Source organism: Hippocampus comes, unplaced genomic scaffold (assembly GCF_001891065.2).
Source record: "Hippocampus comes isolate QL1 unplaced genomic scaffold, H_comes_QL1_v1.1 scaffold339, whole genome shotgun sequence".
NCBI classification, from domain to species: Eukaryota; Metazoa; Chordata; class Actinopteri; order Syngnathiformes; family Syngnathidae; genus Hippocampus; species Hippocampus comes.
This window is the reverse complement of record NW_017806854.1, coordinates 282015-423212: the sequence shown is the minus strand read 5'-3', so window position 1 is coordinate 423212 and position 141198 is coordinate 282015. Positions and strand designations below refer to the sequence as shown.

At 44.7% G+C, this 141198-nt stretch overlaps 10 protein-coding genes across 24 annotated transcripts in view; 5 read left to right on the top strand and 5 right to left on the bottom strand.

Moving 5' to 3' along the window:
• Positions 1–49896: 49896 nt before the first annotated feature.
• On the bottom strand, positions 49897–52101 carry LOC109508153 (alpha-1-antitrypsin homolog). Of its 3 annotated transcripts, none has more exons than XM_019858024.1 (5): positions 51977–52101; positions 51181–51799; positions 50847–51117; positions 50568–50715; positions 50179–50370 (listed from the first exon to the last, which is right to left on the bottom strand). In XM_019858024.1, the coding sequence occupies exons 2-5, from the start codon at positions 51788–51790 to the stop codon at positions 50179–50181; spliced, it is 1221 nt and encodes a 406-aa protein (XP_019713583.1). In that variant the 5' UTR covers positions 51791–51799; positions 51977–52101. The 3 variants fall into 3 exon arrangements, with proteins under 3 accessions (XP_019713585.1, XP_019713583.1, XP_019713584.1); XM_019858025.1 differs by having other exon boundaries at positions 51967–52079; XM_019858026.1 differs by lacking the exon at positions 51977–52101 and having other exon boundaries at positions 49897–50370; positions 51181–51790.
• Positions 52102–56479: 4378 nt separating this feature from the next.
• prkrip1 (PRKR interacting protein 1) lies at positions 56480–57403 on the bottom strand. The gene has a single exon (XM_019858027.1). The coding sequence runs from the start codon at positions 57355–57357 to the stop codon at positions 56776–56778; it is 582 nt and encodes a 193-aa protein (XP_019713586.1). The 5' UTR covers positions 57358–57403; the 3' UTR covers positions 56480–56775.
• A 558-nt stretch (positions 57404–57961) lies between these two features.
• On the top strand, positions 57962–59895 carry glrx5 (glutaredoxin 5 homolog (S. cerevisiae)). The gene is made up of 2 exons (XM_019858029.1): positions 57962–58376; positions 58919–59895. The coding sequence occupies exons 1-2, from the start codon at positions 58079–58081 to the stop codon at positions 59089–59091; spliced, it is 471 nt and encodes a 156-aa protein (XP_019713588.1). The 5' UTR covers positions 57962–58078; the 3' UTR covers positions 59092–59895.
• A 1052-nt stretch (positions 59896–60947) lies between these two features.
• ints9 (integrator complex subunit 9) lies at positions 60948–66765 on the bottom strand. 2 transcript variants are annotated; one of them, XM_019858037.1, is made up of 17 exons: positions 66642–66765; positions 66258–66385; positions 66078–66138; positions 65902–65964; positions 65587–65726; positions 65178–65264; positions 64646–64766; positions 64295–64429; positions 64116–64227; positions 63846–64026; positions 63653–63713; positions 63051–63222; positions 62801–62925; positions 62405–62572; positions 62113–62211; positions 61579–61716; positions 60948–61189 (listed from the first exon to the last, which is right to left on the bottom strand). In XM_019858037.1, the coding sequence occupies exons 1-17, from the start codon at positions 66648–66650 to the stop codon at positions 61013–61015; spliced, it is 1977 nt and encodes a 658-aa protein (XP_019713596.1). In that variant the 5' UTR covers positions 66651–66765; the 3' UTR covers positions 60948–61012. The 2 variants fall into 2 exon arrangements, with proteins under 2 accessions (XP_019713596.1, XP_019713595.1); XM_019858036.1 differs by lacking the exon at positions 66642–66765 and having other exon boundaries at positions 66258–66630.
• A 100-nt stretch (positions 66766–66865) lies between these two features.
• pla2g7 (phospholipase A2, group VII (platelet-activating factor acetylhydrolase, plasma)) lies at positions 66866–71207 on the top strand. Of its 2 annotated transcripts, XM_019858039.1 has the most exons (12): positions 66867–67161; positions 67499–67575; positions 67726–67854; positions 67923–68073; positions 68273–68366; positions 68514–68582; positions 68863–69028; positions 69244–69357; positions 69636–69727; positions 70096–70266; positions 70368–70516; positions 70594–71207. In XM_019858039.1, the coding sequence occupies exons 3-12, from the start codon at positions 67759–67761 to the stop codon at positions 70692–70694; spliced, it is 1203 nt and encodes a 400-aa protein (XP_019713598.1). In that variant the 5' UTR covers positions 66867–67161; positions 67499–67575; positions 67726–67758; the 3' UTR covers positions 70695–71207. The 2 variants fall into 2 exon arrangements, with proteins under 2 accessions (XP_019713597.1, XP_019713598.1); XM_019858038.1 differs by lacking the exon at positions 67499–67575 and having other exon boundaries at positions 66866–67161.
• An 8486-nt stretch (positions 71208–79693) lies between these two features.
• Positions 79694–81354, top strand: sf3b6 (splicing factor 3b, subunit 6). Its single transcript, XM_019858013.1, has 4 exons — positions 79694–79837; positions 80337–80455; positions 80625–80763; positions 80873–81354. Exons 1-4 carry the CDS (start codon positions 79808–79810, stop codon positions 80960–80962), a joined length of 378 nt encoding a protein of 125 aa, XP_019713572.1. The 5' UTR covers positions 79694–79807; the 3' UTR covers positions 80963–81354.
• Positions 81355–81751: 397 nt separating this feature from the next.
• On the bottom strand, positions 81752–94933 carry vsnl1a (visinin-like 1a). The gene is made up of 4 exons (XM_019858012.1): positions 94439–94933; positions 91594–91760; positions 85133–85348; positions 81752–83746 (listed from the first exon to the last, which is right to left on the bottom strand). The coding sequence occupies exons 2-4, from the start codon at positions 91753–91755 to the stop codon at positions 83549–83551; spliced, it is 576 nt and encodes a 191-aa protein (XP_019713571.1). The 5' UTR covers positions 91756–91760; positions 94439–94933; the 3' UTR covers positions 81752–83548.
• An 805-nt stretch (positions 94934–95738) lies between these two features.
• On the top strand, positions 95739–132226 carry fam49a (family with sequence similarity 49 member A). Of its 8 annotated transcripts, none has more exons than XM_019858002.1 (12): positions 117233–117355; positions 124129–124182; positions 126426–126505; positions 128068–128189; positions 128344–128449; positions 128523–128659; positions 128726–128803; positions 129098–129214; positions 129389–129468; positions 129758–129884; positions 129965–130035; positions 130268–132226. In XM_019858002.1, exons 3-12 carry the CDS (start codon positions 126433–126435, stop codon positions 130329–130331), a joined length of 975 nt encoding a protein of 324 aa, XP_019713561.1. In that variant the 5' UTR covers positions 117233–117355; positions 124129–124182; positions 126426–126432; the 3' UTR covers positions 130332–132226. The 8 variants fall into 8 exon arrangements, 7 of the variants coding, with proteins under 7 accessions (XP_019713561.1, XP_019713564.1, XP_019713567.1 ...); XM_019858005.1 differs by lacking the exon at positions 126426–126505 and adding an exon at positions 126059–126138; XM_019858003.1 differs by lacking the exon at positions 117233–117355 and adding an exon at positions 120138–120237.
• On the bottom strand, positions 132121–135737 carry fbxo16 (F-box protein 16). Of its 3 annotated transcripts, none has more exons than XM_019858010.1 (8): positions 135226–135737; positions 134784–134891; positions 134074–134406; positions 133808–133978; positions 133349–133620; positions 133172–133283; positions 132797–133046; positions 132121–132605 (listed from the first exon to the last, which is right to left on the bottom strand). In XM_019858010.1, exons 1-8 carry the CDS (start codon positions 135229–135231, stop codon positions 132541–132543), a joined length of 1317 nt encoding a protein of 438 aa, XP_019713569.1. In that variant the 5' UTR covers positions 135232–135737; the 3' UTR covers positions 132121–132540. The 3 variants fall into 3 exon arrangements, with proteins under 3 accessions (XP_019713569.1, XP_019713570.1, XP_019713568.1); XM_019858011.1 differs by lacking the exon at positions 135226–135737 and having other exon boundaries at positions 134074–134280; positions 134371–134406; positions 134784–134928; XM_019858009.1 differs by lacking the exon at positions 135226–135737 and having other exon boundaries at positions 134784–134928.
• Positions 135738–136279: 542 nt separating this feature from the next.
• hnrnpub (heterogeneous nuclear ribonucleoprotein Ub) overlaps positions 136280–141198 on the top strand; it is a 9588-nt gene continuing 4669 nt past the window's right edge. The window contains exons 1-5 of one of the 2 annotated variants that reach the window (XM_019858019.1): positions 136280–136942; positions 138015–138129; positions 140369–140448; positions 140936–141075; positions 141162–141198. The exon at positions 141162–141198 is cut by the window's right edge and continues 63 nt beyond it. In XM_019858019.1, coding sequence (XP_019713578.1) covers positions 136435–136942; positions 138015–138129; positions 140369–140448; positions 140936–141075; positions 141162–141198 — 880 coding nt within the window. In that variant the 5' untranslated portion in view covers positions 136280–136434. The remainder of the gene's footprint in view (positions 136943–138014; positions 138130–140368; positions 140449–140935; positions 141076–141161) is intronic. The other variant, XM_019858020.1, reaches the window with a different exon arrangement.

Below are 141198 nucleotides of genomic sequence, written 5' to 3'. Positions count from 1 at the left end.
TGTCTTTAGAAAACAAAGTCCGAAATCTTGGGGCGCCGACAGATACGGATCTGACTTTTTAGCAATCATATCAAATCAGGAATCCCCTCGAAATGACAAGGAAACGGAAATCAACACGTCTGCATCAGCCTTCATGAAATAATTGGACCCGTCTTCAATTGATATGCGGTGGGTTTGTTTCCAAACTCGACAGATTGATTACCCAACCAGCGTGATTGACTTGGAGCTTGTGTTTTCCTTTTATTTTGTGAGCGGCGTGGTATGAGTTAGCCAACAAAACACATTCGCCGGGTATAAATACTGCATGCTTAAGATAAATGGATGTTCTGCCGCGCGCTCGCATTTGAGAGTGTGAATGTACCGTATGTGGATTATTTGTCTCGGTCTAGTTGGGTGGCGGGAGCCCTGGGAGTTTTGCACTCATTAGGAGTGCCGAGGGCCAACTCTGCATTATTCAATCCATGACGGAGGCGCCACATAACGAATGGCGTGTGTGTGTGTGTGTGTGTGTGTGTGTGTGTGTGTGTGTGTGTGTGTGTGTGTGTGTGTGTGTGTGTGTGTGTACATGAGCAAGAGCAATTGGGCTGGAAAAGGCACTCTCCCAAGCACAGTGTGGGTTAAAAGGGTATCATGGGAGATTACCGTATAGCCAGCTAATCGGATTCTCAACAACCTTCAATAATCAACCGCGATATATATATATATATATATATATATATTTATTTATTTTTATTTTTTACCCTTGAAGGCCAATTCGTTGCCGGAATAAAGCTGCAAATGAATGGTCATTAACCGTTCCTCTCCTCCTTAGAACTGTCATGTTTGTCACCATTATTCTCCTTTCGAGGTCACAATGACATTTTATGTCCAAAGTGAGAGAGCTTGTGTTTCCCGATGGAGAGAAGCGGCCAATTCTCTGGCACAGTCGACTCTTTGCCAACAACGCTTTGTATGTGTCCCAAATGTACAGCATGTGTAAAAGGATCCCGTGTTGTTTCACGGTTTTGGAATTGTTTCGTTGATTATAATGATTTCAAGGCACGGCGTCACTGTACACAGAGGAGACGGAGGACCATGGAATAGTAACTCGCGGTGATGGAATGCATTAGCTTGACCGTACGACCTGCAAGTTATAACTCGGTAAGATGAGTTGAAAAGAAGTGCCGTGAGCTACCAAGTAAGGAAACGGTGGGGAAATGGATCACGGCGCTGTCTGGAGTTGTTTAACACGACACCCGAATCACGAGCCAATAGAAACAGTTTGGAAAAAGGACAGATTCTTCCAAAAAAAGATTTACAACAAAAACCGAGACGGGATAATGACTGGATCTCTATCACATCACTTACCAGCGAGATCAAAACAAGAAAAACAGGAGACGAGTGAAATCATCCTTTCCGACAATCAAAACACTCGGCGCTCTTTTCCTTTTAATGAAGACGTGCTGTCTTGAATCTAATAAAACGACGTATGTGGTGACATCCCTGATAGTCTTTTCACAGACACAATTATTTCCGAGTTAGCAGCATTTTTTCCCCCTTAAGGAATGCCCATTCGGATAATTTAGTGTCATCATTTACAGTACAAAACACAGCATCCCAATGCTGTTTTCACTTTTCACCTCAGAGGCATTGTTTTCTCTTTTTCTGTTTCCAAAAGTCCTAAATGGTGTCTTCCTATCTTAATTTCGGCAAAAGTTGTGCTTTGATGACAATATTTCCTGATGCATCACGAGTTAACGGCAACGGTATAATCAGAGCACATGTTGTGAATTGCAAAAACTGCTGCATGCTGTAATGGGAAACTTCCAATAAAGTGCATTTTTTTCTGTTACTGTCATATCAGTTCAACCTTGGCAGAGATACGCCCGGAGTGAGCTAAAAAAGTAAATAAATCTGATGGAAGGTTGCTCGTCCCGTTTCTTACGACTGCTGAACAGGCGGTTGAGTGTTGCGAGTCCCCTTGCCTGACTGAATTCTCCGTATGATGGTCCATAAAAATATACAGCAGACTATGTGTGCTTCTCTTGAAGGATTATAAAAAGTATAATACAGATATAAGGTCAGACTTGGGGGAGAAAAAAAAAATCAATATTATTAAAAGTTGCGTTCGTACCGCAAAGAGTCACGAAGCCGCACGGTTTCAGAACTTTCATTTGAAACAAGGTGACGACGTGGCATTGCACACTTGGCCTGCCTTATAATGTTTTTATGATGACCACGACTACTGGATTCTTTTTATTTCTTTGAAATTGTGCAGCCGTAGCCAAAGTCAACTGCCCCGCGCTGTACCACCGGGCTGACATATTTCAGTCGTACAGAGTAGTTCGAGCCGCTCTGGGGATTAGACGGGGCCACGTGCGGCCACGGTCCGCGGTCCCTGGCCGGCCGTCATGAAGTCAAAATGAATCGTAAAAAATAAATGCAATTCATTTCTTTTGAAAGTGAACACAAACCCTCAGCACATCGCTGGCAGGAGAAGTGCAAAGGTTGTTGTCGTCGTGTGGTCGTGGACATGCATGTGTGTGGTACACGGGAGTACACATCCTAAGATGAATTACTGGTTGGTGCTCAAAATATCAACACATTTTTTTTTTTTAAATGGAGAACAATCGATAGAGCCTTTGGGACAATGTGAACTCAATCGTGGTAACATTTTTCTACACATTTTTATTTCCACAATAAACACCCCCACAATGAATTTTTTTAGTCCTCTTCCACTGAAAAAAAAAAAAAAGCACACTTTCATATCACAGCCAAACGACGTTGAAACGCTATCATGTCAAAGCCAAAAGGTAAGCAGAGCTGCTCGTTCTGCCCGCGGATATCAGGTTAATATAAGCCAGAATGGCAAGTGGTTCCACATGTGTAGCGTCTGCTGAAGTTCTTGATTCCCGGCATGCGATCTGAAGACGGGATCATGGGAACTATGGTTGAAATTGTGATCAAATGTTGAGCATGTCTCCTTCAACCATTTCAGTTTCTCAACTGACCCTTGGGGAAAATGGATTGCCCTCCCTTTTACAGTCCTGGAAAACGTGTCATGTCTAAAACAAACGTACCCAAATCGAAAACATGTCAAGGCATGTTTTTTTTTTTCACTATTTGGCACATCGGAACATTTCAGATTTGATTTGTAATTATAGAAATGACCCTTGATCATGTCTCAGCAATTCGACATGCTCTCTGAGAGGTAGTCGACTTTACACTGATGCGGAGACGAAACAAAAATATGCCTTGCCCGCCCGCGCCATCTCCAGTAATAAATGCCAATTTTCAGATCGCATTATCATGTTCCACTCCAACGGCGTGCCGCACAACAACATCCGTCGGTGGACGAGAGCGCGCCGTCGTCCTGCACCCTCCGCTGCAAATTGAATGGCAGAACATCGTGTCCTCCATTTTGTTTCATCAGGTTTTGATACAGAAGAGAAAAGCATATGAAAGGAGTAATTTTCTCTGCCTTGAAAAGGCCGAGTAGAAAGTGCTGCAGAGAGCCACGGCCATTCGAGTGCGGCTCGAAAGCATTTTGTTCCAACTGGACCCACGGAATACGCATGCACTATTTACCGCTGGTTCTTTTAGCATATTTATAATTGGTTCATTTAGCATATTTATAATTGGTTCAAAATGCTCGATCGCAATACCAGAATGTGGCTGCAGGGAGGTAAAAAAGATTAAAAAAAAACATCACTGACAGCTCTCAAAGTATTTGCTTCTCAAAACCAAATGACCTGAACAGAAAAAGGCTTTGCATTTGCTCGGAGAGAATTCTAACAGTGCATCTGCGAAATTATGGAGCGCTTTAGCGGTGCCGCTCACAAATCAGCTTCTTGATTGGGTAGCGAGTGTGTGGTGTCGTGTGGTCGCATGTCACCATGCAAATGTCTGGACCGGAAACGGCAGCACTGGGCAAACACACACACACACACACGCACATGCACGGCGTCTTGAATGCTGCGCGTGCGTGCGCAGCTGCATCGCGTCGTCCCCTTGGCCTGGCCCGTTTGCCGACAGCAGGGAAAACGGAATCGCTGGGCCGCTGATGATGAGGAAAAACACACATCGGTATCCCACACATAGTACAACCAATCAGATTCCGGCGCGCCCGCCCCCGCGGGTGCAGCGGCGGCGCGCATACACACCCCAGCGGCGGAGAACAGAGCTGCCCGGAGCGAATGCATGCCCACGCTTTCTCCATGACTGATTGTGGCGCATGGGCGTCTGGTTGCGTCTGGCCGGTGTATGCGAAGGGCGTGCGTGTGTGCATTTGGAGAAAGAATGCCTCTGTCCTCTGGCTGGACTCTCAGCTTTCACTCGGCTCGGTCCGCTAACTCTCGTCGGTTGATCCGTGCACGTGTGTGTGTCCGGAGGGTTCGGTTCCCTTCTTCCAGATGACAGCGACAAATAAGAATCTGGCTAATTCCTTCCTTCCTCAGTTGCACAAAGCCAATTCCAAATCCCTGCGCCAGTGCAACCTTCGACGGAAAGACAAAGGGACAGGTGAGGACAACCTGCGGAGTGTTTATTTTTGTCAGCGAAGGGACAGGCCCGGTGAGAAAGGGATGGATTGATGGAGAGACTCGGGAGCGGATGGAGGACAAGCAATCAATGAGGTGACGGCGGAGGAGGTGACGGGGGAATGAGGGGGAGGCATAAGTAGAGCGAGGCTGGGAAGAAGGGGGGGTGGGTGGGGGGGTGATGTCGGATTGGGGAAAGATGAAGGTGTCGGAGATGGGACAAAGGGATGGATTGAACACGCGGGAGCTGGGGGTGAAATGGTCTCCCTGCCGTTGACCTGCGCTGAGGCTTCAAGTTGACGGGGAAATGAGATGATTAGTGCCGGCTGTTTGCAAAGGCTAATACTCTTTGTCCAGACATCCTCCGCCGTGTGTGCGTCCGTGCATACGTGTGCGTCCTTCCACGTTTGCGAGGCGGCACATTTCAAACTCGAGAGTGCCTCGCCCGTCTTGAGATTTCAAAAGCTACTCGGGAGGTCATCTCAATCATTTCCAGATGAAGATCCACGATGAAGCATTTTTATTTTAGTGACCGTTGTGGGGTGGGGTTTTTTTCCCCCTCTCTCTTTAACAGAAGGCGAGCAGAAATGTGTCGATGGAGATTAATGATGGTAATGGGCAACTCCGTCCCCATGTAAGTTTCATTTGACCATTGCAGAAGAAACATCCCCAGGTGACGCTCTGCTTCAATGTGTGGTTTGGCAAAAACGTGCGCCCCCCATGGCGCAAGTATGGATTTATGTGCAAAAAAAAAAAATAGGTACGGGCGTTGTCTGCTCGGCAATAGTCATTAGTGGAGGAAATAACTAGTCGCCCCGATGGTTCACAGGACCCTAATGAGGTGAGCGGGCCCTTGGCTGCGCTCAGGGCTCCTTGTTTTCGACGATCTGTGCGGCCGGGTCTCTCCCTCTCATCATGTGTCCTTAGAACACCCAGGGGCCTCATTACCATTTCGCCATTGTTTATTTGGAAGGGAAAAGAAAAAAAAAAAAAGAAAAAGGAGACAGATGAAAGAAACGTCTGTGATCAATTGTTTCCTGTCGTTCGACCTTTCACAAGGCACGGTTTGTTCTTGGGGGTCGACATTCAAAAACACGGCCCGCTTTCTTGAGCTTTTTGAAGGTTGCGTGTCTCACTATTTTGATCCTTTTAATGGAATTCAGGAGATCCGCGCCGGGTTGCCTTTTTTGTGTCATCTAATCTGGTGGGAAGGGTGGGGGGGGGGTTATATCCTATTTAGGGTGAACCAACATTTTTTTTTAGATCGAGAGAAGGAGAGAGTTGGAATGTCTACGAATGTGATTGGTGAATTCTGAACGCAGCCACATCCCCAGTTATTAGAAGGTGTGTACACTTGTGCAACCACCATTTTTTTTAAAAGTATTCTTACTTCTGTGAACAAAAAGTTTACAATAAAAAGATGTATATCTCTTGAGTTGGACAGGTTGTAGGTCACATATAATAGAATAACTATTCATATCTGAAGTGGAATCAAATATGTGCTGGCCTTCTTTAACACAATAGACAGAAGCATATAAAAGCAGGTGCAGCACTTACAATTTTAAAGTATTTCAAGATTTTTTTTTCCATGAAAAATACACATGCATCTCAAGCAGAACTCCATGTACAGCACTTTGTGTGCAGCGATGGCTGAAAGTGCTCGATAAATACATTTGAGTTGAGTTGAGAACATTTGACAATCGACATTCACTTCCAATGATGTCCCCGTCTATTTTTGGACGGTATGGCCCTTATCTATGCTAGTTTTAGCTCCGTTTGATCTCCGCCAGTCCCTGATGGAAACGTCTGGCCCTTCAGCTGCTAAACACTTCACCGTGTTCGCCTGCAAGGTGCTAATTTTCTCTGTCATGCTTGGAAGGCAGCGGAAATTTGCGGGTCACAAAAAAACCCAAAACCGACTCTCTAGAGTTCCCATGTCCGCCAGGCTGTTTTTAATCATTCTGCACCAAGAGTTAAATCTATCCCCCTTGGCCCATGTTACACCTCTTCACCAAGTTTTGTCCAAATGGTCCCCCCTGGTAACTCAGAGAACAAAAGAAACCGCGATCACGCTCGTCATTTGCTTTCACTCGAAAAGTTTTGCAAGCGACGCGATTCTTTCTTCGTTCATGGTTGACCAGACAACTTTTGGCAAAGCTGTGAAACACGTTGTTATTTTAGACACGCTGGGCTGTAAATGAACTGCCGGCCACAATCGCCGTTTGAGGGTCACCTCGGAAAAACAGTGCAACTTATAAGGCTCAGCTTGAGTTGGTGGCTGAAAATTTGCCCATTGAAGAAAGTAAGAATCAAAGCAATTTTTTGACTCTTGTTGGAGGTTATGAACAATATCAAAGTGGAGGGGGGGGGGCATATAAGATACCCACAAAGATGAAAGATAAAAACCAAAAAAAACAACCAAAAAAACATGAATCTTCCGTCTCTTTTTCTCAAAGGTTTCGCGCATCTTTGAGTCAACTGGAATTGAATCAGGTTTTTAGCATTTCAGTCGTTATTCGGCACCCCGCCACTCACACCACGCCGCCTGGGAGTGGCTCAGCGCCCCCGTGAAGCCGCACAGGATGAGTGCTACAGAAATAAAAACGGACGGATGGATGGACGGTCAACACACAATCCCGTATTTGAGAATAAGCCACGGATGAAATCGAAAGGGAAGCCGTTGATGATAACGCAGGGCAAAAGATGCATTTAGAATTTCATCCGTATTGCATAATTAAATTCCATTCATGTTTGAAACGCATAATCCGTTCTTCTTGCTATTATCTTTCAATGTCATTGATTTTATCGGGTGGAAAAAAAAAAATAATGACTTCAACACAAGTGAAGCAAGAAATAAGCAAAGGGGGTCTGAGAGTTCACGATGTGTTGACAGCAAGGCAAACTTCTTGAAGAATTTGTCTCATTAGGCCTTGACGTATCCGACAAGAATGAAAACTTGTTGACTTAGTGGGGGTGGGGGTCGGGGGCGTTGTTTTGAAAATGACAGTGTGTGATCAACAATATTCATTGAAGAAAAGTTTTTCAAACGTCGGCAGTTCAAAATGTCAAACGTCCCAAGAGAGGGTTCGAATAGTTCTGAGTCAGAAAGTGGGCCCCATTTCCCAAATGGCGATTTGACCTTCTTCCTTCTGTACAGCCGCAACCGTAATCCCGAAATTGCATCAAGTTAATTAAAAAAAGGCAAAAGCTACATTTTTGCTGTTATAACACCGTATTTGTAGTTAGTTTTACCAATATAAAATCTAATTTCACTTAGATTTTTTTTTTTAAAGGCACTCATTTTTATTGCGTTCACAAAAATGTTTTTGGTTTTTTTTGGCCTTCAGTTTGTTATTCCATTCATTTTTGTTCACTAGCATAACCTTGACCCAAGATAACAAGCGACTTCTGTCAAATATTCTTCATATTCGTCTTGAATCGACACAGAACCAGGACGCCCAAATCCTCCATGCGCAAAGAGCGGCGTCCAACTCTCACCGCATGCGGTAACAACCTGTGAAGCGAGAAACGAGGCGGCATCGATGTTCACGGCCTCCGCCCTCGGGAGAGAGCTGCACTCAGCCACAATTTCGACGGCGCTTCCGCCGGGCAGAACGGAGCGTGTGCTATTGGTTGTGATATTCTCCTGTTTGGCACAGGACCCGACGGGCTCCCGGTGCACGCTTCTTTTGTGTTTTGGAAGCCTTTGTTTGGATGCGTATGCGAGCGGGCCTGTGAAACAACAAGCACGAGTGATGACAGTCAAGTCCCCCGTCTGTAAATCGAGCTGGGCGCCAGGTGACAGCCCGCCCGGCAATTCAGGGGGACGTGTCGTTTGGAATGCGGCTTTGAAAAAGCCACAGCGCGTTAGAACAAGATAGAATTGTTTTGCATTGCATGAGGCGTTCAAGCTGAAGGGCAGTTTTGAACATTTTAAAGCTTTTAATGTTTACATTGATGGTCAAAGTCCAATTAGGATGCTTTGGTCCACTTCCTGTGTCTTTTGTCCCCAAACCACAACACAAACGCTTCTGTGTTTCATGCCGCACTATAGAACAAAACAAACAAAACAAAAACCATCCTCATCAGTTTCATGCAGCTGTTGTCAAAAAAACGTTGCCGTCGTGCGCAACCAACGCAAAGGCAAAAAGTCCATCCAACTCGACCCTACGAATGCTCCATTCAACCCCCAATTTAATATAAATGACGATGTCCAACGTAACGAGTCAACCTGAATAATAGAAAAATACATCATGGCTGATAATTCTACACAATTATCCAGCTGGTTGTTCTCTGGAAATAATTCATGGTAAATAAAAGCCTTGATTCATTTTTGATGTTGGCAAACATGACAAGAACTGCGGAACCAGCTGGGCGTAAGAGAGTCGAAAGCGGGGAAAACGGCTGAATATCAAACAGATCGTTAAAAAAAAATAACAGTCGATTTTCTGCGGTTCAACCACTGTGCTTTGGACACGGCGCACGGTGGCGTTTCCCCTTGGGCCAGGCATGAAGTTCACTCATAACCAGGTTGGAGTTATGTGGGCGCCGATGGGAGCTGAGCCCCCACCAAGCGCAACTGAGCATCCATCAAAGCAGTCAATTCACCCCATGCGCGGGGTTCTTTTATTCATGGTCGTCTGATTGAACATGACGAGCTCCAGGACTGACGACTGAAGCCTGATGTCACTCGGGTCGATTCGTTATTTTTCACTTACTATTCAGTGATCTCCAGTTTTGTGTTGCGTTTGCCACCATGCCATATTTTTGTCATATTCTAGTGTGCCAAATCACTTTTTAGGCTCGCAGTTCAAACCGGGGCTCCGACTTTCCTGTGTTCTCCCCACGCTTGGCGGGACTCTTCTCCATGCACTTCCTTCCTACCACATTTTTGTCATGTTTGCGTGAATGATCGCGGACTCCAAAAAGCACAGAGGCAACATGAGCAGGCTGGGATGAACAAAATGAAATAACAAAAGACACTTGCAGGGGTACACCGGAAAAACTAAATAAAAAAAGCCACAAGAAGCCAAAGTAACAAAAAAGAAACCTATGACAGGAGCACACAGACACACGCGAATCCGACGGAAGGCAGCAAACTAAAGACAAGCCAAGTGACGAGACAACAAGAAAAACCTGAACAAGACACAAAGCCTTGAGGCGAGCTGACTGAGTGACGCAAGGGACCCGGATGACCACAACAGCGGAAGACAAAAAACAAATGGAATCGAAACAAAAACTGAACCATTAAAAAAAAATGCATCTTCTGATCAGTGAGGAATCGAAATTCAGTCTTTGGATGACTGTGAGTGTGAATGATTGATTGATATAACGCATTTCACGACAGCTGCACCTGTAACATGGATGATTCAAAGAGACAAAATTGAGAGATCCTTAATCAAGACATCCCGTTATTCCTCCCAGTGGCCCCCCTCAAACCTTTTCCACCCAGAAGTCCAGTCCGGCTGACCCACGTGATGTGAAACCCAACTCAAGTGGAACTCACCAGCCTTGAGGGAAGGAAATATTCTCGTGTGAAGCGCTGGAAGGAGTTGAGAAGGGGAACGCGTTCTCCTTCTTTCCTGATGCTACTTTGTGTTGGGAGGAGGATGCTCACAATTGCCAGCTCCAGAAGCTGAGACAGAGCCAAACTCAGGATATCAATCAGTCTTCCACCGGTGCAACTGTGTGGACCGGAGAGATTGTGTGAAAGAGCACCGCCAAGTGGTGGTTTGCTGTATAACACCCAGCCACTTGGAATCAGATGACGTCGACAATTAGCTCAAGTCCTTTTGTCACGTCCAAATTAATGTTCACCGCCTAATTGTTATGTTCATTAGCCAGGGTACAATAATGGGGGGAAAAAAAAGCAAAGGAAAAAAAAAACACCATCCTGATTTAATTTCCATGGGCGATGAGTCAGAAAGAGAGCCAATATGCGTGCCGCGTGTCATTTAGTTCATGTTGGACGGCATAAAAAGCAGAAGCAATTTGGGTTAATGTGGAGTGAGGAGGGGAGACGTCGCAAAATAGCAGGGTTCATTTAGGGTGAAAATTCACCGCTCGTCTTTTTGTTTGGCAAAATGGACGGAAACGTATGATGGCTTCTTTTGTCGGGCTTTTGACTCGCCGGCAACACTTGATCAAACTTGATGTCATTCCTTCTTTTTGAGAAGTTCTCCATCGTTTTGGTCTGATTACTTACTGAACAGTCATGCTAAGCCTCATCAGCTGCGACATTTCCACGGATGGGAATGCGGCCGGCATCTTCGCGGCTCTCTAATGGCTTCCTCGTTCGGGAGCATATACCGTGGGACCTCTTAAACCAACCGTAATCCTTTCTGAAATGCTGGTCAGCCTTCCGTTTGTGATATTTCCAAAACAATTTCACCGCAGGAGTCAAACAGCACGGATTAAAATGTGTGTTTCTCTCCCCCGGAAATTTCCGACTAATCAAACATTTTCGATCAAAAGGTGACATCTTGGGTTGCCTTTCATTCAGTGGACTATCATGATCTGGATGACGGCGAATTGACACAGATTTGGCTTTTGCACCAACAGAATCTGCAAGTGACGCCACGTCGCCGGAATTGTAGAGCCAAAAGGTGAGAGGAAACAATCCTCCATCCCTGATTACTTCTCCCCTCTTAGATTTTGGTTACTCAACCACTCATGCATACTTAAGCGATCAAAAGCATGAAAGCCGACTGTTTATTCTTTGGGTCTCCAAGGTAGAGTCTGAAAATAAAAGCCTGATTGTTTTGCACGTGGAAGCGGGGATGCGTGCGTGCGTGCGTGCGTCATCTGCGGGTCACACCTCAAGGCCAAGTTGGAGGGAGATGAAAGGCAGAGGCATTGCGCTCTGTCCTCTGCCCAATGATTGTTCGATACAACGCAGCACTGGAGGTAAACAAATCGGACTCCATTGGGTGAGAGGATTTTGGGCAATGCGAATGTGTTATCGGCAAAGCTCCATGCTCTCCGAACTGTGTGGAAAACAAGAATCCTCCGCAGTGTCGTGATTCATTCTTACTCTCTCCCGGAAGCTAAAATGATGCTTCGAACGTGTTCCACCTTTCACCTTGGCAACTCCTTGGAATGTACATCCATCTCCTCCAAGCTCAAGCAAGGCTAGACTTGTCATCCATTAAATTACGATCGCCGGCAATAAAGGGGGATGCGCTGCTTTTAAAAGGTAATCGACAAGCCGATTCGGTTGGCTATGACCGGGCACTCCCCGCACTTACTCGTGGCACGTCTTATCTGTGGATCGTGACATGCCTCACATGAATACAAGCAACTCAGTGAAAATTTTACACGGGCCCGCGGCCTGTTACAAATCTGTGATTTGTTTACTATTCATTGCGAGTCGGGCAAGTTTTAAGGACAAATCTACCAAGCCTTTTTCTTGACAAGGATTTGATATTTTTTCTCGACGGTGCGCCGGGCCCGCTTTAGAAATAAAGTCGCCTAGGGATCGGATTGGATGTGAGGCAAGGCGAGCTTGGCAAAATATTTGCGGCTTGAAAGCACATACCTCAGGTCAACAGTCTCAACCATGCCGATAAATTCCAACGTGGAATTGGACATCGTGTCCTTGGCAATGTTTCGTGCGATCAACTGAGCAACGGCCTTCCGCCAACAGCCGTTCTTGTCGCAGAGCACACAATGTGTGAAATGATTCCGCTCATCATTTCTGTCGCTTGGAAAGGTCGGAAACATTACAAAAGATACTGACCAAATCGTTAAGTTGGGAACACTGAGTGTGCTTTTTCCACACGAGCTCAGGCGGCCATGTTTGAGGAAGCAGAGCATGTCGGCTCGCGATTTACTACATCCAAATTCCCTTTTGCTCAGTTAGCTAGTTAGCTAGCGAGATTGATATATTGCCATTGCCCGGAGACCTGCCCAGGGTATATTCTGCTTCCATCTCGCCCATGCCTCTGAGGAGGATATAAGGTGGAGGAAATGCATGGCTGGATGGACGAATGTTTCACTTAGGTTCCAATTAGCTTCAAAAAGTCGAAACAAACGTGGACTGCACTGGGTGATTTCGCTCCACGAAGAAAGTGTTTCAATTTAACAGGAAACGGCCCTTCCCCCACTATTAATTTCCACCGTATTTCGAAAACCTCCGCATGCTCTCCAAACGTAAAACGGATAGTTGACCACCCCTGATGAATTCATTTAAGAGTCTAACATTGAACAGAACGTGATTCTTTCTGACACCGTAATAACTCTGTTCACTGAGAAATCATGTTGCATGAAGGCGCCACCTATTCAGTGAGCGTCAAAGCGGATTTTTTGAACACCGTCTCTTGCGATTCACACCGGTCCGTCATCTGTTTTCCAGGTTCACTTGACATCAGAATGACTTTGCAGGTGAGAAATAATTGTTCGGGTTGGAATTGTAAACCATACACACTTACGACTAAAACTCCTTTTTTTACAACTGAAATTGAAGCGGTTCGTTCGCCTTCATTCTGGATGTAGCGCGGCTCTTTGTTCGGGTTGGAATTGTAAACCATACACACTTACAACTAAAACTCCTTTTGTTACAACTGAAATTGAAGCGGTTCGCCTTCATTCTGGCTGTAGCGAGGCTCTCCATCCTGGTTTATATCAATCCGTTTGTGATAGGCTGGGGTCCAGAAACTTTGATGAGTAGTCTGCATGAATGAGCCTGTTTTTGCTCTGATCCTCCATAAAAATCTCCATTGTTGGACTCACCGGTCACGTGTTACGTTGGAAATATGATTACGACACGTCGCCGTGTTTCACGATGGGATCGTGATACCTGGAGGCGAGATGTCATTGGGTGTCTGTGATCCCATGTGCCCCCCAGATGGGTTACAAGCGCTTTCGAAAGTCCCGTGTAACAGTGAGAATGTGCGAACAGACAGGAACATGCTGCTGACTCACGACCCAACAAGCTGCTTTGAATTAGAAATTGCACATCGGGGATTTTCACAGTCCTCTGGAAAGTGTCTCTGGTCAGTTGCGCTCCCACAGACACCCGAGGGGTCCTTTGAAAGTTGTGTCAGATTGCAAGAGATTATTCCCGTCTGACGGAATACTTGAAAATAGTATCACCACGGGCAGAGGCTGATTTAAGATCCTTTTGAAGAGTAATGAATAGTGAAGTGACAATGTAGACCAAAAGATGACCACGGGGAGAAACGATGCACGCTTTACTCCCGGAGCTTTTTCTAAAAAAAAGGCTTTCCGACTTTTGTTGACAGGTTTGGAACCCCAGAAAATAGAACATGATATATTTTCACATGGAGGTGACCGTCTTATATGTAACCTTGACCAATTCTGAAAGAACAACAAACAAGCTCGGGTTAGTTGAACTTGATTGTTTGGGAATGAAAGGGCAAAACAATGGCCGAACAAGAGTCTGGTTGGTTCGTTAGTGCAGGGCATCCTCCATTTATGGCTAGAGCAATGTAAAAAGTTTTTTTTTTTTTTTTTTTAAATTCTTCAGCAGAGGTGCAAGCAAAATGTCATCCCGAAGGACCTCTACAATGTTCCTTCAAGTGACGGCGTAAGTGCATGGCAGTTGTTGCACGTGCCGTACTCATCGCGTTTGCTAAATCTGTCTCCTTCGGCTACTCATAACAGAAAGATGGCGGCATAAAACGGCAGCCTCCTGTGAGGGAGGCTCAAACTATGCAACCTACAATTCATTATTTTTGTGGTGCTTTCGTGCACCGCGACGGACAACCTGCGTATTCCTCATGGTACTCGTACTACAACTCCAGAACCTCTGCATTCGAGTAAACGACAGGCAGAGAACAAAGAAATAATGAAACCATGAAAAGCACGACAATTCCAACCTTTGTCTTCATTTTTTTGCTTTTATTCCTTGAGACCAGGGGCGTCCAAAGTGGGTCCTCAAAGGCTGCTTGCTGTCCTGCCCGTTTTCCAGCTCTGCCAGGAGCGACACACCTGCTTGAAATCATCAGCAACGTTCTACGGCTGCTTCAGAGCCGGCTGATGAGCCGATCATCTGAATCAGGTGCGTTGCAGCCGGGAGAGATGGAAAACAGGCAGGACGGCGGCCCCTCCGGGCCCGGAGCTGGATGTGCCTGCTCTCGACAGGCATGTCCTCAATCCCTCAGCACTGACACTCAATTAATATTTCATCAAATGACAAAAAAAAAGACCAACTTATTCAAAATGAAGCGGAAATAATTTCAGCCGTTTTTTTATATGGTGGGGGTAGATCCGATGACTCGTGACATCATTGGTTATAGCAGTCTAAAATCTCGGATCAATCTAGCGGTAGATGACATGCCAGCCAGCGGCCATCAATTGCGATTGAGCTGACAGGTTTTGTGGCATCGGCGAGCTCGATCAAGGCCACGCGCTTTGGTATTCCGCGTTGGTGTGAGCTGGATATACCGACAAAGCAGTCTCGAGAGGGAATTCATAATTAAAGGCAACATTTTGGATGATGAGGACCCCTTTTGTGGAGGATTTCCTGTGCAGTGTATGCGGGATTAACCATATACTACACGGTTTTATGAACCGCAAATTAGCATGCCTAATTCGTGTTCGAAGGCAGCTATTAGACAGGGCTAATACTTGAATTTACCCCAAATGGCTTGCAAAGCTTTGACTGCTCCATCCCATCGCATGAACTCTTTCAAAAACATCATTAGAGAGCGTGTGAGATCAGCTGAGTAACTAATGCGACGATGCATTGCGATACACGGAAAGTTTTCTTCGGCTGTAAACTGAATAAATCTTTCAAGCCAATCCCGATCCACTGTGGACTGGTTTTCAGTCAGTTCCCAGTGCACATAACAGACAAAGAATCATTCATACTCACACTTGTGGGCACTGGAGAAATGTCGCTGTATATTTTTGGAATGTGGGATGAAGCCAGTCGATTTGGAGAAAATCTGCACAGGGTGAACCCACAAAATTTCACACAGGAGGGCCTAATATGAGATCCAAACCTGGATCGTCTTCACTTATGAGGCCTTTTTTTTTTTTTAATCAAGCGATAGCCGTTTTGCCGCAATTGCTTCGACAAGACTCTGTTGTTTAAGAATGCATCCCCTGGCCTCCCGTTCCCCGAGCCTCTCCAGGCGGCATCAGTATTCGGGGGACGAAGCTCAACTCTCCTCTCCTCACCGTATGATTGTATTCCTACGCTGGGAATACGATCTGATGCGGTTGTCTTCCGGTACATCGCCGGCGTCCCCCAGAGTGCGGCCGCCCCAGCGAAGCTCAGCCCGCGATTCCTCACAAGAATTGGACAGCAAGAAGGAAGACGATAGAGTGGTGTGGACCCGTGCGTGGGAGCAAAATGTTTTGCCGAAATGACAAACAATTGGATTCCATACGTCGAGCTCAAGACGACTTTGTCGCCGCCATCTTCCACAAAACGTCAGCGGGACTTGTCTTTTGTATTCGAGCAGGGCGAACGCGCTTTTAAAACTCCAGCTGCGGGAAGGAAATGAAGAAGCACCGTGATTTGTCAGGGGGAGCCTCAGAGGAAAGGCCATCGCCTGACATTGGCCCGACAGCTCGCACATATTAAGTCATAAAACTTGAGTGAACCTTGATATGGTCACATCGCAGCGACGGTGGCCCGACGAACAGTTCGAGCAGACTTTGGGCGGCTTAGTTAGGGGCTGGTTTTTGAAACGGTGGACAGCAGCCACTTCAATCAGAACTATCGGTGGTTCATTGCCACTGGCTAAATACTGCTTTTGCAAAAAAATGAGGTCACCGATTTCCATTCCATTCAGAGATAAGTGCATTCAGTTTTGTTGCTCTTCATCAAAATAGAGAGGTCAATATTTCTTTCTCCTCTTCTCTCAGAGTAGATGAATTGATGTGAATCGTGTTTGCTGATTGCAAAACCTCACTTGAGACTTGGCAGGGCAGCTTCAAATATTTTTTTCTTCTTGCTGAATACAAACAGAACGGATTCCTTCCAAGCGCTTCTTTGCCAGGAATTCTTAGTCTATGCAGAATGCAATATTTGCACCTTGATCCACATCACGAAAATGTTATTCGAGCCACAATGGTGATCCAAAAAGCATGAATATCTTCACATTAGTTGCTTCTGGGCGATTGCTTTCATCATCCTGTTTATATTTTACAAGTGTGAGGTCATAACCACTCCGATCAGGTTATTACTCTGAATATTTGAAAAAAAAAAAACATTCAGCAAAGCCCGAACACCAGCACAGTGGCCATTTTGCATTTGACAGGCAACAGAATCATGATAGCAGCTCCAATACAGACACGACGAACTGTACGAAAACCAAACACGGATCTCATCCTCCAAAGCCGGATCCAAACGGCCCTGATGCCGAACGAGCACCAGGTTTTTTGGGGGTGGGCTGGAAAAGGGGTAAGTGTGACCTGAAAGTGGGCTTCTCCTTTTTCCTTTTTGTGCCTACAAGAAAATGAGGGAATGTAAAAATCGACATAAATGCGATTCATCACTCAGGCCTTCCACTTAAATGGAGGTGGTGAAAAACGACTACAGGTGTTTCAAACAACAACTCCAGCTCTTCTCTATAAAAGCTCGAGTGAGCACATACGAGAGGCGGTGGACTAAATGAGGGAAATATTAAGGACATCTGTGTTACAGCACCAACGCTCCCGTCTTCAAAAGATTCAAAATCCTTCGCCTCTTCTATTTCCTTTCTGGCTTCTCCCCCAGTGATTGACACGGATTTAATAAGATCAGCGAGGGATAACGAATTTGACCTGGATTCACCTCATCGGTGTATTTCAAGCATCAAGGAGGTTTCATTTGTTTCAGTGTGCTGTGTGGCGCGTGACGAATGCCACCGCTTTTGTTTCCCAGACATTCCTTTCCTCTCTCAGGCATCGGTCAGGAGCTTTGCTTCTCTGCAGAGGCACCGCAACTGGACAGGCGGGGCAGGCAGCTGCCCACGCCCCGAATTGAAGGGGGGCGCGAGGGACAGCTGACGCCCGATATCAACTTCAACAATGTCATGAAAACGTGCCGCTGTCAACAACTCTCTCATCGGGACACTCGACAGACGGCTAATACGGGTCCACATCACCGACACAACGCTGAACAGACACTGCAATGACACACTGGGGAGTCAAGGGATCTCTCTTGGGGCCCCTGACTTTTTGTTGTACTGCGCACAAACAAAAACTTATCATTCAGGCCCCACTCAAACGGAAAAAAACACACACAAAAAACAGCGCTAAAACGAGATGTTGTGACTATGGCCTTCAATTGCTTGCTTGTGGGTCTTGCTGCTTTCAAGTTTTTCCTCAGTTAGTAAAAACTGTTTAGTTACTGTGTGAAGTGAGTGTGCTACCTTTGGTTCACAAATGTCTGCCTATGTTTGATATGGCCGTGCAGATTGTTCAGCTTTAACACCTCTGAGAGTACCGGAAAAAAAAAAAATCCGTGTGAAATGAAGGATGCGGAAGAAAGGCTGAACAGTCTGAAAATACAGTGGAATGAAAAAGGAATAGATTGGATTGTAGTGGGGTGTAAAAAGGAACAACGAGAGGTCAGCAACTCCGGAAGGAGGGAGAAGGCATTGTCGAGATGTGATCTCATGTGGCAACAGCGGAGCCGGATAGAAAGAGCCGCTAAGGTCAGCCTCGACATCGGTACTGACAGCAGTGGCCGGAGCCCAGCTTTGAAATAGGCAGCATGCATCGAGTATGAAGCGAATTGCCGGGGGCACGGCTTCAACGGCCGCATCTGCGCCAGTGACAACTGTAGATGAGCCAAGAGACGCTGAAGAAATATGTCACGCAATCAAGCGAAGCCGACAAGCGTAGCGCTGGTAGCTAAAAATCTATTGACTCAATTGGAGCCGACTGCTCCGGAGTTTCTCTCCAGGAACGCCCGGTGAGGTAAAACCTGTGCAGCTACTCCACTTAAACTCTGTTTATGTTGGGCTATGAATTTAAATTTAAGCTGTCACCGTGCAAAGTTGCACTGCAGTTATCTCGCAATTTTCCTCCCCATCCCCGCCCCCCCCATTTTTCCACAGCTATGCTTTAACTTGCTCCCCTCGCGCCGATGAATATCTGCACCTGCCAACAAATAGCTGCAAGGGCACACAGATTAACAAAGCCTTTTAAACGATGTCGTTTATTGCATCCAAATGAGTTACATCGTGACGTGGGGGAACATGTATGAGACAAACTGAACCGTGAAGTCATTTCACCACACACGAGCCATGGAACACATTTTGTTGCAGGGCGCTTTTTTGGTTTGGGATTTATTTATATATCTATCCGTCTCTGCATCGTCGTGCACAAGTGGTTAGCGTGACCCTGCCACCAGTTCCTGTTCTTTGGATTGAAGTTAAGGGTGGTCGGGCTTCCTCCTGAATTCCCAAACTATGCATGTTAAACGTCCATTCGACACAAAAGAACAGACAAATAGAAGCATCCATCCATCCATCTATCCTCCCATTCTCTGAGCCGCTCATCCTCACTTGGTTTGCCGGCACGCTGGGGCCGGCTGTCATTGGACGAGATGCAGCCAAGTTATTTATATATATTTATTTTCGTATTCGGTAATGGAGTAAAGTTATTAAAAGTCGCCACGTTACTTTAATAGTATGATACGGATTACATCATTAGTGTCACCAAAAAAAAAAAAAAAAAAAAAAAAAAAAATTAGAAGAAACCCGGTTTTAGTACTGTTTGCAGACAGATCCGCATCTGTACGCTCGGAGCATTATCTCGAGATGAGCGTTTCCAAATCAGACGACATTTTGCATTGTGATGAGTCCCGATAAACACGCTCCATGCAGAAACACTTGTGACAGCCAGTGATATTTACCGGATGTTTATCGACTCTAAAGCAATCTTACTAGCTCATTATCTCATGATGTTTGCATTCCGGGCAGCCTTTGTTTGCCACGTTGTGCTAAATGAGGTCTTAATAACATCTGCCTATTTCATTGAGGACAGAGGACAAAAAGGTGAGGGCAAGTTGATCCAAGGGATTATCTCTGGTGTACTTTGTCTCTGCAGGATGATTTACTCCTAATTGGATGCTAATGTGGGCAAAGTGGCATCTCGGTCCATGAGATGTGTAATAAATGGTGACCAGAGGGCTACAAACTTCTTCGAGCCATCTTTTTTAGGATAGATGCCATGGCTTATTTTTGAGTGGATCGTCAGTCAAATCGGTTTTGCATTTCTCGAGGCTGTCCTTGTGGCATTCAGGGTGACCTTTCTTTTTCTTTGGTATTCATGTCTCCCCACGCAACGCTTTGCCTTCGCGTTTCCATCCTCAGCTTCACATCCGATTGATATCAGAACTTCAGAACTGATGCGATTCCTGCAGGGGTGCCTACCAGAGACGGGATTCACACAACTTTGTACTTTTTTTTAGACATGAAATTAGTGGAGCCGACTCAAAAGAAAGGGAACAGCTCAAAGGTTGGAAACGCTTTAGCATTGATATTCGCCCATCCCCTCGGTGTGCCTGAAGGAGAATAATTTCAGACAACCTTGACCTTTCAACTTAAAACAGCTCATTGATTAAGTAAAAAAAAAAAAAAAAAAGCAGGGGTGGCGGTGGGGGGGTCACCGGCTCTTTAAAGATGCACCTACCACATTTCCTCAGAACAGTCTGTGAAGTGGCTCTGTTGGTAATGTGAATGCTCAGCCTTTCCTGAATTTTTGGTCCAAAGCCGAATACGTATTTGTGTCGCTTTTCCAACCGCGCCGTGTATGTCTCATCGTTGATATTCAATTTGGGCATTGAGGACATATTGAGCAAGTGCGCGCACGGAAGGGGATACAAAGACATCATCAATGACCACGATTAGACGGTAGGGTCCAAATCTCTAATTTCAGGCAAATTCATACCTTATATTGAAAATACGTCCTTACCGTGCAACACACGTGTGTGTTATACTTTTGTTTCAAAAAAGCGAGAGAGTGGTTGCTGTGATGAGTGAAATGCAGAGCTTAAATTACTTATACATGTATATATGATCAAAAAAATGAAATAAAGGATGTTGACCATCTTGGTTTATGGTGAAGAGACAATGAGTTCATGAAGATTTGGCAACTTGTTGATCGTGCGCCTCGGTATACTGCTGCTGAAGCAGCTAAGAGAAATGCTCAGGACTTCATCAACGGAAGACCGACTTCTCGCCAGTGGACCACGCAAGCTTTCTCGTCGCCAAGCTCACTGCTCGACAGAGGGTTTGAATTGACCTTTCTAGGAATTAATTACATGTTTGATGGACCCGTGAGTGCTCAAAACTTCTCCTTGTGGATTACAAATGAGCTCCATCATGCGTGCTAGCGAATGGTCCAAACGGAACAATTAAAACCCTGCATATTATTTCTTTTTTTTTTATTTTTTATTTTAATCAGAAAGAATTGTTTTGCCCTGTTGCATTAATGGTGCAGCTAACAAATTCGAGTCCTATTCTGGCCATTTCTCTGTCTCTGATGTCATTAAGGGTGTTTCGAGACACTTTGTTCACGTCAACAGTGGAGTAACGACACAAAGTTTAATGATCACTGGCACCGTGTCTCTTTATAAGCCTGCAGGGTGATCCTTTTCTTGCGCAGCAATAATCCACCAAACGCGAAACAGCCAGCGTAATTAAGTATTGATTCCAAAGATCAGGCCAAGTATTAAAAAGTGGGTCTTTGCCCAGGTATTTGTCATTGGGTAACACTAATGAACACCAGCGATTCCTCTGTCTAGCCACTGATGAAATTGTTTTAATTTCGCCTTTTACATGAATAATAAGCTTGACCCAAGTGAACAGTATTTTCGCTCAATAACTTTTTGAAGTTTCATTTGCTCAACGTAGCGCGGTTACTGGCCTTTTAACTCGGCACAACGTTATCTTTTTAATAAGGAAATATTACATTGTGATGTAGACTTAGTCACAATAATATAACATAAAGCCCCCAGAAGGTCTACAAAGCAGCATGAGTTTTATTATTGAACTCACTTATCCGTCTCTGGTTTTTACAAGAGAAATATTCTGGGGTGGGGAGTGGAGCTTTTGTTTTATTGCTGATTGGCACAATTATCATAATTGAGCAGGGATTGCCCCTTTACTTGCCTGACTTTATTTCATGCGGCGTGCCCAATCCGTCTGTCTGCGCCTCAAAATCACGTTGCAGCGCCTGCGCTGCCATTTCCACGTGCTTTTAGGTCGTCTAAACTGTCGTCAACTTTTTCACACCAATTTGCGCCGGGGAAGTGTCGCAGAAAACGACCCCCGGTCTGCTGGAACGCTCAGCGACCCAGAAGCGCAGTCCAGCAAACGCACGGATAGCTAGACACGACTTGCCCCAAAATGAAGATGCGTCCATTTTTACGCAGCTGCCTGCCTACGAAAATAGGACCCGACGTATTTATTCTTCGCCTTCCCAGTTCATAACCAGATGCGTGCATACAAATGCTGGTTAAAGCAAACTCCCAGCAGGAAGGAAGTGGCTCCTCATCCCATCCGTGTTCTCGCATCCCATCTCGCACTCCGCGAGCCTGCGGAGGGATGTCCTCCTGTTAGCTGTTTATTTACCTGGGCGTGTGCCCGATGGTGCGCACGCAGGCAGACAACTTGAGAAGGTAACACTTCTCCGCCACTCTTCCCCCCGCCCCCCCTGCCGAGACCGTGATTAACTTGTCTCTGTGTGACTGAGACCTCAGCCGGGCTCCATGTTGTCGCTGCCGTTTACACGCCATGACAAGAAAGCCTCGTGTCACAGCGCGCCTCTTTGTCGGTATGACAGGAAGGATTCCACAAAGTCGTGCACAAAACGCATCTTAGCACGGTCCAGTGACTCTCTCGGGAAGCTGAGACACGACAAGACTGTTTACTCCTCAACTGCAATTAAAAAAAAAAAAAAAACTCTGTACTTGAAATTGGAATCTCATTCATCGTCGCTCTACTTACAAGGGGTCCTTTGTATTTTTCCCATGGACTTACGTTACGTTGCAATACCAGTTGGATGGACTATCTTGAGCAAACACCATCCTTCTCAGAACATTTGCGCAAAAACAAGCCATTTCTCTTCACGCTGTGCAAAACAACTGCTGCCCTCTGGAGGCGTGTTCGTTACGGTTGATCATCCTCCGCATTTGTCTTTGTCATTCCATCGTTATTAAATGCTAATGTTGGGTACTAAATCAATTCAATTAGAGTATTTAGTCTGTCAGCCTGATGCTCTATGCTAATTTAGCAATTTATTATCAAGTGCCGCCATGTCTCGGCATTGCACCGCGGGAATAGCAGCCAAAACACCAAAGAAAGAAAGCAGACGGTTAAATGCTAAGATATGCATGCCGCATTCCTCGTCATCGTCATCATTTGATCCGGGAGATGTCGTGGATAAGGCCACGACGTGAATCGCGCCACTATGTTGGTTGTCGTCGTCCCAGCAGAGAACGTAAGGGGCCAGAATCACTAAAGACGGCCCAAAAAAAAACAAAACAAATGGAAGCGGGTGGGGAGGGGGGAGCACGCGCATGCATCCAAGGTCTTCTCGGCCCTTGTGGCTGCTTGCTGATGGCGGATGATAAATGAGCGAACATGGCCAAAGCCTCATTTGGCTCTCACAGCATCAGGTGATAAAGGCAAAGCTCTTGTCAGGGATGGAGTGCACTCTGCTCTGCAAGGACAAGACCTCACACCCACAGAGACACGAGAGGAGACTGCCTTTAATATACTGTACGCCGCAGGCATGCCGCCTTCAGGAGACCGCATGAAGACACTTCCAGTGGAAAGGGAACAATGGATTGCCATTCGGTAATTGGGCAGTTTTTTTGGAACATCTTTTCCGCATGGCAGAAACAATGCTAACTAAAAATTGCCCATCATTTGTCAGTTCATCTGTGCAGAAATGACACAGAAAAAAAAAGTTTTTTTTAACCCATAAAGAGGGGCGGCACTGTGGTCGACTGGTTAGTACGTCGGCCTCACCGTGCAGAAGTGCGGGGTCGGATTCCGGCGGTGGAGTTTGCATGTTTCCCCCCGTGCCAGCGTGGGTTAAACGTTCAAGAAGAATAAATACAAAGTACGTATTCAAAATAACTGGAGGCTTAAAACATCCTTGAGAAATAGTAATGTGAAAAAATATGAGAGAAACCATTCCGAGAATGGAAGGAAAACACAAAATGAGCTTTGACTTCAGCCCGTAAGAGTTACAGTGTTCTTTCTCGGGCGCAGTGGTTTCCGAAAATGAAACCGCCAATAAGTTGGATCAAGAGTTGTCACGAAGGCGACTCACAGTAGCTTAAAACAGACTGAGTAATACTTTTTAACTTGTCACTCTGGACTAGTTTAGCATCGAACCAAAATATTTACAATCAAGTGAAGCAAGTGACAGAGGGACTCTCGTGCACTTGTCAAGTCACCCACCAGAGCGGAAACGTCTTGGACATTTTTTCAATCATTTTTCTCGGATCTGACCCTGCTAATCACTTAGCAAAAATTCTCATATCATGTTAATCCATTCAGACTGCAAAAAAAAAAAAGTATTTTAATTAAAAGAGAGTGAGCAAGGGGGAAAAAAAAAACTAAAGGCCATGGCTAATTATACTCAATCAGCGTGCAATCATAATGTTGTATGTCTCAATTATAGAATTTCAATGCCCTCATCATTGCAATCTCACGACATGTTTGCATTTGAACAGCGAGCCTCGTCTGTTTCAAAAAGCCCACCCGGTTTCCTTTTACAGCGTTCTGCCTCGCAGATAATTGATTTGGTTTAATATAATGAAGGACGGTGAAAAGGAAAAAAAAAAAAAAACTCTCCAAGGAAATAGCACTGTCATCTGGCTTTCATTGTAATAAGACACATCGTACCCCCCAATGCAATCTCCTAATCTCCAAAACTAATGAAGTTGTTTTCGTGTCCAGACTGACACCACAGCAAGATGCATTTTTATGTTAAAAATGATTATTTTCTTTGATAGAGCTCGTCTCTTATTGTGCATGCTTGGTTCTAAGCAAAGCTTTTTATTTCCCAGGGCGACGCGCGGATGCCGCTGAGTAGGAGCGCCGAATGCCTGCTGGGAAAAATAGACACGAAACATTCAAAGCCATCGAGAATGACCGTCCAATGCGTGTCGTTTTTGTGCGAATGAGTTTTATGATTTCACGTTTTAGTATGCGGCGTAGTGCCCGAGTGGTGATCACGCGCCCCTCACGCTTCCGAGGTTCACGGTTTGACTCGTATACAGTCCAAACTCGTTACAACGTACCCGGAGGGACATTGCCGATCTGTACGTGATCACGGTAGTTTGTTGTCACCATTTTGAATGTATAATGGTCGCCAACTACGATGTATAATGCGGTAAGAACGTTTATAGAGGTAAAAACGTGAACATGTAATACAGTATAAACATGTCCGTGACAAATACGGGTATATGAAGCAAAAAAATGATTTTTGTAAGACATGAAACAAACAACTGGAGTATTTCTACTTCATCTCTGAAAACAAGAAAAACCATCGCGGCGAAAACGTTTCGAACGGGATCGGTTGAAAAGCGGCTGGACTGCATGTGTGCACGCATGTCCCGTCGGATTACTCTGGCCATGTTTTTCAAGGCCAAGGTTTTGGAGTCAAATGATTCACGCCAATATTGATGTCAATATAATCCGGCCGCTGTCAATTCAGCGCCGCCTGCCAAATATTAGCCATCTGATAACGTAACGTGCGCCGCTATAAATGTGTCCGAGTGACACGCCGAGCGGTTGAATATAAATGATGTTTAACTGGCGGTCTGCTGAAGCATTCATGAGCTGACATTTCCATAAGTCATTATCGTGCAAATTTAATGACTGTAATCATATTAATTCGCTGAGTACGGGTCCATCAATCAAAGATTTCCATATTAGTGAAGTCTGTTGTCTGGTCTGCTTTATTATTTTCTGACGAATGGATTTTGATGGGGGCGATCATTTGTCCACTGTCAATTATGCAAGACGAGTGAAGAAAAGACAAAATGGCTGGTCAAGAGAACGTCGTAAGGACGCAGCGTTTTTGTCAACTAAAATTCTGGAATTCAGTTCGACTCACTCCCCTACAGAGAATGAGCTCAATTTTGAAGAACGGCACTTATTTTTCACATCTTCATCTGACACGGGAAAATATTCAATTATAGACGCGTGGCCTGAGATCACGTCTGCCAAATCATGAATAGGTATTAACTCCGGCCATGCCGCTTCTCGGTCCTTTACCCACAGGAGCGAGCGGATTTGATGAGATGGAAAGAGAGAGGGCGCGGGGGTGTGTGTGTGTGGGGGGGGGGGGGTCGTATGATGAGAAGTAGCAGAACCAGCCTGTTGTTTATTCACAAGGTCACCAGCTGATATTCATCCAAAGTGTCCAAACAGCCTCCATCATCCCAATATTTGCCACACTAATTGTGTTTATTCTCTGGCAGATGTCTTGGAAAAGGGGATCTGATCATTTTTTTTCCGCCAACCTTTTCGACTGCAGAGTGACCTATGTCAAGCCATCGACCACAAATGTGATCCGATATACCGACTGTGTCACAAATTCTGGTTTTGCAAATGTATTGATGTTCCGTTTTGATTGACAGCTCTACCCCAAAAAAAAAAAACATTCAGTTATTCATCCATTTCAATTTGAAGAACTCCACTGCCCCCGTTTTACATAAAAAAAAGTCCCTCATGCAAATGTGTTCACAACGTTGTCATCCCCATTCACAAAACATACCGATAACATACAGCAACATTGACGACACAAATCCCTCTGGGATTCCTTCAGCGTATTACAGCCGAGCATCATGCAAATCGCTTCCTGCATTATCGTCCTTTTCTCGTTTTCAACAGCTGCCCCGAAAGGAGCTCGCGCCTCGGGTTGTTTACCGCGTGGCCATTTCGGTCAATCGAAAAATACACACCGGCAAGGCCGTGCAGAAAATAACAGCAAATTGTCCAATGTAAAAAAAATTAATAATAATAATAAATAAATCAAAATAAAATAACAGTTGCTACATGCGGCACATGGATTGTCGTCACAGTTCTGCTGACTGCTATTCGTCATCATCATTTTTGAATGTATGTACCATTAAAAAGCAGAAAGGAACAATTTAAAAATATGATTTCCATTGCACGCAGCGTCGTAATTTACACTTGTTGTTGGAGGCATTCCTTCTGATAGCCATCTCCCTGCTTGACTATAAATAATGCATTGTATTCATTTCGGCGATGCTCTTGACAACAACACACTTGGCAGAGCCATAAATCAGATGTGACGGCGCGCGCTATTTCCCCCCGGTCCTCACATGCAGACCGTCTAACAAATGCATACAGTGGAACAGGAAGTCAAACACCCCCGAGGTCTTCTGGGTTTGACTTTGGGGAACGTAGGCCTCAAAGGTGGCACCAAATCTTTGACGCATCCGGATGCAAATACCGCAAAATTAAAGCTGGAATTCTAAAATTTGGTTTGATTTTCATCCTTTGATCTGAAACCCGCAAAAGGGTTTTCAGCGCCTCACAAAAACAACGGCATTGACCTCGTCATTGATGCAGGTTTGTGCATATAATTCGTAAATCCCTTTAGTTTTCACGGTGAAAATATTCCCCAGACGCCAAGTGATCTGAGTGACAGCTATGAGTAACGGCTCTCCGCTATCTGTCAGTCTCGCCTGATTGGCAGGCAGCGTTTTGGAGTCGGGCCACGGAAGTGTCACCTCGCCGGGTCCTTGGGGCCGGGTTGTGCCGATATGATTTATGTAGGCCGATGATCGTGCCGGCGACGCCACAAATTGACTGTCACCCCTTCCGGTAAACCGGTGCCCTTCAAGAGCGTCTCCCCACAACGAGAAGCGAAAAGCTGGAGGCGGGACCTTTGCTCACAGCAAGTATACGGATTCTCGAAAACGTTAACCGTCGCGGTCGTTGCAAAAACATCACCGACGCACCGGTCTGAGATGGGCTATTTTTTGACTTTGACGATCGGTAGGTCGGCAGAGTCATTGAACAAGGTGGAGAAATGTGTGTGCGCGCACTCTGCTTTTAATCCGCTTTCTCTCTTGAATTCAAATCAAACGGCAATCCGTTCAAGCCGTTAAACCGCGCGGGCCCCTTGTGTACACACGTCTTTCGAGCAATCACCACGGAAGAATTCACAATTACTACCACTGCGAATAACAGCCGCCTTCGTGTTTTCTGCGTGACTGCACAACAGATCCGAAGACTCGGAGCGGCTTCGTCGCCGCACACCTCCAGGTGGGTGCGTTGCGGCAAGACAAACGATTCCCGAGCAGGACACGTCGCACTCACGGCGAGCGGGAGTCGAGCGCAGTTCATCACAAGCGCCTCGTGCCGCGTCTTTATGCGGCGGCACATCCCACGCTGGAGAAATACTGCCGCAGCCTCATTCTCTTTCTGCAGAGCCGGCAGAAGCCCCGTAATTGGTTGAGCAAAAGATTACAAGGTGTTATTGATCCGCGTCCCCTTAATAAATGCTAGCGTAAACTGTAAACATCCCCACTTTCTGCAGACAATGAAAGATGTCACGGTTATAAAACCGAAAGCAAGCGTCTTAAAACTATTCCTGGCATTCAAAGAAAATAAGTTGAATGTTGTCCAATGGTCAAAGAGCCCCGTCCATTGAGAGTTTATGTAAGGACACTTTGTAAATACTTGAAGCGGATGCAGACACACGCAAGGCCCTTGAAGTGCCTCCCTTCCCAGCAGGCTCACGATGACCAGAACAGAAAGGCGGCCGTTGCAGTCACACACAAGCGCGCGCGTCGTCTCTTTCTCTCACACACACACGCGGACACGGACACGCGCTTGCCGTCTGGGATGGAGTAAAACTCAATGGAGAGACATTGAATCTCATCAGAAGCGGTTGCCTAGCGACGGGCGGCAGGTTCATAGAGCCGCCGTGTTAAGTACTGTCGGAAAGGTCAGGTTCGGGGTTCTGCCAAGTATTTTATCAAACCACACAGCTGTGCGCTTGGTTGAGCTTTAGAAGGGAGCGTGTCGTGGAGCGTTTGCGGCGTCTGAAACCATCGGCTTCACTTCAAAATTCCGTTCCCCCGACTATCCGTGGATTTTGATCGAATCGCCGGTCTCGGAAGAATGCGTGCGTCCTTCTTGATGAACGTATTTGGGGATTAGCGAGAGTTGCAGTCAGAGTGGCGAGGCGGGGTTTGGAGTTATCGGGGCAGCAGCCCGGTACGGTGTGATTTTAGAGAGACCAAATCCCTCCCCCGGTCTGGACTTTTAAGATGTCGTTCTGCTTCATTGTCGGATTGAAGCAAAAGCTCGGCGGTTTATAGAGGGGAGAGAAAAGCAATGAAAGACGTCGGCGAAGAGGCACGGAGAGGAGTTTGATGTCTGCGAGCGCTACAAGCAAAGCAGCTGCTAAAACACTGACAAAGATACTCTTGATGGGCTTTTATCTTCAAATCAACACTCATCTGCATTTGAAATTAGTGCTTCCATGCGGTGACTTTTCTGGCGCAGCTTTCAAAGCCGAGACAAACTTCAGTTCCAGACATTCATCCGGCACGCGCTCTTGGTAGACTGCCAAACACAAACACAATTGTCACGTCCAAATTTGGGGAAGCGACGTTCACGGGAAACATTGCAATGGTTGATGTATCAAATCAGTTTTGACCACCAAACTGTATTTTCGAGAAGCGTAAGTATTTTTAGTAGGGAAAGCCAAAAGGTGTTGCAATGTATATTCCGGTATACCGTTTGACGAAGATAATGTCTTGTTCGCATCTGGCTGTCTTTAAAATTGCACGTTTTTTTTTCTCATTTTTGTGGATGTCAAGTCGATAACGTGCTCCATTTTGTTTTTTACGTGCGTTGCTGCGTGTCGAGCGTCCCCTGAGCCTCAACTAAATGCTTCTGCAGCTGCGACGGGCTGTAAAAAGCAGTCACGCACAGTGCGACAGACGCCAACATGCATTTTGACAGAAGTATTTTCAGGCACTCTTGTACCCACAAGCAGATAGGACACGATGGTGGTTGGGGGGAAGGGGGGGGGGTTGCTGTGAATTGCTAATTCCTCCGCTCACGCCGCATCCAATCCGCCCGCTCCCGTGATGTTCATTTCGGACGGGGGGGGCTCTCGCCGTGGGCCCGCCAAATATCTCAGATGTGAAGTGCGAGGGGCGGGACAAAGTTGTATCGCTCGCGGCCCGGTCACTTGATTTATTGTCGCCAAGTGATATTGCTCTCAGGGTTCACGTCAGACTGATGAAAGGGTTTGATCTATATATTTCCGTCCTCCTCTAACGACTCCCTGGACTGACACAATATCACAGGTGACAGACAGATTAAAACTCGACGCAGACTGAAGCACTTTTGCAGGCACTCTGTCATCCAACGCCTTGCAGCAAGCATGAACTGAAGCACAGTTCTTTAAATACGCTCGGCTGAATTAGCAGGTCTGAGTCAGCCGATTGCCCGTCCATCGATCCAATCCCACAGGAGATTTGACTTTCCCTCGGGGAGGCGATTGTCTTTCGGAAAATGAACACAGCGACTCCTTTGTCAGCAGGTGCATTCGCTTACGGCATGAATGAGTAAGAACTTCGAGGAAATAGTTTGGAATGAATAAAAAAAAAAAAAAGCGGGTGGCCCCAAGCGCAATTTCAAGTATATAGAAATACATTCTGCTCTGCGATTGGATATATCTTAAAAAAAAAAAAAAAAAAAAAAAAAACCCTAAAAGTAATCCTAAAACTAATTTCGAAAAAGAATTAAAATTAAGAATTTACGATTAAAAAAATTAAAAACCTGCTCTAAATATTAATTAAAGTTAACTGCATTAAAAAAAAAACTGAAGTCAAAACAAAATCAAAACTAGTTGCACTTTTATTCATTTGAACAGTCAAATATTCATCTCCCACCGGGAATAACGAATGTCTTTTCACCACGGCAGGTTTTAGGAGAGCTTTTCCGAAGGTGGCCTATTCAGTCCTATTCTACAAGATGGGGAAAACTTTCCTGCTGCTCACGCGACACGGCTCACTTCACTATTCTGCAGGGAAAAGCGGCTGGGCTGTGAACGCTTTCATAAATGTCTGCAGCGGTGAACAATCTGACCATTCATCAAAAATTTAATTAAAGACAAGCTGTTCCAAAATGGCAAGCCCTCTTACTTTTAACATTCCTCCAGGCAGGAAGAAAAAAAACAAATCCGTCCAAGGTCATTGACCCGCGTTCCGACTGCTGTTTGAGGTTAAGCCGAGAAACAAATGAACATCAGGCGACGACAAAACGGAAAACCAAGTGCATCATTGGGCCACGGATGTCGTCTTTATGATTACGCCGATTCACTTCACCAAAAGCCCCCCCCCCCATCACCAAAGGGGAGTGCTCGCAAGAATAACGGTTTGAGGCCCAAGGATTGTTTCGAATGATGCGCTTCACAACTCATAATTGCGCCGCCCGTCAAACAAGCCTCGTTTCTGAACTTATTGACCACCCTGGCAAGAAACGCATCAACTCCTTTCTTTTACTTGGAGGAGAGACACGGTTTCACCCCCTTGCCACGAAACCAAATAAATAAATGTGACTAATGAAGAGCAATGATGCTTCGAAAGCATGTGCCTGTTGAGTAAAGGAGTAAAAATGAGACCATCGGGGAGGAAATAATGAGGCTCAAAGTACAGAGGCTTTCCGCCAAACCCACACACTTGAAAAAGTGGCTCTGCCTCCCCCGAAGATGCTGGAGGTAATTCACAAGACACTCTGGCAGTGTAATTGGGGCATTCAAGCAGCGCGGCGGCGACTTGACCCAGGGAGCTTGAAAAGCACAAACATTTACTTGAGCCATAAACGAGCAGAATGTTTGGGAAAAATCACATTCTTGGTGCCATCTGGCTGACAAGCGCCTCAAAACAAGAACGTTCCCTCGGATGTAGTGGAGTCGAATTTGGGGAAGAGTACGACGATTCAGGCGCCGTTGTCAATGAATTGGACAGTGATCGTTTTTCATGGACTTAGCTTTCCCGCGAAGGGCTTTAAAAGTGTTCTTTTTTTTTTTATAATGTAATTCTGCATTTTACGACTGCAGTTTCAAGCATTTTACATCCCAACTAAGTTTAATAAAAAAAGCTAAACAAAACATATACAGTATACAGGATATCAAATGTAATGAAGTCGCTGCAGTCACAGCTTCCTTTTTTGCCGCGGTTACAATGAGCCAATGTTGGCATGAGCGGATACATTGTGAAGGGCTCAATTGTCTGGCGCTTTACAGAACATTTAAAATACGACGTCCAAGAAATCAGAATTTTGATCCGTATATAAGGCTTTCCGGTGCGCCTTATAATGCGGAAAATACGGTCATTGATTTCAATCATCGAGAACAGGGCTCCCCAAGCGCGATGGCTGCAAAAAGAGGCTGCGGGGAAAAAAAAGTTGGTCAAGAAGACGCTGTGTCAGCTATTAAGTAATTATAGCAGTGATAGTTATTGGCGAAAAACATTGGCAATGTTTTTTTTTTTTTTACAATTCTCATCGACAAAGGAGGAAACGTGGTGCCATTAAAAGACAAGTCTTTGGCGTGTGCGCATGAGCAGAGCAGATCGAAATACCGATGTGCGACAATTTGATTTAAAAACAACAGAAAAATAAAATTCATGAATAGCAAATCCAAAAAGCTCCAGGGACCGGCAAAGCGCCGTGGATAACGCCCGTCTTTGTTGAAGCCGCAGGGCTCGAAGCTGTGGCGACGCGCCAAACTTTACAGTCGTTCTCATTTCCCTCATGATCGTCATGACAAATGAGGCAAAAATTTCACATGTTGCTCTCGCTGGCATGTTATTTTCATGCTACCCTGACTGAAATTAGTACTTTCCTTATCGGACTGGCATAATCCTATTTCCGAGAACGGGATTTCTGTCAGTGAGCTGAGGGGGAAGCTCGTGTACCGATGGTGATTTGATTCAACAGCCACGAAATACCCCTGCAGATGTTTGGCTCACCAGCACATATTCCAATCTATGCCAACCCAAACGCTCCTTCCACTCCCCGTGCACCACAACAAATTTATCTCCTCCCAACTTAGTTGTCCTCTTGGCCCATTCCAGTCGACTCGCGGACCCAAAGACAGCAGGACCTGCCTACAAACGCCCCTGATTTCGGCTGCCCGACGTGTCCGTCTGGCATGACCCTGGCCGGCGGATCAGTGCCGCTCCAGCACCCACGCGAGAAAATCTCATCCGAGGAGATTCCGAGCCATCTCTATTTTTACACGCGCATCGGTCACGTGCGAATAAAATGCGCGTCTATAACGTGGCCATTACACCGCCGCAGACCGAAGGACAGATTGCGAGGCTCGGCAGCTGCGAAATGCCCCCTCGCTCCGCAGCCATCCCGTATTTCGGGGTGTGAGTGTTTATCTGAGGCCCAAATATGCAGCTCGTGTCACCCAGTGCAGAAGGCACAGCGGCGACATCACAAAGATGGATTATGTCATGCGTTAAATTGCTTCTTTGAAGGAAATGAATAAATAAGTCAGAGACTAATTCTAGGACGCTGTGCGCCATCTCCCCAGTGAGTGTGATTGCTTTAATGTTCCCTCTCAGTTGTGTTCTGTAGGCAAGTCTCGATTCGTTTTAAGGATATATAAGGATATATATATATATATATATATATATATATATATATATACACGCAAAGGCACAGGCTGAGTCAATTGTGTCCTCAACCCCCCCTTGGAGTTATTCGAGTCCCTGTTTCTGGGGGTCTGCCAAAAGCTAATTCCACCGCTGTTGGCATCAGGTATGCATGAAGTCGAATCCAGTACAGCTGACTTGTATGCCCATAAGACAATGTTGCAATGTTCTGCTGTGAGAATGACAAGTTGTTTTGCCAGGGTGCCGTTGAATATTTCAATGAGCCGATCACTCCGGGGATGAGGGGGAATAGTCGGTATCCTTTGCATGCCAAATTGCTTGCAGAGTTGCTGCCTCCCGACCTGGGAGAGCAGACAGCTATTTTGTCATCTTGGTGGCCAGTACATAACGGCTGCCTTTTTTTTTTTTTTTTTTTTTGGTGCGAGGCCACGGGCGACAACGGTGACAAAAGTCTTCTCCTGAGCTGACGCCAGTCAAAACTTTGCCCGAGTCAATGGAGGGTTTTGAGTGCCTTGCCTCAGTTGTTCCATGAGTGGCTTTCAGTACTAACTGGCTCAGTACGTTGGGGACCGCGCACTACCAGCCACCTCTCTTTCCCTTGCAGCCTGCTCTTTTCCAGGCTCGCTGAGCACTTCAACCTTTACCCAGAGAGCCCTGCACTTTGCACACAGTCCTCGGATGAGGGGAGGAAAGGTGGAGAGACAGGTCAGTGAGCCGGCCTCTGCGAGCAGGCCATACGCAGCCTCAACTGCCGACGATAAGGGTGGCAAAAGAAAAAGAAAAAAAAGCGCCATGGGTTGGGGAAGCGGCATTTATAGCGGGGTGGGCCGACCCACTTGTCCAAAAATGGTAGCCTGCCGTGCTGTGAGCAGACATGCAGGAAGAGATGAAAGCTCTGGAAGCAAGCGAAGTCCAGGGCTAGATGTAGGTCAGAAAAGGCTTCATATTTTGCCCGCAAATACAAACATATTTCACCCTACAAAATTTGCTGACTGTGTTGCTGAGTTGCTCTTTCATTATAAATTCCACGTATTTATTTATATGGAGTGGGGGTGCCCTCCCGAAACTTTTTGCCGTTCGTCATCTCCTAATGAGATCAACTTATTGTGGTTGTTACTGCACGTTGCATTTTTGTTTCTGATATTTGAAGTGCGCTCTTCCTTAGCAATAAAAATGTGTCAAATTAAGTGTCTGTGTTTTTTTTCTCCTTTTTATAAGATATCTGTTCAGACATCATAGAGGCACTGGTACCATTTTCAATACAGTACACTGGTTTAGCATCGGCATATTGTGATACCCAACCGTATCCTCACATCGCAACTTGGGAAAATTTCCCACTTGAACGATAAAAAAAAAAATATATATATATATATATATATATATATATATATATATATATATGCGGCACTTATTGTGTATTTAAGGCAGACTACACCCTGGACTGGTTGCTCGTCAATCACAATCCACGGGGACAGAGATCCATTTACACTCGCATTCACAACTACGGTCACGTAATGGGAATCGATCTCATGTTGCCTGCGCCAAAGTTGTGCCGTCGTGTACCACCGCTCTACCGCTGACTGCTCTGATTTCCTACGGGAAATCAAAAGATAGTTCACGGGTCCATTGTACGACGACACCAAGAGCGAGCACAATGCGTGTCGTCCCGCACGCCTTGATCCCTCAGTCTCTCCTAACCCAACCGGTCAAGGCAGATGGCAGCTGTAACGTGAGTCTTCGAGAGCCATAAATCTCATTTCATTCTTTGCCAGCTCCTCTGTTTACATTTAAGCTCCGACCGTGAAGGATTCCTCCTTCTCGGAGAAGGCGCAGATCACGTGAGGAGCGAGGATAAATGTTGGGAGCAATGATATGCCGTGTGTCATCTTTTTTGGCGTATTTACAATCGCGTCGTGTGGAAACACAACACCTTCACGTCAAACACCTGCAAAAGCAAATCAAACATTTCAACGTCTGAGTGACCCAAATCAAATCTGTCCTCACTTGGAAGTTCGGATATGCATCAGCAGCAAAGAATTTTCATCAGGGACGTGGCACCAAAGGGATCCGGTCTTCTTTTCAGTTCATTCTTTCAAATCCAGATCTAGCAGCCACAAAGACTCCGGAAAGATTTGGACATTCTTTGGAAATAAATCCGGTGCAGTCACCGTTGATCTCATGAGTAAGAGGCAACGTCGTGCCAAGGTAAATGTAGCCATCTTGGAAGTTCCACAGTCTTAAAGCCCGCAAGCCTCGTGGCAATTCAAAAGAAGAAGCGCTTTGGTGCAAAGAGCATTTAAAAAGGAAAATGATTTCCAGGAGCGGCAACTGGAACATACACGATGGTTGCACGGTTTTCAGCCAGAATAGTTTTCAGATATGATTATCTCAATCAAAACGGATCAACACTTGAAATGGATCAGTCCGTTTTGTCCAAAAGCACCTTTTGCTCTCTAAAAGTTACCGTATTCCAATCAAGTCAATTCCAAGTAGTCTCGTGGTCTATTTTGTTGAACTCGTGCTTCTTTCTCAGCAATTCAGCAATCCCATTTTCCCTCTGCTGCACATTTGACGCGCGTCCAAATGTCAACACTTGTTTTTCGAACGCAGCCCCGTGGTAGCCATCATGTACTTTTGCCATCAGCGTGTCATGTCGACAGAGCTTCTATGGCAGAGCTGACGTCGTCGTCGTCATTGTTGTTGTGCAGCATCTTTGGGAAGACAATTGGGGCAGACAGCAAGAACAACACTAAGGGTTTACATTTGTGACCGGAACTTTATCTATTGCGGTGTTACCTTCCTATTTTGTGGGTTTTCTTGCTTTTTGTTGACTCGATTGGATCAACCTCGCTCTCCCCACTCAAATCAATAACACATTAAGCGTTCAATGAACAGAAGAAACCCAGTCAATGAAAAGTTCCTCACTCTTGCAGCCTTTCGACCGGCACCATCCTTTGGCATCGTGAGCGTCCACTCCGCCGATCTGTCCGCTGATATGGCTGCACCGTGGCTTTTCGAAGTCCAATCAAACTTTGGATTAATCAGCGGAATCCGTGCCGCGCAGGTTCGAAGTTTAGCGGCCCGGGCCATACGTCAGTGTACCGTTGCGATACTGCTGAGCTGTAATTGCATTGCTGCTGCTAGCTTAATTGTTGAGGTGTATGTGATCATTTGGAAATGATCCATCACTTAGGGGTGTAGTAATGAGTTTCCAATGGACGGCTGAGTGAACGCAGCCTCCCCCGCTCCCCACGGAGGCAAGTGCTGAAGCACCGCTGTGTTGCGAGGCCGCCGGGAGGATTCGCGCGCGTGTGCGCGCAGCCATTAGCCGCCGAACTATTTTGATGAAATGGCTCCCATCCCCGTGTGTCCTCCAATCTCTAAGTAGATACTCAGATAGACTCTCTCGACTTTGTGTGGAAAGCAGGACGCAGTCTGTTTCATTTGCACGGTTGATTATTACCCGGAACGAGAAACTGAACTGAAGGAGCCGTAACTCACGTCGTAGCTTCATCTTCAGTGTTTTCTCACCTCACAACCTTGTTCAAATTCGGTCCCGCTTATGTTCAGGCTTCTTCCTCGTCATGCCATTTCGTGTATTTTTAGGTGCAGTTGCATCACGGCTCAATGTACGCCACCACCAAACTTGGAACACAAAACCTTTTTCTTCATTCTTTTAAATGTCAGCCTTCAGTTGATTATGCAGTCAGCTTCTGCCTTCATGCAGCTTGTCACAATAATTTCATGCACTTGGAGAGCAAAGGGTTAAAGTTCCTGTTTTTGAAAGGCAAAATTACCATAATAAAGGGATGTTTTTTTTTAATCATGCAAGCCTGCTGTCACCGCGCAGCTCAAGCATGACTCAGCAGGTAATTTGCTCAGTTTAAGCGGTCGTAAAAAAAGAAGAAAAAAAAAAAAAAACAACTAATGTTGATTGATGATCAAAATAAAGGAGAACTAGAACTTTATGATGTGACAGGTAATGATGGATGGAATGTCACGATAAAAAAGGCCATGAAACGCTTTGGAGGCGGCTGACGCTACTGACGCATCCCTTACATAACGTCTGCTTCTCATTGAACAAAAAAAGTGAGTCAGTTGTCTAATGACTGCGATGCTTGATGCGTCCGACACCGAGTAAGCAGACTTCGGTGAAAGCTGTGCTGAAAAGGACGTGCGGGAACTTTGACGGCGTTGTGTGCAAGGTCGTTGTTTCTCGTGCTATAATAAATGTGATGACCAAATATGATACATAAACGTTAGCAAAGTGCAACGTGGAACTAAAATGATGACAAGCCCCCTCCCTCCTTTCCATTGAACCACTGTATCAATTAAATTACAGATTTCTGTCATCCTAAAATGTGATTTTCCTTCTCTTTGTTCAGACTTCTCTGACAGGCTGAAATTGCTTTATTATTCCCCCAGATTCTGTCAAATCCCTCAGCAGCTACAAACTCATCACCCATCGCCGGCTCTTTGTCTGGGAGGAAATAAAATGTCAACATTTCTTGGGTGACAGGGTTGCATAATCGCGTTCTTCTCAGTTGGATGAACAACCCCGAGATGGGCGGAGGGGCAGGAGAAAAGAAGAAACAGTGTCGCCTTTTATTGAGAGATTTGTTATTTTGGGGGGCCAAAAATAGCCATTGAAACACTTGCCATCAATCAACAACCATTGATTCGGTAGCAATCACAATAACACATATTAAAATAACATTGAAATATGTTCACATGACCCTGCGACTGTTTACGAGTCATAAATTCTGTCACGTCATGTCCAGCATGATAAACCAATAAATAGGTGTGCCTCAAGATTCAGTAGTCAGTCCCTTGCTTTTTTCCAGGTACAGTATGAAGAGAGGTTATGACTGCACATAAACATAAATGAAACTTCAAGTCTCGATCTAGTCATTGTTTTACACGAAAAGAAACTTTCCTTTGTTAGCCCCCCCACCCCCACTCCCACTGTATCGTATTTAAATGATTTATATAAATGTAAGACTCATCATGATCATTCCTGGTATGACAATCAAGCGGGCTCGCAACGATGATGAGCGGATATCTGGGGAGCAAAATGCAGCTGGACTTAAAATGAACCCAGTGATTCATGTATTTGCTCCGTCTTTTATAGTTTGGGGGTTACGCCGCTTCATCATTACGTCCAGCATGTTGAATGGGTGTAATCAACCTGCCATTTATTTTCCACCCACCAGGCAGAACTAATGTCAATTATAATTACATTATGGGATGCATAAAAGTTTAGAAATGCCAGCGCCTGTTTAATGCAGAAACAACGTCAACGGGGTCAGGGCAACTTTTCCCGAGCTTGTGGATCACTCACTAATAAGTTCCTCCAGGACACTCAAGACGTAGGAGATAAATAATCGGATCCGATGAAGACGTTAACGGAAATCTAAAGGGACAGCGAACCCTTTCTCATAAATGTAAGAAAACAGGCTGTAGCCCAGTTTAAAAAAAAAAAAAAAAAATCAATATGCCAGGGATCGCCTTTAAAATGACATCCCGGGGAGCCAGATATTTCTCATCTTCTGGCTCATTCCGCTGACCCCGATTCGCACTAACAGCCACTTGAGCGCATGACTCTCACACAACTATGCGGGAGATCAAATCAATCACGGTTGTTCTTCAGCGTAGGTTTTTTTTTTTTTTGTTTTTTTTTTGCACTTCAACCTTTTTGGTCCGGAATGAAATGGCTTTTCCTGTACATATTGTTTGTTGTTCACTGTGAGAAGATTGCCGCGTCCGACCCTTAACTAGTCATTTGTATCTCGAGGTGAACAATCATCCTTGCAGGCCAGGCTCCCGAAAGACGTCACAATAAACCTTGATGACAAAGCCCACCGTCGCGCCAGCTTTATTATCTTTGAGATATTCTCCCGCATGCGCCGTCTGATGACTCAAGTGTGTTGTGGTTTTAATGCCATTTGTTGCATAAAGAAAAAATAAAATAAATCCGGGACGACCTTCCGCTGACCCTTTTCATTTTCGCCTTGTTTGCCGTTTGGGTCTTTAATGAGCTCGCCGATGGTGAATTGTTTTTTTTCTGCAATTTCTCTCTCCCTAAAGCAGATTGGTGTGTCCTTGGTCGTGGTTGCCATGACAACAGCACGGACACAGGCAGGTGGTACGTTTGCTTTTCATGATATAGATTGGCTTTATTTTATCTGGAGTGGGCAGGGGGATTTGAAGACTTTTGACTGCTCAACAAAATGATTGCTTGGCACAAATACGTTTTGGGATGTTGATGACATTTGATCAGAGTTCATTGTCGGCAAAACCACACGAGAGCCTCGACTTTAATTCGTGATTCAGCAAATTTAAAAAAAAAAAAAAAAAACTGGGGCACGTTTCCAATATTCCTCAAGTGACTGCATTTCATCTTAGTTGAAGAATATTTAATCATACAAGTGCATTTTAATTGGCCAAACAAGCACTCCTGTGGCTGTAATATCGGGAGTAAAAAAGACATTGTTCATGTGCCATCGAGCCAATGCAGATCTTCAACTAGCGCAAGAATCAAAAACTTCCTCATTGCCAACAGGTTCATCTTGACATGGGGCGATTAAAGAAGAGAAAGTGGATCAGAGTCAGATTTACCTCAGCGGGGAGGAAATGTGATCGTGTGGCTCAAATCACATTGATCTCACTTCTAAGCCAAGAAAGGAGGGTGTGAGCGCGCAGAAGTTGATGAGCACATTTCTTTGGCGCGCCGTATTTCTATGAATCCCTCTTCGGAGCGATGGCCAAGAGTGAGCCTGAGCGTTTGAAATGCAACGGCGGGCCACACCGCCTCAAACTAATAAGCCGTCATCAAACTTAAATGCCAAAGTGTGTCGGGAAAGAACTCCCTTCGCTGGCTGCTTATCTTCTGATAGATTGATGATATCCATGTGTGAGCAGCATGTCTTCTTGAAGCGGGGTACTTCTAACTTGGCGAGGTTAGCATTGACGGGGGGAAAAAAAAAAACCAAAACATTTGAACTAACTTTTTTCAGTTAGATCTGGAATCGAGCAGGGATTCGGCTTCCACTTCTTTGTTCCGAAAGCCCTTTGACCCTTTGCACTTCTGTTCGTAGAGTTGAAAATACCCAACGCAATGTTGCTTGACTCGTGAAATACCATGACAGCATATTTCCACACTTGCCGATAATTGTACGCTAACGCATTGCCGAGCCCTGACGGTGTGGCGTGACAATTTGCACCACATCAACTGATGGACAAACCCTCAATGGCATTTCTGCCTTCGTCCAAAGAAGTAAAAAAAAAAAGTCCGATGCAGGAGTAAAAGTCGTCGCGGTAATTTCATTTTCCCTCCCAAAACGTGCCTCAGATCTGACATCACCATCCATCAGCTTTTCCAGCCGTTCCCTTTGCTGCCATCAACCACTCATTAGCACACCTTTCGACCGCGACATATAGGTGACATTTGAAATATAAATCACAAGTATTAACATTTATAAACAGGGGTTTTATGATGGCTCCGTAATGAGATGTTGTAAATCCCAAGGCCACAGTTCACAGTGCCAGCAGACACATAAACCCGCAGAGAGGCCTTTTAACAAGGACACGAGGCAGCGGCGCTTCACTCTGCCATCCTGCAGCAATATCATGCAAGCCACCACAGTCATGAATTCTGCTCTCTTTTATAGCGCGGAGGGGAGGGGGAAGGTGCGGGGGTTGGAGTGGGAGGTGGTGAGTGAATCAAGGTTGTTTGTAATATTCCGTGTAAAAAGGAGTGGCCGGTGTCGTGCGGACAGCTCGGATTCACTTCCAATGGCAACCGAAATAAAAGAAGCTTTCCGACCACGTCATGGCATCAAGTTCGACGCGTGCTGTTGACACGAGCGTGGTGAAATTAAAACAATGTGGGACAATGTCATTGCGGTCTGTGCGGCACGAAGGTAGACATGCCAGCTCGCTTTTCTTTATCGTCCAGGACACCCAAAACAAGGAGCGAGCTTGGAAAATGGTCACATCACACTCGTACGAGCTTCCTGCTAGTGCGAATTGTGTCTTTGAGGACTATTTTCGCACATGACACACATTGGACGGATCCCAGCTGAGCCCGAGGCACATATCCCGGCTTTTGTGCAGGTGAAGTGAAAGTAAGGCATGACAAAGAGCCAGGACGTGCCACAGATTCCTGGAAGCGCCAAAACCTGGGAAATGAACTGAGGGAAATTGCAGCGTCTCGGAAGACTTTGTAGTTTTGGCAACGCGCGACAGAGGAAGCGAGCCACCGCCGCGCTGGCATTCCGTTTTGGATGGAGGGACTTTGGCTACTCGAGGCAGATGGATGAGAGGTGAAATGTCATCAATAAATTAACTTGTTTTTGAAGTCGATAATTACTAAATCATCTCGCTTTCAGCAACGTTGCCTTTCATTTTGCTTCTGCGGTAAACTTCTATTCCAAGTCAACAGTCCGGAACATGAACACATAAATATTCATACACATATGTCATGGAGCACATTGTACTAGTTTTGCTGTCTTACTTGTCGCTAACACGTGAGCGTGAATTAGAAAATGCACTTGCAGCCGATTGACAGGTGAGTTGCTCAGTATAACCATTTTCATTGATAGTATGATATGTCATTTAGTCCCTGGTATTATAAAACAGCTCAAAAAGTACGGACATTTTGGATTGCCAAGGATGTGGTTTTCACCCATGAAAAATATGCCCAATCTATGCCAAACAGCATATTTTGCTGTCGCCATTGACTCTTCTTTGGTTTATACTGGATTGGATCATTGAAGTTTGACAATTGAGAAATGTTTCATTGAACACATTCGGTAGACTCATTAGCATGCGGAAGAAGCGTCACCGCGGCCCGGCACCTCCTCCCCATGCCGGTCACGCAGTGCTTTGGGATTCCAGCCCATTCTTCGGCCGGCCAACGTGGTTGTGTTTGTCGATCTGGTAGGACCAGCAAGCCACAACTCATCCCAAAAGTCTGCATTTGGGGTTGGGAAATGGTCACATTCCAATTCTCTCTACTCCCCAAATCTCAAGATAACACCCCCCCCCGCTTCGGTCCCAGACTGTGGAGATACACGATTGCCACTGGCTGCAAAAATCTCCCTCCCATCTCATCTCCCTGCGCTGGGATTGCCCGCAATGATGACAAACCTCATTTTTCCAATGATGGAGATGCGGCCCCATACCAAACCTCTGCCGCCCGCCTCCCCCCGCAAAAAAGATGTGACTCTATCAATCCAGCAATCAGCACAGCATTCTCCACGTTTTCTCCGCACTTTTGACTTCACCATCCAACCGCTGTAGGCAAATTGTCGAGACATCACTGGACAAGACGTGCCTCCGAATCTTGGGGTCACCGACGCCAGTTGAAGCTCAGCACAAATATGGACGGTGGGCAATTTATTTCCACGGGCGTGCGCCGTGGCTTACAATGATGGGCTTCGGCTCACGGATGACGGCAGTGAGGACAAGCTGTATAGAAAAAGCACGGAAGCCATTCACCTTGAACTCTTTCTCTTGTTTACCTTATTGCGCTCATGAACTCGTGCGCTGCTCCTAATGTGCCGTTTCATCAAATGCTACCTAATGTTATTTTGTTTTGAGCCCCCTCGCAAATCATTTCCATGGCTCTGTAAACACTCGCAGGCTTTATCAGAGACGGAGCGGTGGAGCTACGTGTGCGCGAAGCGGGCCGGCGGCATTTTGCCACACTTTAGATTTGATTTATTCGCAATGACGTTCACATTAGGGCTGAATATTGTCAAGGAATAAAAGTCAACTCGTGTAGCAACAACCCGGGCTGAGGCGCGCTGCTCTTGTTTGGGGTGGTGCGATTTCGTGCGGCTCCGTGTCTCACTACTGATTGGTTGTGATACAAAAAACGCAGAAGGTAGTGAAACAATCAATCCTCCGGCGCAGGGCTTTGTCTGTCAGAACGCACGTCTGATCCCATTTGTCAACAACGCAGACATGCTCAGATTTTAGGGTCAGAGCATCAAAGCAAGTGCTCAAGAAAAAAACAAAAAAAACAATCCTCAAGGCAACAGCCGTCGCCACTCACTTGCAATGTTTGTGTGTTTCGCGTGAGGTTCCTCGACATGAAAGGTCAGCGCAGTTAGTGAGTGATGTGCTTTGGACTGTCGGAGTCAGTTATGGTAATAAGAGCGAGACGAGACAATCAAATATGGCCGTGCATCCCAACAGCCCGCTGACTTGTGTTTGAGAGCCTCGTCCTCATCGGCCTCAATGTGAAAAATATGGATTGACCCTATCGTGTACGCCGGCGCCGAGTCCCCTCCAAGGGCCACATGAGTAGCAGGCCGAGATTTATTTTGGAAATAAATTGTTGCATATTGATACGTAATAGATCTGCTTCATTATTTGAGGAAGAAATCATTCAGATCATGATCAATGTCTTCACATGAACGAACATTTAACTCATTCAGTGTCAAAGACATGACATATGTCTTTTCAGACGTCACACATTCGATCCCAGGTACTTCTATATTTTTTTCACTTGTTTGTTTCTATTAATTATTGCCGATGCCTGACAATAAAGGTACATTTTCATCGAAGCAAACACAGGACTGAAGAGTCGAATGATTTTTCCAAAATTCAATTTCAACGCAACGCTTTGATGACTATTTTGTCAACATCGTTTTACCTCGGTACCCCATCGTCCATTTATATTTCCGGTGCCCACTCGGTCTTGATAAGATTTATTTGAAGTGTATTTTTAATAGTAGATTACTCCAGGGAGAAGACTGGAAATAAGTCAAAGTTGTATGAAATCTGACACCTGCCAATCACTGCGGTGTAAGCAAACATCAACTGTCCAAATATAGAGAGCGGATAATTCTGTCTACTCAAGTCGCACATTAACTAGAACAACTACGCTTCGACATGCACAAAAAGGAACCAAACCAAATCAAACCATCCATAACGTTGACCTTTTGGGGTTGTTTGCACATCGGGGTTCTTTCATGTCTGTACAAAACGTCAGAACAGTCATGGTGGATCTGAATCGCTGAAATGTCCAGTCAAAAAGTCGAAATCCAGCCTCAGGTCTGTCTGTGCGTCACGAAAAACAATTACATTTAAAAAAAAAAAGTTTCTTGATTGGACATCATTGATGCAGGAGCAGCCTCCTTCTGTCAGCCTGTCTTCCGCCGCGTCTCCTTTTGATGGCTTTGATGCACTTTTAACAAGGTTAGGCACAGGCACTCAGCATTTATGGTCGATGCCTCCTTGTGTGCTGTGTACTCGGTGGCTTGTTGGCGCTCCAGACAGGAACTGCTGGGTTTCGGACTCTGCACATCACAGTCATTCTCTGGGTGAGCTCAAGGAAGAAGCAAAAGAAAGGAAAACTAAATCCCCAAAGCAAAATCTATCCCACCCGTGGTTTTGTATTTGTTCGAGAAAATACACTATTAGTCCAAACACTGATTAGGGTCCTGTAATCTGTGACTGAATGTCCAATTCAAACCCAAATGGCTGCTGATTTTCAGCATCTGTTATCGACTGCAATAATGCCCGTTCTCTCCTTTTTCTTTTTTTTTTTCGATTTCTCATTTGGTGTGCACTTTTCCCCGGCTGTGCTTCGGGTGCAGCCGGCAGCACCGAGATGAGAACAGATGATAGGAGCTTTTCCATGACCTTCCAGCCACATTCAGCTCTTTTGACTTTGATGTCGAAAGTAGACCAATAAACCGAGGAGCGGCTGCGCTTCAGATTCGGTCCAAATTATCAACTCGAAATGAGTGAGAACAATGACAAAGGAGATTTTGCTCCCAAAATACTACGGTGACGCCACAGCGTCACCTACTGGTGCACGTGTGTCCTGCTCAGTGAGCAGATGAGATGACCGTGATCAGACATGAGCGTATCTGTTATTGAATCATGTAAATACGAGTCGTGGATGAACCAATCACTTTGCTCCTGACAGAATAGGAGGCTAGAAAGTACAAATAAGCGCATACGTACATGTGGGGGTGCCAATGCGATTTGAATCATGTTTCAGGCTTCCAAAGATGCAGGCTCAGACAAAGTGTAATGACAAAAATATTTCTCAAAGAAAATGGCACCGACAAAGTATGAACTGAAATCACTGGTCACGAGGCGCCAGGAATAAACAATGCATGAAACAAAATGCGCTTGCAAAGGCAAGGTACAATAAAACACAGAGAATACTCAAACGAAATATCCAAAAGTCCAATAACACAATAAAACAACGAGCAATACTAGAATAACAAAAACACTTGTTAACAAGGATCTACGAGCAAAATGGGAGCGACAAGGAATGGTATCGAGAGGTCTGGAAAATCACACTTGAGGCACAACAAAGCAAGGTGAGTACACTGGCAAGGCGCAGGTGAAGTCAGAGTCCTTAAATACCCGGGCAGGCTTGATGGGGAAACGAGGCACAGGTGCACCTGCTGGAGGGAAACGCCCTCCACTCCAGCTGGAGCTGCAACACAATCAACACAAAAGATGACATTCTGTCCCCTCGTGGAAGAACATCTGATTGTTGTCTGTTACTGTACGCGGTTAGCTTGCAAGCAGAATGCAGTCCCGACTCTTATTCCCCGCCATTCGCTTCATTAGGAGTTCAATTCATGATACAGTAAGATGTCACTTAAGCTAAGGAGATGCGTCCGGATGAAATTGGGGTTATCCTTTTTATCCACCCAAACGCACGCGCCTCAGTTGAGGCTCCTATCGATGGGTGACATCCGGCTGTCATACTCAGATGGCTGAGCTCATCAAAAAGACCCGAGTGCACAGAGTGCGGTTTTCCTCACATCGACTCATTTTTGTGTGTGGCTCCATGAGCACTGGAGAGGATAATATGCAAGGAAAATCAATAACCCAGACAGCGGCATAAACAATTTTTCCGCTTGAAAGGAGAATATGTACCGTATTTTCCGCACTGTAAGGCGCACCTAAAAAAGCATTCAATGTTCTCAAAAGCCGACAGTGCGCCTTATAATCCGATGCGCCTTATACATGGTTTACGTCGTATTTTAAATGTTCTGTAAAGCGATTGGTTACAGCTGCAGTGGTTGTGAAAGTGCTACATAAATAAAGCTGTGTTATGTTGTATTCCCTTGAGCGTAGCATCATCTAGTGGATTCATAATGCAACCTCAGCCACTGTTGTAGCTTCTATTCTACGCGCCTTATAATGCAGTGTGCCCTAGATATAAAAAACAGTTTTAAAACAGGCCATTCATGGAAGGTGTGCCTTGTACTCCGAAGCGCTTGATAGTGCGGAAAATACGGTACATATTGCAACGCTAAATTACAACCTTAGCGGATTGTTATTGTGTAATATACTTTTTTGAAATAATAATTATTTTCAAGAAGAAAAAGCCAGTACCAGAGCTTTTAATTTCACAAAAAACTAGTGCAGCACGGTGCTCGACTGGTGAGCATGTCCGCCTCACAGTGCAGAGGTGCAGGGTTTGATTCCGGCTCCGACCTTTGTTGAATTATTGTCTTTGATACGCTTTTTTTATGTTGAAAGCTCATTTTGCACGTTTGAAATTAATGCTGTGGCCACTGGCCATCATAATTTCATGTTAAACATTGCCGACGGGGGAAATCTGTAGGCGTGGTCACCATGTTTAACAAACAGCACGGACTGAGAAGAGAGCCTCGAGCACCTCACCACTTCATCTTCTGCACAGCAACACTCTGAAATAACTCGACGACAACGCGCCCTCGACCTGGCAGAGAAATCAATTATGCATGCGGACTTCACCATTTGTCACATCATGTCTTCATTTCCATGCACGCCACGCATTTGATCTTCTTCGAGATGGAATAAAAACCAAAGGCGAGAGATCTGAGTGGATCTTGAGAAGATGGAGAACACTAGAAAGACTAATGAACGCGCCTTTATGTGGCGGCGGCGCCGAGACGGCGGCGAGTTTTGTAGCCCTTTCAAGACAGAGGTGGCAGCGGTGTGGGTGGATACTGCTGTGCAACATTTGTTCGCCTAACTGAACTGACGCAACGACTTTGAACTACGAAATATGGCAGAGTTTCAAACTCAAGCCTGAGAACGATACCGCATGCGTAACGAATTGACCTTGTATTTTAATGACATAGGATGGCGGCATCAAGACAACAGGCACGGCTCCGGGTTTGTTTTTTTTCTCTCCTGGGGCTTAAGGATGGTGGGGGCGTGACCGTTGGGGAGACAAAGTGTATGTGTGCGGATTGTGTAAAAACGTCTGTTGACAAGGTCAAAGGACAATGAATCATTTGCAGATGACAACCATGAGGTTCCTGATAGCGTCTGAGCTAACACTGATTTTCCATCTCCTGATTTGACCCTGCAGCCAGATCACCCAAAATCATGCTAATCGTGATATTGAGAGAGAAAAGCCCCCTCCGCCCGCCTCGCGGCAAACCCATCTTTGTATTCGCTGGCTCCCTTCACCACAGCGTGAGTTAACCCAGAGGAAAACTTTGTTGTTCGCAGTAGTCTTTCTGTATCTCATCATCATCTTATTTGTAAATTACTCAATTCTATCTCCACAACACACTCGGGATAAATGAGGAGCAAAACACACACAAAAAAAAAAATCAATGAAAGGCAAATGATGGAAGTTGAGAATAACACAACAAAAAGTGTAAAGAAGCACTTTGCTGCGCCGGTCGGCTTCTCGGGGCTAATTTACACATCTTCAACTGGGTGACTGAGACAATCGCTATTATTGTACACTCATTTATAAGCAGATTACATTTTCTCTCGGGATCTCGCTGTTATCCCAAAAGCTGATTATGTGGAAGAAATGACATCAGCGCTGGGGAACAAAAAAAAAAAAAAAAAAAGATTTTAAACAAGGATCAGACTAAAACAATCGGCCGTTTAGCTTTGACTGCACAACTCTTCATCTGCCATGAAAGTGATCTTAATGTCTCGCTGAGGAGAAACCGGCTGAACCATGATGAGATGTTATTTCTAATTTTCATTTCCTTTGGTCAATTGTAATCCTGATGCGTCTCGTGGGGGGGAACAAAAATATTGTACGCATTAAAGCTCAGAGCAATTAACACGTAATTACAGAAAAAAAGATATGGAGTGTAATTTGCTGCTCCCATAAAGGGCGCGCAAAGCATGCGTCAAAGTTTTAATAAGAGTCAAGAATGCAATCTAAATACAATAGACCTTTGGGGACCCTCGACAAGTTCAATTGACCGATGGTAATCGATGTGTCACGCTGAAAGACTGATGAACTCATTTGCGGTCTGACATTTGTATTATTTGTGACGGATAAGCTTTGTTAGTCATCAGACTGTTCTCGATGCATCATTTTACCTAACTGGCTAAATATCAATGTGTCATCTCTCGGAGGCCTGACGTAGCAACAATACGCGAGTGTTTTAAATAGCCGCTCTAAAATAATGTTGACGGTTAACTGCCTTAACAAAGACATTTAGAAAAAGAAAAAAAATTGCTTACAACAAGGATAAATGAACAAAACGAGTGACTATGAATGGTATCGCGAGGTCGAGAAAAAGCACATTTGAGGCACAACAAAGCAAGGTGAGTACACTGACAAAGCGCAGGTGAAGTCGGAGTCCTTAAATACCCGGCCAGGCTTGATGGGGAAACGAGGCACAGGTGCACCTGCTGGAGGGAAACGCCTTCCACTCCAGCGGGAGCTGCAACACAATCAAGACAAAACATGACAACAACCAAAGGAATACATTTAAAAACGGATATATCGACGGATATATCCTCAGGTCCTTGTTGGATTGAGATACTGCACTGCAAGGCCCACCCGGAGGACTTGAACTCCACATCGTTGAGGCAATTGCACGTGGCGAAATGCATACAATGCACGCAGCGAGTACAGAACGGTTCGTTTCTCTCCGTTGTCAATACCAGACCTGCATCACCACTGATTCTTTGCAAGAAATGTGCTCGCATCAGCACAGCGGGTAAATTCTCAGACAGCTCCCCAAGACTTCACTCGTGGAACATCAAAAGAAATTGGACTGTGCGGTGCCACCCAAACACAATACTGTGGATTTCAAATTGAATTTCCGGGCCAATTAAATTTCTGTTACCGTGATTATGTTGGAGTGGGAGCCGATCTATCTCGGAGCAATTGAAACAGGGACGACATAGACGGAACCGTTAGCGTGGCCCCATTACAGAACGCAGCCTCAGTAAAAAATGGATGTCATTTAACTTAGCCATTAAATAATTGCCTCTCCCGGGTTCCTGCCCTGCTTTTTAATCATATCCCTCCTAAAACAGCTTCCTTCATTCCTAGAGTCCCAGAAAAAAAAGAAAGCGCACAAGAACACACACTGCTTTAAAAGTGAGCAATACTCTGGAGGCAAACGCTCATGCGGCCTCGTGTGTCCTCGACAGGCTGTAGCTTGGCTTTGAGATTTTTTTTTTAGTGTTCCATTAACCCTCCACGCATGTTTATGGAAAGTGGGAGGAAACTGGAGTACCCGGAGAAAACCCACGCAGGACAAAGAGAACATACAAACTCCTTACAGGAAGGCCGGAGCCAGATTCGAACCCTGCACTTCTGCACTCTGAGGCAGATGTGCTAACCAGTCGATCACCGTTTCGCCATCAGCATTAGTATTATTATTATTACGGTATTATTATTATCAGATTTGAAAACAGCACCCAAAAAAATGATCGCTAAATGTTTACGTGCATCTCTGGTGAACAAAAAACTGTTGACCAGTGTGCACGTGCAGTTTGTCTTGTCTGGGTTGAAAGATGATCTCAAAATAGCACCGTTGTTCATCATCTTTATTTCATCAAGTTGAACAAAGATCAAACAGCACACACACCATTTGCTCATTCTTTTGCCGATCATTATTCGTGATGCGTACACCACCGTTGCGAAAATGCATTGTCGTCGTGTTCAGACAATCGGATCTTTTGGCTTGGTTCTGGTCACCTTTTGGAAAGACTTATAAAAAACACATTTGTGGAATCCACCGTCTTGGATCTTTTTGAATTTTACGTCGCCTCCCGTGGCCAGCGTTAAATGAGGGACCACTCTTTTATTTACTTGGCTGTGGGGTTGGCGATCTTGCCCATGAAAAGAACGCTCTTGGTGGAGTCCTCCACGATCAAGACCAAGAAGGGTCGATCCATTTTAATCCTCATCGGCATACTCATCGGCATCACCTCCAGGGTCGTGACGGCCGCTGCCTCGGTTCCTGTTTCATCAACGTTCAGAACGGCCTCGTGGGACGCCTGCGGAAGAAGCGCTCGGTTAAAAAGAGCGAAAGGGACCTTTGAAGGAGCCTGTATGTATGGGCCAAACCATCCTGGCCACTTTTACTTTGATATTTTGAGTTCTTAACCTTCACAGGACTCCTAATGTATTACACGTCTATGCACACCGAACATTTTTTTTTTCGAGAAGTGTCTCTGTGTTCTATTAATTCTACCTTGGACAGCTTCAGCTTGACATCATCGGAAATGCCGGAGAAATCGGCAGTGTCTCCGAAAGCGGCGGTTATTCCCATTTCTTTCAATGTGCTGTCCAACGCGGCTTTGGCGGAAATGGAAAACTTGGGCAGGAAAACGTCCACGGATCTGAAACATATCAACGAGTCGTTGCGTCAGTGCAATGCGCAGCGCAGCACATCTCGTGAACAAATAAAAGACGTCCTATTATGAATCCATTCCCCCCTTATACTGTGCTGTGCGTTAGCTTTCATTCTTACTGTCTATAAACAGAGTTGTGCCAGTGCTCGATGTAGTCCTTGTTGATGAAGCCCTCCACATCCTTCATCTTTCCCTCATCGGGCAGGACGATCATCATGGAAGTGTTGCTCTTGTAAGGCAGCAGGAGGATGATGGTGCCGTTGTCGTTGTCGTAATACATGTCGTAGCGACCCGTCCTCTTCATCATGTCCACTTCCACTTTGGTCGTCTCGTCCACGTGGAAATCGGCCTTCCCCGTCAACGATTTGTTGAAGGGCTGGAACCACTCTCCTGGAACGGGACATTGAAACGTTTGTCAAGTGGTCGCGACTCGTCGGCGCTTGGCTCTCCTACCTTTGAAGTAGACGGTGTTGATCAGCATCATCGCCATGTCTTCGTCCAAATCCTTCACGTGTTCTTTAATCATGTTGTGGGTTTTATTGGCGATGTACGAGTTGATTTCGGCCGCCGCCTCTTGAGATTTGCCAAAGTCAACCTTGAGGACCTCAGCGGAGTAGAATTCCTTGGCATTTTTCATGAAGGCGTCGCTGGGACTGAAGCCGTCGTCGATCGCCACCGCGTTACTGACATCCAGTTGCTGGTGGTGATCTTGGTCGTGGTGGGCGAGCATCTCAAAAAGATGCTTGTACGCGTCGTTGATCTTAGCCTGCTCCTGGCCACTGTAGCCCAGGGTGGAAAACATCTGGCTGTGGGTTTCACCGTGTGCCCCTGTGGACATTAAGGATAGGGCGGTGGAGATGCCCAGCGGGGAGAAGAAGATGTTCTCCGCGGCGCCTGCTTTGGCTCGTAGGTTTTTGTAAAGGGCAAAACCAAAATCTGCATTGGGAGAGGACAGCACATGGCAATCCGCGTGGTCTCCCTGGTGGTGGTGGTGGTGGGGGATAGCCAGGCATGTAGCCAGCAGCAGCGCCGCCACAGTGCAGCTTGCAAAGAAACCGTGCATCTTTCCAGCCTGTGCGCAACAATTTCGAAAAGACACGTTAGAGTGAAACTAATCTGCATAAGACAACGTGATGTCATGATGAGATACATGATGCGATGATCGAATGGAACCGCCGAGGCGTTCAATATTTCAGTCCCCGACATGCATTGAATCAAGTGGAATAAGATTCCCCTCACCGTTTCTTACCTTAAAATGTCCTCTTTGCTGCGGGCAGATCAGCAGAATTTTCTCCAATTTATACACCTCCGGCAGTCACCTTGGTTAAAAATTAACCGGCAGACCTGCCTCTGTCCTAGCAAAGAGATACGTTATCTGTCTGGACCATCCTCACTGATGTAACATGCAAAAAAAAAAAAAAAAAAAAAAAAAAAAAAAGGGGGGGGGGTTCTTTGTGTTCCTTTTAGGAAACAAATTGCATCAGATACTTGGATGCGATTTGATGCATTTCTTACGTTTAATTCATTTCAAACTAGAATTCCACCACCAGCTATATGCACGTATGCTGTGTATATGTTTTTTTTTCTTTATGTTCACTTTAAAAATAAAGAAAACAAATTTGAATAAAAGCTGCAGACCTTCTTGATTTAAATCTGGCTGAAATTCTCCAAAGTTTATTTTATCTATTATTATTTTACATTTTTCTAATTGTATTGAATTATTGATTAATTGATACCATGTTCCTTTAACCCATAGGTGTCAAACTCAGGTCCTGGAGGGCCGCTGTCCTGCATGTTTTCCAAGTCTCCCTGTTGCAACACACCTGATTCAAATGAACAGGTTCAATGCCAGGCTTCCGCAGAGCTTGCTGATGATCTGAGTTTTTTTTTTTTTTTTTTTTTTTTTTTTAATAAAGTGATGTATACCATTAGTATTTTTTAAAATATTCAATCAAATGACAATTTATTGTCCCTTTGGTTGCTTCCGGCCCAGGCACTCTGACTTCTTCCCACATCCCCAAAAATGCCTTGAACTCTAAATTGCTCAGAAGTCTCAATGTGACTTGAAATGGTTGATGGTTACATGTGCTTTGCGATTGGCTGCTGACCAGTCCAATGTGCATCCCGCCTCTAATCCAAACCCAACTGGGGTCGACTCCCACTCATCCGCGTCCCTGAACAGGATAAGGAGTCAAGAAAAGAAATGAATTGATGATCTGTTCCCACTACTGTATTCGTGTGGGGAGACCTGAATGAAGAGTATCGAGGAATCGGTTTTGGATGCAATTCAATGTGTCAATTGCTGATGAAAGCCAACTTCTAACATGTGATATTCCCCTCAAGTGTGTTTGGATGACCCTCCCCCCACTCCCCCCCAAAAAATGAGAGACCTTTGGGCCTCTTGACAAGTCTGACCATCAGAATGAGAGGTTCAAAAAGGGTGATATTGCACCATAGCTCGGGAGGCTTTGGAAACAATAGAATGTTGAAACCGCGGCAATTGAGTGCTGCCTCCTTGTGGAAACAGCAATCGGCGTGCTGATGAATTTACGCAACCCTGACTAGTTGTCTTGGCTCACCGACGGAGAGAGCGGTAATTATTGCCGACTCGAAATCCACTCGCCGGAGGGCGTCCCACGCGATGGATCGATATGCTGCACTGCACGGCCTCTCTGGAGGACATGAACTCGGCGTTGTTGACACACTCAATTTTATGCGGTGCATTGTACTCCCGCGCCCCGTGTACTGTACATATTGAGCTATTTCTTTCAATTGGCTGCAGCTTACCTGATCACCATGAATTGATTGCAATAAATAGACGTGCATGAGCACAACTCTCCTACGCCTGCCGCTCCTGGAAAGAAAACGGGCTGTGCAATACCACGGGGTCGAGTTCAAATAGAATTGACTTCAGGCCCACTGGTTTCATGAACTCAAATGATAAATGTAATTTGCGTTACCTTAATGATGCCAGCATGGTCGCAGACATACACGGGGCTGTTGAAACAGGAAATAAAAGCATAAACAGACCGATTAGCAGGGCTCTATTACGAGACATGTACGCTAAATGAGAAATGTATACTGTTTTAGCAAGCCATTAAATAATTGCGCCTGTGGGGCATCCGCCCTGCGTTTTCATCAACAGCCCATCAAAACAGCTTCTTCTAATATATGCGCCCCAGAAAGAAGGAACAGAAAAAGAAAAAAAAAACAGCTGCTTTAAAATTGAGCACACTGAAAACACTCATGCGGCCTCGAGTCCTCGGGGGGCTGGAGCTCGGCTTTCAGGGAGGGTCATTCTGAAAAGATCACTTGCATCACTCAGTTGTACCTGAGGACAATTTCAACTTCTACACACGCCCTTGCAGCAAGATGGAGGTTGGAAGTGGGATTTGGGAGATGAATAAAAATGACAGGAAAATGCTAACAAGCTAAAGTATTTATTACCCGTTATGCCAATAAAAACAAAGGTTCAACAAGGTATGGATGGGTCGACAGACACAAACAAACACCTTTTATTTCGACATTTCACAATGATATCGCAAATCTCTGTGATTGGCCAGTGACCAGTCCAGGGTCTGCCCCGCCTATTGCCCCAAAACTGTTGGGATGCAGCTCATTTCACAGGCCGAATGAGAAGTGTTTTATAAAAATGGACCCATGGTGGATCGCTTCTTTGTTTAGAAAAACAAATTAGCACTCCCCCCTCCTCCCCAGAGCATTTCAAGACTTTCTCAGCTTGGCTCGAGGCACAGCGTGAATGTTAACCCATACATAAAAGACAGAGTGACTACTACAGAACTCGACCTCTTTCGGAGGCGCCACGAGTTGATTTCGGACGAGACAGTTTTGGTGGAGTTGCTCTCTTTTCTCTGCGGGTGGGTGGCGCTGAAAGTCTATCGATCTCTCGGGACAAGCTTTTGACCCATGGGCTGAGTTTCAAGCAAACAATGGCAATCTGCTTTTTTTGTTTCGTGGAAAACTGCCGAGCCGTGTGTGCGTGTGTGTGGGAGTCACATCCCTTTTTAAACAGTCAACATGGATTTTGAACTTTTATGTAACAAATGCATGCGACTGTTTTGCATCACATTCTTTTTGCTACTTTTGCAAGTGTGTAAGGCCCAGGGGTGTCAAACTCAGTTCCTGGAGGGCCGCTGTCCCGCATGTTTTCCAAGTCTCCCTGTTGCAACGCACCTGATTCAAATGAACAGGTTCAATGTCAGGCTTCCGCGGAGCTTGCTGATGATCTGATCATGCACTCGTGTGCAGAAAGATTCAGCACACCAGTAAGGTGTTGAATACACGCTCCAATGGCTCAGTGCCATACTTATATACGTATGTTACTATTTATGAACGTACGGAAACATTCTAGGTCAATTACCTTTTCAATCATAAGTAGGCTAAAAGGAGGTTAATAATTGAACATATGGTATCTTAAACAGCGGTGAAAACAGCATTAAAGATCAAAGTGCTCATTAGGTATGATGAGATTAATCCCATCATGTCAGTGTGGTTCATAATTAAACAACAGGTAAAATAGAAGTCTCGGCAGATGCTGATTAGGGTGGCAGCGTCTTTGAGGTTGTAGTGCCCCCACGTGGGAAAAATGAAAATGACAAGAGCGATGCCGGAATAGGAATGAACAAATCTGACGACCAGCATTCACTTTCAAATGAGAGTCGGTAGTTCAACTGACCTGCGAGTTTGTGGTTCGAAGCCAGACTACCTGGTTAAAAAAAAATAAAATAAAGTCTGCACAGGGGGAGAACGTGCAAACTCCTCACAGAAAGGTAACATCCAGGATTTGAACCACCAACCTTCAACTGTGGGGCAGACGCGCTGGCCGCGTTGCGCCACGCCTCGAGCCATGACACACGTAACAACTTCAAAAACTATGGGAACAATTTGTAGAGGTGCAAGCGCTGTTGATCGGTATAATTATGAGGATAGCTGTGTGATGCTCTGCATCCGTTGGCGGTGTGATGGACAAACAGAGTCAATGCAATGTTGTCCTGAGGGAAATTGTGTGACGCAGATAGAGAAGACACGCCCCCAGCTGCAAATGTTTGATGAATGGAAATAAAAAGATGTGTCTGGGAGTGAACACTTCAGTTACATCAGTCAACGCATTCGTCATTTTGCTTCACGGGCCAACTGCCAAACTGCTCCGATGCTACAAGCCCTTGTGTCTCGCTTGCTTTTGTGACAGCCAGCAGTGTCCAACAGGAATTGCTTTCCCTGGTTCAGACAATATCCGGCCGTTTTTCTCTCCCTGCCCCAAGAAAGGTGATGTCCACAGACAGCCCATCACCGCCGTGGCAAGCAGGAGCTTTGTCCAAAGAACATCGCACGCGACGCTTCCGAGCCTCCGGACGTCACGCCTTTTCACTCTTTGAATTGCTTTTTGCAACCCTGTCGTGTCCACAAGCAACAGACATGTGCGAGGGGCAAGATCACAAGGCTGCAGAAATGTCACTGTTGCGAAATCCCAAAATGACTCAGAATCAGAATGTGTAAAAACGGACTTTTGCATATTTTCGACATCTGCACACTCCTTGTACTATTAGTTGAAGTGCTAAAATGATAACTAATAAGACTTGACGTCACTAGTTGCACACGGTTAAGTAGAGCACCGTACTGACTCACAATTAACGTGTAGTTGTCCTGCTCTTATGCCGAAATTGTACTTGTCACAAGGACATCAAAAAGACACAGCTTTCCATTGGGAATTTAGATAAAACTACTTGACACCTTTCAATTACCAAAATTTGTTTACTAAAATCATTTACAAAATGAGGGAAAGTGATGGATCTGCAAACAATTTCAGAGTTCAAATCACAGATTTCTTGACAACAGACACAAGTAAGTGTGTATAGCACAAGATCTTTTTGTTTTTTTCCTTTTGAGTCAGCTATAACCAGTTTCAGGGCTGCTCAATCAGGCAGCATCGTCGAAACTTGCTCAAAAAATGTTTACAGTCATGTTCTTCGTTTGTCAAAAATGGGAATAAACGTGTTTCGAAAAGTGTCCGGGCTCTTGGCAAATGGACTACTTCCTCCCCATGACAAAGCTCGGGACCTCAGCATCATCATCAGCCTCTTTGTCATCATCAGCCTCTTTGTCATCATCAGCCTCCTTTTCGTTTTCACTGCTATCGGGGCTTCTTTCCGCATCTCCATTTTGTTGGTTTGTTTTGGCTTTCTTCGCCATGAGCTTCTTCTGCTTCCGTTTTTCCCGCTTCTTCCTGCGCTTTGCCGTCCTCTCTTCGGCTTCCCGTTGGTTTTGTTCCACTTTGTTTAAGTAGGCCTGCTCCTTGCTTTGCTTGACAGACATCTTGTCCAGAAAATCTTGTCTCTGGTACTCTCGGCGTCGGAGGTGCCGATAAACGTGGAACTCACCGCTGCCCGCCCCGGCACTGGAGCCCATCACATCTCGGACGAACTCCGGCGGAGCCCGAGGGTTCCATTCTTTCTGTCGGTCGGGGATGGCAGCGGGTTTATCGGGGTTCCGCATCAACCGCTCCAATTTTAAGCGTTGTTCTTCCGCAGCGGTTTTGGCAATGACCAGCGGCTGGCTGCCCTTTCCACCTGGTTTCGCCGATTTGTTGTTTTTCTGTTCTTGCGACGCCATCTTGCTTAAGGACCGAAGCCATCAAACACTTCCGTCTTGCGTAAGTGACCCGGAAGTTTTATGAGGTTTTTGTTGCTATTTATTCACATGATTTCATTTGTTATCGTTATTGAACAGCATACTCACGTTTTATTATAATTACGTTTTGCTGTTTGTATATACATTTTAGTTAAAATTGTAAACGTGTTTGTTTAAAAATGACGACTGACCCTGGCCCGTTCTGTACTTCCGCCTCTCGCCGTTTACGTTTTTTGTATGCATGTATGCCATAATTTCTTCACACAGATTTATTTGCTATATTTGTTGGATCCGATGTTCTGTGTTGTATTTGAAATTCAAATTCTGTTTTTAGTTATGACACCAGCCCGTCCTTGCTCGGGTGACGCAGAAGTCTATGCATTTTTAGTAATTATTTTTTGACACGATTTGAATCGCTATTCTAATTGAACCTCATATTAAGGGACTGTGTTTTAGTTTTTAATATTGTCACTTTATTTGGTCATTGTTTTACTTGTGAACCTCGGTTTTTTTTAATAATATACTTGTAACGAATACGATCGACGTATCTCCCAACCAATGATCCACGGGCGTTATGGTCCCGCCTCTCAGTTGCGTGTTGAGTGTTTTTTTTTTGTAGAGTGGTTGAATTCTCGTGTTGACGCAAGATCCACGCATAAGACTGTCTATTCGCTGTATTTAAAGTTAAATCCGAATAACCAGCATGAATAGTTTAATAAGATACACTTCTCGGTGTCTACGGTTTGGAGTGGCGTCCTCTCTTTTCGGACAAGCTGAAGGACGCATGTGGACGGCCTCAACGCGGCTCTTGTGCGCGACGTCGGACCTCCAGAAAGACCTTGGCGAGATGGTGAAGAAGGACAAGGTGGTGGTTTTTATGAAGGGGACACCGGAGCAGCCCCTGTGTGGTTTTAGTAACGCCGTGGTCCAGATTCTGCGGATGCACGGAGTGGACGAGTACGCTGCGTACAACGTGTTGGCGGACGAGCAGCTTCGAGAAGGTCAGTACATTTCGATAACAGCAGCAACAAGTGATCAACTCAAGTTAATGTTATCATTTTTGTTGTCCTAAGTGGAATGACTCATCGTTATTTAATGTTGTCGAAGTTTCCTCTCAAATACTACACCGTGTACGTCTCGAGTCCATTGTGACGTCATCAACGTCTTGGATAATTCCCCGAGCAGTGTGACTTTTATCAGCATTTTGCAGAAGTGCCCTAGGGTGTGGTGCTTCGAATCAGCCGTGCAAAATCATGTAGCTGTTCCAGAGCTTAAATTTGGGTAGACGTTACGTTCTTCAATAGTAGAAGCGGGAAGAACAGTCAAAACTCTTGTAAATGGACTCAACAAAAAGTCGAGCTTTGGTGCCAAGAACTGTACACGTATTTACTCTCTGTAGTCATGTAGAAATAGTACTTAACCTGGTAAAAGTAGGAGTACTCACTGAAATCCTGTACAGTATTACATTTGAAAAGTACACATGTATGTAATGTATTCAGTGTAAAAGTGGTAGTCTGAAAGCACTGTCTTTTGCTTCTAACAGGAGTCAAAGCATTCTCCAACTGGCCAACAATCCCTCAGGTCTACTTCAACGGAGAGTTTGTAGGAGGCTGCGACATCCTCCTCCAGATGCACCAGAATGGCGATCTGGTAGAGGAGCTAAAGAAGCTGGGCGTCCAGTCTGCGCTACTGGATGCTGAGAAAGACTCCAAGTAGAGCAGGAAGATGAACATAAGCGTGCTTAAAAACAGGGGGCACATTTACTCGGTTGAATCTCACACGTTGCACACCAAAGACAAAATTGTCTCTTCTGACTGACAATAGATGCGACTCAGGGCTGCCAGTTGGAGCAGTTTTGGCGGCAGCGCAGCGGACGACAGTCTGAGCTTTTCCGACTTGGAATTAACTTTTACTTTCAGTAATTGCTGAAAAAAAATTGTTGGAACTCTCATGACAGCATCCTGTGCAAGACTGCCAGCTACACTTTTTTTTTCTTTTACACCTATTCCACTGTAGCTCGAATACTTTTCTAAAAGCTCAGGATGACTTGACATTTTTCAAGTTGGACCAGAAGGCAATGACATCGCACTAGAAAACATCCATACCCATTTGTATAAAGAAGGGACAATTCTGTCTTACATTGCTACTTATTGAATTAAATGAGGATTGCGAAAAGATTTTATAACGTACATGCTTGTGGCAATGTTTTTGTGGGCTCCATGGCACCAACAGTGGTTTTTTGTTTTTGTTTCACCCTGTTTTTAAGTCAAGATCCACTGAAATGCAAAAAAAAAAAAAACAATGTTCTGGTCTTGAAGATTATTCACTTCCTGTTTTTCCATTTTAAGTCTGTCAGCTAAAAGCCCGGAATCTCTTGACAGTCAATCACTATCGCTTATTTGCTGCCCATGACTTGCATTACGACAGCAATGGCACATTGTAATATGTTGTACATTTATATCACGATTAAATGTATTTTAGTTGTACACTGAGTAACAATTAAAATATCAAATGACAAAATTGTATCCTCCTTTTTGAGCAATGCAACAAGTGCAAGAAAATCATCAAATCAACACACAAGCTCATCGAAAGGTCTTCTTTAATACAAAACACAATTTCACACTACAGTGAAACTCCTCTACAACGAAATCATGTTTGCAGCAAGAAATTTTTCACAACAGGGGGTTTTTCACTGTAGCAAATTTGATCTCAGATGTAAGCACACACACACACAAACGTATGTGTCCTATTTTTATTCCAATAGTGCATAAGTATGAGCACACACTTATTTGACACTTCATATTGTCAGTGTAAAAAGAAAAAAAGGGAAAGAAATTGCGAAATTTACGATCAGCATTCACTTTAACTTACATCAATTTCTTGGATAATGTCTTATTTTGCTTGCTCTGTCTTTCATTTTAATCACTTTTACCCTCTCTTCCAGCATCAGAGCTCTTCTTGTCTTAGCTGCTTGACATCCAAATGTCAGTTTTGTAGCCATTTTAGCAATGCAACGTCCATCCTCGTCTGAATCGAACAATAAATACTTCCTGGCATGCAATGAACTTTTAAGCCAGCCACCGGATGCTTCGTGGTCCTCGATGGCCACAGTTAGCTCACGAAGGCTAAAAACCTTACGCTAACTGGAGCGCTTCTCTCTCATTAACGCTGCCCATCTTCAAAACCCGCCTCAAAACTCACTTGTATTCTTTGGCATTTGACTCAGCATGACTTAGGATTTGTTCTTGGTTTTGCTGTTCGGTGCTTTCTACCGTCTTTATTACCGATTTGCTTTACTGTTTGTTGTATATGTTAAATTGCTCCATGTACAGCACTTTGTATGCAGTGATGGCTGTTTGAAAGTGCTCTATAAATACAGTTGAGTTGAGAGTTGAGTTTTTTTGAATGTCCGTCGACCCAGTTGAGGTCACTGTTGGATAAGACTTTGTTGTAGTGAATGTCTTCGCGAGGCTGGAGCAGAGAAAATGATTTCGTATAACGCAACGTTTTTTTTTTCGTCGTATGGGGGGCAGGAGAATGGGAATTGTGTTAATGCATATAGATTTTTTCACATAAGGGGGTATTTTCGCCCATGTAGGTTTCATTCTAGAGGAGTGTCACATTCCTGAGTAACAGGTCAGATTTTCTGCAGGAAGCGCAGGACCAGGTCTCGCAGTGTCGTGCGCAACGGCTCATTGTTGTCGCACACAATGTGTGTCCCGTCCTCTTCCAGCTGAATCAGTGTGTCCTCCGCCTGCAGGTGAAGGATGTGTCCCTCTGCCGTCTCCTCCACTTTGACCTCCATGATGCCATTCTGCAAAGCGAATGTGCACAACTTAACTTCGTACTGCTGAATATTTTGTCAAGTCTAGTTTTTGCAGTGCCCAAAACATTCTGTTCCGCTCTCCCTAAATTTTCCAGAATTGGCTCCAGTTTACCTAATGAGGATAAATTCTTATGAAAATGGATCATGTTCCTGTACTATGACGAGAATAATCTCAAATACGGGATTTGATTGCAATATCGAAAATTATGACTATATCTCGAGCGCAATTAATTCCCATATGTAGTATGTTTTTTTAAAAAGTAGATGACTTCCCCATACAATCACACCTTCAATTTCATGTCATTTATGTCCTTATTACTTTGGCCGACTTTGTGACATTACGACTCCAAAATGAGGTGAAAAATAAAAATGCCAACCTTTTGCAGAAGTGCAAGAAAGGCTTCCAGGGGTACGGCTCCACTGAGCAGCGGTTTGGGCGCCTGACCCACTGGGGGCTCCTCCATCACTCGCTTCCTCTTCTTGGTCGGCGGCGCAGGAGGCGGCTTTGGAACTGACTGGCGATCCAAAATGCGAAAATATCTGTACTGCACTTCCAGTACATTTTTGGAGATTTTTTTTTCTTGTCCTGCTCTTGATTTCTCATATACTGTGTCAATTAACATTAGTTTTGAATGCACAAAATATTGTCAAGAAATGGTTTTGCACCAACGAAGAACCCATTTCATGTTGTAACTTTGGTAGGGATCTGGATATTATTCATATAGTCATCACATTTTTCATGGCATCCACTGACAGCAATTGTATTGCGACTCCTCCCCCCCGTCACCCATGAAATAGCTTTCCAATTGATCAGTGCGTTACATGGACAGTTGTGTAGTTTGATCACAGTTCAGCCTTGTCAGAAGTCAGTGACAACGTAGCTCTATTTGGCCACTTAGTGGTGGACTCACCAACAGCGTGTGCTTGTTGTCTTTCGAATGCAACATGGCCGAGACGGTTGCCACGGAGATGCCAGGTTTGATCTCAGAGGGCACCAGGGAGTTGGCAATCTTGGACCAAGAGCAGATGATGTCAAGTTTTTAAAATTACCCACTTGTTTACTGACAGGGTTTTTAATACAGTATACCTGTAATAGAGTCTTGACATTTCCTAGCACCAACTTAAGCAAATGCATACGGACATTTTGCACTTTACAAACACTGGTGTGGTAGGATGAGTCGGCCTCCCCCCGGCGTGTCTCACCTCGGGTAGAATATAGACGCGCTCGTAACGCCGTCTGAAGGGCAGGCTGAGCACGGAGCAGCGCCTGTAGGCCATGGGAGGGGGCTGCAGCTCCAGCATCAGATCGGAGCGATGGGACTGAGTCAATGGAGGCTGGGTGTACTGCTCGGGACATACCACATGCACCGGCTGCAAGGAGAGTTTTGGGAGTTTATGGAAAATGTATATTGAATCTTGAACAGCATTTTGTTTTGGATTTTTTTGCCAATGCATTTCAGTGGGCATGAATGAAACACAGATTTTTGCTCTTCGTGGGCCAGCTTGGTCTCTATTCCCTGCAAACAGCGGGTGTCGGCTGCATAGCAATATTTTTTAAGAATATTTGTAAAACTTTTCTACACTGGTGCAGCGTCTTACCTGGACCTCCTTGAGCAGCTTTGAAACTTGGTGGAAGTTAAGACGCGTGTCAATGGGACAGTAAACACACTTCATGGCCAGCGGCTGGTAGGGGGCCAAAGCATCCAAGTAGGAGAAGTCAGGTTCTGTTGGCGCAAATGAATGATAACCTTGCCATCAGGTACGGGCACGTTTTTTTTTTCTTTTTTTTCAAACCAGGACTGCTTAGTTTTATAGCTTGTGTGTTTGCAAGTTTTGAAGATCTCATCACCGGTGAAGATGATGGTGTTCAGGCTGGATTTGCCCCACAGCTCCATGAAGTGGACCACATCCCCGAAGCGCAGGGAGGGGTGGCCAGTGAACACCACGCATGGTTGGCGGAAGTCACTGCTGAAGTCACCATGAATGCTGGGGTAGTGCTTCAGCTTGTTGCTTTGGATCAACTGAAACAACAGCGCAGGACTCACACATTAGCTATCACACACCTGCTTTAGACGACACGTTTTGTCAGTCTTGCAGTAGCAGTTATAGTCTTGCCTACTCGTTAGTCCCCATGTGGATCTGTTATTTTGACAAATTATTCAACATGCTAAAATGACAAAAAACTAACAATACATTATATCTCAGAATTTTTAAATTATGCCTTTTTTTCTGAAAATGTTGATGCGAGGATTATGCCCGACAAGCTAAAATAGAATGTATTTCATTCTAGCCCAATGTAGAGTCATTTTGCGACCGATTACAATACAAGCCTGGCTGGTAAGAACACTATAGAGCCCAATCTGTCGTCAAAATCTCTAAGATTCACTCAGAACGCTACAAAAGTGCCACTTTTCCACACAACATATGACATTATTGTTGTCGAGTATGTACCTCTGCATGGGGGAATGGAGGCTCCGGAAGATACACCTTTGACTGCTTGTTGTGACAGAGCCTAAATGACATTTAAAATCAAAGTGAGCTTGTGTGACATAGAGCTGCTTAAAAAAGAATTTATTTTTCCCCCTGTTCTACAGCCACATGAGTAAAACAAAATGTCAAGAGAAAAAAAAAAACATGTCCTCACCACTCAGCAAAGATTTGCGAGAACTCAAGGGAGCTGTTGGCGACAGGGGAGATGAAGTAGAAGGGGGTAGTACCCAAGTTGGCACTGTCGATGAACTGGTACAGACACTCTAGCAGGTCATAAATCACCCCAGAAGAATAGCACGGCACAAGAACATTGCCTCCGGCACGGATTGTCATGGCTACAAGGCACATGCAACAAACAATTAAATCATCACAAAATGCATCTTTGATTAATCACACAGTAGCTCGTCTGCATATTTTAGCCAACCTAGATTGCTGCAGAATTCTCCCAGCATGCCGTCTGGGTTGGCAGTGGGCATCTGGGTGAGACCTGTCAGAATGAGAACATCACTGTTCTTCAGCGAGCTTTGGTCCATCGGCTGGGAGAAGACAGAGGAAAGACTGCTTAACTTTTGACCAGAGTGGAATGGGACGTTTCGAGACTACCTGCGGGTGTGTGGTGAGGAGGGACGAGCCGGACACGTAAGAAACTTTCTCATGATGAGACTGGATGATCCAGTTGGAGCTACCCAACGAGTAGCCGGAGCTTAACGGGGAGATTTGTACAGCTCCAAACAGCTCCTGCAGCAAAAAAGAAATCAATCAAATTCCTTGGATTTTGTGTGCATAAAAACTAAGTGTACAATTTCGAATGTCAAAAAGGTATTGGAACGTGTGTGTGTGTGTGTGTGTGTGTGAGCGTGTGTGTGTGTGTGTGAGCGTGTGTGTGTGTGTGTGAGCGTGTGTGTGTGTGTGTGTGTGTGTGTGTGAGCGCCCAAAATTAGGGCAGCTTCTTACCACTTTTTGTGAATAACCCACAAGCTGAACTTTGCTGAGGGCAGAATTGACCTCCTGCATTCCGTAACTTCGTTTCCACGTCCAGACATCGGTGGCATCCTTTAGGGGTCCAGGAAGCAACCTTGTAGATAAAAATCAAACTGACAGGTCACATATACAAGCGTGAAGAAGGAACTAATTAACACAATGTGATTTATTTTAAGAACAGAAAGAAAATCACACGCCTATAGTGACTGCTTTTCAAAAAAGCGACTAGGAACTTAAATGATGGCTAATAGGCATCAGGTGAGGAATATTCTTTACAATGCGTTCCAATTGACAAGAAAGTAGCCGGGTGGAAGACAATCATGCAGTCAATTTTGCTGAGTCATGTTGCCTTATCATAGGATGAGAGGCAAAGCCTTAATACTCGACCTGCTTGCAAACTATGTATTTTGCAGATATCAACTTGCCTTACTTGTACTCATGAGAAGAGGACAGTGAGATAGAGCTGCCTCCAGCAGAATTTGTTTTGAATAATGATGAAAGATACCTTTGTATTTCCTTCTTCTTCCAGGAGGTGGCAGACTGAGCTTTGGGAACTCTCTCCATGAACTTCACCAGCTCTTCCATCAGCAGTCTGAATAAATACACTTGATGACTTTAAAACGCAAACACCGGCAAATGATATTTACAGGAGTAACTTACACCCCTGGCCCCTTTTCCACAGTCATATACAGTGTTGTGAAACACTATTCATCGCTTTCAAAATGCTTTGTTGCATCGTTTTCCCACTTTAATGTTTTAAGATCAAAAACATTTTCATATCAGACAAAGATAATCCAAATCACTTTAAAGCCATATTTCAAAAGCTTCAGGAGAGGGCAAATACGTTTAAAGACCGTACTAAAATGTCACAAATGTTTCAACTGAAAAGTAAAACAGATAATATGTCTCTCTACCTTCCAATCTGCAGGGTGGGCTCTGTGGCGTACACTGTGCCAGTGAAGCCTGTGTTTTCTGTGATGTAGGGCAGGGCCATCATGCAGTGGTAATTGGAGATCAGGATGACATCGATCGTTGACAAATCCAGCAGTTCTCTCTGTTTTGTTTGTTTTGCACACAAATCGAGCTCATTTACATACCTATTACCGCTGAATGTGCAGCAAGACCTTAGTACAGTACTAAACATTGTTCCTGTCCTTTGCAGCATTGTGAACGAGCATTTTGTCTAAAAATAAAGGCTGGAGTTTGCATGCAGTTCCTCAATGTAATACCTCGGGGAGACAGAACTCTGGCTGTGAGTCCACAAACACTCTGCCTGCACACTCTTTCAGCTCCTGGAAATATCAGAACGTGAGAGTCATTTCACAGTCAACGATTAGTCTGACAAGACAAACGCAACACAAAACAAAAGCATCACTCATAATCCACCAAAATCAGTCTCTCCAACCTTTTCCAAGTTTAGTGTTCCGTCTTTGGCGCTCCAACCTGGTAGCTTTGAGAGTCTTGGGCTGTAAAAGCAAAACATATCCACTGCATACTGTAATTTCAAGTACACTTGAAGGGAAAGTTGACTTTTCAGTGGCTAATTTCATTAACAAATACACTATAGCCAAACAACATTACTCACCTGTGCACGAGGGGAAGAGGCAAGAAGTTGAGGACAGACGTGGTGTCCAATCCACAATCTAGCATGATGGTGGTCGATTTAAACTTGAGGACATTGCAAGGTAATGTGGGATGGCCAGACAGACAGTACTGATTGAACCCAATCAGTAAGAAAGGAATAATCATCGATTGCCCACAAAACAAAAAAACGTATATGTACAGACGGAGTATATTAACATCAGCTCTCAAAACATCACTGAGTGCGATAGTTTACTATTTGGCTCGTGAATGACATTAAGAACCTGCGAGTTGCTAAGCCTAAAACATCTGCTACGACATCCCAATACCTTTAGACTGTACAATTACGTTGTCAGAGAAAGACTAATAATACGTGCATGTTACTTACCAATTTCATTTTTGTATAAATAAGTACATCAGCAACATAGGAAGAAAATGTGATTACTGCATCGCTATTACTTTCGCCTTGGAACAGTTTCTACTTCGCTGGCATGGTAGGTGGTACACAAACGCCAAAATACGCACAGCGTCACCTATCGTTTGCCGGAAGATTGCGGCTATAAGATAAAAAAGGCTTCCGGTGTTTTGTCGTTACGTTCACGGAGTTTGACGTCCGAGGTTAAATTACGTTGAGATGCAGTTACTGAATGTTACAACGTCATTTGGCACGTCTATGATTAGAAACGCACACTATGTTTACAGCGGTCAATATGAGTTCCAAAATGGTTAGAGGAAGGAATCCGATGAACTGAGTCGTGGCTAACGGGAGGCATTACCTTCTAACACCCGACCTTGTCAAAACCACTCCCTAGTGGCTCACACTTCGATCTGGCTAAGTCATTTGAATGTTGCGACATGGATTGCGGAAACTTTGCCCAGTAGTCCTCGAGCAGTATTTACCTCCGCAGGTAAGATGTCATTTTAATTTTAAGGTCGTTGTCTCCTCGTCTTTCCTACCTGTGAAAACCAATCGTATGTTTCCTAACACTACAGTATGACATTGACTCGTAAATTGAGCAAACATTGATTTTCCTGAATTTCCTTCACATTAGCCCGTATATCAGCGCTTTTGTTGTGATTTGACATGAAATGAAATAGCCATCAAAAACGTGTCCCCTTACAAAGCCAGTCATGCTTTGAGATAAAAATGCCAGACAATTATGAATGTCATACTTATTATTGATGTCCGACTACTCAAAATAGTTTACTAACTAAAAAAAAATATATATATATATTTTAATTCAGGTTGTATTTCGTAATCGGACACGAGAGGTTGACCCGGGGCTGAGTTTTCCCGAAAGAAGTCAGTGAGATATAGGAAGGTAATAAAAACGTCATTAATGTTATTGAACACCATGAGTAATATAATTTTATTGGTTAACAAAACAAAGGTTTTGTTTTTATCACACTAAGACGTGTGCATGCTTTTTTTTTTTGACTTGACACAGCCCATTACCCCTTTTTGTCTGCAGATCTGGGGAGGTGGAAAGTTAAATTTTTCAACTATGGGAAATATGTCGTGTAACAACCTTGAAATCCCTCCACCCAAAGGCCCAAATCCTGCAGGATGCACCGACTTCATGATGGATCACACATTGCAGGTGAAGCTCAGGATGAGGAAGAACACCCAGTGTGATTGTTTTTGTTCATGTTTGCATTTCCTCAACAGGGCAGCTTCTTCCGCCTTTACTATCCATGCCAAAGGATGGAAAAAGCAGAGTTGCCAGACTGGATTCCAAACAGAGAGTACTTTAACGGGCTGGTGGAATTCATGAAAATCAACAAGACTTTCGGTGAAAGAATATTCAACTGCCTCTTCGGTAATAACAATGACACTCCTGTTTTTTTGTAGTTTCATCCCCACAGGTTAGTCATGTTGCACTCATTCTGACCGCTTAAAAATTATATAATTTTTAAAATTATAGTTCATAATATAAGAACAAGCACTTAAATGTGAGCTTTACTTATTGGAAAAGAGCGAAAGAGTGTGCAGTTTATTTATTTACCCTTTTTTTCCAGGGTCCATTAAGATTCCCGCCTACTTGGATGCTCCATTTAATTCAAATGAAAAATGTCCAGTAGTTATCTTTTCGCATGGTTTGGGGGCCTTCAGGTATATACCAACTTTTTTTTTTTTTTTTTGGGAAGGGGGGGCATTGACACATTTAAACATGTACCATTTTGTGTATGTTGTTGTTTTTTTTTTTTGTTTGTTTTTGACGGAATGTCTAAGTTGTTATTCCCCCCCCCCTTTTGTTAGGACTTTGTATTCAGCCATATGTACAGAACTAGCCTCTCAGGGCTTCATAGTGGCCTCTGTGGAACACAGGTATGTGTACCGTACACAATCAACACTGCAATAGACAGAACTGTCCATGAAATGACTCCAAGTGTAACAGTGTTTAGTCCCATGAAATTTTAGGTGAGCAGTACTGAATGCCACTATGGTTTTAGAAGTTTCCTTTTTCATTTACCTGGGAACAATTTGAGGTTCGATCTCCTGAGTTTCAAGTGGGACGTGGCAGATTTCCGAGCACTCTCAAATCACACACTAAATCACAGTGGCGTTTGTAAAAAAAATATCTTACTTGCACTTCTGTCTCCCACAGGGACCAGTCTGCCTCAGCCACGTATCACCTCCAGCCAACGAACGAGTTGGATACAGCCAACAAGAATTCCTCCAGAACTTCACTCAGAGACACCTTGGTGAGGGAGTGGATGTACTACAGAAGTCTGCGAGAAGGGGAGCAAGAGTTTCCCCTCAGAAACAAGCAAGTATGAAGCCTTAAATTGTTTGACTACACTACTCGACCCACAGGAGTCTCACTTTAACAACATAACAAGACTGCAGTTATGAAATAAAAGTCTCTCATCTTTATGGTGCTGTGAAATATTACAGAAGGTTATTTTTGCATGTCAACAATTTTTTGAAGAATGTGTAAAATTTGAGACAGAAAAAAATTTGAGACAGAACCTTGCGTCTTTTCCAGGTGAAAGAGAGGGCCGACGAATGCATCCTTGCGCTTCAGAAACTAACGGAAATAAACGCAGGAGTTCCAATGCAAAATGTTTTGCATACACAATTTGACTGGAAGACTTTGGAAGTAAGTCAAATGATGCCCCCAAAGGCAATCTATTTTCACTCGTGGATGCAGAAGTTCATACAAAACACCGTGTGCATCTGGCACACGGACACAGCAGCATTAAAAAGTCAATTTTCAAAAGGTTTCCTTTAAGACTGTTGTTTATTTTCAAGACAATCATTTTATCTTGACATGGCCTCCCCTTTGATTTTATACGAGTAGATATAAAGTATGTTTATGTACTTTGTGTCGGTCCTTTGGTAAACCTACCTCTGATAAAATGTCCTTTTCAATGCAAGAACTCCATCGATCTCGGCAGAGTAGCAGTGATGGGCCATTCCTTCGGGGGAGCAACCGTCATCGAAGCTCTAGCCAAAGAGGTCAAATTCAAGTAAGTGCAGTTTCTTCACCTCAATCCATTTACTATCCCAATTAAGCTCACTTGGGTCACAGGGAAGCTGGAGCCTATCCCAGCTGACTTTGGGCCCACAGTCTTCTCTGCGAGCTACGGCTTCCTCTATTTACAACCATAACCTGCCTCAAAATTCAGTCACGGCAAAAAGCTTGTTGTTGAAATCAAGCCAATTAAAAAATGAGCATTATGGTTCGAATGTGATATTTTTCATTGATATCTCCAACTGGGTCTCACCGGCAGGCAAGTTCCCCTGAAACAGGAAGTCAGTCTAAAATGAAGCACTTACTTGGCCATTGAGGGGGTCTTTGAGAACGTCCTTCTATCTTGCTCTCCCTCTCTCTCAGGTGTGCTGTAGCGTTGGATGCCTGGATGTTCCCGTTAAAAGACGAAACCTTGCCTCAAGTGAATCAGCCTATCTTTTTTGTCAACTCTGAGAAGTTCCAGTGGGCAGAGAACATTAAGCGCATCAAAAAGTTAGACTCATCAGACATAGAAAGGAAAATGGTGACGATCAGGTACAGCACGAGCATACAAGAACATTGATGAAAAGGAAAAAAAAAAAAAACAGCATTGATTTCTCTCATTGTGATGTGTTTTGTTGCCATTGTTCCTGCAGAGGGACTGTGCACCAGTCTTTCCCAGACTTCACCTTTCTGACAGGAGACTTGATCGGCAAGCTGATGAAGCTTAAGGGTGACCTCGACCCAGAAATCGGGATCGACCTCTCAAACAAAGCGTCACTCGCATTTCTGCAACGGCACCTTGGTAAAACTCGTCTTAACCCATTACCTCTGACATTTAAAATGCGAGTAGTGTCTGATTTAATTTTTTTTTTTTTTAAGATTTGGAAAAAGACTTCAATCAGTGGGACCCCCTGATCGAGGGGGATGACGAAAACCTAATTCCAGGAACTAATGTCATTTTACTTCAGTCGGCCATCTGACCAACTAATTCCGGGCAAATTCCTGGAGCCTTTGAACCTTCAAATACTGAACGCATGAGATGACTGCACATTGTTCAGCCAAGTCACATTTTAAGTGGTTTTAAAATGGACATTTGGAGATTGTTTCTTTCTGCACGTAACTGACCACTTTAAAGTATTATTTATATCTGTTCACATTTATTAGCATTTTATCAATTTATTTTTAAATCAATGTGCGTCTTGTATTCCAGTTTGTGTTGTTACCAAAACATCAACATATTTGGTGTGTGTGCATTTTTTTTTCCGTTTTTCATCATGAACCAAATTCATGAACGAAATGTTGCCATATTGATAATCAAGAAAGAACTATGAATACATGTACAGGGTGTACATGGGTAACAATGTGAGATGTGCCTTCATTCACAGTATGTCAGTCCAGTCTATGTACAAATAAAAAATTCTTAAATCTAGGTATTTACTAACTGAAGTTTATTTTTGTGTACACTGAAATAAATCAAGTTTTTTAAACCTACATCAACAGTCTTGTTTTAAGTGCTCAGTAATAGTTTTAATCACAAACAGTTTTAATCACACCTGTGCTCCCTCTTACCTCAAACAACACAGAAGAACAAAGAGAACTTGAACAAAACAAACTGTAAACATATTGGCTGTCACTCTTCAGTGTCAACTGAGCCATCCTTGAGGACCACAGGCAGGTCTTAGGTCTGACGATATCACCGGAAAAAAAAAAAAAAAGATTTTGAATTCCAAAGAGTAATTGAGAGAGCATATAAATGAGTCAAATCAACGTCATTTTACCTTGTACTCGCCGTCCTCCATTTCCTCCTCTTCATTTTGTTCTACAACAGGAACGCCATGACAGCATTACATTTTACATCGATGATCGATGTTACTCTTTAATAGAATCTGAATAGAGAATCAGAAAAGTCCATTATCACCGTGCATGGCGGCCTCATATTCTTGCTTGTGGCTGTCTGTCAAACAGTCTCTGACAAGACAGATCACCTCCGCAACATCATCCTGAATGGTAGCAACATTAGCATATGTCATTCTACCATCGGGTTACTCTGCAAGCACAACGCATCCTTGACCGTTTGGAAACTGCTCAACTAGGTTAAGGTGGATTCCGTGTTACCTTGTCCTGTGTTGATATCTCTTTCTCTTCTGGAATTGGCAGTAACTTTTCTGGTGACGATTCTGATGATGAAGATAAAATACATAAAACTTCTCCATAAAACATTGATATTAATTTGTAACTGTTCATAAAGAGCTGTCAGGTCATGTCCAGACAACATTTATAATATGTTGTGCCAATAACATCGCATGTAACTTACCAATTACTTGCCATGTAGGAGGCTCAAAAGGATGCAGTGGTTCAGTCATGGCCTACAATAAATAATAAATACGACTTCGATATGCATCTGCTTATGTACAGAAGGCGCCAAGAAACCACATGCAAAGCATGCAAAAGTACTGCAACATTGAACAGTTGATCGCGTGCATTCAAAAGTTGAGAGTAATTGACACACGATGTATCAATATTTAATCAACATTAAAAAAAGAAAAAAATGTCTACAATGTGCATTTATTTTGACAACTTTAAAGGATGCTCACATTATCAGCAGCAACTGCTAACTCATATTATCCCTCCATATTTGGGATACGCAAATCATTATCGAGCCAAATGTCTCACTTCCTTCCCCTAATGTCCCTAAGACGTGCACATACACAAACACATGACGCAACCCTCTGGTTAGTCCCTGAAGCATCGCTTTCTACACAAAAGCACAGTGCTAATTTTACATTTTATTCTGACGCCCAAAAAAATCCTACGAAGACCAGAGACTGTGAATGGAGACGATGTGGTGACCCACAGGCCATATCATGCTCAGGTCAGCCCATGGGTGCAGCACATGTTACAATAACAACTTATCCAGACGCAGTCGCTCAAGTCTGGGCAAAGTACAGCCTGAACACAGCCTCTGCACGGCTCATGGCTAGTGGTCCAGTTTCTCACGTGGCCCTTTTGCAAAATTAATTAACCACACTGTCCTTAGGTTGTGACAACAACGCCAAGACTCATTCACAGAACGGGGGAAAAAAAGAAAAACAAATGGAAATGTATACGCAACTCATGTGGAAATTTAATGTGATGCAAATTACCATTTCCTCTCCCAACTCGCTAATGCGACATTGGTTTCTTGCGGCCATTGCGCCATCACTCTGTTCATTTGGATCTGTAAGCAGCAGAAACGTTATTTACATATTTAGCAATTTTCAAGTGTTTACGGTTTGTGTTTTGAAGAAAAAGTTTGGCGAGAGTCGTAGCAGTGGTGGAAATACTGCTCTCTCGTGGATGACAATCTCTGGGCATGTCAACCAGCTTCACAAAGAGTTCCATGGACAACAAAGTCAAGGAGTCATCGGTGGATGTTGATATCAAGCCCTGCACACATTAGACGAAATAACAAAAAGGACTTACCATCAGAATTGGCCTTGGCATTCGAGCGGTCGCTCATGTTGCGGCGATCCACCGTTCCAAATGGAGACAAGGACTCATCCGTGGCCTCCCGAATGTTCTTGGTTGGTGGAGAATCCACCTCATCTGACAAAGGTGCGTCAATCGCAGAGGCAGCTTGCTCATCAAAATCTTGGCCACTCCCCATAGCGCTCTTTGCCATATTTTGCAGGGGCGCCACATTTTGTTCTATTCCACTATCAATCTGTGAAACGGTTTCAAGGTGAGGAATCCTCTTTCCCCCTTGACTTGTTTCACTAAGGCTCCGGCTTTCAGACAAACACTTCTCTTCTGGCGGGCACTCGGTGGAAAGGATTGAAGTGTGAAGACAATCCAGAGGGCCGCGAATGTCCTTTGGAGTGCTTGTTACTGCACAGTGCAGGTCAGCATCATGATGATCTGTCCCATTGTGAGCAACAGGAAGAGCAAGCCTTGTGTTTTCACCCTCAAGGGCTTCGTTTTCTGTTTTCTTCACAGACGCATCACTTGGGCGTAGTTTTTTATCCAGCACGTTCTGCGCGACATGGGGTTTGTTTTCCAGCATGGAAGTCATCCACCAGCGTTTCATAGTCTCATTCAACCTCTGACCTTCACACTCCAACTGCACGAGGTTCACGCTCTTTTCGTCTTCTCTCGAAGGCTTGGTGACAGTCATCTGCAACAATTTGTTTTCTGCAATTGAAGCGAATTCGTTGAAAGCCCCATCACGCCAAGAGCCGTGAGACTCATCAAAACCGTCAAGCTGACACAAAAATGCCTGCAAATGAGTTTGCAACAGCTCAGGGGGAATTTCCATCAGATCTGCGCCGGTAACTTTAGCTGCGTTTCCGTAGTCCACAAACAGAACTGACAGCTCATCTCCATCCTTACTCAGTACTTCGGCGCGACACCAAACCTCATCCTCGGTGAAAAATGCAATGCACGGTGTGCCGGGTGACAGCGCGCTCACGCCGACACTTGTTTTATAAGCTGAATTTCCGATTTCCAAGAGACTTTCAGTTATCCGATCAAGTGCCGCCGAGTTCGCAGGCTGACACCAAAATGTATGTGCATCACGAAAAGCTGAGATGTAAACATCCAGCTGTTGTCCCTCGGCAAATTCTAAATGGTGGTAGCAGAGCGAATAGAAATTCAGTGATGTTTCCGAGCCCCACTCACATTCTCCCATTTTATGTTCCATGGCAGGTGGGGTTTCAGGACATGCTGCCGGTGCTTTACATGTGACCTGCACGCCATTATCCTCAAGAGTGACTTGCCACATTACTCCCGACCGCCGCACAAATCGACACTTCAGCATTTTCTCTGCATTTGAGCCAATCTCTCTTTTCAGAGTGGACGCCACTTCCGCATCGAGCGCCGCCAGAGATCCGGCTTCACTGAGCATGCAGTGGGTGCTGTACCTTGGCAACTGCGCAAAAGCCTGATTGAGTTTGGCAAGTTTGGAAAATGGTAACTGCGCTGTGTTACCAAAATCAACAAACTCTACAAGAGCCAAAGAGCCAGAGAGCACTTCCGTGACACCTGCCCGGTACCATAAGGAATCATCGGGAAACTCTGCTTCAACGAGGTCGCCTGGATCTACCTGAGTGATGGTGCGCTTGGGAGTGGACAGTGGCTCATTAAGCTTGTCAACAAGGGAGAATATTTCATCCTCTTCTCTGACAAGCTGCACATAGAAACTCGACGGGCTGTTGTAATGTGAAACATAAACGTCCGCTTCCATATCCACTGTGATCACATTTTTGGGCAAGTCTTTAAGTTTAGCGACTTTTGGATAATTGGCTTTGGGGAGCACAATGCCAAATTCTTGAACGGGTGATTCAGGATCCAATATTGAGTTGTTTGTGACTGTGAGATTTTCTTTTCTTTCGGTCTGACTACTTTGCTTGTTGGGATGATGCCGTTGATGTGGCGGTTGATACAGTTCTTGCGAGGAGGTTTTACCTTTCCGCTCATTCCGCAAATTCCGTCTTGGAGGTTGTGTCGCTTGCTGTGCTGGTTTTGTGTCAAAGGCGGTGTTTTTTTGTCGGACCTGAGCAGACACAAATGTTGCTTCTTTTTCCCCGTTGGCATCCTCAAGAGCTTTCCGACGCTGGGATACACCTTGACATTCAGTCGGCACCTGTAGCTGAAAATTTTTCTTCAGCTTTGAATTGATTTGAGTGTTTTTGTCATATAGTTCAACCAGGAGACTCCCACTGGGTTCCTTGGCTAAAGCTATTGCTCGGAACTTGCATTCTGTCGCAGACGTTTGAAACCAGTTATTCACCTCAGCGGGAACATCGATCGGGACATCAGATAGACGGCACAGCACTGCTTGCATAGGGACAGACATGATGTCATTGGCCTCTTTGGGCACTGGAAGCACGTCTGAATGGGCCACTTCGGCCGTATCGCCATAATCAACAAAGTAGACCAGAATCGATGGGCGTGTGACCTTGATTTGTGCCCTGTACCACAGCCCATCAGTGTACTTTGCAAAGCACAGTTTTTGAAATAATGTTGGTGGCTTCACATTGCCAAGCTGATTGCAGAGATGGTTGACCTTCTTATTGAGGTCCTTAAGCACATCAGCATTCCTTTCAAGTTGGCAGTAGAACTGACCGACACTGTTTACACATGTGACTGTGACTTGCTCTTCAGTTCCAATTTTGATGCTGTGTGTTGAGTAGTAGTACGTGTCCAGGCGGTAAGATGGTTCGGGCACTGCCCTGCCAGGGGTAAGTTTGGCCATACTGGTGCAGATGCTCTCATTGGGAGTTTCCAGATCGACAATGTTGAGAACTAGTTTCTCTTCATTGTACATGACCGCGTATATGGTGCACTTTAAGATAATAAGGTTGGAGGCAGCAGTGTTCACAAAGTGGAGAAATTTTTCTTCTCCCTTTTCGTTCCACTCGTTTACAACGGACATGACCTCGAGAGGGTTGTACAGGCTGCACCGAAACGCTTGACCGTGCAGCTCAAGAAATTCACGGCTGATCTTCCTCAGGTCGTGGAGAGAGACCGTCTTTGTGTGACCGTAGTCAATAAAAAGAACGGCCACACGAGTTGATTCGTGTTTGCGAATTACAAGTCCTCTGTACCAAAATCCATTGCCAGGGTGTCGAACGACACAAGCTGCTTCTGTAAGAGGCTCGTAAACGCTGCCGGCATAGTGTGCCTGCATGGCGTGCATCAGCTGTATCAGCTTCCCTGAGGTTGCAGCGAGCTTACACCAAAAATTATTTGGGCTCTCAATGTAACTCACAATGACATCGAGGATACTGCCAACGGGAAACATATTTTCCTGGAACGTTCCAATTTGTAACTCTTTGCTTGAGAGATCAACATTATTTTGGGTCTGAAAATAAACCTTGCTCTTTCCGTGAACACCCAAAGCTCCAGCTTCTGAATTTTCAATGGAGATTTGGGATTTCTTTTCCATCTCACTGCAGTCGCCGTGGCCGGAAGAACACAACATCTTGCCAATGTGGCTTTCTCCTTGTGACTCGGGATCTACCAGTGTTACGGCAGAGGTATCACTGCGGTTTTCCATCATGTGTACTTTCAGCAGTTTGTTAGTGATCATTTTAATGAAAAACTTAACGACAGAGCGACTCCAGCTGAGATACTTTGGCCCAAGGTCTGCCAACGAACATTTCACTGCAAGCTGTGGCGTTTTTTTTAACCCACCAGGAAGAGTTCTGATGTGACTCTCATCCACCTCCTCGGTGCCTCTGTAATCCGCCAAGAACACCTTAATTTTTGTTCCTCCAACTTCTGACACAATAGCTCTGTTGAAATCACCATCAGCTGCTTTGTCTGCACAGCTGGCACCTACGGCAGGCGTTTCCATCAAATGTTGACTGGACACGTGAGACACGCAAGCCACATGTGAGATGTTATCCGCCGGAAACGCGTTATTTCTCTCCACCTTTGCTTCGGCCACCATGGTAGGTGACATTATTCCTTCATTAATTGAAAACCGGGGTGGATGATGGATGCCTTTTGCTGTGTTTTCGATTGTGTAGTCACAAAGTGTCTCTTCATTCTCCAACAGAGCGTTCTCTTTGGAAAAATACACTTGGTTGAGGTCTGTATTCTCATCGCCATAAAGCGTCACATAGTAAACACCCTCGGAGATACTGTGGTAATGGAATTTGGCGATGAGAGTGTTGTGCAAGAGTAGGGACTTGAGATAGAGGATCTGTGTGCTTGTGCATCCAACCCCCTTGTCAAAAATTCCATGGAGTGAACATACATAGGTCACGACAGGCATTTTGAAGAACTCTGGAGCCAGTGGTCGTACATTTTCTATTTGAACCAATCGTTTGACGCCATAGTCAACATGCAAGACTTCCACCAGTTGGCTGACTGGGAATACCTGTTGCAGAACGGAGCGGTACCAATTGCCATCGTTTCCTCTTGCGGCACAAGGAAATCCGATCATTTCAGGCTCGACACTACAACTGACCATTCTGCCCCTGCACCGCTGTGTGATTTTTTCTGAGAGCTCCTTCAACTCTTGAGAAAAAACCTTCAGCTGGCAGAAAATACGCTGCGGATTGTTCACTTCTGTGACTACAACAGTCTCCACGGCTCCGGCGGACAGCTTTGGAACCATGTACAGATCCTTCTGCTGTAGTTGCTCGACTTCGCCCATGGAGGTTTGATGAAAGTGTTCGGCTTCCGTTTTGGACTCTGGTGAGAGAACAAAATCCAGGAACATGCTCGGTTCCACTTTCTTTGCTAACCCCATTTCAAACATTTCCCTGATTATGCATGGGATGTCCAGAAGAAGCTTTCTTTGATTTACCAGTACATCTTGCACATGTGCTTTTACCATCTTTCCTCGAAAAGTCTGCAGGAATTCAAGTGCAAATGGGGACCATCCATTTTGTAGAGAGAGCGGCCATACATTGGCAAGCACACAAAGCTCCACTTGAGGTGGTAGGTGGAAGTGCTCTCTCTTACCCCAAGCCAATAACTTTGTGGTAGTGCTACATGTGATCCCTTTGTCAATGAGCAAGACTTGGCGGTTGGATCCATTTCTCGTGACTATGCGGGATCTATACCATGTACCATCGATTTGAACTAAACACAAGTCCCCAGAATTTCCTTCAAACTCCTGAAATAAATTTACAGGGGACTGAATATTTTTGACCAGGGATTGATAATCTCTGGCCTGAGCCAGCCCAAAGTTGCCCCAGAATTCTATGAGCGCACAAAGGGTATTCGAGTCAACTTTGGTAATCAGGACTGTTACGTTAGAGCATTGTGTAGGAAGTCCGGGGATGGATGACATTGCAGCAGTTTCACTCACTCAATCTCTCCGTTTGTCACTTTCAATGGCTGTGAGCAATGGATGATCTGGAAAATAGAAATGAACTTACTGTAAGATATTGCATACGACTTTTCAGTGAGGCAGCATGACATGACAAAAAGCTGATTTTTTTATTCCAAATCTGTTTTCCCCCACGGAATACAAAGACAATGCAACTGACAATCAAATCATGTTTTGCTTTTTTAAGTTTTATGAGGCTATATCACAATAAATAGTGTTTCGCAGTTGCAGCGTGCCAGTAGATGATCCCCCTCCCCCTCCCCCCACAACGGTTCGCTTCAGCCGTTTTGGGCGGCGTCGCTCAGTCTGTCATGGCCTGGTGCTAGCAAAAATACTTTAGCATCCCCTCTGTCATAAAACAAGCACAAACGTGACAAATTAAGTCTGGAAGCGCACTTAGACATTTCAAAAATGGGGGGGGGCAGTAATTTATTCAAAGTTTCGAAAATGATATTTGTTGTATGCAGAATATCTCACCTTTTGTTGGTCTTTTAGCGACGTGATGGATTTTTGTGCAGACAATGGCGTCGGTTGTTTCACCCAATGATCTTCGGACCAATCCCAGCGAAGTGGTAATTCGCTGATTAATGAGCAGCCTGCCAAATGTCGCGGAATATAACCCGTTAAATCTTATTTTAACACAGTTTTTTTGTACTGCACTGCACTGTTGAGGTAAAGTAAGTCCAAATCAACTTTAGCCTACCTAAAACTAGCAAACGTCGATGACTACCGTAGTTTACCCTAGTAGCTTGTAGCTATAAAAGACCCGCCTACTTTTTTTTCCAGTACCGGAAATTACTTTTTCCCTTCCTTAATTTGTTTGGGTTTTTTTTTGTTTGTTTTTGGTTTGGTTGTTCATTCATTCATTCATTCATTCATTCAGTCAAATCGTCACAGATCTTATCTCTATAAATTGCCATAAACAAATTAAATCACAGGTAATTTAGCAATAATTCAAAGTACAGCAGAAGTGTCTGAAGTACTAGTACTGTATGTCTACAAATCATCTCTGTTATTAAAAAAAAAAAAAAAAAGAAAGAAAACTGTGAGCAACGCGCAAGGTTGTTTGAATAAGCGAAATAATAATTCGTCAGTGACGATGGAGAAACGAGTTTTATCCGGTAGAGGGCAGGCAAACCAAAATCAAATACCGGAAGTGCGTGATCAACGAGCGACGGGGCCATCTTGACGCAGTACACACGCTAGTGTTGTTAGCCTGTGCATTTCGATTTTGAGTTTCTGCCAGTAATACAGCAATACTTATTAATCATGGCTATGCAAGCAGCGAAACGCGCGAACGTAAGTGTTTCCTTACTTAATGCTGTTTTCGTTCAGTTGATTATGGCGATAAATTTAACCCGCAGTGTTGTTTGCAAACTACGTATTCCATCGACGCCGTAGCGGCGCCTATGAAGCGGTAGTTTTATTTTACAATACACATCACATCATTCAAAATATTCTTGTTTCCTGTTCACAGAATTATCTTGTAAATAATGCGAGGTTTGGACTGGCTTCTTCGTATTGGTATTATCTAACAATACGTACTGAGCCGATAGCTATCAGTGGTTTAACACCGCGTTATACTGGGATATTTTTGGATCATGTACGTTAACTTAATGGCACTACTGTGACCCAGTGGTTAGTTAGCTTGTTAATATTTGCCCATGACTGGCGACCAGTCTAGGGTACATCACACCCAAAGTCAGCTGGGACACCAATGAGGACCAGCGCAGGAGAAAGCGGATTGGATCTTCTTCCTAATGTTGTTATTTTGTGAATGTCTTGGCAATCTGTGCAGATACGACTTCCTCCAGAGGTCAACAGAATCCTTTACATCAGGAACCTTCCCTATAAGATCACAGCGGAGGAAATGTATGATATCTTTGGAAAATATGGGCCGATACGTCAAATCAGAACGTAAGTGGTTAACATTGGCCTGATTTCCTGAGGTTCAAATTTCAGTAAACACACTTTGTTTCAAGGTACTGCGAGATCCGGCATCCACTAAGCCTTGACAATGCATCATTTTTACTGTATTTTACAATTGTACTGAGGAGAAAAAAATGATATATAATATTCTTTCCAGAGGTAACACACCAGAAACAAGAGGAACAGCCTATGTTGTTTATGAAGACATTTTTGATGCCAAGAATGCTTGCGATCACCTGTCAGGCTTCAACGTCTGCAACCGCTACCTCGTGGTTCTCTATTACAACGCAAACAGGGTATGAGCACGGCTTTTGCATTTTTCATTTTGTAAAGCGGCATAATTTTGCTTTTTGAATTTTTAATTCTGACGTCACTGTTTTTTTTCTGTCTTGTGTGCTTTTACAGGCATTCCAGAAAATGGACACAAAAAAGAAAGAGGAACAGTTGAAGCTCTTAAAAGAGAAATATGGCATCAACACAGATCCCCCAAAGTAGAATTATGAAAACATCTCTTCCTCTTTTTTTGTTCTGTTGTCTTCACAAGCAATGTTTTGTTTTTTTGGGGGGGTGGGTAAGTACTTCTACATTCTTGCAAATGGGCATCTATTTCAAAAACATATTTTCTGTTAATTTGAGGGATTCGTTGTCTTACAATTAAACATGCAAGTGTCAAGGTTGGAGTTGTTGGAATGGAAATAATGTGCGGGCATGGTATTTTGCTACATGTGACTCTGTTTTACCTGTATTTAGATTTTCTTTTTTGCCGCATTACAACCTGAATGTTTCCTCTCTTCTTTTTCAGCAATATTTGACTTTAAATTGGATTTCCTAAAAATAATGTTGCGCTGTTTGTAAAATAAATGTTTTGGATTTTTTTCCACTCTTAATGCTATTGTTTACTTCCCCATGTGTGCATTCTAGTTTCAATGAACTGGAAAGCCCGGCTTTTTTATGAACCACCCACATCGGTGTATCATTTTATGCCAAGTCTAGCGACCATTCATCCGTTTTCCCAATTGATACTAGATGAGAGCGGCGGGTGGAATTATTTTCTGAAATGTCATAGTTGTAAATTATGACACATTTTGTTCAAGCTTTTGAAAAGGTATCAAAAGAATGAAAATATATATTTTAAACGATGTTCTAGAACAAAAGTGAAACATTTTTAAAATCAGCATCCATACATTTGGAGGCACACAAAACAATCTCTGATGAGAATTCTTCACAGCATGTCAATGAGTCTGCCCGTTGTCTGTCGTCGTGTTGAAGCAAGAGAGGCGAAAGAGCCCATCGAGTTCCTTTTATTAGATTAAATCACAACACAGGGTGTAGTGCAGCCATGTCGTCAGGAACACAATACATGCTACAAAAGAATCCTTGTACACACACTTGCCCGTTTGCTTACATTTGGCATCTTGATGAACAGACATGGAGTTAGAAACATTCTCCCACCCCAACAACAAAAAAGTTTGTGAAAAGAAGACTGCTGCTGAGAAATACTGCTGCGCGGGACACGTTTTGCTGATGAAACACTAGGCTGTGTGAAGTTAAAGCGGGCGGTGAAGTGGGCAGGGTGGACTTATTCACTGAGAGGTCATGATGGGGACTCTTACGAGACCCCGCACTTTCACTGACCTTTGCGACACGGGCTACTTTGCATTCAGAAAATGAAAGCGGCATAGGGGTATTAAAAAAGTACAAAAAGGTTTACTTTTGACGGGTAAATTGTTTAACGCGGCTCTACTTGAAGGGCTGACCTTTTCTGACTGTTTCAATGAAACTCACTTGTTAGCACTCTGACTCGGGGGGGAAAAAGTAGGAGTGGAAATGCAGACCTAATTCTCTTCTACTCAGTTATTTGTAGTGATATGCAACAAGCAAGCTCTTGATGCTCATGAAGTTGAAACTTATGCTTGGAACGACTGATGGGCAAAATAAGCAATTAATAGATTATTAAATAGGGAAGAACACAGTGATGCGGGATTGAATGTTGGTTTCGGCCATCTCGTAATGTTAATATTGAAAATGGAATCAATTAACTGATTGATCCTTGATTGAGGAAGTTTTGGGGTGAACTCGCACTTGCCCGTTTGACACCTGCCGTGTCATTCATTTCTCCCTTCAAGTCTCCTCAAATCAATGGCATGCAATTTTCTAATGAAGGTTTGTTTTGATGCTCAAGGTCAGGTTCTTAGCGACATCTACTCCAGCTACCCTACAAGGACGCATGCACGGGGGGGGGGGGGGGGGGGGGGGGGGGGGTCAAACACAAAAGGACATCCCACAATAATGCGGTTGCCCACACTTTGGGGTAAAAAATGCTTTCCTCACCGGTATCAACTTTGATAAGGCTTTCTTGTCTCGGATCCCTGGACGCAAAATGACGAGAATTTTAAGGCAGAACCTAAAGGCATGCAAATGAACTACAGTTACTTTTTTTGTTTGTTTTGTAGTCGTATATTTCTTTTCACGGACAGTACAAGCATGTTTGAGAAGGAAACGCCGAAGAAACCGCCTCTCTGTTTTTATTATCTAGAGCTAATATTTGAAGGATAGAGGCAGATGCATTACCAGAAGGAATTTGGTTTGGTTGACTTCAGTAAACACGCACAGCTAGCATCAGTTGAACAACAAAGAGAGTATAGCGGCAAATCCAGTGCAGCACATCATTGACGCTCCAATACAATTAAACTGGAGAGAATAAAACATTGCACACTTCACATTTTGGCATCTGATCTTGAAATAATTTAAATATATATTTATATATCTTTATTACTTGTGCGTGGTATTAATATACAGTGGCATAATGTGTGTTGCATGTGTGTGTGTCTGTGTGTGTGCGTGTCTGTGTGTGTGTGTGTCATTGCATTGTGTGTTTATTTTTTGTTGAAGCAAATGACATTCTCATGCACACGAGTGTTTCAAACACAAGAAGCAAGATCCATTGAAAGATAGTCCAAGCAATTTTTTTTTCTGTTGTTGTTCAGTGGAAATAGCTGCAAACTGAATGGAACATGAAATTCTTTCTGTGCAGTCCGTGGCGGTGGCGTCGTGTCGGGGTTGCTCCGCTCGCCCTTCACCTTATTTCTGGAGGTCGCACTGCAGGAGTAATACGATGGACGGGTCGCTCTTGGCCGCCTCTTTGAACTCCTCCAGCGAGATCTGGTCGTCGTTGTTCTTATCCATCTTGGAAAAGATCTTATCCACCCGCTGCTCGGGCGTCAGCCCGTCCTCGTTCATTTTCATCATGATCACTGTGCCCACCATCTTGTAGATTGCCTGCAAGGAGGGAGATATAAGAGGAGGCCGACTCCACGTTCATTCTATTTTCGTTTTCAGCGCTGCGCTCTGTGACAAATAATTCAGTTAATGGAGACATGATGGAAACTGTTCTTTTTAAATTGCTCGTCTACAAATAGGCCTACTTGCGTTTCTGCACAGTTGTAGGAAATGTTGAAGTGCGAATACTTTGTTTGTACTTACTTTGTCTTTCAGGTATAAGTAATTCACACGGCGTTCAGACTTTGGTTGATTGAGATCTTGTAAGGCGGGCCAAAAAAAAAAAGGCACCGCAGCGAAACGGAGGGCGCCCAGCCTGGGAGCATGACTGATGATGTCATCAGATTGGGAGAGGTAAGATATTCCCCATTTGTGGAGAATTGTTTGATGTGAAGCTACGAGAATGAGTCGTGAAGAATGTGTTCCAGTCGAAAAAGTGCCATCTTTTGACATTCAAAATACCCCTGATGAAAACTGTGTCTGCCCCTCCATTGCTTAAGTTGCCCAACCTTGGTGAAGGTTGTCCCTGTTAATACCATTTCTTGATGAACAACAGCTGTTACGCCTCCACCCTCTAGGAGGCGGTACAGGCCAATGAAAACTCAGTGTGAACGGTTCACACCTTCCCTTATTTTGCCCTTGCTTGTTTTTGGAGCTCACAGACAAAAAAGCCCCAGGCTGGAAGGAAATGTGTGAATTGGCCAGCAAGATCCAAGATACCCAACGGGCGAATATGATGACTCATACCGACGGGCTCCCTTGTTTAAGCATTCGTGTCTCATTGTCCGTGACTCCGTCGCTGCACACAATGTCTCCATGGCAAAGAACAAAACTGAGCAAGACGAGTTGATTTCAGTATTTTTGTGGAGGCAACCACACTCGGTAATTGAGCGTGTCTTCTCGTGCCACTGCACAATCTAGTTTATTATGCTCCGCTTGTAACCTTGCTGTACGGTGCCCAACCATTCGATTGTGTGGGGTGTAGAGGTCAATGAGAAAAAAAAAAAAGATTTGTGTATTTGTGTGCGTGTTATTGATATAGATTTTTGTGTTAGTGCACACTGCACCCTAAGCATCCGATCAGGTTCATTTTCACACAAAAAAAAAGAATACCTTTAACCTACAGTGGCGCATGATCTACATCACTGGAAATTGTTAGCGGTCTGCATTTGCAGCTAGCGATCAGAGCTGTGACCATATATTGTCTTTTTTTATTATTATTATGATTATTCTCATTCCAAGTTTGTTTCATGCACAATTCACCGATGACACAGGCAAAGAATTGGAGTCGGGAGGGCATTTTGAAATGGGACATGTGTGACGGGCTCACAACTGTGATGGTTTCTGCACTTAACGTGCTGCAAAAGTGCGAAGGAGACTTCCTACCTCGATGATTTCCAGCATCTCCACCCGTGTTATCTTGCCATCTCCGTCCAGGTCATACATGTTGAAGGCCCAGTTCAGCTTCTGCTCAAAACTGCCCCGCGATGTAATGGACAACGCGCAGATGAACTCTCTGAAGTCGATGGTGCCATCGCCGTTCTTGTCGAAGGTCCGGAAGGCGTGCTGGGCAAACTTGGACGCATCACCGTAAGGGAAAAACTAGAAGGCAAAAAGAGGTGGAGGTGTGTATTACTGTTACGATCGAAGAGGCCATGCAGAAAGCTAATGTGGTTAAAGAAGGGACCGTCTGGATGAGGCAAAGACTTGCAATTATAAACGAGACGGATAAATTATTGTTGGTGTGGATAAATAAATGTCGGGCTTACAAGTCAAATGCCAGAGTTTATGCGGACACAGCCGCCTTGATGAGAGCTAACATCAGTGGATAGTACGAGCCTGGCGCGGGCCGCTCTGGAGAACACATACGCGCGCTGTTGTTAAGCAGAACATTAAAGCCTCTATAATCAGGCTGCAAGCTGGCACTGGTGCTCATCCAAACACTCTGATTGGCAGAGGGAGGCAAAGGAGGCGACACTTGACGAGTCGAGCTTCAGTGAAAGCCATTTCTCACAGACCGGATGCAACGTCGAAGAACGGATGCATGATTCAATCCACGATGGAGCGCACACTCTGGTAAACCGCACAAAGAAGCTCATCAGGAAGTGAGAAAAGGATTTAGCAAGTTTGGGTTGAAAATAACCCCCTCAGCAGCCCCCGCCCCGATCCACATTTGTGTTTGCTTGCCGCTCCTCAGATAACGGCTAAGCTGGACAGACATCTTGCAGCTTAAAAGCTTCCAGTGATGAGCTCGCAAGGGTCAGGATTTCAAAGGGGGTGATTTAGTTATTCTATGCGCATTCTGTTGCAGTTTGGGGAGTTGCAGATTGCATGTAACTGGATTATATTCGACAGCGGTTATCTGGGAACTAAAAAGGATCGAATGGAGCCAGATTGTCAAATAAATAAATAGATTAAAAAAAAAAATCCCTCACAAATGAAAGCTATCTCCAATTTGAATGGGTGAAAATTTCCTCCCTTCACTGTGCTCGTCTTGCAGAGATGAATGCATTGTCTTTGATCTTCCCCGCTTGCTTGAATGTGGTCATTAAATTAAATTAAGGAAGCTTTTGAAATCCGTTATTAAAAGTGGAAAGGAGCACGTGACGACCTTGGTCTTGAACCCGCTTTACATGGAAGATGATTGATTTGGAGTTGGTGCTTCAGAAACAAAATTGAATTTCAGGCGCGGCAGCAAGGTTATCCCCATCCTCTTCACAAATAGTTGGGCAAATGTACTGATGAAACGCCCTCCGTGAGATGACTAGAGAACGGGGTGAATATCCAGAGTCCCTTTCAAGTAACGGCTGCTGTCCAGCTGCCGGACGACACTATCGGAACTACTACCTGCTATCCTGTTACAAAGCCAAAAGGTAAGCACAAAAGTTAAACGTCAGAAGTATGTACTTAGTCTTTAGTGCTCTGCAAAATAAACCACAGTCCAACTCTCGGTTGTTTCCTCTGCTCCTTGTCAGTCTTGTGTGTGGCCAGAGGGCTGCGTTAAAAAAAAACCTTTGTCTCATGCCTCCCATTACTAAGATTGTCAGGTGCAGTGAAGCCCGTTTGGAGTAGCCAGCAGCACCGCAGGCCGACCGTGCTCACGGTTGAGATCGCTTTCTTTTCGCACAGAAGCGCGGGAGGGACAGAGCACGGGAATACAGAATATGCATCATCCACGGCGGGGGTATTTACAATTTGTGATTGTGTGTGTTCGAGTGAGTCTGCGTGAGAGGGACGGAGCCTGCGTTCCCTCTTACGTAAACCCTCGGTGACATGCAAGGCTGAGGCTAAAACTCAGTCGGCACACTGCTATTGTTGCCACTGCTTCCAAGGCTCCGGGATCCGTACACCAACGTCCACACAAACCGACACTCGTGCAAACGCACACTTCCACCCCAGTGCGCTCGGATTCTGCAGACACGCTCAACATTTCACATTTGTCTGTATGATCACATTTCCATTTTTTGGCTGGAGGGATGCGTTTATCAAGATAACAACCAGACAAAGGTGCGCAGTATTCACACCGTCGCCGTTTCCTGCCTCCTGAATGTGCTGACTGTGTTCTATAAACGGGCGGCCAACAAGCAGAGTGTGACTCACGGCTCGGCTGCCAGGTTTGGCAGGTGAACCCGGGGTTTACTCTCCGTTTGTTGTGACGCAGTCTGCTCGGCAGCATAAGCGACCGCGAGGGAAGCGAGACCGCCTTTTTCAACGCCCATCATCAGCCTGCAACCTTCTCACGCATATTCCGGCACAAAAGGCAATGCCAGAGAGGAGAGGAAGCGAGAGAGGGCCGACTGAGAATTCATGCGTAAGCGTGTGATGTGATGCAACAGTGACACGCAACTTCGTATCCTGCTTTTGCTGGATGTCCATAATGTGGCTGCATTATTTACACAGCGCCGCCATGCCTTTCGACTTCCTCCGTGGTTGTCGGTACGACATGCATAAATCCATAATAGTGTCCATAGTATAGTTTGAGGTTGACCTAAGCTACCGTATGTGAGGTTAATTGGAGAACTTGAGTCTTCTGTTCGACATCCAAAAAGGAGCTGCACACCAGCTCGGGCCGTAGAGGTGACAAAGGTCGCGAGCCACACAAACGCCTCCACCATGATGTGGCATACGAGTGAGTGAGGAGAGAAAATATGGAGGAAAATATCAATGAAAAGTACATTCGGGCAACCTGAGGTTCTCGGTTGGGGATGTCATGGAAACAAAATGCGTGCAGCGCTTTTTCTTCATGGGTTTTAAACGAGCCTTTAACCTCAACAATCCACCACAGAAGCATGAATTTGCAAATTATATTTTGGATTTTACGTTACTGCCATTGGGAAGAGATCTTTCAATATAACTTGGGAACTTACTTCTCACATTCAAATCTCACAGTTACAACGCGTGCTGATTTGGGGGAATCAAAGTCCCAAATCTTGGACGCTAAAAGTCCATGAGTGTGAATGAGTCACTCTCGTAGTGATTCACTTGTCTTGAATTCTGCGCAGGCGGAGTTTGCTCATTTCCCACTCGGTGATGTCTGAGTGAATTTGAATGTGTATGCTTGTCGCTAGATATCCCCCGCGATCGACTGCCGGCCAGTCCACGATGTTGCCTTTCACCATCGTACCACAGTAGGTGGTAATAAGCTCTCCAGCTCCAGGAAAAAGCGAGACAAAAAAAAATGCATCACCGGATGAGTGTGAATTATCATCTGTGTCCACAAAAAAATGCATCTCCGGATGAGTGTGAATTATCATCTGTGTCTCAATGAGCGAATAAATGGCAGTCAATGTATGAATAAATGTGTGATTTTCCAAATACAGTATTCTGCAACCAGTTTGTCACCGTGATGGCTTTCATGCTCTGGTAATTTTTCCATGTTTCCTCACTGACACAGGCGATGGGCCAGATGATGTCAACATCTGGTTGTCTTGCCAGCTACCTTTGCGTCATCGCTTTTGTCGATTACTCACACACACACACACACACACACACACACAATCACGGCACGCACGCACAGACACACGGGCCTGCTGACCCAAGAATAACTTCTGACGTGTGGATGGATTCCACTGTGTTGATGGGTGTGGAAAGTTTGGACGCATTGTCACGGTTGATGTGTTTGGGACCAACAGGTGGCTCTGTCGGGCTCCTCCTACAGCGGCACACCTGTTGGTCATCATGTCATCAATAGGTTCTCTGTTAAAAGGACCTCCACTCCAACAGCTCCGGTTCGGGTCATTGTTGCTGATTCTGTTCCTCTTCCTGTTAGTGTTTTGCTTCTGCCATGGGTTTTTTTCTTTGTTACTTTGGATTCTTGCTGTTTTCAGGTCTTGGTTCTGGATTTAGTTTTCTCAGGGTTTTGTTAGTACAATTTGTCAAGCCTACCCTGCTCCTCCCTTCTGCCTGCTTTTTGGGGTCCTCCTCGTCCACCGCTCGTGACACGCGTGCTTTTGACACCCAGATGAAAAAATACATTTTCGGCACCTTTGGAGCCTCATTGAAAAGCAAAACGTTCAATCAAAATTGGGAATTTTTGTCCAATTACTTCTGTTTCCCATGCATGATTTTACGTCAGTATTACAGTGATGAGACAAGAGTCGGAGACACTGACATTTAAATTCAAGCTGGCCAAACAACTGCAAACAAAAGCACCCACAGCAGTAAAATGCAATGGTGCAAGAGCCAAAGTGATTTAATGCACCGACCAGGGAAGCATCAGCAGCTCCTATTCCAAATGACTTCCAACGGAGCTGATGTGTCTGGGATGTGAAATTTCACACACTGACATGGGAGCGCCTCAGTGAATGAATTGCCACCACAAGCCGCCCATCCATTTTGGCTGCGCCGGTGTCACCGACAGCACTGCGTAAGTCCTTCAAAGTTTTTCATTCTGTGCCATCGACCGGCGTGTTTTCACATCATTTCAGGTGCAAATCATTTTGCGGCATGCAGTCATTCAACCGTTTGCAAGACCACTCCTCCTGCCCGTTCACACTCCTCACGTTCAAACCGGTTACACGGATTTCAAATGCGCGCACGTTTTTGAACTGCATTATGTTAATAGTTTAAACCCCTAATGATGACCCCAAACCACTTAAATATCACTTCAAACATTGAACATCGAAACTCTGTTGATTTGCTGACTGAGCTGCATAATTTAAAAGTTCTGTCTGTCATATATGGAACTGATGAAACTCAAATGCTGGATGTCATGGAACATATGAAAAAAACAAAAAAAGAGCAATTTGCCCTTCTGCGCAGACCGAACGGTGTTGAGAGAAAAAAAAGCAAAGAAATGAGCACAGTGGGGCAAGATGGGAGTACACAGGTGTGACCCCGCCAAATCTCACACATGCATGCACAGAGAGGAGACGGGCGCAGACGTACACTCACGCCATAACGCGACGGATCTCTCTCATTGCTGTGTCGCATGACTCCGCCAGAGCCAATGACCAATAAATAATGCACACATACATGCGCACTTTTCCTGTCTTTGCCCCTTGGTTTCCTGTTTTCGAGCGACACTGCTCCAACCAAATACTCCCCCCCCCCCCCACACACACACACACACACATGCAGTCACGTCACTCTTCACAGGAACAATGAGTCCTGTTTATGTGAGGTCAATGCAGACCGTTTTTCCACTTATCGACTTGCTGGATTTAAAATAAAGTCCTATCGAGGATTCACTGTTGCCTAGAAACACAATAGGGTACGTCAATCATGGGATTTTCCCTCTGACGTACAGGACCGCTCAAGTCCGCATCGGAGTTTTCGTGGGGATGTCGCCGATCGTTCCTTCTATTTAGTATCGATTTTGGGTTGCTCTTTTTTTTAATCATTTGAGCAGTTTTAATGAGATCAATGGGGCAAAGTGGAAATTTCAGGTGGTGTCTGATGCTTTGCTGGGACTTTTTCAATTGAAAGCTTGAAGGCCTTGCAGCAAAAGTTGCCTCTTTCTTTTCTGGTTGGGAGCTGATGCGTGAGCTCTATTGGCATTTAAAGGAAGCGCACTTGTGACCTCAGTGCCCGTGCAGGAGGGTGTTATGTAACTGCAGCACCCTCTGGCATTTCCTGGCACCGGTTATAAAAGATTAATGCTTATTCTTGCACTCCACACAATGCAGGCTGACATCTGAACTCTGAAGAATTGTACATCATGCGATTCAACGCAAACGTCATCTCACTCTGCATTTACACACCACTCGTTTTCCCGTGCAATATGACGCTGCGCTTGAATTCAATTTTGAAAATTGTAACTTTTCATTTCTTACTCCATACAAATGAGTTTCCTCAGAAAAGCCCCCCGCCAGTGAACAAATAGTCTTCATTTTTTTCTCGAAGGAACCCTCCCACTTGTGAGGGCTGAAATTTGTAGAGCTGTTATTTTGTCATGTTGCCAGTTTAATTGTGAAACGGTCGCTGTTTACAAGAGTAAAGGAAATTAATAAGTCATTGAATAAATTCACACCCGCTGCTTAATGAGATACAGTAGGCTCCATATTAACGTGAGCGGAAGCCCATCTGATCTCTGCCTCATCACTGGTTGGTTTTCTGCCCGGATACAGCAGCGGCGAATGGGACCAGGCAAGAAGCGCTTATCTAATATCCCCAATTTATAATTAACAGAATGATCATTCTTCCCGTCTTGTGTCCTTCGTGCTGAGCGGGGTGGTGGCGAAATGAGCGTAAGGATAAATGTCGTGCATTTTTGACGGGGGATGTCCCAAACCGATCATGTGATAGGGAATCGGGGTCAATGACGTGATTTTCAGCTGATCACATGATGACAGTGGAAAGCTGGATGACACCAAACATTCAATATGACCTTGATTTGTGTGAGTCACCTTGACGTAGAGTTGCTGGAATTCCTCGAGGTTAAGACGGCCGGTGGGGCAGTCCTTCAGGAAACCCTTGTACCACTGCTTCAGCTCATGTTCATTGAATTCTGTGTTCTTCACCAGATCTTCCATCACCTCGGGCGTCAGCTTGCTGTTCTGTTTCCCCATTTTGCCTGCGCGCACACGCACACACAGACACAGACATCACCTCTGATCACCAAAATAGACGAGTGACTCATCCGTCGTGAAAACAGATTTCTGGAGAACTCTGATCGTGTAACCAAAGTTAAAAAAAAAAAACTTTTTGTGTGTTCTCAGAGGAGGCAGAAACGTGTTTGAATATAGTCCCCGGCTGAGTTTGTGTTTATTAATAGTGAGGTCAGCGGTGAGACATCCAGCTTTTCTCGCTTTCTTTGATCATTTTATTTGATAGTTTGTTTCATTTTTAGAAGACGCCACTCAGAAATCCGTTCAGTCAGAAGTGTAATTTTAACTCGGATTTTCTGTCCGATCCTTGACAGCTTGGTTTCCAAGTTAGTTCGGATAATTTGACAAAATAAGAAATACAACAAATGATGGCAAGACATGATCTGAAGACACTAATATGAAGAAATATGTTTTTTCAGCAGCAGTATCTGAATCATCAACGTCACGCCTCAGATGGGCAGTGATGGACCCAATTGCAGTTGCATAAAATTGCCGACCAGAAATAGCTTCTTGAATATTGTCAATGTTGTAATGTTGCTTTCATTTTGTGCACAAAGCTGAACGATTTCACATGAATTTCACAAATAGTCTGTATGGATTTGTGTTCTTTTGTGTCTCGTTGCGACTGAATCCACAGTGCCTCTGTTGGCTGTGCGATCGATTGTGCCACAGTAGTTGCAAGACTATCAACAATCAATTCCATGCAAGCGATATAATGTCATTCTAAATTGATCGATGAAAGAGGGAGCCACGGGCGCGCTCAACGTCGGGGCACCAACGTAGCCTCGCGCTGACCTTTTATGACCCGAGAAAAGCAGCTTATTTGGAAATTGCAATGGAGGGTTCCTGTCGCACGAAACGCTATCGGTTGAAAGTTTTATTTTCCCGTGAGGCCTCTGGGTTGTGGCTGCGGGCGTACAACAAATGATTGACACCTCGTAAGCCACGACTTCTGTCTCTGATTGATTGTTTTTTCTCCAGTTAGAGACTGCAGATTTTTTTTCCACAGATCATATTCATCTTGTACAACCGTCAAGTCATATTGATGGTTTTGATTTCGCAACAGATGATTCCAAACAAGGTCCTGAGAGGTTCTACTGTTTACTGTGCGGGGTGTCAGTCATCTCGGTTCATTGTTTCGATGCCTCTACACATGATTCCTCTTCTTGTCGGTGTTCATATTAAAACAACCCTCGGCAAGATGTGACGATCTGCGCGAGCAAACACACATTTTTTTCAGGGCCCCGCGCAAACGCATACGCACACTTACACGCGCACACTGACTTTCCTCTTCATTCACAAAGCAGGCGTCAGAGCTGAATCACGGCTGCTGTTTGCCATTTAACTGGATGCGTTCCTAATTGGTTTGTACGTCGTGTGGAAAACAAAAAGCAGACAATTGAAATGCCTCCTAACGAGTGATGAGCTGCTCACTGTTAGTGCATTCGGATTATGGAGGTATTCTAGCAATGTCTTGAATGCACAATAAGGATTAAGGTTGCAAATGAGGAACAATTCTAGTGAATTTCCAGACACTTTTCTTCTTTCATTTCGATGATGAATTTTGGAAGACATGTTCTTTTCTATCGTGGCAGTTATTAAAAATCAAAAACTAGTTTATGACCAAGACTACAAGACTAATCATCCCATACTGGAGTTGATTCATGTGGTGTCTATTTTAACTTGTCAGAGTTACAAAAAATGATTCCTGGGTGGCTTATTCGGTCATTTATGACGGTCTATAATATTCACAATTCTCTATTTTAGTTAGAAATGCAGAAGAGCCGACAACAATGACTCAGGACTAAATAACTTTTTGTCTTCCTAACCCTTGACACTAGACAAAAAGACAATGATGTACTGTCGTCAGCATGTATGCGGATATGAAGACATTAGGTTGATCTAACGTCCCTCGTGAACAACATGCAGCAGACCGGCCCCACAGTCGGGCGGTGGGATGGCTATTACATAACACCGTCTCCCTTACCATCATTCGCTTACAGGGGATGACCTTGAGAAGGAGCCCTGGCAGGAGAGGAAACTCAGCTTGGACAATGTGGGCTGACGGTGCATTTGAAACATATGTTTCATGCACTTGTGCGTGGGCGTGAGTGCTGTGCGGATCTTTATGTCTTGTCAGCATGCAGGCTGAGCAAGAGTGCCATCATTATGAAAGAAGATGAGGAGGTGTGGTCAACCTGCACTGGTTGGCAAAAAAAGTGGCAGATGGAGTGATGTAGGTTATGGAAAACAATTGGTCTCCATCTTCCTCCCTGTGTCGCACGCGCACGAACGCAACCACACAGAGTTGCAACTTGCAGATTACGGCTATCATGACAGGAAACGATTTCTAATCATTTAGAGCGGTAGTCAAGCATTCTCGTCACTTTTGTTGTTGAATCACAACACCGCGGGACGTGTGGGAAGAGATCCCCTCGCAATTTTTGTGAGCAAAACTCCTGCATTAACTATACATGGTCTGGGAACGCGTTCTGTCATTTTAATGTCAATGTGGGGCAATCATCCGACCGTTAATCCAATGGAAGTAGAGGGGATGACGCACTCGGTCGCATCATGCAGGTAAACATTAAATAATAGCATGTAAATAACTAATTGTGCAAATAAAGAATGAATGACATCCTACCTGAAAAGTCGATGAGGGAAGTCCGAGCTAACGTCTGGAGAGGTTCAAAACTGTGAGGGCGATTAAAAAAAAAAAAAAAAAAAAAAGAAGAAGAAGCGTCCTTAGTTGAGCCAAACGCTTGTCTTTTCTTGGTTTCTGTCGTTCTTTTTCTCCTTCTTTTCTTTTTTGTGTGTATGTGTGTGTATTGTATTGTACTCGAGCCTAATCGGGAGCGGTGCAGGTGCGTAGGATGATGCTGCTAAACGCACACTGCCGTGATGCACTGAGCAAGAGACACGCAGAGGGAGAGAGGGAGAGATGCGCTTATCTCCCCGATGCGTGTGCGTGTGTGTGTGTACGTCGTTAATGTTTCCTGAGGCTGTGCCTGACATGAAATGGCACGAAGCAGCCTTTTCGCCAACAAATCTTCGTAAATAATTGCCAATTGTATACCAGACATCGACTATGACACCAGCTTCCTTTAAAACTGCTTCCACACTGACATCGCGTTCCCTCAGCACCAGTTTGGCGCCACTCAATTGGTTCTCGACCGAGAAGGGATTTCAAGCTAGCTGCTAACTCGTCGTAAAATAGCCTTCTTGTTGTGGGCTTCTGATAAAATTGGCAGGCTGGTTTCAGGGTGAGTTACGATTAATAGATATATATTATTATGTATATTTTTGGGATACTGTAAATGTCAATGAATAAAGAAGTACAGTATTACTATTTTGAATGGAACAATGTGCATACACTAGTATCTTGGGCTCTCTAGCGATACATTTTTTTTAAATACAATAGAAGCATTCTCTTATGAGCTAATTTTCATATCATTTCGCCGAACTCTATGTAGCACGTGAGAAATGAGTGAATGAGCTAAACAGAAACACAATTTTGAACAAATATTGAACATAAGGTCAACATTTTCCAAAATACATGCGGTTGAAAGGGTTGGAAAATGAAGTTCAGAGGTATATTTCCAACATTGTCATTAAGATAAATGAATGTTAGAAATTCTCCCTCTTTAATGTGCCGGTACTTTCACATCATGCAATCAAAATAAAATCAAGCTGTTCAGATTGTATGTTATAATTATTATAAGTATATCTACAATAAGAGATTACAATCAAATTAATAACACACATAACCATTAGATTTAATCATTGTGTTGATTTTGACCAAAACCAGCACTATCCAAAAATGATATATGCTATTTGAAATGTAGGACAGTTGACAGCTGTGATGCTGAAAAGAAAAATCTGTTGGTTGCTAACACATTTTACTCTAAGGATTGTTTTAATGTAAGACTTAAACTATTTGTTCTTTCAACAGTATTGTTGCTGCTGACCATCAGTGGATGACAGATTGTTGTCTCTTGACTTTGTCTTGGGTATGCAGCACATATTCTGTATTATAATTTTTCAAACATCTTTCCTTTACAGACAAAATGGATGCCATCATGCATGGAAGCATGAGCCTTGAAACAGAGACTAAATGTTTCCACCTCTCCCCCAAAAGAGCAAAAAGAGACGATACAGTGACAAACAGCAATTCAAGCACGTGTGACCTCCCAGATTTTTTGACATTACAAACTCTTGGAGCCCCACCTTTGGCCTCAGCCCCGGATTCAGACCTTATATGCTTCAAACTAAATGGACATATTCTGGACAAAAAACCCTGTGAACAAATTCAAGACACTCCAGTATCTGTCGGGCCTCAGGCTGAAGGCACAATCTCAAACACACCTGAAATCTGTGTCACCGGTGAAGAGAGTTCCTTTCTTCATCTGAAAAATTATGATCAGCTAGACAAGCTCAGCCCAAGCCCATTATCGGGGTCATGCACTTTGAAAGACCCCACTGCTGACATGTCCACGCATCCCCAGCATCAACTCCTGGATAAATCACTTGAAGACAAACCTCCTACTGATTGTAGCTTACCTTGTGAAAATGAATCGTCCAATGATGGGGAAGTCAGACATCAGTCTGATTTCTCTTGCCACTCCAATGGACATGACACTGTTCCAAGGACATGTAGCCAATCTGTTGCATTTGATGAGAGTAATCAAAAGGAGGAGGATTTCACCAATACTATCTTCCAACAGGGGGTGGGACGAGATGAGGGAGAGAAATCTCCCAGTCTTATTAAGGAGTTTCAATTATTTGTCCCTCCACCTGATAAGGGTATTCCCGTAATGTTGGCACAGGATAAAAGCAAAGTGGACATGTGTGATAGTCATGCTGTGTGCCACAGGGAAACAAATGAGCGAGCTAACGATAATGGAACAAGCAACACCGTCTCTCCGGTTGAATGTACTGAGGTATTACTTATCTCTTACCACGCTCCACAAGCCATGTACATTTCAGCTGAAACAGAAAGCACTGATAACTTCGGACGGGCAAATGGAGAGCACGATGAGATGGCGGCCGGAACACAGAGGGAAAGAGTTCATCACACGCCAGAGAATCACATGTCTACGGGAATCAGCATAGAGGCTGCTGAAGGAGATAATGATGCAGACCTTCGCAGAGTAATGGAGCCTGCACTCTGGAGCAAAACTGTCAGGGCGGCTGAAGAGAATAGCTTTAACTCTGAGAGCGTCGCAGGTGAAGAATTACCTCCATCAGTAATAGACTGTGAGCTGGAAATATCTCTTCATCCCGCATCTGATGCCAAACCATCGCAGCCGACTTCGAATGGGTCCGTTCGATCTCCTAACCAGAGCAGAGCACAACAACATGAAGACAAAAAAGAAAAATTGAGTGAGTCATTTTCTGTCCCCTCCTTTGGAATGCACAACACATCTGGCTACGAAGGCAGCTGTCACCTGACATCAAGTCCCAGCATTAGTCCACAAAGGACCGCAAAACCTCCTGCAGCTGGGGATGGAAGACAGCAAAGCGGTGTTATTGCGGGCCATCATTTGGAAGAGCGGTCCAGCTGTTTGCCTGTCAGCCGCGACGACCTGAAGGCCCCACATGTTCAACATTCACTGCCTGGAGCCGGCACACGGGACGAGCCAAAGGAAATCAAAGTAATGACAGGTGAATTAAAATCAGATGAGCTGGCTCTGCAACAACATAGCCCAAGCAATGTGGACATAAGTGAGCAAACACTCGAGGGGGGCTTCACAGAGGGTAGCCAATTGACACCAGGAAAGGCAGCGCTACCTGACATCACACAATGCCAACAAACAGTGGAGATGCTGGAGCGCAAAGTTGAGCTTTTGACTTCATTCAGCGATACCATTAAATCGGGGCCTTGCGAATTAAGCCACAGACTCCTCTCACAAAACACAGATCGCGTCATGGCTCAAAAGTGGCAGGACAGATTCTCCGCTTTTGCGATGTGCACCCATGTGCCAGCGGGCTTTGACAACTTCCACAAGATCCTACTGTCACCAGATGATGATGATGATGATGATGATGCTGTCCAAGGGAACGGCTGTCCTCACGCCAGCTTGTCCGTGCAGCTCATGAAATCCCCACAAATGGAGCGCCCCATGCTTGAAGCGGAGGGTAAGCATGCGGAGAGGCCAAAAGGGATGGAGGAGGACCAAGGCCAAGCGGCAGGCGGTCGCGTTGAGTGTCACGTTGAGGACTTCGCCAATGGAGATTTCAACACGGATAGCAACTGTACTCAAGGTTTATCAGGGGAGGACATGATTGCTTCAGAGTTTTCCACTGATGCCGGGAACAAGAGGCCGCCGCCCCACGACCCGATCCACTGCCTGGAGTTCAAGATGAAAAATGAATTTGACTTGGTCTTAAAGGAACTCAACATGTATTTTGATATCTGTAAAAGTGAAATTGCATGTGACAACGGGACGTCTCCTGAGCAGTGTGGGGACATTCTGTGTAGTGAAGTCTCCAAGCGCAAATGTCACAAATGTCACAATTGTTCAGAACTGGCTCTCCGCAGAGATTCAACTTTAGGTAACTACATCTCATTTCAATTGAGCTTTTCAGTCTCCGTGGCTCGAGACTATTAAGAACATTCCCTTTGAGGCAGTTGCTCAAAGACCATTGTTGATATAAGAACTGTTTTTAGTGTTCCAATTAACCGGCCACCTCATTTCTCATTCAAAGTTATTTTGTCTGTTGGCCGAAGTCACAAATGTCATCAACCTCACTTCACATAAAAAGTAAAATTAAATTAAAAAAATGCAAGTTGGAAGGATCTGTCTCAATTGGGACCCTAGTTTTAGTTCTTTGGATGAAATTTGAAGTTAAAATGTTCACCTTTATTCGATGCCATGGTATACTGTATACACAAACAGTAACTTTGGATCGTCCTTATTACATTGTGACAACTTTCTGACTATCTTAAACCGTCACCATTACAAAAGATACTTTGAGACCATTTTGTAAAATTGTGTTTTCATGGACTGTATTTTTTTTGTTGTTTAGATCCGGATGAAGGCCGCAGCATCGAAATATGTGTTCGAGATCCAGAGGCTTGTTGTATAACCCGCCGTGGAGGTGAACAGGAAGTGCCCATTGCATACCACGTGTCCAAAGAAGCATCAAGTCAAGCCACAGAGAACCACAAAGGTTAATTTTCTTTTTTTTTTTTTTGTCTTGTAGAGAAACACAAAAATTGATTTTCATTACTTTTTTTTTTTTTTTTAAATCCTGCTCCAAAAAATCCAAAATGAACTCAGTCTCACTTGTTTCAAAGATAATCTTTTTAAAAGGTTTATTCAGGGTGCGAAAAAAATCATTTCGGAACCCCTTGTCAGCATTCAGAGGTTCATTCCCCTTCCTCAATTACCTGCAGGGAAACGATAACGCCGGTGTGAATGGAGGCGCATTGTATGAGGAGGAAGAGATAACAAATAAAATAGGATTAGCCACTCATCCCTGGCTGTGTCTCACTTTCAATACGTGGCTTCCAGAGACTCATCAGACAGAACTGAAAAGGACAGCGTGGACCCCGTCCTTCATGGGTCTGCCTCTCACGCAGCCACAAAGCCACGGTGAGTCAGTGATCGCAATCTTTCGTTCAAAGGTGCTGATAATTGTTCCCATCACAATGATGGCTTTCCCCTTTGAAAGTTGGCTCAGTTCACTCACCGCTTCGGCAAAACAATTTGGGAAAATGGAATAAGTGCACGTGTTCAATTCCTGTACGGTGTACTGCAAGGGTCACGGAGAAGCTGGAATATATACGGTACAAAGCTTTGACAACAAATGACCGCATGTTGTCACACCGTACAACATTATTGCGGCAACATTGCCGTCTCACTGCTTCCGATTCGAGTCCGCTTACGTCACGTAAATTGAACGTACATTCGGCAGGAGAGGCTTGAAGAACGTGAAAGTATCATCAAGCACACTTACAGTACACACCATCCAACAAATGCAAACCTTGAAGAGCCGAGTCGTCCCTCTACATTGTGCTTTTTTTGCGCAGCACGATCATGGGAGGCCAAGAGACTGGAGCCCCTGAGGACGTGCACCCGGCCAATCCGACTCGGACTGTCCAAGAGAGCCAAGCCCAAATCCCTGCACCGTTTCCACCCGTGCAAATGAACCCCAAAAATGTTCACAGGGAGCATTTCTCAGTCGCAGTCCGTTCCATGTTGTGTCGTTGTGTGAGTGTTGCGGTAAGTTTGTTTTTTCACACAATTGCATTTACACTGATCGAAGATTATGATCAACAATCCCGGCTCCTACTGCCTGTTTTTAATATCGTTGCAGATATTTATTCTTCTTTAGTAGTCCTGTTGAACCACGGTTGTAGTTTCAAAACTCTCTTGTTGACCTCCTGAATATTCATGTTATTCATTAAATAAGTCCATATTTAAATGAAACATTTCATTTGTAGTTTATGAAATCCAAACAATGCAACAACTGCATTTGGCTATGATGAATTTTTTCCCGTAGGTGTTTTTAGACAATCTGCAATTTGCTGCACTTGTGCGTGGGCGTACACAGTCAAGCTAAGTGCGATATTCTCTGTCCTCATGTGGGTTTTTTTTTTTTTTTTTTTTTGGGTTTTGTTTTTCCATTATAAGAGTCCTGCAATATAGCCTTGAGGAATTCTTTAGCTGGAGTTGAGTTTTGGTCTCAGGGAATTAGATATTTGCATAAATGGCATCTTAGAGGAGCACCAGCCAGTTGTCACAACAGGAAAACAACTACAGTATGAAGCTAATTCAAAGCTTTCTGTCTCATTCGTTTTTTTTTTAAACGAAATTACACTTCCTAGTTTGAACAGCATAATGACAATGTTCTTTGTGTACCTGGAAACAGATGCGGAATATAAAACTCACTTTGTGTCCCTCGGTGCTTTTTCAATTTGTTCATTTAGAAATTGGATTAGTAGTCGTCTTTTTACATCAAGTCACTTTGTGTGCGATTTCTTTTCTCAATGAGATTGGATAAAGCTGTTGATGATTTGAGGGTTTTTCTCCTGCATTCTCCTGTCCGTTTTACATCATGAAAGAAGTAAGTGTAGCCTTTGGGTGTGTGTTTTTGTTGAATTGATTAATGGCAGTCAGGAGCATGAACAACGGCTCATTCGGTCTGTTTTTTTTAACCAATTTCAGTCCATTGCGGTTCAATTATAGTTTTCTGTTGACAACTCATATTAAAAAAATAATAATTTATGCAGATATGAGTTCTACCGACTTATTCCTGCAATATATCACCGTATGTCATGTTATCATCTAACTCTGGTTTCACATTTGTCTGCATGTAATCCATTTCACAAGATTGATAGCTTGCTATCATGAATATCTTTGCGTATCTGTGCTTGGCCTCCATATGGGAAGTGCACTTGGAAGCAGATTGGGAATTTGGACCGGGCCCAAAACGCTGCGGTAAGCAGAAACAAAACAAAAAAGACTCTACGATCGAACGCGTAATACATCGGAGCTGTTTGTCCATATAGCTAGAATATCTGATCATTTTAGTTTGCTACAAACCCAAACATGATATTGTTGCATGCATATCTTAACCCTTACACCCTAATAATACCAAGAAAAGTCATCTGTATCCTCTCACCTTACCACGGCATTACCTGCACAATCTAAATGAGAGGAAATTAACATTGTGCCCTGCGATTGGCCGGCGACCAGTTCAGTGCGTATCCCGCCTCTCGCCCAAAGACAGATGGACGGATTTTTAGCCTACTCAGGTTTCTTCTATTTCAGATGAAAATTAATGAGCAAAAAAATGTCTGTGGAGCAAGAAATGGATTTGCTCGCTCCTTTGAAGAGAAAACATGTCAGCTATGCGTGTTTCTGCTCGGTGCTCCTTTTGTTGTCGCGGCGTGTTTACATTGCCGGCAGTTCTCCGCACATCCAGTGTGTACAGAGTATCAAAAGTTCCCGCATCAAGCTGTCATACTGCGGCATCTTTGCACAGCAAACCAAGCGGGGCTGAAGCACGCATCACAGCACTGTACCATATGTGCACCCAACCAGTCATGTATTTGTTGCCCCCTGTGCAGATCAATAGTAATCACAGGACCGCAGACGCAGTGATATGACCCACTTGGAGACTAAAAATACAACCCGGAAAATCCGTGGCTGTTGCCGGGTGGAGCATGAACTCAAATTAACATAGAAATAGGACACTGCATGTGAGCGCTTTGATACGCAGAGCATTGATTGGAAGCCTCGGACATAAAAGAGCACTTCATTTTTATCGCAGTCATGTAGAACTCAAGTGAGTTTTTAAATGAGCAATTTCTGAACAAAGTGGCCTAGAAAATGGGCTACTTCAAAACACTAGAAAAACACCACAGCGGAACCTTTATTAACCGTTCAAACAAAAAAAAAATCTCCCAACGCAACCCGTAAGTTGGGAGCATACAATATGATGCCATCCGGTCAGTAAGAAACAAAATAGCGCTAGTTGAATCAGCAGTGTCCCGATGAAGAGAGAAGGTACAGGTGGGTGGGAAAGGTGCTGAAAAGGCGGCCTGCGAATGGTTGCCAGATGGTCAGCAACACCAGCATGAGAACATGATTGCTGGTCTATTACCGTATCTAAAAAATAAAAATAAAAAAAAAAACTCACTGGTGGTTGACATCCACCTTAAAATGCGAGACCAGAACACACATTTGGAAGTGAAAGCGGGGCTTCGACCGGGTCAAACATTTAACAGAGTAGAAGCTTCGTAAGGCCGCGCCGGCCATACGGTAAATCATTCTTAAAGGCCCATAATATCGGGAGCTTCTGCGAGATGAGCGATGAGGTGCATGACGACGAGTTTCGTGAGGTGATGCTCAGATGAGTGAATGCGTGGGGCTGGAATCTGGGCCGGAGCCTATCAGGCAAAACAAAGTAGGTGGGCGCCATTATGGCTTGAATTGACACGTGCCAAAATCTCTCATCGTGCCATGATGGTACTTGATTATATACTCTGCGTGCTACAACACCCTTTTAATCCACCCACGCATTGAGCACTGCTCGTTTACAAGATCACATTTGAAGCAGCGGCCAATTATGGTTCAAATCATTAAAATTGTACATAATCCGGCGTAGATGCAGTTGAATTTATGAAGCACCGAAGACGAAGTCATGTCTTTAAAACTCATTGCGATGTGTTCACATGGTTGATTAAGCCAAATGGTTTTCAAAGTGCCTGCCAGCGAGCTGATGTGAAAATGAGGGGCTGTCATCAATTCACCGCAACCAATACGTAATCGGCATCCGCCTCTCCGCCAGCCCCACGGGCACGATAGAGGGTGTTGATTTGCATTGGACAAGGCGGGGAATTTGTTCCCTCGCTTTCTGACCGGTTGCCTCGTTCACAACTTTGCAGGAGGCGAAGAAGAAGAATGATTTTTAATTGAGTGGATAATTTAACAAGCGCTTGCATTTCTGCCTTTATGTGACAGACGCAGCGGAAACCAACAGAGTGGAGATGATGAGAATGTCATAAAAATCCCTCAGGTCGAGCTGCTCTCATGTAGTTTTTGCTCATCTCTCTTGAGTGAGTCGGATCACGATGACGCACAAATATTGTTCTGGGTGCAGGTTGTTATACTCCAGACTGCCATCAGCTTTGCACCTTGCTTAGGGTTTAATTGCCGACACACGTTCCACATTCAAAGAGGGCCGCCAGATCCGGAACCCGCACCTTGTATCATGATAGCCAACAGAAAAGGTACGACAGGGCGAGCGGCGGCTTATTTGCATGCGAGGAGAGAGGCCGCTTCTACAAATGTCTCATCTCAATATTGTCTCGGTGGTGGACTCCAGCAAACAGCAGCTTCTCGAAATATTATGCCACAGAAGCAAAGTTCGGGGATGACAAAGTTGAGGAGGTGAAGAGCCAATGGAGCGGAATGTTTATGTGCAGCCATGAAAAAAAAAAAAAATCATTTATCTTCTGCGGGTCGATTGCCATGGAAACAGGGCACACCGCCTCCCCTCCTGCCCCTGTTCATCCTGCTCCCTCTTTGTTTTTACAACCCTCGCTCGTATGAAACGGCCGAGCATGGGTGAAACAGGGCACACCGCCTCCCCTCCTGCCCCTGTTTATCCTGCTCCCTCTTTGTTTTTACAACCATCGCTCGTATGAAACGGCCGAGCATGGGTTCAAAGGACCCAAATGGTCGTTTTTTTTTTTTTTTAATCAGAAAATTACAAGAAGGAACTGTGCTAAAGAAAACTAAACGAAGCACTCGTATTGGTTTCTATTTCATGCTTTGAGGAAACCTTATATTTATCCAAAACCTGTTGCTGTAGTCAGTTCCAGCAAAGGTAGAGATATTCAGAGAACAACGGGATTTTCTGTCACACGTAGGTGGACGATTTTCCCATCGAGCTTGCTCAAAGCCACAAATGAAACTTGAACGTAATTATGCCGCCGCCGGATAATGACGCTCTGTCTCAAGAGCTGTGCGGAGAGGAAGTGGCTGGGGCATGTCTGCAGGTAGATTCTGCAACTTTCAACGACCTGCTCAATATGTTCAATCTGCTGCATAAGTTACACCACTTTTTTTTTTTTTTTTCTGGGCCGGCCAGAACCTGAGGAGAGATGTTGTTGTCAGATTTGTGCCCTTTCTGGTTCAAGTGATGGGCTTGTCTGTTCTCGCCTGGATGAATAATTTAGTAAGGGAAGAAAGAGAAGGGCAGTTGTTGACCTCTGCTTGCTACAGAGCACCTGCAGCCGTGATCTGGACGCTTCACCATAAACAAGATGGAAGAACAAGAAGGGAAGAAAACCGAGCAGACTTTTGTTTTTTAAGTTTCATGTTCTCCGATAAGTCTTAGTTGGTCTTTGAGGGAACGACTCAGTTATAGCTGTACTTTTATTTTGTGTGTGTGTTTCCATTTAATTGTTTTGTATTCATGGCCTAGGAGTGCTTTTCATCTCAATATTTACATAATTAGGACATAGGTTAGTGCCAGACATTTGGCTCTGCCTCCAGCTGAGGATGATGATAACTGCAATTAGTCCAACGAGATGCTTAGCGAGATGCGGTCTTGATAAGCGCCGACTGCCGCAGGTGTTGCCCATGACGGTGGCAGGTGGCCACCGGCAGTCCGTTTTCCGTTGCTGTTCGTGTCCGTTTTCATGGAAGTTGTTGGTTCTGTTCGTCTCAAATGTCAGGGCTCTTTGGTCAGTCAGCCATAAAGTCAAGTCACATTTATTTCGATAGGCCTTCATCACAAAGAGTCTCTGCTTGATGACACACCTTGACATCCTGTGTTCTTTTGTCCCCACGCTGGAATTAAATTGCCTGATGCAGTTGTATGGTGGCAAGATTAAGATTATTATGAGCAAAGACGGGACATCGGGTTCACTTCAGTCCTTTTCCAATTTCTTTGTTCAAAGAGCAGAAAGTTTGAACAAATCTCTCCCTCAGATCTCAGCCAAGACGTTAAAGTGATTCGAAGTGGTCGGGTTAAACCTGAGCAGTGCCACGAAAATTACCGTCACCGCGTGTGACGATCATTCGTTTTTACTTGATTTTATGGTTGTATTTCATCCCATTAAGTTTTCGTTCTGCCGTCGCTGTGTGGCATACCCGTTTCCATTTGCAATGTTTGAGAACGTAGTAAATCAGGCCCTAAAATTCCTGTTAAAGGTCCCTCTGGTGCATTTTAAAATCTTTTAGCAGCAGCCGCAACTGAGCAGCAGTTGATCACAATAAATCAATGCGGTTGCGCCGTAGGTGGGAGGCTGCAGACTTAACAAGGCCCCTCATTTACAGTCCAGAAAACATCACTCTTTTTATCTTTGTCCCAGAAGCCTCAACATCTATCAAGTCAGCCGTACATTTCTCCCTTCTATTTCTCCCCGCCATTTCCATGTGGCAGCCCGAAAGACAGATTGGCGTTCTCGCGTCCAAACGACTCGGAATAATTTCTCCTGACGCAAGCACAGTAAGCAAAGCCGACTTGATGCATGTTCCTGGGAGTGTTAGAAATAAATGTGAGCTCAGCTTGCAAAACAAGCCCTGATTCTTTATCAGATCTGTAAATTACGGCAGTAATATCTCCTGGGATCATTAAAAAAAAAAAAAAAAGCACTAATGGTAGTCGATGGGGATCTGTGTGAAAATCAATTCATCATCCAAGAAGCCACTAAGTACCATTTCCATCAATGGCTAAAACATGTATTCGATGTGAAGTCTGAACTCATTGGCCACACGCATGCCTCCCCTGTTAGCTCCCCGCACACATGACAAATTCTGATGAGCTTTTGGAATGATCAGTAATTGCACTGGAAATTGGCTCCGCCGCAGCATGTCAGACATGATCATTACGAAAACTCACACGAACGCTTCCTCAGAACAAAACACTCGTGAGTATCGTTAAGATCGTGTAAGTGCTTATTGGCCACATTTCATGTTTCATTTTTAAGATCAATTGGAGCCGCAGAATCTTTCCACTAATTCCCACAGTATGCCGGAGCCTATTTTGGCCGTCAATGGGCAGTAGGCGGGGCACGCCCTGAACCGGTTGCCAGCCAGTCCGCACAGGAAAACCTGAGCCGAGCTCGAAACCCCATCCGACTGAGAGGCAGATATGCGCAGCGCTGTCCAACCGTGTACAAGCAACAAATAGGACTCGGTCACCGTGGGCACACTTTTATTGTATTTTGTGGGCAGACAGACAGCAGACATTAAATATTTAACTTGAGCATTATTGTTTGCTCAATAAGGTATTACAGTATCGTTTCTTTTCCCGTGAGCAAAATGACGTGTTTTTTTTCTCTCTCTCAAAGATGAATGTGGGCTGTCGCAGCTGGATGCGTCCGCAGTGGGCTCAGCAGGCGGCGACTTACAACGGGCCGGCATTAGAATTTAACCGGCGTGACCTGTTGGTCGCCCACTGTTTTACTCATCCACTGTTTCATTCACTTCCTGCACCGTTCCGTTCTGAATGCCTCCTGATCCATTTGTCGGCCTTACTTTCCCGGAACATCATGATCATGCACTACACTTAATTAGTTCATAACCATCTCCTCATTCATTTCTATAATTGCTTCTTCACGGTCTTCATTGAAACGGAATTAATGCAGAAGAAAGTAGCACTTTTAGCGCAAATGAACAGCTTCGATGTTGTTTGGATGGTCCGCTGGCTTGTAATGAGTTGAAGAGGGTGGCTGTTATCGTCATGGCGACCCCAATTAGCTGCTTTAGAGGTCCATCTATCCTTCCATCCATTATCGATGCCAATTCTCCTCATGTGATGGCCCACAAACTTTGACGCGACCAGTCCGGGGTACATCGTGGAATGGTCGCCAGCCAATCGCGCGGCGCAAAATTTTGTTATCCTGGCTTTGCTGCTTATGTACTGCCGCTGATATCACATGGTGTATAGGACACGCAGCGCAGTGACAGCGAAGTGGCAATACAGGAAATGGATGGATGGTCGTGGTAGAAAAGGTGCTACGAAGTAGTAGCAGAAAAAAACGGAGGATTTATTCACTCCCCTTGATCTGAAGGTCCAGCGTTGCAGTAACTATTCCTTTTTATTCCAGTGGAAAATTTCCAGCTTCCTCTGATGTTGATGTGCACCTTCTTGATTCGATTTGTGACAGCGAGATGACAAACTGCCGCACCAACAAACATATTTGCAGGGATAAATAGGACATGTGTAACGAGATCTCGCGGCGAGATCAATACCGATTCTATTTTTGTATTCGCCAAACTCTGCTATGACTTGAAAGCAGGCCGCTGTAGCTGAGGCTAGCGGGATTAAAAGAAAAGAATACTAATCATAGATCTAAACGTGTGTGATTGTGTGTCATTTATGAAGCGTTGATTAATTTTCTCGGTGCATGTCTTCGACAATGTTGGCACAGCCTGCTCTTATCGTTTTCTGTAGCCCAGCCAGCAGCTCTCATCCGGGGGGACTGAGTGGCCTCGTGCAGGCCTTGTTAGCCCGGGAAGTGGGGCCCTGAGCCAGCTGCGCTGGAAGAAATAGAGCTGCAAATTCACCAGAACATGTTGTCCTGGAGGATTAAGATTTTGCCTCTATGACTCTGTGTGAGTGCGCGTGTCTTTTTTTTTTTGTATAAATGGAGAATGTCTCCTTAGTCCTCCAGGCTTGCATTTGTGTTGTGTCTTGCACAGCAGCATTCCCTTAACACGTATTTTCACCATGGCAACGCAGACCTTTTTTTGGGGGGGAGAGTATGTGCATCGGCGATAATTCTCTGTCATGTCAGGAGTGAGCGATCACTTGGAATGCAGATCAGGCTATTTGGAACGGATGTCTGCTGCCTCTGTGTTCTGTTGCGATAAATTACCTTAAAAGGTTGAAGCAATCACATTGGAAAATAGATTATTCACCGACGACACCTGCATTGCTATGCGCTTAAAGTGCACATTGTGGATCAAGCTGCAAAAACAAGCAGATCACTGTGATGAACGATGAGGACAATAACACGCGGCGCTTGATTTGATTTGCACCCTGAAGTTTGGATGTATTAGTCCGGGGAGTGGAAAACAAAGGAGAAGATTGCGCAATATTACAGCAGTCCTCTGCGGCTCTCCGGGGAAGAAGAATCATTCATACTTCTTTGAGCAGACACGCATCTTTAAACAACTTGCAAAATGCGAAGGAACTCAAAAAGCAGCAAAGTTGGAGACGTAACGCTAACAACTTCTCAGTAAGCTGCAGGAGTACAAGTTGCTTTCAAACTGAATTGAATTTTATTCGAACAGCATGATGATCGTTTACAAAATTAAAACGATACCAATCAAGGACACAATCCACAAGAACGCAGGCAGCCATGTTTTTCGTTATTCTCTCGCTCTTTTGTTTTGTAAATGCTCAATCTTGTTTTGCTGACATTTCTCGTCTGATTGCTTGACTCACCTTGTTGTGCTGCAACTCTGTTGCGTCTCCGCATCCCTTTTAATTCAATTCAACTCAGTATTTAATTTGCCCTTATAAAATAACCTCTTTTTGATATCCAAATAACCTCTGCATTGCTCTCGATTTAGCATGAATCCAAACTAATGCGAATGATGCCACATGTTTCTGAGTATTCATCATTATGATGATTTATTTATTTATTTTTTGCCCCACAAGCAGTTTCATGGGGTGTGGATTTAGTTGTTGCGCAAAATATCCTCTTTACCCCACGCAGCAGAGCAACTTTGATGCTTGCGTTTGGAATGGAGAGGCTTGGAGCACACTGCAGATCCGCTATTGAAGAAAATCCTCCCCCTTGTGTGTAACGAACTCCATTAATTCCGAGTGAGCGGCGATGCCATTTGGAGTTCTCTCACAACAGAGGCCGGGATGGAGATCCACTTTACTGCAGTTGGCTTTGAGTGCCGCGGCAACTGCGTGTCTTATATAAATGCAGCCTTTGCCGATGGACGAGATGGATGGATGGATGGATGACAGAACGGGAGAAAGAGGAGGACGCAGGAGGGATCACTTTGTTATACAACAAAGTGATTGAATTCATCTCATCATAACCATGAAGCGAGATGTGCGGTGCATATAAAAAGTTTCCACACTCCAGGTTTTTGTCATACAAAAAATAGGAGACCAAAATAAATTCAGCGTGGTCGCGGGACACACGGATGGCCAATCCCTGCTCTAGATAATGTGAGCGTATCTAATTTTGTGGCCGATGAGAGAATAACAGTCCTATGGAGGATCGCAAAAGCTGCCTCTGGGTAGTCATCATTCTCTTTGATTAGGCCGTAAGAGCAGCAGTGAGTCAGACTGTGACTCATTTTAAGACCGTCCCAACGGCTGTATGACTAAATGTCATAAAACACAATGTGCCGACTCTCTGGTGTGTTTGTCGGGGCGGCCGCAGGAGAGCCGAAGCTCTCCCCGTGTTCTTCTCTCTGATTCCATCGGGTGACAGCGCACCGTTCCCGGTCGCTGCGGAGAAGAGCCGCAAAGAGGGACACCGTCACGTGCTAAGATAGAATCACATCATTTTAGTTTATTTTGTATCCTGCTGTTGCATACAGATGCAGATGGCATGAAGATTGGACATTTTTATTCTTTCTTTGTTCAACCCCTGCATTTTCAACTCTTGTGATCTCCTTAAAAGTGACCCGATTGCTGTTTAAAACAAAACTAAGGTGACCGTATGTATAGAAAAACCTGCTTTACTTCCAAGTCAAAGCTTTTGCTTTCAGTGAACCCCAGACTGTGTCGTCAGCGGAGCGAATGAAATCATATTTGTTATGGTGGCATTGGGAAGTTATCTGCGGTTCCAATCCAAACCTGTTCTTGTCTTGACTTGAGTGGAGAGCACATTAAGGACAGCGAGGTCACTTTGAGAACGTGGTTTGTTTGATTGTGGGCCAACCGAGATGGTTTAATTGCGCCTGAGCCTTATTAGGCTTTATTATTCAGAAACAGAGCTTTTCATGAGCAGGCTCCAGCGGCGCTGGTTCCAAAGCAGAAAGCAGGCCAAAATAAAAGGCTGCTTCCCTTCAAGTCGTTCTTCATATCTCAGCTTGAAAACATTCAGATCTCACAAATGAGAGCAGGTTCGCGTCCCTATAGAGTGTCATTTCATGACTCATCTCCGAGCGCGGTTTATGCATGTGCCCAGACACAGATAGGGATGAAAAGAAACTGGCTCACTTTTCTAATGGATGCACATCGTGTTGGATGGATGCCCATCGTGTTGGTGGGCATGTCAGGAAAATAGACACAAATGCAGACAAACGCCGGCGCAGGCCCACCATGAGGCGAATTTGCACGAAGGCTACAATGACACACGCGGACAGCCCAGCAGAGGAGAAAAAAGGCAACGCGGGCTTTGAATCATTGAGCCAGTTGTTAAAAATAGGCAACAGAGACTTAATTAAATTTTAAAAGCCACATCCAAAAGAGTCCGCGGTTGAAGGTTGAGAGTTGCTACATGCCATTTTCAGACCCGCGGGAGGAATCTCATTCGCATTAGAATGATGTTTATGTTCGGCGCGTTTCATAGGTACAGGCTGACCATTCTTAAGCAGTTCGGCAGAGGAATGGCGTCCACGTTCATTCAGTTTTGAAAGAATTTTCGCTCGGGAGTTCAAGAATTTTTCTTTTTCAGAAAATATAATACACCCTAATGGTTATATAGCGAGACATATCACGCGCAGTCATGAATAAGGAAACAAACAAGGAAGGGCGTGTTGGAGTGGAAAAGGAGTGTCGGAGCCCTCCAGATTTGTCGAGAGGGGAAATTGCATTGCTAAGGATTTATTGCTTCAAGTGTAATTGGGCTCAAGCAGCGCCGGGAGAGAAAATCCACAGAGGTCTCCGCACCGGTGCAGTGGAAAGCGGGCCGCTGATGCTCAGGTGACTCCTGGATGCCTCCTGCTGCTTTCGCTCCAACGTTACTATCCAGATGAAGCAAACCTGGCTATCATCTTCCACCTTAATACCGGCAGCCCGCTAATCGAGACGTTAAGTGTCTTCCGCGATGCTTAGCCACCTCATTTTGCTTGATTTACAGCTTATGAGTCCTCTAAAGTGGATTATGGACTGTAATATTAAACGCTGAAGCCCTGCTTTTCCTACCTTTCCGTTAGGAGGACTTTGCAGAAATATCTGCAGTGCGTGCAGTTATTGCAAATCACAATAACCCGTGACAATGATTACAATAAGCCATGGCCTGCAGCCTATTGTACGTAGAAATAGATTGCATGACAGCGTCGCTCTGTAGCAAACAAAACGAGGGAACCAACCCTTTTATTGTCTCATTCATACTTAGTATACATATATGGATGAGGTGGTTCTCCGGATTTTCTCCGGGTACTCCGGTTTCCTGCCGCGTTACAAAAACATGAATGGCAGGTTCATGGAACACTCGAAATTGTCCCTAGATGTGATCGGCAGCGTGAATGGTCCGTGTGTGCCCTGCGATTGGCTGGCAACCAGTTCAGGGTGTCCTCCGCCTACTGCCCGAGTCAAAGTATTACACCTTGCTACAACCACAAAAAAAAAAAGCAGAATGTTAAAAAAATCAATAAAATCACTCTCTGAGGCTGTAAATCTAAAGCAAGGAAGCATTTATATTGAATCAGATTAGCCCGTGCGAGTGGTTTGTATGCCATACTACAGTATATCGCTCCTCAGATGATCATTCCAAAACGGCTTTCCTGGTGCAGGGGAGAGGAGGTTTCTCTTCTGTTGGCGCGCAAGCATGTTGGCGAGCCCCACCCGCCACTGCAGTACGATTCCCCTCTCTGGCTGACACGCAGCGGCAGATCCACACTGCAGAACAGAGCAGGCCTGGCTCTGCATACCAATCAGTGAGCGAGGGCGACACTCCATGACTGAGCAAGAGAGGATGCATGGAGTGCAAAATCAGAGAAGCAAGGAGGAGGAGGGAAGATGGGGAGAAGGGAAAAAAAATCTCCTCCACTTCTCGTCTTTTTCTTTGGAGTCAGCTTGTCATCCCGGCCCAGTTGAGCAGGCGAGAGCGCCGCGGTTCATGAAAAGGGGATTCTCCCTGGCAGGCTTTCCCTGTCTTGGGGGCGCAAGACGAAGAGGAAGGGGGAGGAGGGTGGCGAGAGTGAGCTCCTGGCTGCACACGCCTGGTAGTCAGGCGTCGGCTGCTTTGTCTTGATAACGGGGGTGGCTGCTTCTAAAAACGGAAGAGCCATTGATTGAAGTCTTGCGAGTGTGTCTGATGTGAGGAGCTCGGGGAACGGCAACGCTCATCGGGAGCCGAGCAGGAATCACAATTTGCCTAATTCATTTTTCTTCGCTATTTGCGGACATAAAAATGGAGAGAGCAATGTTAGTGAGAGGAAGATGTCTAGTCATAAATGAGTTCCAAAAGAAGTATGAATCGACTTTTTTTTTCTCCAAACAATGTATACTGTGTATACAGTTTACGAGTGGTCCCTGACCTTTTTTGAGTCACACACTAGTTGAGACAAGTACATGCTGTTCACGGACCGGCAACCATTTTTTTCCCTTGCTTTTAATTTCCCAGTTTGAAAGTGCTGGTACTGACAACAAAGAGTCATTAAGCATTTGATCAATCTAGATTTTTTATTTTATTTTAATCTCCAACAGTGTTATTCTACTGCATGACAAACGTATGATAGATGGATGCTGACATTTGATCGGCGGCAGTTTTTCATGCTTGGAAAGCCAAGCAGAGGAATCAGTGATGGGGAACCTGTCAGGACGGCAGCAGATATTCATCTTCATCAGCTGTGAGGAGCAAAAAGGTGGATTCGCCTCCGTCATGCTTAGCCAGAAGCCCGTTTCCACCATTTATGTATGGATAGTAGGAAGAAGCATCGTAGGTCAAAATCATTGAATAGCTTTTTTTTTTCATCACCAGCAATTCACAGCTGCCTCTTTTCTCAAGACCTTGATTTACTTTCATCTTCTGCCTCATTTTTATTCATGCCTCGCAGCGCCTCAGCATGGCCATTTTTCTGCTTTTAACCTTGAGAGCAAGCGGAGACATTTCAAAACGGAGTCTTTTTTTTTTTCTCAGTGGAAAACATACAGAAGATCAGCCACTGACGCTGCCTTGCGTTTTGTTGACTTTCACTTGACGGAATGGGGGCGTTTTGCTTGAGGCCATTGTCAAATGAAAATGCCATTAGTGGACCTGTTGAATGTAATCCATTGTTGATAGGATTCTAAAAAAAATGTGAGCAAACAACAAACAACAATTGCCTGATGTTATGATAGACTGATAGGCTGCAGTTTATTCAGGAAAAAATTTTGCATATGACTCGGATGCAAGAGGCCATCAGGAATCTTCATCATCGTGTTTTTGAGCGAGTGTCGCGGTGCACATTTCTGAGCTCTCCACAATTTACAAATGGGGACAAAGAAAATCCAACAGCGTCTGATTGCGTGTTAGCCTTGTCAAGCGGCGCTTGACAAGCTCCTGCCGATCTCGTTTATTTTAGTGAGCGTTTTGCGTACAGGATGGGCTTGTGCTGAAAAAGACGCACATCAACAACACACACACACAGAGGACTCCTTATTTTATCCGCCACAGTAGTAGCTTCCACGGTCACATATGGCGAAGCAGAAATGAATTTTTGGCCACTTATGTTTTTCTTCTGTTTTTGAGTATTATGCAAGAAAATTTGATTCTCTGCCGTGATGGGAGACGCTTCATCCAGCAGGGCCTGCATTACATAATTCAAGCGCGGAGTGAAATAGTTCATGTATATTTCAGGGCTGATACATTATTCACTCGATGCAGGGTGCTGTTTCTTTCTCCCTTTCTATCACTTTGTCTTTTTAGAGTTAATGAAGAGCACATCTCGACGAGTGGGCAGCATTTCCACCTCGCATCCCGGGAACGATACTCTTGGAACATTATTGGTCTTGAAAGATTTCTATGCGGGAGCGAGCTGTTGTCAGGGCTTCTGTCACAAGTTGAACGTTTTCCTCCCACAAGCGGCTAATCAGCATGCGAGCGTGCTCGGAGGAAAAGGCAAATGGGGGCCGGTCACCGCAACAAAGCAGCAGCGTTGGCATCTGACAGCTGTATGGTGCCGGGCAAATATATGAGACCACTCTATTTGCCCAAAGTGGAGTCGAACTGTGTGCGAGGATGGACTTTTTTCTTTGGGTATTTTTCATAAATGCTTGCCGGTAGAAATGGGCATCTGCACCGATGTGGGAGCGAAAAGCGGCTCTCAAATTCCCTTTAAATTCAGCGGTCTACGAAGAAGAAGCGGAAACAGACTTGCTGGAGTCCATGCAGAATATGGACATGTGCAAAGCTCTTTTATTAGGACCTTTCCTTCCACCCCCGTCTGTGTGTGTTCCACCCCAACCACACAACTCTTATTCCACTGTGATCAGTTTCTCAGAATTGCAACACTTCCAAACCTAGCAATGACTCCACGAATAAATAGCCATATTTAATCAGGGTTTGTGTGACCCGAATAATGATTTTCCATCACTTCATCGACTCGTTCAATCTTCTCTTCATTGTACTTCCAGATGGATGGACGAATCTCTATTCTTTTGATCTAACAGTGTGACGCAGTGCAGTTCTCATATGCAAAACGATTCACTCGGGGGTTGCATGACATTAGCGAAGGAAGCTCTCCCTCATTCATGCAATGCAGTTGTGCCATAAGTTTAGCATCATCTAATTCACAAAGCCCGTTGATGTCGTTTTATCCTTTTAAAGCCATATGACAGATGCTCTTCTTTCAAAACCTGCACCAAATAGGATAATTGCATTTACGGCTCTTCCTATCGAAATGTTTTACGATGCTCTGAGGACAGACTGTCCTCACTTTTGGGCAAGTCTGACTTGAATTATTGCACACGTTCTTCTTTCACTGAGCTGATGTATAGCTTGGCCTTCCTTTGCCTTGATCCTCATTCGAACAATGTCACTGTGAAATGGTCTTTGTCTCATTTCGAAGAACATCTTCTCGAACTCTTTCATGTCCACAGCTCTCGTTTTGCTCCAAGTCCGTCTCTGAGTCTGCCTCTTGCAAAAACAATGCAATACATACAATCCTGCAAATTGCAAGTGCATATACAAGTAGGTGTTGAACACACATTAGACGCGGCATAGAGAGATACTGCAGCTGATCAGTCACAGCATCATATACGGTTCTGGACAATCCAATCCGATCCTACACAATTCATATTGGTCTCGGCATCAAGCCACGTTTAGGGAAAACCAAGGTCATGAAGCGGCAGCTCGGTGAAAAGGGTTGAGCGGTCTGTATAGGCACACATGCGACAGAAAAGGAGACAGACAAAAGGGGTGGAGAGGAAGGATGGAGCAGGGGTTATGACCAAGATAATCAGATGAGACTGTCCACCAACATCCAACAACTGCTGCAAAGTCTGCAGGGCCTGGTAGATCTGAGAAAGGCTGTTTACTGTCAAGACGCAGTCTGAGACAGCACAAAAGCAATGCTGGCGCTTAATTGCGGTCACACTTCAACTGGCTTTTTACTTCAACGCCCCAAATAGCTCCAATTTCATATAATTGGACATATGTTGTGACATTATTAGCACTTTTCTTGAACATTTCAGCAGCCTGCAGTGGGGTCTGAGTTGGTCTGTGAACCAAAAAACCGAACGCACGACAACAGATGAAATCAATTCAAATGCATCTGGTCCAATGGAATAAAAAGCGTTTTAATTGCAGACTAGTTGGGACCTCGGCATGCAAACCCAGAGAACCAGGTCGTGAGTAAACACTGAAATGCGCTACTGCCACCTAAAGGCTCAAATATATTAATTCAACACTATCGCTTAGTTCCATTTCATCCACTTTAATTAATATCTTCCAATGAATGCAGACCCATGAGGATCATATTGATTAATTTATACCGTTTAAAAAAAAAATCACACAATTCAGTACATGCATGTACACTGTCCCTCTGTAATGTGTTTTTTCCCATTCTTTTAACAATTTTAACCCTTATCGTTAAAAGGGGGGGGGGGGTGGCTTTTGCCCCACTTTTGGCAACAATACAAAAGTACGCCACTAGATGTCAGTATTGGATGAAAAATAATACCAGTACTTTTTTTCAGTCCCATGTTACTTCGACTTAGAAATGTCATTTATCATCATAATGAAACAAAATATCAGTGAAACTGCATGCATAAAATTACATACATGCATACATACACAACGCTATACATAAATATACTTTAAATAATCAGATTCTTGCAACGAGCTGGTTCCCATCAGCAAGTACAATACAGTATACACTTCGCCTGGCTGCTCGCTTCTATTCAGTAAATCAGAGCCCAGAATATAAAAAAAGACAAGAATATAAAAACATTTTAACTCACGAAGGCAGACGTTCATACATATACTGCGTGAATGTGGCGCGTGGACATGTCAGCAAAGGCAATTACTCCCGATCGTCAGTGTGGGGGGTAGTTATTGTGTTAATCAGCCCCGCTGTTTTGTAAAAAGGGAAGTACAGAACGGCATGCTCTCAGACAGGCTCTCAGAAAAGATTTATGTTGCTGTTTGCTTTCACACATGATGAGTGGGCAGGCACGCCACAGACTATTAACAAACAAGCCATTAAAAAGTATTTTTTGCCCTGCATGTTGCTGTCAATAGGAATCTTTATGCATTGCATCCCTCAGGGCAAAGTATGCGCACAATGTCCAAACATGTTCACAACTGTAACATGTGTGTGTGTATGTGTATGTGGGGCGGGGGGGGGGGGGGGGGCACTACAAGCTCACCACAACTGGAATTCTGTGTGTGTGTTTATATATATATATACACACACACACACATATATAAAAACACACACTTGTACTGAGGCGAGTGAGTGACATTTAATTGGCTAATTTTGCACTGTCCCTAATATGGACCAATCACAACTTGAATGGGCGGGATTTAGCTGTTGGACCGTTTTTTTCTGTGTTTTTCTGAGACCAGAGGGCGTGGTCTGCGCTGTGACTGAAAGCTGGACCGACAGAGTTACCAAGGTCGCCGAAAAGGGCTACTCACGTACTTTTTCATTTATTACCTGCTTCAACAACTCCGCAAAGACACAAAAGGGTGAGTTTGCTCCCTACTTTTATGTCACTTTTCCCCCGCTTAGATTGCTGTGCTTTAACGCGCTGGTTACTTTGCCAAATGGTGTGTATCCCCTCGCTGTCAAATGAGCTCACATGGGAAGAGATGCCGGCGAGGCTAACCCGCTAGCTTCCATTAGCCTCCTCAAGCTCTGCAATGATCCAAACGTTCTGTTGAATCGGCTGCACGGATCATAAAAGATTGCTCCTCGTGCTTCTTGTGCCCTTTGGCCACTTGCGTTTTATCATCGGTGTAATTTCGCTCTTTCTTCACAACACGCTTGGTTGATGAGATATTCTGAGATTTAGCTCATACATTCAATATAAAAAAATTCTACTCCCCTACGTTTGTTTAATTCTAAATGCTTCGAATTGCTACTAGCAAGTTGTCAACATTTGATTTGGAACCACTAGTCCTGCCAGCTATGTTGAGGACGTCCCAAGAGGATACCATGATTGGCTGGAACGCGCAGATGACTTGTTGCTCTGCGGTGAAAAGGGCTCAAAGTCGTCCAAAGCCAGTGAAAAGCCTCCAGTGTGCTTGTCGGTGGCGATGTATGACTGCAACAGCTGTCTCTCTTGGCGTAGGCTGTTCTCAAATCTGACCCTTGGGATATTAGTCAAAGAAGCGCACTTGTACTACATTCACGATTCATCATTTTCAATCCATCTCTGCTCTTATTAAAAGAGGCGTTGTGCATTTTCACAATAGCGTCAAAATACCCCAATAATAATAATAATCATGCTTGTAAACTCGACCCGCCCTATTTGTGGTATTGCTGAAATCAACCGGTTTGCCTGGTGCAAGTGTAACAGCCCTCATCTCGCCTCCCATACTGCAGGGCCAATGGTGAGTACAGATTTCTTTACCATGATGACTCAGCGGAAGCAATACATCTAGACAGCGTGGATTCTGTTTGCTTCGTGGAGCCAGCAAGAGCCGCCGAATTACACTTGTCAATTTGAATCTTCTCCCCATGTACTCTGAGTCCTCTGGCTTCTCTCCACAGTCCAAAAGCACGCCTGTGGGGTAAATTGAGGCTAAATTGTCCAGGCGTGCATGTGAGTGTGACACGTTTGTCTATATGTACCACGCGATTGACTGCCTGTCAAATAAACTCAAACAATCCAATCTCTGCCCCAAATCTTTACGCCGATTTTTCTACACAGGCCAATGTAACTGCAGACTCGCGCATCACTCCGTTTAGAAATAAGTTGCCACCATGCCGGCGAGCCAGGAAGAAATATTGCATAACGGACCTGTGAAGTTCCTAAATTTGGAATCGTTTCACATGTAAAAATGAAAATTAAAGTGCAACATGTCTTCTTCCAAAGCAGAACTAGCGCAACAGCACATCTATGACCGCAGACACGCGGTATCATTGTTTGCTAATTTAATATAGCCAACCTACCCGCTAGAATGTATTGTCATGACTACATTAGTACCAAGAATAGACGTAGCCGCTGGTGCGCTTTCTTAAACAAACAGTAACATAATGGATGTGGAATTTTAATAATAATAATTTTAAAAAAGTTATTTCAAGCTTTGCCTGTGATGTCTATTTTATGTCACGATTCGACCACTGCAAAGTACTGGAATGTGCCAACAAATCAAATGTGGGTTCTTTTGTATACATTCTCGACTGAAATGCTGCGCTCTATAAATCATGCTTTTCATGGTTCTCCGTTTACCAGAATGGCAGCCTTCGGTTGGTGGGAGAGCAGAAAGCAACAGCTGCAGTTCACAGCAAGCAAGCATGTGTGTGCGCAAGATTGCTTTCTTTCACCAATTTCACTTTGTCTCCAATTGCAGCATTTACGGAACGCTGCTCAAATGTGACTGGACAGAAGCTCCTGTGGATGAACCACATCTATCTTGGATATGTTGGAGCCAATTTTTGCAACATGCGCACATTCTGAGACCAAACGTGAAAGCGATGACGTTCAATTTTGTCACTGGGATGGAAAGATGATCAACTTGTTTCACAAGCAAAAACACGTTTTGGGGTAGAGCTAGGCTAAGATAATCGTGTTGGTTTGATGTGAGGTCAGCAAATAGCTCGGGTGTCGTTGCCTTTTTATCGTAACAAACCAGTTGCAATTTGGACAAAGAGTGTGTGTACAATTGTCAGCCTGGCGGACGTTTTTGTTGTTGTTTTTCTTTTCGGTTCATTGTGAGTTCTCGTTCACTTGTCTCACAGCCTAGTGGGAGACTTTGACCGAAACAAAAAAAAAACAGGATGTAGCATCTTCACGCCTACTCACAGAAGTGACAGTTTTGCCCTGTTTTGTTGCTGCGTCAAAGATTGCCTGAGGAAGGCACAAGGGGGAGGTTTACCTTTTTGTGCAGTAGGCTTTGTAACATGAAGACTTTTTTCTTCAATATTTAAAAACTGTTCCATCAAATTCATTGAATTTGCAGCTATGATATGAAGCTGGGTTGGTTGTGATTTTTTTCAAGAGTTTCTTGATGTTACTTAATAGATGAAATAAATTCACCAATGCCTAGCTGAGAGTTAATTTGGATTAGCATCTCATTGCCCGTACTAACGAGGATGCGAAGCACTTTCGCAGTTTCTTAGTTATTTTTATTACTTTTATTTTATCGGCAGTCACCTCCTGTTTCCATTATCCTCTGAGGAAATGACTCGTGTACCTGTACTGTATAGTAAACCGTAAATGTGTCTCAGCGTGACCCTGACAACCAAAACCGGCTGCGGCAAGTTTCTCTTCCCCCCCCCACAAAGTGGCTGTCAGCTTGTCTTTCCCACTCTGTGTGCAACTACGCTGCCTCCTGACCCTGCACACTTCCTGCTCATGTTTCACTTTTATGCACCTTCTTGTCAAGCGAGACAACAGCTCTCTGTGAGTGTTTTTCAGCCTTCTTTATGCTCTCGTTGCCCACTCGTGTACAGGTGAAGTGCATGTAGTGTGCTGGATTTATGTAGCTTTTTTAGAGGGGTTGTTTTTTATTTTGTTCCAGTGACTGGAATATGAAAGTGATATTTGGTGCAGGACCGTTTGGCAAGCCACGTTTTGGGAGCTCGTCAATATTTACGGCGGTGATCCGTTTGGAACAGGTGCCTTGAAGATGCAGGAATTTTGACATGCTCGTTTTTGTCAACCAGAATTTGTAGGTTGCATTTCGTTTAATGTTGCTGTAGCGTAAGAATTTCTCAATCGGGTCGTGAGCATATTGAGCAGCCAATTGGAACCTTTTCAGCCCCATGGCAGACAAAGCACTCTGTGGTCTCTTAAGTCCCGATGTCATCTCAGTCCATTTTCAAGTGATTAGCACTGAGGCTCTCACATCATGACCATCGTTTACCAGAAGCTATAAACAAGTTTGTTTTGGTAGCCAACACCCTTGAGTCTGCCCTGGCATTGCCTGCCTTGTTTTTATTGAAAAGTTCCCAAAGGGTTCTTTGTGTGTGTGTGTGTGTGTGTGTGTGTGTGTGTGTGTGTGTGTGTGTGTGTGTGTGTGTGTGTGTGTGTGTGTGTGTGTGTGTGTGTGCGCGTGTGCGTGAACAACAATAATAACGGTAGCTGTGTGATAACGTTTGTTTGGTCTGTGATAGGAATTCCAGTGGGAACGCTAAGGTAGCATTTATTTCTTAGCGCCCATCACCAAGACATGGTCGCATGCTAACATCACTAAGCACCACCCATCAGAGGATTCTTGAACACTTGCTTCATGTTCTCATATACACGCAAGCATACGTCGGCATGGTTCCCTTTGTATCTGCGGTCCTGTGCGCGGCTTGGGAGAACAGAAGTGGCATTGAGCAGAGGAGTCGGAGGAATTTTTACGCTGCAATGGTTGCTCGTGGTCAGACGGCCACTCTGCCTCCTCCTCTTCAAATACCAAGCGGCCTCCTTTACTTTCCCTCTTGCCCCGGCTTGTTTTCCTCTCCCTATTGTTCATTGTAACGCATCTCGCCAGGGTCTCCACGCTCACTTTCTCCTCGTGACACAGTCCGGTGTTTACAAAAGCCTTACCGAGGTGTTTAAAATGTATTAGAAAGCAGAATACAGTGTACGAACCCAGGGCATGGGTGTACAAAAACTATTTGTTAACTGAGTGGTGGCAGTGTGATGGTGTGGGGCTGCTTTGCTAGCTCAGGACAACTTGCTGTGATTGATGGGACAATTAATTCTGCTGTCTAGTAGAAAATCCTTCAAGAAAAATTCCGAACACAGCCGCAAGTCCACCTTAAGGTTTTGGAGTGGCCGAGTCAAAGTCTGGATTTGAATCCAATCGAGCTGCTGTGGTGTGACCTTAAATATGCAGTTCATGCTAGAAAGCCCTCCTGAGAGAGGGACAGTAGTGAGTTTGTAATGAGTCAGTTGAAGATTAGGCATCCTGTTGTCACTGACTCAAGTGTGTGGTTATACAATGGCTGGGCTGTGCTTTATACGGACAAAACGATGTACATGTATTCAGGAAAAAGCTTTGCTGGGTGTATTTAAGAGACCCCCCCCCCCCAACTCCCTCTGTAAAGGGACCTCCCTAAAGTGTGTGGCTATTAGAGCAAAACAGTTGAATCCCGTTCCGGTGTTTGAAACGGATTATAGGAGGAAATGATAACGTGTGAGCGATACGGCGCAGAGAAGTAAAGCTGCCATTGTGATGTTGCAAGGCAGGTTTCCCCTTGTTGCTCTCGCACTACAACGCAGCCTCCACCAACCCACCCAACCCGTGCCCATATTAGGGCAAAATGTAAGCAACCTCCTGGCAAACGTGCTCAACCCCCAACACGATACGCTGTCACATTTGCTCCAGTGAAGGGAACCCATGAGAGGCCACTGCTCCCCTAACCCAATTTGAAGGCCCATTTCCGCTGCCACAAAAAAAAAAACTCATAGATTTAAAAAAATAATTGCTAATGTTTTTGGTGTGTTTGTTTGTTTATTTAAAGGGGATTAACTTAAGCAGCGCTTGACCAAATGCTGCTTGAGGGTTTTAATAAAAAGCTGGTCTTTTAATTTGTGTCGTTTCATGAGCCGGGGTTCCCACGGTGGCAGCCAACAATGGCCACTGCTGCCCCTAAATAACGGTGACGCCCAGTCACTAGTCTTACACCATATTGTGCGATATATGTTCATTTCATGCATCAGTCTTGTGGTAATTTTGGCGGGTCTTCACCTTGTCATGCAGCGATAATGACACGTTTGAACATGAACGCTTTCTGAAGTCCCTCGCTAGTTTTCTCTCACCCATTGAAAAGCCCCCCTGAGCTGTAACCAATCTGTCAGCCAATCGTAGGCTGTCGTCATGCAGAATTGCAGACATGACTCGTTACAGTCGCAACAGCCTTCCAGCCTATTGAACTTGAACTCACCCGACCCTTTTGTGACCGCTTGCGTTTGAAGACTACAACTCCTAATGAGCCACATGGGTCCCCTTCTCGCATCTCCTGTATGGCTACTGTACGTCTTGCTGATGCTAATGTTTGGTTCTCTTGCTGCAGAAGGAGGGGTTGGGGGGGGGGTTGTCCCACATAGTAGGACTGGCACTGACTGCGTTATTTGTGCACAAACGATCCCCTTGCGTGACCTAGAACTGACCTGAAGTTCTTCTGCTGGATTTGATGCTCAATCATGTAAATAATTGATTTCCATGTTCAAAGCTGAACATCTGCAAACAGAACAGCTGTCACGCTATGTGGCAGTGGGAGCAAAGTATGGACGATCAAGGCAGCCGCTTAAAAAATAGTATATATAAAAATATAAATGCTCTCCGCTCTCCAGTATATCGATATTGTGATTTAAAACACCTGCTGTGAAGACCGGCAGCTATGCTCGCGGCTGTTCTTACTTTCTCCCTAGAATGACAGTTATTTTGTCGACGGTGAGTTTAAATATTCATCTTGTCTGTCTGCTGGCAGTCCATTTGAACGAAGTGGCATAGAAGTGAACGTGAAAGAGGAAAAGGAAGTCAGCAGGGTCGAAATAGGAAGGAGAAGAGCCTGTCTGCGGACGGGATGAGCTGCAGCGAAAGTGGAAAATGGGACGTGGTTTAAGGAGTCAAATGTTTGACGATGGAGCATCTGTTCGCTTCGGTGCCCAAGCCAGGCTCTCCACTTGGCATTTTGGCAATGCTGCAATTGTAAGAAGTTATGCGTGAATGTGTGCGTGCCTCGCGTGGCGTGCGGGTGACATGTGTGAGACGATAGAAAGCAGCAACACACTATCGTAGCCTTGTAAGGAGAGATGGCTTCATGCGATCAGGGTTTTTGGGGTCGATCGGCGATGAGAAGGTTTGGAAAAAAAAACGATACTCGGCATGATCGACTCGATCAGTTCGGTGTCAAGTCTAAAAGAGAGCATCCACTGTGAGCACCACCAATTTATCTTGCACACATTAGCTCACAATTCGTCTGGTTTCTCTTCCCACCCCTGAGGAGTTGCATTGCATCCCAGTGACCATTAGGAGCCGGGCCATTGATATTTGATACTTCAGTGGACAAGAAGCAGGCGGAGGCTTAATCAGCTCTATTTTGGATACAGTGGAGTCAATTTCAGTTTTGAATAATTCAGTGATGTGTGCATGTGCGCGCTGTCTGAACGCGTGCATGAGTCAGGAGGAAAAAAAAAAAAAAAAAAGAGGGGGAAGTGTGTTTCATGCGGAAAGTTGATCGCGGGCGGCAGATGCACATACTTGTTAAACGCCCTGTGTGATTTGTTTTGCTTTCCAGTGTCGTTTGCCCTCAGACCACGTTGTTTCAAGCCATTTGTTTTTCTCTCTTGTTTCAGAGAAGGACAACACGGATGATCTTGACAGCAACCTGAGGTCCTGCACCAGAGAAGGTAAAACACACCGACGAGTAATGCAATGCAGTAAGTCAAGAAATGTGTGGCCCTTCCGCCTGTTTTGCAAGTGTGAATCAAACCCATTTGTTGATGATCAACTCACGGGAAATATATAAGAGCTGTAATCAATTGGACAATGAATCACACTGACCTTTAATCACATCATTTGATTAAGCAAGATGGCACAAAGAGCAAGGATGACTTTTGGCACTCCTGTGTATTTCGTTTCACAAGAGACTGTGTACATCGCTTTCGTTGAGACATTTTCAACATTAAATCCTCATTGCAATTGGTTTGAAGTTTTTTGTTTTGTTTTGTTTCCCTGAGGTGTCATGAGCATGAGTTTAAAGTGATTTTTAACGCAAATGCCGTTTTCATCAGGTGTCGAACTTCAACCTAACGTTTCACTTTCCTTTTAATTGTGACATGCTGCAACCACATCAAGACTGCCTCAACTGAAGCCACTAGAATCCCCCCTTCCCCCCATTAATGCACAAACATGCAGTGACATTCTTTTTGTTCCCCAAGGGGTTCATTTTAATTCTGTTGTTTAGGAAGTGACATAATTGCATTCCAACAGAGTGGAAAGACTTTTGAGATCTTTCTGAAGGGGAATTTTGTTTAGTTTGTTTTTTTTTCTTCAGATCTGGTGTTAAAATAATGAAACTAATTACATGGTTTGTTTAACTGCCAGCTCATCCAGAAGTGGGGCAAACCAGTTGTTACCTGAGGGTAGTTAAAATCCTGCCGGACTCGTAACAAAATTAAGTGAAGCAGTGGAGGAGCATGTTTGAAGCCGCAGGCGGTAGACCACATCCACGCCAGTTCAGCCCACCCCCCCCCCAACCCCTAAGAACCTCACAAAATCGAATCAGCACTGCCCCCTTCTGGTGTGATCACGCATTTAATCAGCTGGGGGGCGGGGGGGGGGGGGGCTGGTCTTGAACTTGCATCGTAATCCAATCCAAGACTTGCCTGGGAATCAAAGCTATATCTGTAGCAGTCTGCAGAATGCAGTTTTGTTTCATGAAGATGATGATTTGTCTGAATGTGTGGAGAGCTCAGCACGAGGAATGAATAGCAGGACTGACTTTAGTCGTGGCTTGCTGAGGGGCCGCACAGAGAAATGCAGTGTGATCATCATGTGCCCACTGGAAGCACACTATGTCTTTTGTTGTGACTTCACACTGTCATTTGATTCTGGCAAATTGCATCTTTGTGGAGGCAAAGAAAGACTCACTCTCTCTAGAAAGCTGCTCAATGTGCAGTTTCATTGACCGTCCCCGCTTTATTCCCTTCTCGTTTCTCAGTTGACATTTTGATGACGACTCAAGCCGCTCGCCACGGATTGCTGTTCAAACTCAATGACGCCGTTCCCATTTTTAGCCATGTGACGTCCGACGTGACGCGTCCTCTTTTCCATGGCCTGAGCTCGTGCCGGCGACAGTCCAATGAAATTGCTCCCTCCTTCGCGGACTTTTGCTTCCAATAAAATATTTATAGAGAAAGTGCCATTTAAGTCTCGGCCGCGCGGCTTTGTTTAAAAAGGCCCTAATCCAGAAAGGATCCGTGCAATTTAGTCTAGAAGTGCCACACGGTAGACTGTCAAAATAGTTTGGGTGTGAAACCTATTTTCAGCAATTAAAAAAAAAAAAAAAAAGAAGGCTTTTATTTTTAAGGATAAATGGTGAAATTCTTCAGCTTTGTATTCATCTATTCAAGCCTCCATTTTTTTTTTTTTGTGGTGACATTGTACGCACAAAATCCGATTGCTCATCTTGGTAAATCCTACAGTGACCAGCACCATGAAAATTTTTCATGTACTGCCTGCATTCATTTGTTTTGTGTGTTTTACGACTATTTTGCCCATCAGGTTTGCTGGGATGGGTAACCTGCTAAAAGTCCTTACAAGGGAAATAGAGAACTATCCCCACTTTTTCCTGGACTTTGAAAGTAAGTCTGGCAGAGGAGTGGTGAAAAACGGGTGGAAAGAGGAGAAGATTATTTCCTTTCTGTTTGCAGGTTTCCTTCATGCTTTCTCTTCGCACAGACACGAAACTCGACTCTCAACTCCAATCCGCCGTTTCTGATTCTGTTTAAAAAAACGTTTAAACATCACTTCCGCTTTTCTTCCTTTTTCCTCCTCCCCCTGTGTGTCTGTTCTCTCTCTCTTTCTCTCTCTCTCTCTCTCTCTCTCTCTCTTCACTCTTCTCTCTCTCTTCTCTCTCACTCTCTTGCAGAAGCCAAATGGGGAATCTGTTAAAAGTGCTCACTTGCACCGAGCTTGAACAGGGGCCAAACTTTTTCCTTGACTTTGAAAGTGAGCATAGCCTGTCTTTCTGTGAGGCCAAAGTCATTTTTCCGAAATCCCTCCCTCTCTACTCGCAAGAGCTCAAGGGTCAACGTATTCCCCTTTTGGATTGGCCGACGATTCTCTTTTTTGGGGGGGGTCCGACGCTGATTAAAATCCAGCCTTTGTTGTCATAATTGATTTTGGTATGCTTTCCAAATTCTTTTCCCTCAATCCGAAATTGACTGAAAATTGAGTTGACCCTTGACCTTAGCAGTCTGCTTTAGCTCTCTTGTGCATGTGTGCTCTGCTAGTTTGGGAAACAAGCATTGGTGTAATCCAGCGATGTGTTATCAATTATTATTATTTCAATTGCTTTTTTTTTTTTTTTTTAAGGTACCGGTATTCCTATATTGGTTGTTGCCATGAACAAACTCCATTACACTCAATGAGAGCCTGTGAACAGCAAATAATAAAGTACTCACTCCATACACATATGTCAACTGTAGGCGGGGGCTACAATGAATGCTTTAAATTGATTGACAGCCTTTTAAACTGCCCGTAAGTAACGTCATTTGACTTTGATTGGAAACCAGATTTTTCTTGCCCCAGAATTATGTCTCCACTGCGGCATTTCATCCAACCTCGGTCTTTGTTTACCCGGTAAAGAGGAAATGATGGGGATAACGGGAAGGATTTTGAAATATAAAACAGACGCCAGTCAGGACAGTCGGAATGTCAGCGATTGGCTATATTTACAGGAGCGAGTTTGGCTCTCCGTGGCTGCGACGAGCCGAGATTTAAAATGACATCAGGTATTACTGTTCGACTTGACCCCATGCTCGCTCACACTTTGGTGGTCGATTTCCCCGTAGTGTGAGCGAGCCATGTTGACAGGATACGGGATGTCACTCACCAGCCGCAACTTTGGTTTCATCTTGAGTGAGTGTGCAGGCCTCGTTTAGAATTGTGCTGCTCTAGACATGGTCAAAGGAAATTTGTTGACCAAAAAAAAGGAAAAGAAATATCAACTTGCTAATGGACATTAGGTAATGAAACGAAAACACAAGACACAAAATACTATTTTGGGACACATAATACGCAAGTGAGAGGAAGGATTTTGTCCTCTTCTGCTGTCATATTTGCTGTCGCATGTCTTGTCCGGGCTGCCGTGGAAGCACACGCGTTCACTGCAGTCGAACATTTCGAGTTTCTCCAACCTGATGAGCGTGCCATTTCTTCAGCTCTTGGCTTGATTTGCGTTTGTGGCGCCAGGTCACGTGCCAAGAGCTGAAAATGGTTCCTGCAGTGAAGTGGCGCTGTAGATTTCTTTTTTTTTTTTTCCGTTCTGCTGTACGTTTTCGCACGTCATTGGACAGTTGGCCAAATTATTTCAGTGGTGAAAGCATTCAGCATACTTTCCCCTTTCAGCCTTTCGTGATCATATCATTGTCTTTTAAACCTGTCTCAATACTCGGTGCTCAACTTGAGTATAAATTTGTACAGATTCCCACTGAACTGCAATGCTAATCGACTGTCAGCGTCGGTCCATATATATCTGCGTGTTTGCTTTGTGTATGTCTCCACTTTAGATGCGCAGCCCACAGAAGGAGAGTGTGAAGTCTGGAACCAGGTGAACGCCGTCCTTCAGGACTCCGAAAGCATCCTGTCAGGTCTGCAGGCGTACAAAGGAGCCGGACAGGAGATCAGAGATGTGAGGAGACCTGCGACCACCTTCAAATCTATTTTTGTCCGCTAACGTGTCGATGATTATGAACATTTCAATGTATAGTCAAACCTTGAGCGGCAATGAAGGCCCCCCCCCCCTCCCCTCTCATGCTCATATGGGTATTGTATTTTCTCTTTAGGCAATCCAAAACCCAAGTGACTTCATGCTTCAGGAACGAGCCTGGAACTCAGTGTGCCCTCTTGTCATCAAACTCAAGAAGTTCTACAGTTTCTCTCTGCGACTAGGTGTGTGGCAGCGTCGGGACCTTTTTCGGGTTTCAGCAGAGACCAACAGTCGGGATTTTATGTTTGAGTGCAGAGGAGGCTCTAGGGAGTTTGTTGGAGTCCCTGACATGTCCACCCTGCACACCCACCCAGCACCTCGAAAAGGAACAGGCGCTGGCCAAACAGTTTGCAGAAATCCTCCACTTCACTCTGCGCTTCGATGAGCTCAAGGTGCCAAACGATGTGATGTACGATTTTGTCCTTGGCAGCTTGACTCGTTGATTGTTTTGACCTCAGATGAGGATTCCCGCCATCCAGAATGACTTCAGCTACTACAGAAGAACCATCAGTCGAAACCGGATCAACAATATGAATGTAAGCTGCTCCCACACACAATGAATAGCGTGAGCTCCACCACCAATCATGAGTCATACTTCTAAGACTGACCCGCGACAGGATGCCGTCTTGACCGCGGCGCATTTACAATCGGGATTCTCGAACATGTTGAATGTGATCATTTTCCCAGCAGTTCCCATTCCATCGAGACGTCCGATAATCTGGCCTCTGCCGACCTTGCTCGGTGGTTTCTCGATGGTCTCCCAATCCAAAAAGCAAAGATGAGTTTGCGTTTTGTTTTTGAAGCATTTTTCTTTCATTGTGACTGTGCAGCTGGATATTGAAAACGAAGTGAATAACGAGATGGCCAATAGGATGTCTCTGTTTTACGCCGAGGCCACGCCGATGCTAAAAACGCTCAGCAACGCAACCACAAACTTTGTGAGCGAGGTAAGATAGCTTCATTTTAGTAATTCCCGCGTTGCAAGCGATGTCGAAAATATTCACTAATACATTCATTGTTTGCATTGTTCATCACGCGCACCATACATTTTGGTTGTTTTGGCATTAGACGTCAAGTGATCATATTTTCTATGATCGGTTTTGATTTGCGTCATTTTGCAGAACAAAACTCTTCCACTGGAGAACACGACGGACTGTCTGAGCACCATGGCCAGCGTCTGTAAAGTCATGTTGGAGACACCGTGAGTTCATATAAGAATGGCGCATTTGCTTTTATTTTGACAGAGCCATTTAGCCCAAAGCAAAACAATTTTTCAAAAATGAAATTAAGGTTAAGGTTGATGTATTTTAAGGAAATACAGAAAACAGGAACAAAGTAGCATATTTCTATAGCACTATAAATAATACAGAGAAACGAAACGGGTGAGAAATAAAGGCGCGGGCGTGCGTGTATTTTAGAGGCCATTGGCTCCATCCCACACGCTTGAAAGACATTTTAACGGAAACGTACACATCACCTTCTGTGTACAGGGAATATTCAAGTCGTTTTAGCAGCGAGGACACTCTCCTATTCTGCATGAGGGTCATGGTCGGCGTGATCATTCTCTATGACCACGTCCACCCCAACGGTGCCTTCAACAAGTCCTCCAAGATCGACGTAAGTCCAACCCGCGGAACCACACGCTCCACGCGTCGCCGCGCTGCGATTCAGCCCTCACGTGATGATTGTCTCACCAGATGAAAGGCTGCATAAAAGTGCTGAAGGACCAGCCTGCAGACAACGTCGAAGGCCTGCTCAATGCCCTCAAGTAGGTCGCTGCCTTTTTGCACACACTCATGTTCAATTCAGGGGTGGAGGGAGAAAAGTACTTGAATTGAATACTCATTCAAGCATGTTAAAATGCTCAAGAATAACAATTAAAACCACAAAACAATTTGTTTAGTTGGCCCGAAAACAGCTGGGATAGGCTGTGGCACGCCCGCGACCATCCTGAGGATTAAATAACGCACGTGTGTCTCTCTTTTTTTTTTCCTCTCCAGATTCACCACAAAACACCTGAACGACGAGTCCACTCCCAAAAACATCCGGTCGATGCTCCAGTAATTTGAAAATGTTTAATCTTATCAAAATGAAGAGGATGGATGTTCTGACCTCAAATTAGATGGACATGTTTACATTATTTAAAAGACCTGTTAACACTTTGCATATAGTCCTTCTCTCCGGGTTAAAGGTGCACTCGACGACAGGAACATTTCCCGCTTTGATAATTAACAGCTGAGAAAGCATTTCTCACTCCTGTCAGCCTTACTTAATCGGGGTTTCGTCTTAAAATCTCCCACTTTTTTCACGCGCTTCCTTACACGCACACAAAACGGTCAAATATTTGACTTGCCAGCCATTTGTGGACAGAATGAGATCAATCAAAGACTTGGCGAGCTGCGGAGGGCGGTGAGGGACCGGCGGCTTGTATGGATCGGCACAAGGATTCTCACGTTCACGTTTTTTTTTTCTTTGCCCCGTCCTGGAGTACATGTTGATGTGAATCTCGAACTGCACATTGCATGTGTGTGAGAGGATAAGATAGCATGTACTCCACACAATCAATAATGCGTGGCGCTTTCACCGATTTGCTTCTTTTGTTTGCGTAAAAAAGAAAGTCAGGCCAAAAATGTGTTTAAATTATGCTTGATGTATTTTTTTACCTAAACACTCCCTGCCCAACCCCCCCGGTTTGTGTTCTTATTTCACTCTGGTTAATATATTGATCACTTTTGAAAGATTTTTTTATGCCTTGTCTGTGTGTGAGGGGAAGGAATTAATGTATTTGTAAATTATTACCAAGATTTCTTTTTTTTTTTTAATGTTATGAATTTGTATTCCGCTCCCGTCCCCCAACTGTCTTTTTATTGCCTTAAAACAAACATTTCGATTCACTGTAACTGTCTTAAAACGGATCTGCTGTGTCCAACGTCATGTTGATGGCAACTGTCATTGATCATGGGGTCATGAGACCAGCGTGTTCTTGGCATTTGCTGATGGAGTGACTCGGAATCAGCTCGGTTATCAAGCCTTCTTTTATCGCTCATCCAGCTGGTTCCGCTAACATTGCATCAGGGAGCTCCTCAAACGAGACTGGACAATCACATCATTGGTGACTGTTGGACTTCATTTAAATTCGGTGATTTTTGTTACGATCTGACTTGATTGCCATTTCAAAAGCCGTGATTGCCATTTCAAAAGCCGAAGTCAATTGAATCGCGGTATTTGTAATAATATGTTCTGTGTGAGCGTCACGCGGCCGAAGCCAGAAAACGGGTGAGCCGCGACGTTCGCAATCCGAGCCCGTGGGCACTGTGACTTCAATTTCAGTCGACAGCAGGGGGCAATAGGGACAAAAATAGCAGCCCCAAACATGGATAGAAACGGCTGCATTTCTCTGCTTAGTTTCTCCAAACGCTTTACAAATTAGGATACCGTGTTTGAACTGGTGGCAGCATGTCGAACGTATTATTGCAAAGATTTCTTTTTTTGACTTTCACTTTAAGCCTTAAAGAGCAAGCATCATGAAACACCCCAAAATCGGAATTACATTTGACTGAAGCTACACTGTACCTGTTTATGATTCAATTCTAAGTCACTGAACACTCGGATGTCTCGTTCATTCTGGACACTGTCTTGTGCGATATCATTTGTATGCGGACACGTGAGCCATACTTTTTAGATTTGACATAATGTGTTCATCTGTGTCATGACAACATGTAGCTTTTGCCGTCATGATCACGAGACATACCAAAACATCTCCTGTGGGCCCTTGATATGCTACTGTGTTGAATGCAGGACTGGGTCAAAACATGTTTGTTTCTTGTTTTTTTTTTCTTTGGGGTGGGGGGGCGGGGGTTAAACCGTTTGTGGATTAGTTTATGAAGTCAATTGCCTCGGCTTTGTATTGTTTTGCTGAATGGGTTGTGTGAATTGGATAATAAAGGTGGTACATTTCATACTCCCCTCGCTTTATTAAAAGATATGAACATAGTTTGCATCTTCATCTTTTGGCACACCAATCCAGAGGTGGTAACATCCAGATCCTGAAAAGTCACAGTTTGGCTCAGTTGCTTCTGCTTAAGTGCTGGTTGACCTGCCGGTTGAGGAGGAAGCAGCTGTGGCCAAAGCCAAACTGTGGCCGGGTTGCCCATCTCTGCAAGGATCCAAATCACCTCGGCCGTTCGGTCTTCCAAAATGAGCTCTCGCAGCAATCCTATGCCTCTAAATTTAGCTGTGCTTTCCTTAGTCTCCCTGCAGGTGGCCATGCGTGTCAGTCCACGTAGTGTGTGAGTGACAGAGGGAGAGTCCAGGGCTGAAACTCAAACAGCGGTGCACCTGCAAGAGGAAGTCATGTTGGACAGAGTGAGTTTTCTCAATCTTATGTATTGGAAGTAACACAAATGAAGGTCAAACTCGGGATGTAATAGAAACTAACACAAAAGCACACTACTTTTGAACACGTTGTTACCTCTTCATTTATTTGGGCCATTTATTCCTTGCTCTGCGTTGACACGATGACGACTTACTGGGAAGACTCCTGTTGGAGCGCTGGGAAGCCCTGAGCGCTTCCACGCTCAGCCTGGGCACCGTCGTCCTCACTGGACCCGGACGCTTCCCGGCGTTGCAACGGACCTGGCGCAGCAGGATCTCTCCTTCCTCCTTGGTGATGGGGTAGTTGTGAGTGTGAGATGCCCACTGGGGTCGAGACTCGGTCTGAAGAGGAGGAGGAGGAGGAGGAAAAGGAGGCTGGGGTCTGCTGCTTGAAGTGAGGAACATCTGTGGGAAACAAAGGAGACAATATCTTGAAGAAGCATATTTTTGGCCGCTTCTTATCTTCGCCGTGTCGGGGTCATGGTCACGGGGGGGGTTATTGTCGCAGTGATAAATGAAGCGTGCTTTACCAGTGATTTGGCTTTCCGCAGTTTGTAAGTGGTCTCCGACACCGTTTTCTGTCTCCTGTCGTCTGGCTCCTCCGTTTTACGCCCACATGTGGTTGCTCTGCTTTTCGTCTTCCTGGAGACGCACAAGAGTCTTGATCGACATACGCCCAGAAACCAGAAAGCTGCTTGCTGCCTTACGCCGCGCTAGTTTGTCCGACAGGGTCCGAGTTGTCCAGGTAGTTGAAGCGGACGATGTCTTTGGGACATCTGTCCGAGTCTCTCCAAGGTGGAAGCACAGTTGCATGCTTGTCCTTTTTGAATCTGCTCCTGGACGTAACTCCGACATCCTGGTTGGTGGATCCCTGAAGCCCCTCACTCAGGGAAACCCCTTGTGACACGTCCTCACGCCTCCCGCCGACTCCTGCTGCATCTTGAACCGCTGTCTGCTGCTGTGGCCAGGCGGCCTGCAGCTGGGTGATATGTTTCAGACCACAACGTTTATGCTCAAGGGCTACCATTGATGGACACGTGAGCCAGGCATTTGAATAATAAAATAATGTATTCTAGGTTATCATCCATCAATAATTGATTTGTTATTATTAGGTGAAGCAAATACACAATTGTTTCCTCAGAAAATAATCCTGATTTCTTGGAGACCTTTTTGGTCGGTGCAGCGAGCAGAATCTCTTGCACGCTGTTGATGTAGTGCCTCTTCCACACACCCTGCTCAAACACCGTAGGGGAGAAGCTGATGAACCAGCCGAGTCTCAGACACTTGGGCATCCACAGCTGGTCCAGTTCCACGATGCTTTTCCAGTGCCAGCTCACCTGTCCTCACGGGAACAAACCCTCCGTCAAGCATTGCATTGGGGCATGTTTGTCACTTGCCTTTTTTTTTTGTGTGTGTGTTGCTTCCTCCTTACCCGCGCACAGCGACAGAGGCTGCGTGGGTCCAAGAAGGAGAAGATGTAGAGGCAGATGGCTCTCGGCAGCAGGCACGTGAAGTCAGCGGCCAGCAGGGGGAGCTGTCGACTCACGCAGCGCTCGACAAAGCGGAGCTGCTCCTTGGAGCAGCCCTCGACGAAGTCGCGCAGCACCAACCTCCTCTGCCTGTCAGACCACCTGGCAAACTGACGAGCACGTGAAAGGTCATCAAATCGAGACGCCCCACCGGAGTCTGAGCACAAATGCACACGCTTGACGCTTTTGAATTCACGTACCCACTTTGCTAGAAGGCTTCGCCTCTCCTCAAAAACCTGAAAGAGAGAAAGTCACACGGATGTTCATTTTCATGTCTTTTTGTTTCGGTTGCTGTTTGTGGGTTCATGGTACATGTAATGCATTTCTGTACTTGACAGTCAAAGCAGTCATTAGGCACTTTAATGCAGTCACGTGTATGAGATCTACATGGGGCCAATGCAGAGAAATTGATGATTGGATCCATTTCTCATCATTTTTCCCTTGTGTTTACACTCTGTGCTATTATGTTTCAGGGCAAAAATGCTGTGTGTTCATTGCTGTAGCGTGACCTTGTGTTTGTGACATGAGGTATGCGAAACTTATTTGCCATCTTTTTGCTGCGCTTCATCCACCCAAAATGCCATCTTATGGGGACGATTCTTCATTTCCTGACCTTGCTGTTGGACAGAGAGTGGTTCAGAGGTGTCCAGGCGCTCATCTTGGTCTGCATTCTAGCAGGACTTGCAGAGGGCCTCGTCGCATGCAGCATCTTCTTGCTCATCTGGAGACACGGCAGTGATAACATGTTCAAACAAACACATGTTCAGGGCATTTGAGTTGTCTTTTCCCACACGTGTGAGAGTCTGCTCAGCCAGCCGTACGTCTCCCATTGTGAGACGAAGCATGCATTCTGTCAGGGCTGTGTTGTTTTGTTTTGAAGCCATTGTTACCTGTAGGACACATTCCCATAGTTTCAAATGGAAAATTCCAATTCCTTCTTGATGTTGCAAACTTTGTGCGTGCGCGCGCGCGCGCGCACACACGTGGATTTTGTTGCAACGGACTCTGACATACACATGACTACCTACGCATACACGCTCTGTGATTAAACTCACCAACATTTCAGGCAGGATGAATAAATCCAAGATCTAAACACATTGTTACTTCTCTTAACTTCGCTCCATGGCTTGAGCATCCAACTGAATAACCCGACCTCCCAATTCTCCTGTGCATGGTTTACATGTTCCCATAGTAACCGTGACTGTGCTTTCCGTACACAGACTGGCTGCCAGAGCATGTCACGTACCCAGGGGGTGCTGGGGTGTGTGCACTATGAAGGCGTCAGTGGTTCAAATGTTGTCAAAGAAGCTTTGATGCTGCAGCTGCACACGATTGGCAAGATTCTCACTTTATTCTCACAATTCTGAGTTGAAAGTGACATTAAACCCCTAACCCTAACGCCTAACCAAACCATAAACCCAAAACCCCAACCCTAATCCTAACCTTAAACCGAAACCTTAACCCTAACCTCAATAACCCTAACCCAGGCAATTATTTTCCCAAGGGGGCCAAATGAGAAGCAGAAATATCGTGGAGGGCCAGGGCAAAAGTTTGAAATCGCAAAGATTGCGAGCTAAGCAAAGTTGGTTTTATTTATTTAATTTTTGGTTTGGTTTAGTTTTTTGTTTTTTTTTTTGTGGCAAGGGGACTCTTTTTTTTAAATGCGCTTCATGTACTTCCGGGTCATTTTCAGGGTAACTGACAACAACATGGAGCATTTTCAACCGTTGGCGAGTTTAATGGAATTTTACTCTGAAATTGGCCTGCAATACAAAGACATTAAATCTGCTCTTGATCTGAAATACAACGTCCAAGTCCTCCCCCATTATTCTCTCCTTCCCCGAAGTAGTGTCATCTCTCAATCAGCTACGCATGAGTCTACGTTAACCAAGCTAACCCGGAAGTACATAAATGCACATTTTCTTTTTAAAAGCGTCCTCTTGCAAAAAAAAAGCGTTGTCTCGCAAACTTTGTGAGGGAACGTAAAGTTAAAAAACTTTACGTTCCCTCACAAAGTCTTCCATTTCCCCTTAGGGGCTCCGTAGTGGGGTATTACGTGAAGGCGAAAAAATAAAACTGAGCCTTGCTCTTGCCAATACGGTAATGACGTAACACCACCCCGCCCCCCTCATCTCAACCGCTAAGCGCTACTTGTCGGCCAGCATTTTGGCGCAGTTTCGCTTCAAGCTAAACAAAGGGCACCTGGTTATTTATTTCAATTTTATTTTAATTGCAAAATATTTTCATCCTCTAAAGCGTTCACGATGAGCTCGATCAACGTCAAAAAGCTGAAAGTAAACGAACTGAAGGACGAGCTGAAAAGGCGTCGTCTCTCCGACAAGGGACTGAAGGCCGAGCTGATGGACCGCCTACAGGCCGCCTTGGAAGAGGAGGCCGCGGAGGCCGCGGCCTGCGAAGAAGCGGGTGCCGAGGAGGAGGATGAGGAGTTGGAACAGGCCGCCGAACCGGAGTGCATGGGGGAAGAAGAAGAGGGAGAGGGAGAGGGTCCGGTAGTCGAAAGTATGGAGGCTAACGAGCAGGAACCCGAAGTAGAACAGAACGGGGCAAACGCCGACGGCGACGTCGCTGACGCTGTTGCAACTACTACTACTACTCCTGTTGTTGTTCCTGCTGCTCCTGCTTCTGGCGAGGACGAGGAGATGGGAGACGGGGAAGATGACGACGAGATGGATCCCATGCTCAAGCCAGACGTGGACGACATGGAGAAAATAGACGAAGACGACGGTGAGCCAGAGGAGCAGACAGCTGAGGGTGAGTCGCCTGAATTGATCTCGTGGAGAGGTCTTTTTTTCTCCCCTGCTGTAACCCACCGCGGCGGAGAGCTGGTTCGGATAGAACGTTCCGAGCGCCCATGTTGAGCTTGACGGCGTGACCTTAAATACGCTAAGCGTTAGCTTCAGGGTGACGCAGTTTTGCTAATACAGACGTTTGCACAATGAGCTAAACAATAACATTTCATACCGTTAAATTCTCGTTTTAAGTATAACGTACAGTCGAGCTGCGTAAAACATCAACACGAAATCGTTGAAGAGGTGACCTGGTACGTGACTTAGCTTGTTTGCTCGCTAGCGTCATTGTCTTTGTCTGGGAGCGCCGATTAAACGACGGGCGGCATAATCGGTTTCTGCTTTGGGAGTTGCGAATTTGACCCCATGCTCTACATTTCTGAGTGACCATTTTACGCTATTTTAGCAGTAGCATGTTAGCATTCGCACCTTGATATCTGCCGCCGCTGTCGCAATATATTTGCGCAAAAGTCATGAGCTGTTAAAATACTTTGTGTATAAATTGTGTGAAAGACGAAAAGGCGCTGTAAAATTCCTTTATTTAGCGCGTGTTTACGTTATCCGTGGTTCGACGAATTAGGACGTTAAAATGGGCACTTTACAACTCTAAGCCGCCATTTTAATTCTGCCTAAGCTATGGAAGGACCGGGGTGTCAGGGCAGTTAGCAGGCTCACATTTCCTTGCATGATGCATTACCTTCAAAGTACAGTGTACTTGTCCCACACTAGCTTTAATTTGTACCATCTGTAGGGACATTGTTCTCATTTTAATACACGAAATTGTTTTCCCAGCCCCACCACCTCTACTCTTAAATGTGCATTTTTGGACCAGCTTGCATTGTAATTAGACTCTGGTCATCACAATTGTATTTTCATGATTGTACTCTTGTGTCATAACATGAGGTGTTCCCACATCTTTATCTTATGATGGTCGACTATGTAACTGACTGAACGGGCTTTGTGGGCCAGAACCCCACTGCCAGTCCGACCTCTCTCAAAGGAGCACCTCATTATATATCTTTGTTCTATTTTCAAAGGGGATGCGGACAAAGACACGAATGCTGATCAGAAGAATAAGAAGGGTGTTAAGAGACGCCGGGAGGAACATGGAAGGGGCTACTTTGAATTTATTGAAGAGAACAAATACAGCTGGTAAGGATGGGACAGAGCAAAATGGCCTTCAGCATCCCTGAAGTGCCATCCTAGCTTTGTTTTGTATTGGCTTTAAGTGCCGATGCACATATATTTAGCTAGCCTTTCAAGAACATTTTATCAAGAAATAACCACTTTCTCACCTGTTTTGGGGACTATCTATCCCTGACTGCTCAGAGAACCTTACCATTTATTAATATTTGATACATTGTTTTAAAATGCTCTGCAATTCTGTAGCAGGAGTGACTCTCGAAAGTCAGCTTTAAATCTGCTCCTCTGAAAACTTAATGTTTTGCCAAGCCAGTTGTGTCCCCAAGGTGATTCAAGGCTGCTCACCAAGAATCCAGAGGAATGTAGCAGATGTACACAGTGCACTCAATGGAGGGGAGGGTCTGACTGGGGTCGTAGCTGAGAAATGTGGGAGGAGGGCAGGCACACTGTAAAAGTCTATAAACGTCCACGAAGGAACTCGCTCTTGATCGTCCATCGATTGCCTCGCAATTGTAAATAATTTTCATTGTCCCCCCCCACTCTTTGTATGATGTCGAGATGATATTTGTGTGTTTCTCTCATTGATCATGTTGCGCGTGTGTGTGCGCGCTTGTGAGATTTCATGGTGTGTTACAAGGTTTAATTTTTCAATTTTTTTCCCCCCCTGTGCTGATGACATCATGCATGGTCTGTACACATATACCTTCTTCTTGATCACTGTTCTCATTGTGTCAACCTTTGAGCGGCACAAAATCAATCTGAGTTCTAAATCGAATCATCGCACCATTGGCCTTCGACAGACCTCTGAGCATTTTAGAGTCGTCGTTTTTTTCACCTGGATGACCGATATCCGCCACTGCACCAGTATGATAATCGGATCTGAGATTTTCGAGTGGCTGTCAGTGTTTGACATTAATGATGAGCTCAAAAATTTTTCCGTGGCTCAAATGAAGTTTTTGCAGGATAACGTCATCTTTTAAGGAGCAATACTTGAGTCCACATGAACATGTTTCTTAGAACCCTCCTGTGATTTAGGGTGGGGCTCATCTTGTTACAGATTTGGTAAGTTACTGTAGCTCGTATTACTTTACATACTTTATTCAGTTAGAGTGGAACCTCCAAATGATTATTTTAGGTAACTTCAGCATTCAACGTTTCTAGTGGATCTCATGGTGGGAAAGGTCAGATGGTATAACCGTCTCCACTGTCCAGATGTTCCAAGCAACCGACACATCGGCTTACTGGAAAAAAAAACTGCTTGTGATTAAATATGTGATAACCTGGAGCTCTGTTAGGGCGATTCAATTGTTCGCTTTTAGCGCTTTTCAAGGTCCAAACGACATTGCAAGTTTTTACCTCCAGCCGTGACTGCGGTTTTCCCGTGTTGTCACTCATGCATTTAAATGCCGACTGGGAGTTCACATGCCACTTGACACCAGAGTGCCGTGAGCATGGAGTCCATTCGATAAACCCTACCAAGTATGAAGGAGTGAAAACTACCCGTTTGCCCTTCTGAAATGACTGACAGACACACGGGAGATGGAATTGGTGTTGATGCAATTTATGGTTTTCAGCAACCACCGTAAGACCTATTCACCATTGGTGATAGCGTGTTTAACACGGCATGCTAGCTAAAGATGTTTTTGAATTGATTAATTGAATCTCTCGTATTTTACAATGGCCAACACTATTCCTATGTCAGATGCTCACGTCTGATATTTTCACTTATGTTTATCGTCAATGCTTTACTTTTTGTGGTCAACCAAAACAGCTGCGGACTTAATCCTTCAGATACTCGCTGAGTGAAAGTCGCATGTGTTAACACACTCCATGCGACTGATGGTTGATGCAGAATACTTTGGTAAAATAAGGGCTCGTTCTGTGTCATTCGGCATTGGAGGTTCCACTGTGCCAACGTGTAATTCGGATTTCCAAGCCACGTCCTACAGAATGCAACAAAACAGTAAATAGACACCATTCAAGTCCTTGCGCCTCTCCGTGATATCAATATTTTCTTGTGAGGCTTGTGGTGGTGCTGTTGTCTTTCTTACATTTAGATTTCACTGGCTGCTACAAGGTAAGTGTCTGTCCAGGATCACAATATGCACCACTGCCCATGATGGGTTGGAGGCTTGCTCATGTCAAATATTCCCCCACCCGCACTTCTTTTCAGCAAGTGGTGCCCATGCATTTCAAATGACCATCATCATCCAACTGAATGTGTTTGGTCTTTTTTTTCCCCTCGCAGGGCCTCATTTAAGTCACCCGTGCCCCCCTTGGAGGAAGAGGATGAAGAGCTTGATGACACCAAAGTCTGCCTGGACAACTGTGAGTCATTGGAATAAGAAAAATAACTGCAACTGTTGAATTAGTCTTTGTAGTTGACAAGGGAAGGAAATATAAATGTGAGTCTGTACTAGTATTAAGTCCACCCTACCATTTTGGATTCCACTGTGAAAAACCCCCCATCCCTTCCCCACCCCATATTTCAAAGAACATAACCCTGCTCTGCCATTGACAGGGAAATATGACTCAGAGGGAATACCATGACAGAGCACAACTTGTAAACAATAGGGCGATCGGCTCCCCAATGTCGCGTTTGCCGTTGAGGACGACACACTGCACTTTCTCTATTGCCCACAATTACACACTTTCTGTGATTGGTTATTTCATTTTTGGAAGCTCGCAGTCGCTCCTAAAAAATCCTGATTCTGTAAAACCCATTTACACGTGCAAACATGTCGAAAACTAACCGTTGCCCAGTTATATTCTGTATGGAATGCAGCCCTTAATGTCTTTTGTCTTTTTCCTTTAGACAACTGCGACCTGCATTTTAAGGTGTCACGCGACCGCTTTAGTGCCTCGTCGCTCACAATGGAGAGTTTTGCTTACCTGTGGTCTGGGGGCAAGGCCACCTATGGCGTGAACCAAGGCAAAGTCTGCTTTGAAGTGAAGGTGCCGTGAGGGGGAGAATAACTTTGCCACGACCGCTGAGAAATGGGTATGTGTTCAGAAATGTAATCAACTTGTTTGTCTGGCAGATCACAGAAAAGATTCCAGTGAAGCACATTTCCAGTA

Coding starts and splice junctions, on each gene's coding strand:
- sf3b6 (XM_019858013.1), top strand. CDS start 79,808: ATGGCTATGCAAGCAGCGAAACGCGCGAAC. Junction 79,838..80,336: donor AAGCAGCGAAACGCGCGAAC/GTAAGTGTTTCC, acceptor CAATCTGTGCAG/ATACGACTTCCTCCAGAGGT. Junction 80,764..80,872: donor TCTATTACAACGCAAACAGG/GTATGAGCACGG, acceptor GTGCTTTTACAG/GCATTCCAGAAAATGGACAC.
- fam49a (XM_019858002.1), top strand. CDS start 126,433: ATGGGGAATCTGTTAAAAGTGCTCACTTGCACCGAGCTTGAACAGGGG. Junction 128,450..128,522: donor CAGTTTCTCTCTGCGACTAG/GTGTGTGGCAGC, acceptor GTTTGAGTGCAG/AGGAGGCTCTAGGGAGTTTG. Junction 130,036..130,267: donor GGCCTGCTCAATGCCCTCAA/GTAGGTCGCTGC, acceptor TTTCCTCTCCAG/ATTCACCACAAAACACCTGA.
- ints9 (XM_019858036.1), bottom strand. CDS start 66,421: ATGATTATTCCTTTCTTACTGATTGGGTTCAATCAGTACTGTCTGTCT. Junction 64,430..64,645: donor TGGGTTATTCACAAAAAGTG/GTAAGAAGCTGC, acceptor TTTTTGCTGCAG/GAGCTGTTTGGAGCTGTACA. Junction 63,223..63,652: donor CTCCATTCCCCCATGCAGAG/GTACATACTCGA, acceptor CTGTTGTTTCAG/TTGATCCAAAGCAACAAGCT.
- vsnl1a (XM_019858012.1), bottom strand. CDS start 91,755: ATGGGGAAACAGAACAGCAAGCTGACGCCCGAGGTGATGGAAGATCTG. Junction 85,349..91,593: donor TCCAGCAACTCTACGTCAAG/GTGACTCACACA, acceptor TTTGCCTTCTAG/TTTTTCCCTTACGGTGATGC. Junction 83,747..85,132: donor AGATGCTGGAAATCATCGAG/GTAGGAAGTCTC, acceptor CCCTCCTTGCAG/GCAATCTACAAGATGGTGGG.
- fbxo16 (XM_019858009.1), bottom strand. CDS start 134,915: ATGTTATCACTGCCGTGTCTCCAGATGAGCAAGAAGATGCTGCATGCG. Junction 133,621..133,807: donor TCGCTGCACCGACCAAAAAG/GTCTCCAAGAAA, acceptor CATATCACCCAG/CTGCAGGCCGCCTGGCCACA. Junction 133,047..133,171: donor TGCGGAAAGCCAAATCACTG/GTAAAGCACGCT, acceptor TGTTTCCCACAG/ATGTTCCTCACTTCAAGCAG.
- pla2g7 (XM_019858038.1), top strand. CDS start 67,099: ATGTTGCGACATGGATTGCGGAAACTTTGCCCAGTAGTCCTCGAGCAG. Junction 68,367..68,513: donor CATGGTTTGGGGGCCTTCAG/GTATATACCAAC, acceptor CCCTTTTGTTAG/GACTTTGTATTCAGCCATAT. Junction 70,517..70,593: donor ATTTCTGCAACGGCACCTTG/GTAAAACTCGTC, acceptor TTTTTTTTTAAG/ATTTGGAAAAAGACTTCAAT.
- LOC109508153 (XM_019858024.1), bottom strand. CDS start 51,790: ATGCACGGTTTCTTTGCAAGCTGCACTGTGGCGGCGCTGCTGCTGGCT. Junction 51,118..51,180: donor CAACACCGTCTACTTCAAAG/GTAGGAGAGCCA, acceptor GTCCCGTTCCAG/GAGAGTGGTTCCAGCCCTTC. Junction 50,716..50,846: donor CACAACTCTGTTTATAGACA/GTAAGAATGAAA, acceptor GATATGTTTCAG/ATCCGTGGACGTTTTCCTGC.
- glrx5 (XM_019858029.1), top strand. CDS start 58,079: ATGAATAGTTTAATAAGATACACTTCTCGGTGTCTACGGTTTGGAGTG. Junction 58,377..58,918: donor GGACGAGCAGCTTCGAGAAG/GTCAGTACATTT, acceptor TGCTTCTAACAG/GAGTCAAAGCATTCTCCAAC.
- prkrip1 (XM_019858027.1), bottom strand. CDS start 57,357: ATGGCGTCGCAAGAACAGAAAAACAACAAATCGGCGAAACCAGGTGGA.